The sequence below is a fragment of the Protopterus annectens genome, chromosome 7.part0 (genome assembly GCF_019279795.1).
Source record: "Protopterus annectens isolate FY-2018-M chromosome 7.part0, PAN1.0, whole genome shotgun sequence".
NCBI lineage: Eukaryota > Metazoa > Chordata > Ceratodontiformes > Protopteridae > Protopterus > Protopterus annectens.
In genome coordinates this window covers 568,765,680-568,909,858 of record NC_056739.1, presented here as the reverse complement: position 1 = coordinate 568,909,858, position 144,179 = coordinate 568,765,680, and positions in this window count along the sequence as shown.

Sequence of the window (144,179 nt, the reverse complement as noted above, 5' to 3'; positions counted from 1 at the left end):
TGCCAATAAGGTACAAGTTACTGTGCTGGAATCACTCCTCAAGGGACAGATAGGCTACTCAGAGCTCCCCACTCTCACTGGTGAACAAAAAAGCTTCCTCCTATCCAAATAAGGATATGGGCAACACAGATACTATGACACAGCCCAGAGATCAGCAATACCCGAAGACTGGACTATTCTAGTTCAGAAAAGGCAGGAAACAAAGATATTTTTTTGTTTTTTCTTGTTTTTTTTAAATAGTAACAGATATTAGGTACAGAAACACAGTAAATGTTTTAATTTGGCTAGCGTACTTGAGTGTGTAGCCTACCAGTTAAACTAGGTGAACAACAGACTTTAAAAGTGCCAAAATACAAAAATACAGGCAGGAATGCAATAAAAAACTTTGCAGAGCTTATTTTGTTAAAAAAAACTTGCTTTTCAGTGAGAAAAAGCAGTCGCAAATAAGGAGGCAGAAAAAATACGTAGAATCAATGGAAAGTCACTCTTCCACTTGCTGCTGCTTGTAGAACTCTGCAGGACACCACAAGGAGCTGTGCTGAGTCAATTACAAGTGCAAAACCACGCTAAAGCAGGCTTTAAAGCAGGGAGTTAGAAAGTGATAGGAAATGGCCCAAAACGGCCAATAAGCTACATGTTACTGGGCTGGAACAACACCTCAAGGGACAGATTGGCTGCTCAGAGCTCCCCACTCTCACTGATGAACAAAGAAGCTTCCTCCTATCCAAATAAGGATATGGGCAACACAGATACTATGACACAGCCCAGAGATCAGCAATACCTGAAGACTAGACTATTCTAGTTCAGAAAAGGCGGGAAACAAAGATTTTTTTTTTTAAAATAGTAACAGATATTAGGTACAGAAACACAGTAAATGCTTTAATTCAGCTAGCGCACATGAGTGTGTAGCCTACCAGTTAAACTAGGTGAAAAACAGACTTTAAAAGTGCAAAAACACAAAAATACAGACAGGAATGCAATAAAACAACTTTGCAGAGCTTATTTAGTTAAAAAAACTCACTTTTCAGCAAGAAAAAGCAGTCGCAAATTAGGAGGCAGAAAAAATACTTAGAATCAATGGAAAGTCACTCTTCCACTCACTGCTGCTTGCAGAACTCTGCAGGACACCACGAGGAGCTGTTCTGAGTCAGTTACAAGCACAAAACCGTGCTATAGCAGGCTTTAAAGCAGGGAGTTAGAAAGAGATAGGAAATGCCCCAAAACGGCCAATATGTTACAAGTTACTGGGCTGGAACCACTCCTCAAGGGGCAGATAGGCTGCTCAGAGCTCACCACTCTCACTGGTGAACAAAGAAGCTTCCTCCTATCCAAATAAGGATATGGGCAACACAGATACTATGACACAGCCCAGAGATCAGCAATACCTGAAGACTGGACTATTCTAGTTCAGAAAAGGCGGGAAACAAAGATTTTTTTTTGTTTTTTCTTTTTTTTTTTAAATAGTAACAGATATTAGGTACAGAAACACAGTAAATGCTTTTATTTGGCTAGCGCACTTGAGTGTGTAGCCTACCAGTTAAACTAGTTGAAAAACAGACTTTAAAAGTGCAAAAACATAAAAATACAGGCAGGAATGCAATAAACCAACTTTGCTGAGCTTATTTCGTTAAAAAAACTCACTTTTCGGTGAGCCTTTGTAAAACCTGATCTGTTGTTGTGTGATCTCACAGCTCATCAAGACATGTGGAAGAAAAATTTCTCACTTCCATGACTTCAGAATCAAGGTTCTCATTCTCATGCTGTTCTGTGGTGTTTCTGGGCAATGTGGATAATATATCAGAAAGATAAAGAAGTTTGCCTTTCTTGTAGACAAGAGTGACATTATATTTTTGCAATCTCAGCATCATGCGTTGCAATCTGGCTGGAGCTGAATGCATAGGCTTTCTCAAGAAAGTGGCCAGAGGTTGATCTGGATAGCTCTACCATAAACATAATCATGGAACTTCAAACATGCAAACACAATTGCCAAAAGCTCTTTCTCGATCTGGGCATACTGCATTTCAGTTTGGGTAAGAGTTCTCAGTGCATAGGCAACAGGTTGACCCTTTTGTAGAACGACTGCACCTAGACCAAATTTCGAAGCATCACATGAAAGAGTAACTGGTTTGGGAACATCATAGTATCTGAGAGTTGGTGGACTAGCAATTCTCTGTTTCAGGTCACCAAATGCTCTCTAACCAAGACCATGATACATCTTTAAAAAACAAAAAAACTACCAGGTGGCTTGAAAGAAATCCAAAATAACTCAAGAAAAAATCCTTTAGAGTAAAAACCGTTTATTCACTTGTTTTAGAAGGTGTAGCTAATGAAATTAAATCTAAAAGAAGATATCATTTGACAACTATTCTATCTAATGGTAACCATCAGATGCAGTATAAAGAGAGGATCACAGATTTTACTACAGTATGTAGTTTAGATATGTGCAATAATAACACTGATATTTGTTCTATTATTAAGAAACACTGGAGGATTTTAGAGAGGAATATGGAATTAAGTAAGGTTATTGGAGCAAATCATTTGATTTTAAGAACAACTACAATATAAAATAAGATTCTACAGCATGACGCTAATATTATAGTACCGGTTGGTATGACTTCCAATAAAAATAAGGGGATGTATAAATGTGGAATGTGTAGAGTGTGCAGGTTTATTTCAGAAGGTCCTTTTATACATTTAAAACATTTAGATAGAACTATTGCAGTAACTGGGGTATTTAATTGCCTATCTGAAGGCATTGTTTATATTGCAGTTTGCAGCTACTGCGAATGTTTTTATATAGGGATGACTGTTAGAACATTAAAAAAGAGAATTAGCGAACATTTATATGCTATAAAGAGGAAAGATATGAATAATGCCCTATATATACATACTATGAGTTGTGAAGGTAGAAAAATGTTCTTTTTTCTGTGTTAGAACAAGTTCCCAGAGATTTGAAGGGTGGAGATTATAAAAACAAAGTTGAACAAAGAGAAACGATATGACAGTTAAGACTGGGAACTGATACTCTCCTGGAGTTAAATGAAACCATTAATATAAAGTGTTTTTTTAAAGGGGCAAAGATTGAAATTGCGATTTCTGACTTCCCTAAATAATAACACATGTTAAAGTTCTATACATTTTTGATCATTTAAGTGTTGTAATTAGGGGGATTTTATAAATTGTTTTATTGGTTAATTAATTGATGTATTCATTAGATTGTATGTAAAAGAGAGGTGGGGGGTTATTCATTCATTCTTAAGAAGTCTGTTGTGACGAAAGCGAATAAAAGGTTTTACGCTAAATACTTTTTTCTTGAGTTATTGTGGATTTCCTTCGAGCCACCTGGTGATTTTTTTGGTTTTTGAGCTTAATATTCTTATTTTTGGGCTTTTTTATTGTTTGCATGATACATCTTTATGTGCCAGCTCACTAAGTGGTTATGATAGTTGGCTCAAGTCTAGAACGAACTTGCCCAGATAGTTAACCATGCCAAGAAAACGGTGCAGGGCTTAAACATTGTCTTGAGCTGGCATCTTAAGAATGGCTGTTTGTTTAGAAGGGTCTGGTCGTAGGCCTGAAATGGTAAATGACCAACATAAGTAACTTCTTGTAGCCTGAATTTGCATTTCTGTGGATTGAGCTTAAGATTCACTTGATGTGCCCTTTCCAGAACTTTTCTGAGGTTTCTGTCATGCTCAGCTTCATCATGACCTTCTTCTAGTATGTTGTCGACTATAATAGCACAAGGATACCCAGAAAAAAGTTGCTCCATTGCACATTGAAAGACTTCACTTACAGAATTTATCCCAAATGGCATTCTCACACAGATGCACCTCTCTCCAGACTGGATAAGGAGAAAGTCACGGTTAGTTGTCTGACAGGTGCCAGAATCTGGCATATCACATACACACTCAAGTCTCTTAACAACAGGTACTGTTATGACTCTGTCATAGTTCATGTTGGCATGAATGACTTGGGATGTACCTCCCTGGACTATTTGAAGAGAGACATGAAAGAGCTTGCTGATTATATATCCCAGTCAGGTACGTCCCTAGCCTTATGCAGCATTCTACCGTCACCCAGAATGATGCCTCAATACAAACAGAAAATGATTGACTTTAACAATTGGCTTAGTTTCTGGTGTCATTCCAGGGGAATCCAGTACCTCACAGCCTGGAAAGATATGATTGACAGACCATGATGCTTTGCCAGAGATGGCCTGCATCTGTCTCACCTGGACTTCAGGCTTCTGGCAAAGGTTCTTGCCTCCCCATAGTGCCTTTTTTAGGAAAAGTGATGAGGTTAAAAGTACCAACATAAAAATTTCAACAAAACACAAATTAAAGGTATTGCTGCTAAACTCTAGGAGTCTAAACATGAAACTGTACTAGTTGCAAGTATTCTTAACCTTGTAAAATGCTGACATCTGTGCAGTCACAGAAACCTGGTTTAATTCTGTGGAGAGCACCTCAGCCTTACCTGGTTACTTATCCTATCATACATTCAGACCCCAAACTGTGGGCAGTAAAGCCGAAGGAGGTGGAGTTTCAATATATATTAAAGACATACACACCTCCAGGCTGGTCAAACAGTATGACTCACAGGAGACACTCCAGGTAGTGTTAACCATTGACAAGACCCCTATTCAAATCATAACTAGCTATTGGCCCCCAAATCTGACTCAAGATGCCCAATCCACCTATCTGGACCTATCCAAATCTATCAAGATTCAACTCTTTACACGGATCCTGGGTGACTTTAACTACCCAAATGTAGATTGGAAGAACTTCTCATGCCAGAACACAAATGTCCATTGCTTCCTTGATTTTGTCAATGCAAATGCCTTGGAACAGCTAGTTGATACCCCCACATGAGATGATAATATCTTGGACTTGGTATTAACCAACATGAGTAACCACTACAGCATCCCTACAGTATCATCCTCCCTGGTAAGATCCGACCATAATGCAGTCACTTTCGAAGTCACCATCTCCCCCAACCCCCGTCTAGCTAGGGTCAGACATAAAAACTTCTCCAAAGCTGATTACAGCCTCCTGAGGGATGGTATAAACAGCTTCACAGCCCCCTCCCCCTCTGTAGGAACTGGCACCAATATCCAAAATGACAACAAAGTACTATACGAGCATTTATATAGATGCATGGAATCAGAAATACCCAACAGGACTAAATCATCCTCCACAAGGAAGAGTAAACTTGTCTGGTGGACATTTGCAACAAATAAACTATATAACAAAAGGAAAAAATTGTTGTCTAAACTCAAGAAGGAGCAGATGCCCAATTGGAAGCAATGTATCTTTAGCATGAACAAGCAAATAAGAGCACTAGTGAAATCCTCCAAAGCAAAGTTTGAGTCCAAATTGGCAACATCTGCTAGAGACAATCAATAAGGCCTTCTTCACATATGTCCGCAACCTCAAAGGAAGCACCCAGATCTGTTCAGAACTGTTGGTCAAGGACACCAAATATACAAATGCCATAGATATAGCAAACTTGCTGGATGACAGATTCAGGGAAAACATCACCCCTCTGTCCCCCCATCAGTAAATCAGGACATCCCCAGTAACTGCCCCCTTCCCCTTATATCTAGGAAACAGGTCATCACTGCTCTCTCAAAGGCAAAAAATACAGCTTCCTTGGGACCCGATAACATCCCAGGCTGCATCCTGCAAGAACTCAGGAAAGTACTTGCAGCATCATTAGGTGCCCTATTCAACCTAAGCCTGAGTACCGGCTTCATCCCAGCTAACTGGAGGACAGCCACTGTCATCCCTTTGCACAAATGTGGAGCATCCACAGATCCAGGGAATTATAGATCCATCAGCCTAACTAGCTTCATCTGCAAGGCCATGGAATGGATTATCATGGACCTCATTAACAAGAATATTAGCAACCTCCAAACGCTCAATCCCACACAGTTTGGCTTCATCAAGGGGAGGTAATGTTTGTTAAATTTGGTCGACTTCTTTGACACAGTCACCAAAGCCATGGATGAGGGGAAGATGGTACACACTGCCTACCTTGACCTGGCCAAAGCTTCAACACTATTCCCCACTTGGGCATAATATATAAACACTCTCAACTAGGCATCACTCTGTATGTTACCAGATGGGAAACAAGCTGGCTCACTGATAGAACCCACTTAATCAAAATAAGGGAAGCCACCTCAAGCAGTAGACCCATAACAAGCAGCATACCCAGGATTCGGTCTTAACGCCTCTGTTATTTGGACAAGTCCAAGACAAATAGCGTACGGCACCAGGACCCAACCGGTCAGCACAAGGATGTATCAAAAATAAGTTCAACTGAATTGCAAAAGCAATAAAAAGATACTTCCTCGTTGATTCTTTGTAAACGCAATTTAATATAAAAACGTTTTCGCTTCCAAAGCAAAAGAAGCTTCATCAGACAATGAGAACACAGAACACAATCAATTTAAACATATGGAAAGGAAATGATGTCATTTCCTTTCAAGTGTACATCCATTTTTTAAAGTACACTTTTTATATATGTATAAAAGATCAATATTTACAATCAATAAAAAGTGTACTGAAGGTACACAATCGCATAAAATAATACAATTTGACAAATCAATAAAACTGTTTGTGTATATACATACGCAAATCGGTTAAAAAACCTATTGCAACTGTGACTTTGTAGTGAGGTTTTTAAATACCTTGAGGTTTTTAAATAAACCTCTTAAAAAAAGGAAATAGGCTGTTAGAAAAACCTTTTATGAAACTATTCATAAACACAAGTCCACTCTTATTAAGTATACAGAAAATCAGCCTCGCCATGATATTAAGTGTTTTTGAATGGCCGTAAAAAAACTAAAAGACAATGCAAATTATGTAATCCTGCACAAGTTAAGATGTTTAAAAACTCGATACTATATGCAACCTAATACCCGTTCTTAATTTTGCACTAAGGGGTACTAACCAAAATGGAGATAAGGGGTGTGTAGAGATAGAGAAGAAATGTGTTACCTTAAGTAACTTTTATATTTCAGTACTGCCAGGATGTTACATGCTTCATTTAGCCCTGGGTAAGAAAAGGCATTAAGGCGTAACTGCCATTCTAGTTCTCTAATCTCAAGTAGAAGAGGTTGTGGTCCACCTCTTATACCTACATTTACACAATCGATGCCCATGTAAGTGAAACTATGTCCCATATGTTTAATGATATGTTTGGAAAGAGCATTGTCGCCCTTTTTGTTTTTAATTGCATAATTATGTTGGTAAACACGGTCCCTTAGTCTGCGGTCCGTCTTACCAACATAAAATGCAGGGCAACAGTTACAAAACGCAAGGTACACCACAGATTTAGTGTTGCAGGTGATTTTATGGTTAATGGTGTATTTAATACCATTAACAAAGAAAGAGTTGCCCACTTTTAGAAGCCTGCACAGATTACACATACCACAAATAAAAGTGCCATTTTGTCTAGAAAAAGAATCTATTGGTTCTTCCCTTGATTGAAGTAACTCTTTCAAGTTGTTACCCCTCTTAAAAACAAAGGAGGGTTGTAAACCCAAAGTTTCGATTAACTGTGAGTTATTCAAAATGAAGTACGAGTTTTTCTTAATAATTGAACAAATGGCATTGATATGTCGGTTATAGGTGATGACTAGACTAGACTTAAAGTCAACACTAGTGGTTTTTTGTGAGGTGCTTGGTTCATCACACACAACATCAACCTCAGGATTGTTAAACGATGATGTATAACATCCTGATTCCAACCTGTGTGTAATAGGGGAATCGACTTTCCGTTGTAAGAGAAGGGGTTTGTAAAACCCATTCTCTCTCTTAAGGGAGACTTCATCGATTAAACAATCAATAAACTCACTAGGGTACCCCCTATTTGAAAACATGGTCTTAAGGTTTAAACACTCGGTATCAAAGGCTTCAATGGTGTTACACATACGGACAGCACGGACCAATTGACCTTTCACAATTGACTTCCTCTGTTTCCATGGGTGGTTGCTGTCAAAATGAAGGAAGCCATTACAATAAGTTGTTTTCCTAAAGATACTAGACAGATAACCCTGATTGACCACATCTTTGACCAATTTGATGTCAAGATAATCAATTTCTCTAGTAGAAAAATGGTGAGTGAATTTTAAAAATGTGGAAGAGCCATTCATATATTTGACCAAATTGGTAGCCTGCTGTTCATCACCATCAAAAAGGATGAATACATCATCCAAAAACCGAGTGTAAAATCTAATAGAACTTTGGAAGGTGATGTTGTTCAAGAGGCAGGTGTTCTCCCAGTATGCAACTACTAAATTTGCTACACTGCCACCGCAAGGTGAACCCATGGCGATCCCTCTTTTTTGTAGGTAATAACACTTATCAAAAATAAAGAAATTGGAAGACAGGACAATGTCCAAGAGTTGTGTAACTATTGAGATCTCATCCCTAGGGGCTTCTAATTTTAATTCTAGGATGTCAAGAGTCCTGGATTCGCCCGCATACAAGTTATCATCCTTAAATGAGATGTCTGGACAACATAATAGAATTAAAGGGTATTTTAGAGACCTGTTTATCGATGGGCTGATCGATATTGACACCTTTAACTTTATTAACATCTCTTTTCCGAGGATCCCAATCATGTTTGGGATCCCGAAAATTCATAAAAACTTGGTTGATCCACCAATGCGGGCTTTGATTGACGGTAGGAACTCAATTACCCACCCTTGTGCCAGGGTAGTTGACCACATTATTTCTAAGTACCTCAAGCTCATCCCTCAGATATGTAGAGACTCATGGTCTTTCCTTCAATCCATGGATAACATCTCTTTCGACATGTCTCTCAATTTTCTAACAATAGATGTAGTTGACTTATACACATCTATTCCACATCAGGAGGCTATTGAATGGGTTGAATTAATGCTTTTAAAATTAGAAGCCCCTAGGGATGAGATCTCAATAGTTACACAACTCTTGGACATTGTCCTGTCTTCCAATTTCTTTATTTTTGATAAGTGTTATTACCTACAAAAAAGAGGGATCGCCATGGGTTCACCTTGCGGTGGCAGTGTAGCAAATTTAGTAGTTGCATACTGGGAGAACACCTGCCTCTTGAACAACATCACCTTCCAAAGTTCTATTAGATTTTACACTCGGTTTTTGGATGATGTATTCATCCTTTTTGATGGTGATGAACAGCAGGCTACCAATTTGGTCAAATATATGAATGGCTCTTCCACATTTTTAAAATTCACTCACCATTTTTCTACTAGAGAAATTGATTATCTTGACATCAAATTGGTCAAAGATGTGGTCAATCAGGGTTATCTGTCTAGTATCTTTAGGAAAACAACTTATTGTTATGGCTTCCTTCATTTTGACAGCAACCACCCATGGAAACAGAGGAAGTCAATTGTGAAAGGTCAATTGGTCCATGCTGTCCGTATGTGTAACACCATTGAAGCCTTTGATACCGAGTGTTTAAACCTTAAGACCATGTTTTCAAATAGGGGGTACCCTAGTGAGTTTATTGATTGTTTAATCGATGAAGTCTCCCTTAAGAGAGAGAATGGGTTTTACAAACCCCTTCTCTTACAACGGAAAGTCGATTCCCCTATTACACACAGGTTGGAATCAGGATGTTATACATCATCGTTTAACAATCCTGAGGTTGATGTTGTGTGTGATGAACCAAGCACCTCACAAAATACCACTAGTGTTGACTTTAAGTCTAGTCTAGTCATCACCTATAACCGACATATCAATGCCATTTGTTCAATTATTAAGAAAAACTGGTACTTCATTTTGAATAACTCACAGTTAATCGAAACTTTGGGTTTACAACCCTCCTTTGTTTTTAAGAGGGGTAACAACTTGAAAGAGTTACTTCAATCAAGGGAAGAACCAATAGATTCTTTTTCTAGACAAAATGGCACTTTTATTTGTGGTATGTGTAATCTGTGCAGGCTTCTAAAAGTGGGCAACTCTTTTTTTGTTAATGGTATTAAATACACCATTAACCATAAAATCACCTGCAACACTAAATCTGTGGTGTACCTTGCGTTTTGTAACTGTTGCCCTGCATTTTATGTTGGTAAGACGGACCGCAGACTAAGGGACCGTGTTTACCAACATAATTATGCAATTAAAAACAAAAAGGGCGACAATGCTCTTTCCAAACATATCATTAAACATATGGGACATAGTTTCACTTACATGGGCATCGATTGTGTAAATGTAGGTATAAGAGGTGGACCACAACCTCTTCTACTTGAGATTAGAGAACTAGAATGGCAGTTACGCCTTAATGCCTTTTCTTACCCAGGGCTAAATGAAGCATGTAACATCCTGGCAGTACTGAAATATAAAAGTTACTTAAGGTAACACATTTCTTCTCTATCTCTACACACCCCTTATCTCCATTTTGGTTAGTACCCCTTAGTGCAAAATTAAGAACGGGTATTAGGTTGCATATAGTATCGAGTTTTTAAACATCTTAACTTGTGCAGGATTACATAATTTGCATTGTCTTTTAGTTTTTACGGCCATTCAAAACACTTAATATCATGGCGAGGCTGATTTTCTGTATACTTAATAAGAGTGGACTTGTGTTTATGAATAGTTTCATAAAGGTTTTTCTAACAGCCTATTTCCTTTTTTTAAGAGGTTTATTTAAAAACCTCAAGGTATTTAAAAACCTCACTACAAAGTCACAGTTGCAATAGGTTTTTTAACCGATTTGCGTATGTATATACACAAACAGTTTTATTGATTTGTCAAATTGTATTATTTTATGCGATTGTGTACCTTCAGTACACTTTTTATTGATTGTAAATATTGATCTTTTATACATATATAAAAAGTGTACTTTAAAAAATGGATGTACACTTGAAAGGAAATGACATCATTTCCTTTCCATATGTTTAAATTGATTGTGTTCCGTGTTCTCATTGTCTGATGAAGCTTCTTTTGCTTTGGAAGCGAAAACGTTTTTATATTAAATTGCGTTTACAAAGAATCAACGAGGAAGTATCTTTTTATTGCTTTTGCAATTCAGTTGAACTTATTTTTGATACATCCTTGTGCTGACCGGTTGGGTCCTGGTGCCGTACGCTATTTGTCTTGGACTTGTCTGTTTATTTTTCGGTCACTAGTGCCTCTGTTATTTGGGATATAATTTTCTGAGGTGCAGGCCAAAACCATTGGGCTATGGCTGACCAAGTTTGCAGATGACTGCAAGTTGGGTGCTGTCATCAGTTCCCCTAGTGATGTGGACATCCTCCAAGAGGATCTCACTCAGGCAAATGACTGGTGCCAGAAACATGGCCTCAAGCTGAATACCGAAAAATGCATCGTCATCCCCACTGGGGAGAGTGACACCCCACAAATTATCATATTAATAACAACGTCCTAAGCATGCAATCAGTCGTGAGGGATTTGGGCACCCAGGTTGATTGGAACCTGACTTTTGACCACCATGTTGCTTCTGTTGTACAGAAAGCTATCTACATGGCCCGCCTCATAAGTAAGGGTATCTCATCCAGGGACAAGGAGGTCATAACATCCCTGTATTCTTCCCTTATAAGGTTAATTATTGAGTACAATGCCCCTTTCAGCATGTACCTCACAAAGCACATGCAGCAGCTGGAAAGACCACAGAGGTTCCTCACCAGGAGAATCCAGGGCCTCAAACATCTACTGTATACAGACAGGCTAAAAATCCTATCCCTCAACTTAGTTTCATACAGACTCCTCAGAGGTGACCTTTGTCTGACATACAAGGCGATCACAAACCCCACCTTGATGGGACTGCTGCATATCCGAAAGTCAAGCTTCACTTGAGTAACCCACATGTGCGGCCTCAACCTGATCTGTGACATCAACAGGACTTGTTGGCGGGACAGATTTGTGTCCCAGAGACTCCCTGTCTCTGGAATAGACTCCTTCTCCATGTTAAACAGAGTACCTCTTTACCCGTTTTTAAGCACAACCTGGATGGGAAACAGAAAATACACCCCTGGGATTCCACCCATGTCCCTGCTAGACAAGAGCATTGGGTGCTGACTTGTCTAAACACAGGCTAAACTCTTGGCTAGGCTTATAAGGGCCTCAGGGCCAATAGCCAAGTAACTCTCTATGATTCTATGATCTGTACCAGTCAAATGGAGTATTGAACGTAGTGAGCAATGATGATGTCTTGTCAAGCTGAATTTGCCAAAATGAACTCTTTGCATCTACGACAGAAAAAACAGTGGTATTTGGCATCAAGGCTGCGACTTCTTTGACTGTTGACATTGGATGATGAGGTCTTATTAGCTCTTTTTTCAAGGCTCTTGGGTCAATACATATTCAGATATCATCTGAGCTTTTCTTATAAGCTACCACCATGGAAGATATCCATTCAATTGGAGTTGCAACTGGACAAATCACACCTTGTCGCACCATTTTATCCAACTCGGCTTTGACTCTGTCCTGCATGTCTATTGGAACATTTTGTTCTGGCCTGATAACTGGACTGACATCTGGATCTAACTTCATGGAGTATACAACTGGAAGCTTCCCTAATTTGTCTTCAAAGAGATCAACATAGGTAGAAAAATGTACTGGGAGAAATTAGAGCAGTGGTCTTACAAGCTAATATGATGGACTTCCTTACTCATTGCATCTGAGTGACGCCTCCAGGTGCATCTGCAGTTAACTCCTACTGATGCCTCTAGGCATGATATATTGCTTGTTCATATTTACATCAATAATTCCAAAACCATGCTTTTTTTTTTTCAAAAAACTTTTCATTAAGTTTTTAGATATGCAATCAACAAGAAAAAAGGCAAAAATACAATTAACAACAATGGATAATTACAAGGAATTAAAAATGAACAATTACTACAAAAAGAAAAGCTTAAAACTATGTACACTATATTCAGTAGAAGTCACACCTATTAGGTTAAGTTTTCATAACAAGAAAAAGAAGATGAAAGTGGGAGCATAGAGTATTAACATGTGTAGGAGAAGTATGCAGACTCCCTGTTAATTCTAACTAGATTGTAAATGAGTACATGATAAATTGCTGGAAATTTTAGACTGTATTGTTGTTGTGATAACTTACTACAGGAGCTTATAAGATTGGGCTGGACTGATGTCAGCTTTTAATTCTTTAGAATTAAGCCCAGCAAGTATCCCCAGTATCTTTGGTAGTATTCCTTTTGTTTTATAGAAGTGTTTGCCAGTTTATGGGAGGATATGAATTTAATAGCAAGATTTCGAAAATCTTCCCATGAGATTATGGATTTATCAATCCAGTTCTTAGTGATGTAGAATGTAATGAGGGCACACATAGTGATGAGAATGTGGTTTAGAATTTTGGGAAGATTAGTTGTAGGGATATGTAAGATAGCTGTTTCACATGAAAAGGTGGATTTTTCATATCCTATTTTTTCTACTCTTACTCTTAAGGAACACCATAGGTTGTAAACTCTTTTACAGCTCCAGAAAACGTGCAATGTGTCGGTTTTTTGATTTGGGCAATAAGGGCAGTATGGTGAATATTTGGGATTGAATTTATTTAGAATTGATGGCGTGTAGTAAGTGGTACTGATAATCATGATTTGGGTGTAAAGCAAATACTTGAAGGGAATTAGCTTGGTCATATTCTCAATAGCCAATCTTTTATTTTCAGAAGAAATTGCTTGACTTTTCTCTTGCCAATAGGTTGAGAAGAGGAAGGGATTCTGGGAGTTTATGTTTGTGACTAGTTTATATGTCTTGGAGATCGTTTTATTCATAGTTGCTAGCGTTTTGAGAATTAAGGTAGCAGAGTTAATATCTTGGTGATCAATTTTAATAGAAGATACTTTAGTTTTTAATAAATAAATGAGGGGGTCTAAGAATAATATAATATTTCTTTGGAAGCTCAAGCGTCTGTCTTAGTTCTGTTATATTGGAGTCTTGCCATTTGTATAGTTCCCAAACTGTAATGTCTTTAATGTGAGGGAGGTTTGTTAAGTTTATTGGTTGGTTGTTAATTAATAAACTGGGATTAAGGTGAAAATGTTGAATGAGATCAAGAATATTGGAGAGCTGTATTGATTTGAACAGATTTTGAAAAGTAAGGATCATATGTTTGATAAGAAGGTGTAGGTTTGTTGTGAAGCAATTTTTTTTATTTAGATTTAGAAAGGGGAGACATTTTGGATTAATATCAAGGGATTTAATCTGATTGTACCAGATTTTGATCAACTGAGGTGTCCAGCAACTCAGTTTAGGATCATAGATGACTATTTGGGTCAGTCTGCTAGAAGTAATTACATTGTAATAAAGTTTAAAACAATGAGTGAGAAGGTCACTGAAAAAACAATCAGTAAAAACAAAATGAAAACTCCAGCAAAGCTAGAACTTCCACTGAGTGACCTCCCAAACCTCTTGTATCAGAGGCACATGGGATATATGCAAATGATCCTTATGAACATCAGGTGTTTCAGCTAATTGGCGATTCTGAATGCCCATGACTTGTTTTGTCGTTTTGCTGGACAACTTCAGGCCAATAAAGCCAAATCCCACTAGCTGTGGATATGCATATTTCGGCCTTGTTATGACCTCATCAGCACAGCACAAGCAGAGTGTCTGACTAAGCATTAGAAACACAGGGCTGTTATACCCAGCTGATGTCCATTATCATTAGGGTCACTGCAAAAATATCCCAAACAACAAACTAAAACAATGAGTGAGAAGGTCACTGAAAAACCAATCAGTAAAAACAAAATGAAAACTCCAGCAAAGCTAGAAATTCCACTGAATGACCTCCCAAACCTCTTGTATCAGAGGCACACAGTCATGAGAATTTAGAATCGCCAATTAGCTGAAACACCTGATGTTTGTAAGGATCATTTGCATATATCCCATGTGCCGCAATAGCAATTTTTACTTCTTTTAAACAGAGAGGTGATTTTGGAGAGTTCTTTTGGGAGTCACTGAGTTGTGGCAATTTTAGCATATGCATTAAATTTGTCCCTAGAGTGAGAATTTGGGAGATTATATACATTTTGGTAGATATCTTCAAATGAGTCTATACTATTTTGATCTTTATGTTTTAGTAATCCTTTATATTTGATTTCTTTAATCCTGGGAGGCCCGTTTTTGATATTGATTAACCTGGCAAGAATTTTAGAGGGGGTTTGTGCCCATTCTGAGTATTTGTAGAGTGATCTTATTTCTATAAGTGAGAGTTTTTTAGGTAGAGGTTGTGCAATTGTTTTTGTAAATTACCCATTGTTTCTTCAAGAGCATTTGAGTAGTTATGGTGAAGTTCTATTTCAATATCCTTATTTGAGTCTCCAGTTTGGATTTAAGATTGTTGTGTTTTTTCTTATACCACAAGGATTTTTGGATAATGAGACCTCTTATGATCGATTTAGTAGCAGCCCATTGCACATCATAGGGGATTTGAGTAGACATAAGCTCGTTGTCAGGTTGGGCAAGGATAACATTTATTTCCTGTATTACTTCTTCTGTTTGAATAATGTTAGAATTTAGGGTCCAGTTGTTGAAATAAGAAGATCTTAGGTTAGAAGTCAAGATGTTAATAGAGATATTGATTTTGGAATGGTCAGATATAGATCTTGGAGAGTCCATATAGTTCAGTCTATAACGGGTGAAAGTTTGGGAAATGAAAAAGGTGTCGATTCTTGACCAGGATTTATGTCTAGTTTAAAAGAAGGTAAATCTAGGTATTGAATTATCATGCTAACATCTTAAATAAGGGTCTATTAGAGCAAAGGTGTTCTGTAATTCTTCTAGTGCTAATGTAGTATGTTGAGATTGCGTAGTTTCTTTATGCGATCTATCTTTGTCTGGGCTGAACAAAGCATTCCAATCCCCTCATATGATGCATAAATGATTTTGATAATTTGCTAAGATATTGAAAATGTTGTAAATAAAAATATGCTGGTTTGAACAGGGACTGTATACGTTTACAAAAAGTAAAGGTTTATTTAGCATATGGTAGTTATTGGTAAACAACATCTTCCATTAGGATCACTTTTGGTGGAGGTGATCTCCACTTGAAAAGATTTATTTATTATAATTGCTACCTCCCTAGATGATGAGTCATAACCAGCAGTAATTATTTGCTTCACCCAGTTCCTATTTCTATCATTATTCCAAAGCTCGTTAGTCATATGGGTCTCTTGTAAAAATGTTATATTACATTTGGAATGTGAGGTGCATGATTAAGTTTCTCTTTTTTTATCTAAGAGCCCATTTATATTTCCTTAATCAATTGTAATCATTATCACAATCTAGATTTATTTTAAGAGTGTTGGTTAGCTGAGACTTGTAAGACTGTATGTGTGTACTTAAAACTATAAGATTTGGAGATAATTTTAGTAAGATGACTTCTAAACCCTTAAACCCTATGTAAGTGCCTAACCACCCATCATTCTGAAAGAATATGTATATGTTTGTTGTATTACAGGAAGTTGTTAGATTTAGGCCTGTGGTGAAAGAAGTGTGCGGCAGAGGGATAGCAAAACTACCTAGTTTGTTCCAAATGTGGACAAACATCAGCTGTACGCAGTGCTTAGCTCCTCCCATTGACTATTAATAGTTAATCGAGGGGTGTATCTAACCTCCTACCATATCAGTAACAACATGGATATCTTGCTGAAGAAAGACAAACGAAGGATTATTAGTAATACCAACAGCTAAGACAGGCATAACTTGATGACAATAATAAAATTGTTGTAATTAAGTCAAAAGCTCTAATAGAAGAGATATATCAAAACAACTTCAAAACACTACAAAAGGTGTTTCTACCTAAGTATTAGTGATCAACTCAAAATACTATGTCTATCTGTATATCCATAAATGGCTGTGAAGTTATCAAAGGTTATTTCCAGCACTTGTAGGTTTCTCTTATATAAGTAGCAGAGCTATAATTTTGATCATTAGTACATAGCAAAGATATATGACTATAGAGCTAATGATTTTTTTCCCCTTTCCTTCCCTCCCCCCAATCCCCTCAAGAGTTGAACAGGAACTATATTAACAAAAAAGGTAAGGTACATTTATAACCTAATAACAGTAAAAAAACAAGCTATAGAGAGTATAACAGTTACGATGCACTGACATCAATGCTACCTTCCATTTCTGAGCAAGATAGGTACATGTTAATAGGTTTTTGCTGTTTAAAAGTAACTCAAGCGAATTTAGTAACTAGATATAGTAATGCCAGTCAGCACTTAAATATTTGAGGGTTCTTGCGCATACCGAGGATTAACGAGATGGAAAAAAAATCATCTCCTAGATTGCTGTGTGTCATCGTACCTCTAGTGCAGAGAATCCAGGGATGCAATGGATCATCACACCAGTTGCACCACTAAGTGAGACTGCACTATGCAACAATGACAAATGGAGCTTAATGGAGATGAAAAATGCAGAAAAAGGGTGTTTTCCTTTCTCCAAAGTAGTAGTATGTTTGTCACGCATTCGTCTATAAGCAGGTCGCAGTTGGGTGCAGAGAACGGGAAGTGATTTAATTCTAACTGCCGGAAATGAAGGGGTTAAAGTTTGTGCGTCTGACATAGAGTTACCATGGGAATGGAATTTTACAACAGTACTATCAACAGAAAAAACTTTTTCAGGGAAAAAATATGCAAAAATGAAATATAAGAGAGAAATCCTCCTGAGAAACTGAAAGAGATACATTTCAACATGCAAACAACTATGAAGGTAAGATTGTTCATGCAGGGTTGTGCTTGAAAAAGTGAAGGAATACAGTTCTTGCTTCCTCGGGGGTTTCAATTTGAATCTTGGTGTCATTGTGGTGGAAAATTAGGGTAACTGGGTATTTCATTTTAAAGCAAATTTTATTTTCCACCAAATAAGCACAATATTTTGAGAGCTTTTATCGTTTCAGCTTAATTTCCAAGGGTAGGTCTTGTAGGATGGTGATTTTATGGCCCCTCCAGGAAGCGGTTTGTTTAGCTTTAAAAGCCATGAGGATGCTTTGGGCATGAGCTGAATTTAAAAGTCTGACATAAATTTGTCTTGGATTATCTGCATTTTGAGTGTTGGAGTGATCTGTGGGCTCTTTCTATGATTATATCTTTCAGCAGCTCTTTATTATCCAGTAATAAGTTAAAAATCTCTTTCGTTATTGTAATGATTTGAGTATTATCAAAGGATTCAGGGATACCTCTTATAATGATGTTGTGATGGCTTCTTGCTTCAAGATCTAACATTTTTGTTGTAAATCCTTAATGGAGGTAGAGTTAGATTGTAGATTTTGTTTTATGTTTTGAATTTTTATCTAATTTTCCTAGGTTTTGGCCACATTTTATTCTAAGCGTGTCATTATCTGATCTATGTTAGTACCAAAAGAAGCAAGTTTGTGAGAGAAGCCCTTAATTTCTGTTTGTAATGGTTGCAGTGTTGTTTTAAGGTCTTTGATAGTAAGGGTTTGATCCTGTTTTGACCTCAGGGAAGATTTGAGAGAGTCTTGTTGAAGTTTATTTGTTTTCTGTCTTTTGGATGAGGTATCCTTTTCTGGCGAGGCTATCTGGGACATCTTGGTTTTAGTAATCTGGGTTTCCATTTGTTCTGTTTGGTTAGCCATTTCACTTTAACAAAAATATTGCTTGGAGAAGTATGTTTTTATGGAAATTCAAGTTTTTAAGACTGTAAAGTCCTTCTGCTCTGTTCTGTTCTTCCAATCTCTTAATTCCTTGTTTTCTTGTTTAGGCCTTTGTTAGAGATGTAATGTAAATGCCATATGGTTCCGGCTTCTATATCCGGTAAGTAAAATATTTAAGTAGAAAAAACTTTTCTGATTGAAATACTGATTGGGAGAGGTTTAATTTGTTTCCCTTTTTACATTTCTGCAATTGTAGCATATTTTCCTTGCAGGATGTGTTGGCAAAAGGTCAGGTTGAATTTGTAGTCTAAGGAGCAGCACAGCTCATGTGTTCACAGACTGTCCACCATTTTAGAATCCCAATTCCAAAACTATGTTATGTACAAGGTTTTGAAAGATTTCAACTTAAAGCTTGCACAATGGCAAACTCAACTGCATTAACATTTGACCTCTGTCTAGTGCAGGTAAATAGATATTAACTGTTTTATGATATTAATATAAATAGACATAATTTCACATTTTTTTAAATATCTCAACAACCAAGTAACACAGACAGAACTCCTTAGCCTCATATGAAAGCTCTCAACTAGCTGAATAAAATGTTGCTGACAGTATGTGTAAAAACTTGAGGGTTTTTAAGATATTGTAAGTTGTTTACAAAATATTACAAATGTAATTGTTACTGTGTTTACTGTGACTTATGCAATTCTATTTATGACTTAGAACCTAAAGAATACTACCACTAGAAATATAGTTTGTGCTGAAGAGTTTGCCTTTTATACTTTTTTTCGTAACCCTTATGGTTCCAGAGATATGAACATTTGTTTGAAATGTGAGGATGTAATTTGATTCTGTCCAAAGGCTTAGGCTCTGCCCATTGGAAGTTACAGTGCAAACGTCCTGAGCACCATTGGAGTGAATGGCTTCTGACCCAGCTAAATTAAGCAGAATAAATAACTTTTTAAGGTCATCTTTATCAGAAAATGCAGCCTGTATGAAAATGCCATACTCTTGCTCAAACACTCTCTAGTTCTCAGCAATATTACTGTCAAACACAAGTGTACTGGGTTTTTGAAATCCATCAACCATGCCCACAAAATATGTACAAACACAGTGAAAATATGGCCCTTGTCATTATGTATGAACAAACTGTTCTGTGAGCTTGTAATAACATTCAAATGCACAATAAACTCTTTGAAATACTGTACTTTGTGAAATATGCTTCACCGTCTCTAGAAGGCAGGTCATATTTATTTATTTTATTTATTTATTTATTTTATTTGCAGTTGGTTTACCAGGATAGTCCATTGGGCCTAAAAGAACCCGTTTTCAATGCAGTCCTGGGGAGAAAAGCTCCAAAAACAGACATACAGAATAGGTACACACAATTTAAAAAGCCCTTAAAGCAAACCAGAGGACAGGAATAAACAATAGATAGCTTAGATACTTATACAAATGTAAAATAGGATACAGTCATTGATTTTGCATTTGAGGTACATTCATATAATGCAGTGTAATAGAAATAGGTAAAATAAATGTGAGATGTGTAATGACTTTAGAGAGGTAGAGTTGTTTTGTTATAAGTGTATTTAGTTATGAAGGGAATGATAAGTTATGTAGGCTTTGTTGAATAGCTTAAGAATGGGTGAAGGATTAAGAGTTCCATATTTTTATGACGGATGAGAACAGGAACATTCCCATTGGGACTTGAGATGTGTGTGTAGAGATTTTTTGAACGTATAAAGATTAGAGGTGGTACGAATGGATGGTGGGAGTGAGTTCCAAAGACGGGCTAGGTTAGAGGATAGAAGATTTTTACCTGGGGGACGTGTTGGTTTATGTACTTCTAGTAGGTTTTGGTTGTTAGACCTTAAGACTCTTTCTGGTAGATGTAACTTAAAAGCAGAAGACAGGGAGGGACAAAGAGAGGGGTTATTTATGAGCTTATGGGCTAGGGTAAGCTGAATGTAGTTGAGCTGATGTGGAAGTTCAAGCCAGTTTAGTTTTTGGAGAGAGGAACAGTGGTGGGTTGACAACCTGTGGCCGCTAGCGAACTTGGCGATCTTATTGTAGCAAGAGGAAAGTTGTTTCTTTAGAGAGGACTGAAGATTTGTTAGGAGAGGTGAGCCATAGAGCAGGGAGGGAATAAGAAAGGAAGAGGAGAGAGCGATTTTAGAGGTCTTTGTGAGGTAATGATTTTGACGGTAGAGCATACCCAGCTTTTGGTGGGTTTTTTTAATATTTAGTTGAAGATGGGAGTTGAAATTAAGCTGGTTATCAATTTGGACACCAAGTAACTTAGTTTCGGACACTATTTCTTGGATTGAGTTGTTTTGACTTGTAATCAAGAAATTGTTTGTATTGAAGGGAGTAGTTTTAGAGGGGGTAAATACCATGAGTTTGGTTTTGGAGGCGTTTAGAGCTAGGTGGTTTGTTTTCATCCAATGCTCTGTAATTGAGGAAGCTTCTTGTGTGAGCTTTAGAAGCTTAGGGATAGATGAGGCAGAGCAAATAATGGTAGAATCGTCAGCATATTGGATAATGTCAGAGAATGGGATAGATTTATGAAAATCATTTATAAATATGTTAAAGAGAAGAGGACCAAGTATGGAGCCTTGGGGAACTCCGGTGGGGGTATTGAGAAAAGAGGAAGTGGCTTTTTTCCATTTTACAGCTTGGTGCCTGTTTGATAGGTAGCTGGAGAACCAGTTAATAGAGGAGGGAGAAAGGTTAAGGTTGGAAACTTTAGTTAGGAGCAGACTGTGTGAGATAGTATCAAAGGCCTTAGAGAGGTCAAGTAGTAGGGTGGAGACAATTTTCCCGGAATCACGTGCTTTATTTACGGTTTCAAGATAGGAGAGGAGGGCTGTCATGGTGCTATGGTTTGGCCTAAAGCCATGTTGTGTAGATGTAAGAAGATTATTTTCTAAAAGATATGGTAGTAGTTGAAGTTGGACACATTTTTCTAGTAGCTTAGAAATGGGGGACAGGATAGCAATTGGGCGGAAGTTGTTAACACTGCAGTTTTTTCCACCTTTATGGAGGGGGATGATGAAGGCTTGTTTCCAGAGTTGGGGCACTGTACATTCCAGGACTGAGCGGTTGATGAGATTGCTTATGGGATAGGCAATTCCATCAGCAGCTATGCTTAGGAAGTATGAGGGGATGTTATCAGGTGCATTAGTGCCGGGCTTCAATTTTCGAAGGAGTTTCTTTATTGTAGAAATGGGTATAGGTTTTAATGAGAAGGGAGCAGAGTGGGGAGGGAAAGTATTTGATACTGGTAAGGATGATGAGGAAGTTAGAGTAGGTGAAGAGTTAGGGGATATAGAGTGAGTAGCTGGGAATGGGGAAGTAAGAGAAGTGCATGGTGGGTTTTTTGCAGGAGAGGGTGAGGGGGTATTGGATGGTAAGGTGGAAGTAGAAAAAGAGGAAGTTAGTTTGCTAATAGAGTCAATGAAGAAGGAGTTAAATTGAGTAGCCAAGTCTAAGTCTGGGGCATTTGGGTCAGGGGTGGGGGTGTGTGGTTTGCTAGGGTTAAGGAGGGTAGAGATTCCTTTCCAGAATCTCTGTGGATTTGTTTTATTATTGTTTTGAAGGGTAAAGAAATAATTTTGTCTGTCAGAGATAGTAAGCTTGAATCATTTTGTTTCTAACTTAAGATCTGATGTTGTCATTTTTATGCATTCCTCAACTGTTGGGTTTGGATCTGAACCTCTGATCCGACTTGGCTGCTTCTTCCAGCTCGTGGAACACTGAAACTCTCAAGCTCTTCCCTCATCCACAATGCACTAGTGATCTAACATACCTCAGATCTCATTTTCCACCTTAGCATATGGACATGGACACTGTATACTCTCAAGTATAACAAATTATTTTGTTGTGACTTGAACTTTTTTATTATAACAATTTAACTTTATACTTTTATAAACTTATTTTCTCTACAAAACTTATATCTTTGTAGTGCATCCTCTCTTTTACCCTTACTCGTGTAGTTCTTAATTACTGTTGTTGGCATTCCTTTCTCTTTGTACTTTTTAGTATACCTTTAATTACCATTGTTGTTAATTTTTCCCCCTTTCCTCTATTCTATTACTAAAAAAAAAAAATTGTTCTAACTATGACACTTGCAAGGCCTTTAACCTTAGAGCTTTGATTGATAGGAAAGATGAATTAATACAAAGAGGTTTGATCCCCTCCAAATTTGCACAACATCATAATGTGACATAAAAGATTTCAGAAAGTGTTCCCTGGATCCAACCACATCTTTGGCCCTGGGCTGTGAATCTCCTTGCAAAATTTCTAAAGCTTCAGATCTGAAGTCTAGGGTCAGAAAAATCACCTAGGATCCAGTTGTCACAGTCATTCCTGGATCCGGTCTCCTCTCAGCTACCCTCCCCCTTTTTGGACTGGTCTCTGAGGCATAACCATTCCAGACCATCACTGACAGCATCTTTTATGCATTCTTCCAGATGTCTGACCAAAGCTGATGTGGACAGGATGATGAGGAAGTTCCTCTCAATGCAGATTCAATGGGGATTCTTCCAGCTTCAACCCCACTGGGTCCAGAGACCACTATTAGTCCTAATCCACCATTATTGGCCCATTCTGATCTGTCCATTGGTTTCAGAGCTGTTGGATCCAAACATTCCAGAGTTGTCCACATCAGATCTGAATATTCTCGTATCTTTGACTCTAGTGGCATTTTTGAGTGGATGGGTGGTGAGCACTTTGGAGCCGGACAATTCTTGGAGTTGTAGCATTGGCGCTGGATCCGGGCTTTTGGAGTTAGCTCTGAAATTAATGGGGCCATCTCTGCCCCTCAGAGCTTTGTCACTAGATAGGTCATAGCTTTCTCTGTTCAGACTTCTTTTCCTTCTTTGGCTCTGACTACCCAATCCCATTCACCTCTGTGTCTAGATCCTTAACCAACTGTGCCAGTGGGACAGCCAGCCCAAGTTAATCACCGGAATACCCAGCAGGGTATACTAATTTCTTCTGATAAGTCTTCAGAGCATCCCACTGAAGAACTTCCCAGGAATAAAAAGGGCAAAAGGAGGTACTTAGACTCTCCACAAGAGTCTGTCACAGAAGATACTGACTGTGATGAGGGAGAAGTGTCCCAGAGATCATCACCAAATGATGTCTCATTTGGAGACATCCTAGAACTCCTAAAGAAAAAGGGTGGTTGATTTCCAGAAAACACTTCCCAAGAGGAGCCGATATTCCTGGAGGCTTTTGAATCTGGCCTGTCTACCTCCTGGGTAACTCTGCTCACCAGTGAACTCATTGATTTGGTCTCTTGATGGGCATGAAATGAGCCTGACACCATTAAGCTGATCCCCAAGAGAAAAGATAGGATCCTGGCACCACCAAAGGACAGAGATCACTGGAGCAAGGGAATACAAGTTGATGCTATTGTCATGGTGGCAACAATGAAGAAGGAACTAGTGGAACAAGGTTCCTCTGTTCACCCCATAACAGGGAGTCTAAGGTGCTAGACAGATTTGGGAAGCATGTCTATGCTTCAGCAACCTTTGTCTTCAGTCACTGAATTATTTGGCATACTTCACGAGACTCCAGAGGGATTTGATTAAGGAATTTACCATAACCTCTGAGGCAGAGAGTACTATGGCCTCACATTTGGCTATCCTTCAGTCCATTTCAAACTCATTTATGAGGCTTATCTCCCACACAGCTAAAGGTACATCATGGACAACGGGTTCAGGCATTTCCATCGGGAGGCATGCTTGGATGCGCTTGTGTGACTTTGCTAACCCCACTCAAATCTTCCTTTGTCAATGCTCCCTCTGACAGAACCCCTTATTTGGCCCCAAAGTTAAAAACACACTGTCTAGGTGTGAGCAGGAAGGAAAAAACAGGTCTACTGTGGATGTATGTTTTTCAACCCTCAATGGACCTTTTCTAGGAACCAAACAGGCAGATGAAAAATATGGTTAAAAAAATCCCAAGGTCTCTTCCAAGATCCACGTGGAGACAGATTCCACCCAGGGGTGGGGGGAGGACTCTAATACATGACACCATCCACATGACAGAGGTAGTCTGCATAACTAAGGATCTAGAGATACTTTCTCTGACAAATCCTATCAGTGCTCCTGAAAGGAGGTCCGACAATCCATCTCTGGAGGCAGTCGGGTCGTCTATCCTTGCACCAGAGAGCCTGGTGAGAAATTACAAAAGATTCATGCATACTATCATATCAAAATGAACAGACGATCCAGGAGATATCTATGCTTCCAGATGGGAGCCAGTCTTTACCAATTCAGAGCTCTACCCTTTGACCTCACCACATTCCTCAGGGTGCTTACCAAGTGTATGGCAGTAGTGGCAGCTCACTTCAGACTGCAGGGATTCTGGGTGTTTCCTTATCTAGATGACTGATTTGGAACCATTCTGACCAGGCATCAACTGATTCTAGCTCGAGATTGCATACCCCAATTATCCTTCCATCTAGGCATGTGAATCAATCACAACAAATCTCATCTTGAACCAACACAGATATTGTAATTCATCAGTGCTTTGCTCTATATGGTCAGTCAAACAGCCTCTCTTCCTCTGTCAAGAGTTCATACTATTTATTTCCAGGTCTGAAAGATCATTCAAAGCTCTTCTCTTTCAGCTCATCTGATCCTTCAAGCTTTGGGATCCATGTCAGCGGCAATCATTCTGGTACCAGTGTAAAGTTACCAAATGAGAATTCTTCAGTGGACATTGGCAACTCGCTGGTCCATTCTCTACCAACCTGTATCTAGTCAGATCAAAATAACACAAGCTTGCAAAAATGATCTTCTGTGGTGGATACACTCCATTAAGTTCAAGAAGGTCATCCCTTTATTTTTCCCCAACCCAAGGCCATAGTGACCACTGATGCCTCCCATATTAAGTGGGGGGCACTTCTTGGGAAATACAGTCCAAGGTACATGGCTCCCTGAAGAGGCCAACACATATATCAATGTCCTGGAAATCAGAGCTGTTCTCCTAGTATTGCAGGTCTTTCAAGACACTCTTCCCACCAGGACTATTGCAATCCAGATGGACAATATGTCAGTGGTCTGGTACATCAACAACCAAGGGGGAAACAAATCTTACCCCCTGTGTTGAGAAGCTATGAGAGCATGACAGTGGGTGATCTCATTCAATTGATTTCTGTTACCAATGCACATTCTGGGGAAATCCAATGTGACTGTAGACAATTCAAAAAGGTCCATTTTAATGCCTCACAAGTGGTCCCTCAATATAAAGGTTGAAGGGTTTTCCATTGATGGGGTCAACCATGCTGTGATCTCTTTTCATCTCCCCTCAACAAAATCTTCAGCATGTTTTCTGTCCTGATCCCCCCCTCAGGGGAGTCACCAATGGATGCTCTATTTCACTATTGTCCCTCTGGTCTCCTTTACGCCTATCCCCTGTTACCTCTACTCCATAAAAAGCAACTCGATTAAAGAGCACAGTTATTCTTATTGTCCCTTACTGGCCTTGTCATATTTGATTTCCCTTTCTTTGGCCCATTCTCATCCTCCATGGATTCTGGATCCAACTCCAGACCTTCTGTCTCACCCAAAAGACATGACTCATCCAGACATTCCAGTCCTAAAACTAACCGCATAGTTTCTCCACTTCCCTTGATTGCTAGACAACCCAGACTCCCCTTCTCTGTCTGTCACATTCTCCTATAATCTCACAAAGCTTCCACTAGGAAGCTTTACAGAAGCTAATGGAAAGGATTTGCCACTTGGGTGCAGCAGAAGGATTTAGACCCTTTTCAGCACCAGTTCTTAAAGTTCTTAAATTTTCTTGCTACAATTTTCAATGAAAGTGCTAGATCTTCTACTGTAAAAGTACAACTAGCTGCCATTTCCAATTTTCATAGAGGTGTAAATAACTAATCTTTAGCATCCTATGAACTTTGTAAAGCTTTTCTAAGGGGAACCTTTCTTCTTAGACCTCCATTAAGAGATTGCACTCCTCCTTGGGATTTGAACATTGTTTTACAAACCTTAACATGATCTCTGTTTGAACCCTCATCTGAGTGTGAACTAAAATTCTTGACCTGGAAAACTATCCTTGTAGCGGCCATTTATTTTGCTAGTAGAATATCTGAATTACAGGCCCTATCATCCAAACCTCCTTATTTAATTTTTCATAAGGACAGAATATCCTTAAGGACCAATCCTTCCTTTCTTCATGATTTGGTGTCAGAATCCAATATTAATCAGGTTATCAACCTTCCAGTCTTCTTTCCTAATTACTCAAATAAGGGAGAGTATATCTTATACCTTTTTGATGTTCACAGACAATTACAGTTTTATCTACATAGCACTAAAATTTTTAGGAAATCAGAACAATTATGTTTCTTTTTTTCAGAATCAGAATTAGGCAAACCAGTTTCTAAAGTGGCTTTAGCCAAATGGTTAACTGATTGCATTACCTTTGTTTACGATAAATTGGGCTTGTCTTTATCAAAATCACCCAAAGCACAATCCACCAGGTCTATGTCAACTTCCTCAGCATTTGTATCCAGATCTTCATTGGATGATATTTGTGCAACTGCATCTTGGGCTAATCCTCATACCTTTATTGTTCATTACAAATTGGGGAAGAACAGCCTTTGGCTCAGCAGTGCTCATGAACATCCTTCCTTAGAGTTCTTCTGCCAGTGAATATGAATGAATGAATATGACAACATCAGATAAAAAAGTTATGTACTCACCATAATGTTCGATCTGTGTTGTCCATTTTCATTCTTCCTCAGCCTTCCTCCCTCCAACCCCCCTCCTTGTTTGACTTTTGGAAAGATCATAAGATGGTGGAGGAACTACTGATGTTAAGTTGTCCCATCTCGCCTTCATTCTTGCTGTTTGTTTGGGTCCGGAGCTGATCCTCGGCTCCGACTCGGCCTACTTCTATAGCTCGAGAGCTATTTACTGGCTCAAGGCTAACCCTTATCCCAGAATGCCCAGCGTCAGCTACCCAGATCTTGTTTGCCACTTCAGCTGTGAGGTTGCTTCATTACTGGCTCAGGCTTAGTATAGTTTTTTTCTATGATTATAATTGTTGTTTAGTCTTAAATTTTGTCAAGTTTTTGTCTAGATATAGTTCTTTATCCCTTATCACCTTTCTTGTGTGTGTTGTAGCTTTGTTGGCCGTTGCTCCATATTTCACAGGCCTTCTGTTTCCCCTGAACTCATTTAAATTAGAGAGACCCCCCCAGGACAGCCATTTAAATTAGAGGCTCTCCTTTCTGTTCCTTAACTGTAAAAAAAACTGTTTGTTTTTTAGTATAGTAGTGTAACATGTCTAAAGAGGCCAAAGTTTCTGGCTTCAAAAAGTGTGACTCGTGCTGTCAGAAACATTTTCTGACAGATGGGCACACTAGTTGTGTTTATTGTTTAGGGGCTGTGCACCTGCAGGACTCCTGCTCTATCTGTCATGCATTTAGTCCAAGGGTCCTGCAGGAGTGCAAAAACAAATTAATTCTTCGAGGATTATTGACACCACAGGATTCCCCAGCTAAGGGTTCTCAGCCAATGAAATCCTCTAAGTCTGTCAAGCCATCGGCTCCATCCTTGGAACCGACTCCTGGGCTTGAAGAACCAAGTTTGTCGGTGCCGACTAGCATCGACAAGTCATCTCCTCCCTCGGCTCCAACTGCCACCTCAGAGCCATCTCGGAGCCACAAGCGAGCAAGGTCTCCTTTATTGGAGCCGATCCGCTCTGTGCCACAGTCACCCTTATTAGGAAGTGAACGCAGTCATCGCTCTTCATCCCACGCCTCTCGATTCTCCATGTTATCGGATCAAGACGTGGAGAGAGTAGTCAGTAGGTTGTTTAAATCACAAGCCCTTGTGAAATTACTTTCCAGCCCACCTCAGCAAGTTGCGGCTCCATCCGCCTCCATCTTCATTCCTCCTCCAACTACATTTAGTTTGGAGCTGGAGACCATGGACGAGCTGATAGTAGAACCGACCGCGCCGATCACCTCCTCTTCCGTTCTGACTTCAGCTCCGATCACCTCGATTGTTCCGTCCATTGAGGGATCTGGGTGCCGAAGCTCTCTCGTCAGCTCTGAGGGGGGAAGTGGCATTGGTCCCTTGTCCAACCCTGCTCTCCCTCTCGGAGCTTCGACGCAGGTGAGCTCGGATTCCACATCGGCCTCAGAGCTGTCGCCCTCGATGCGGAGAAGGACTCCTGTCTCTTTGGAGCCAGAGCTTTCTTTGCCTTGGGATCGTGATGCCTTCGAGGTCATGCAGAGTGTGCTGTCCCCTGAAGCAGCCCTACTATCAGCTCCATCGGCTCCTTCTCTTGTGGTGTCTGTGCCAACCTCTGCTCCTCCAACTGCCCAGAAGCGTAGGAAACCTATGCCCCAGGACACCCCACTGGGTGACCCCCTCTTCTTCTGAGGCCTCCCCTGATCACTCAGAGGAGCCTTCTCGGAAGAAGAAGTGCAAGAGGAAGCACCTACACTCCTCTGAGTCTGTCACCTCAGATACAGACCTGGATGAATCGGAAGGGTCCCCCAGGTCCCCCTCTGAAGATGTTTCCTTTTTGGACATCCTTGAAATGCTTAGGCAGAGGGGTGGCTGGTCTTCCCTAGCCCCTACCAAGGATGAGTCTGTATACCTGGAGGCATTTGGTTCCCAACCCTCCACCTCCTGGGTGTCTCCACCTTTCAATCCACTCATGTCTGTAGTGGCTCGAAAGGCTTGGTCAGCTCCGGATTCTGTGGAACCTACACCGTGGAGACCAAATAAGTTCATAACAGCCCCCCAGGACAGAAAAATTCTCTCTAAAGGTGTGCCAGTTGATGCCATGGTGGTAGCAGCAGCCACCAAGAAAGAGTTAGCAGAAACTTCTTCATCTGTCCATCCACCAAACAAAGAGTCTAGGACGATGGACAGATATGGGAAGTGAATGTTTTCCTCAGCGACCCTGTCAATGAGGTCCCTGAATTATCTCTCTCATTTTACATGACTTCAACGGTATCTCCTAAAAGAGCTTGGAGATACCCTACAAGATCCTACAGCTGAGGGAGCATCAGCCAAAATAGCTTCTCAGCTTGCGACTCTTAATTCTATAGTCAACTCCTCCATGAGGCGGATTTCCTATGCAGCCAATGGAGCGAGCAGAGCTGCAAGTACAGGAGTGGCTCTCAGGAGACATGCTTGGCTGTGGCTGTGTCAATTTGCGGAACCCTTTTGGGTGTCCTTCACAAATACTCCCTTTGATAGCTCCTCACTTTTTGGGCCTCAGGTGAAAGACACACTTACCAGGTGCGAGCAGGAAGGCAAGACTCTCTCTGCCATGGGATTCTGTTTTTCCACTCCTAACATACCTTATCCCAAAGGTCAAAAGGGTGGAAAGATGTGGTTTTGGAAGTCCCAGGGACCCATGTCTGACCCACGTGGTGATCTTTCCCCCAGGGGCAGAGGGGGAAACAACAACAATAGCAGATGCCATCCTCGTGGTAGAGGGGGAACACAAAATCAGGGTGACAGAGAAACTTTCTCTGCCAAACCCTTTCCAGCATCCCTGATGGGTTGTCTGACTGCTCACCTCTGGAGGCAGTTGGGGGAAGACTTTCCCTGTACCCAAAAGCCTGGCAAAATATAACAAGAGACAAATGGGTACTATTTATCATATCTGGAGGTTACAAAATCCCCTTTCATCAACCCCCTCTAAAGTCAAAAAGTCCATCCCAGATGTCCCACCCAGTCTAAGGGATAAAGCAGTTATTCAAGTTTCAAAACTGCTAGAAAAAAGAGCCATTCAGGAAGTCCCTGCTGACCAACTAGGATCCGGGACTTACTACTTTTTAGTACCAAAAAAGACAGGGGACTGGAGACCAATACTGGATCTCAGCAGATTGAACAAATCTGTACAAAAAGAAAAGTTCCGGATGGTAACACTGCAGTCCATTCTCCCCTTTCTGGGTCAGGACAACTGGATGTGCTCCATAGAGCATCAGGATGCGTACTACCATATCAAAATGGACAGACACTCCAGGAGATTTCTTCGCTTCCTGGTAGGGGCCAGTCATTATCAGTTCAGAGCTCTGCCCTTTGGTCTCACCACAGCCCCCAGGGTGTTTACCAAATGTATGGCAGTAGTCATGGCTCACATGAGACGTCAAGGATTCCAGGTGTTTCGCTATCTTTAGACGACTGGCTCCTAACTGCTACCACCAGGCATCAACTCTTAGAGGCACGGGATTATACAATATCAACCTGCACCCAACTAGGCATTACAGTAAATTTTGAAAAATCTGCCTTGTTGCCTTGCCAGTCTGTTACATATATAGGAGCAGAATTAAACACAAAACAGATGTTTGCAAGGTTACCTCAGGAAAGAGTTTTCTCTATTTGCCAACAAGTGTCATTTCTAATGCAGAACAGAAAGGTCCAAGTCAGACATGTCCTGCAAGTTTTAGGCTCCATGGCAGCTGCCATTCTTCTTGTACCATTAGCGTGTTACTACATGAGAGTCCTTCAGTGGCTTCTCTTCATGCAGTGGTCCTTCCAGGAACTACCCATGTCTCACATGATCCTGATTACAGAAACATGCAAAAGACACCTCTCTTGGTGGATGGTCTCCCCACTGGTGACTCAGGGCAGACCTTTCATTTAACCCCCTCCAGTAGCCACAGTGTCCATGGACACCTCCCTGATAGGGTGGGGGGGGGGCATTATCTAGGCAGGACAGTCCAAGGCATGTGGCAACCTCACGAGTACCATCTGCATATCAATGTCCTAGAGATGAGAGTGGTGCTCCTAGCGTTGCAAGCTCTTCAAGACTTTCTTCCTTCCGAGACTATTGTGATCCAAACAGACAACATGTCAGTTGTATGGTACATCAATAAGCAGGGCGGGACCAGGTCCTACCCCTTGTGTCGAGAAGCCCGCAGGCTATGGCAATGGGTGATTTCCTCCCAATGTTTTCTGACAGCAATGCACATCCCTGGGAAATCCATTGTAATAGTGGACAGGCTCAGCAGGGCTATCCTCATGCCTTACGAGTGGTCTCTGAATCAGGAAGTTGCGGACCTTATCTTCCGCAAATGGGGCCAGCCTTGCTGTGATCTATTTGCCACACCCCTCAACAACAAATGCAACAGCTACTTCTCCCTGCTTCCTCCTCCAGGTCAAACTCCCAGGGATGCTCTAGTCCACGATTGGCCTCAGGGACTCCTTTACGCATTTTCCCCTTTTCCCCTAATTCCAAGACTCATACAGAAAGCAAAATCATTGGGTTGCAAAATGATCCTCATTGCCCCCTATTGGTCTCGACAGATATGGTTTCCGTTTCTGCACCTTCACCTTCTAGACCAGCCTTCGGTTCTGGATCCAGTGCCAGATCTGTTGATTCATCAGTCAGGCAGGTTACACCAATCCCTTCAGACTCTCAAGCTCACAGCTTGGTTTCTCCACTTCCTACCTTAGCCAGGCTTCCAAGTATCTCTCCAGCAGTTCGTGATATTATTGTATCCTCCCATAAGTCAACTACGAGAAAGACTTATGCTAGCAAATGGAAAATATATTCTTACTGGGCAGAATCTAGAAACTTAGACCCCTTTTCAGCCCCAGTCCATCAAATTCTAGAATTTCTAGCAGAGCTTTTTCAGTCGGGTGCAGCTACTGCTACCATCAGGGTACAACTGGCAGCCATATCTAATTTTCCTATTGGAATTCTTAATTCTAGCATAATGTCTCATAAGCTCTGCAAAGCCTTCATGAGAGGAACATCTCTTCTTAGACCCCCAGTGAGGGATCCACCTCCTCCTTGGGATCTCAATTTAGTTTTGACTTCTTTGATTCTGCCTCCCTTTGAACCAGCAGCTTCATGTCCCTTAAAATTTCTTTCTTGGAAAACACTGTTTTTGGTTGCTATTACCTCAGCTAGACGTGTTTCAGAACTCCAGGCACTCAGTGTTCATCCTCCATATATGGTGTTTCATAAAGATAGAGTTTCTCTGAGAACCAACCCATCCTTCATACCAATAGTCTGTTCAGAAAACAATTTAAATCAATCCATTGATCTCCCCATCTTCTTTCCCAGTTATAGCAACAAGGCAGAATACGGTCTTCACCAACTGGATGTGCACAGACAATTACGTTTTTACCTCCATAGGACCAAAGAGCTGAGAACGTTAGACCAATTATTTCTCTCCTATGCTCACAATAAGCAAGGCCTTCTAGTTTCCAAGGTGACCTTATCCAAATGGTTATCTGACACCATTGCCTTTATTTATCAGTTAGGGCATAAACATCTACCAGCAAAACCGAAAGGTCATTCTACTAGAGCATTAGCCACATCTGTAGCCTTTCAGTCTAAATTGCCCATAGACTCAATTTGTGCAGCTGCCACTTGGGCAAACCCTCATACCTTTATCTCTTATTACAAAGTGGATGTGGTCTCCCGGAGCAGGGCTTCCCTTGGTTCCACTGTTCTGAAGAGTCTGTTCCAATGAGCCACCCGGGGTCTTTAGGTGCTAGGGCCGCTGTCCCAAACAGCAAGAATGAAGGCGAGATGGGACAACTTAACATAAAGAAGTTATGTACCTACCATAACGTTCCATGTTAGTTGTCCTTCATCTCGCCTTCCTTCTTGCGCCCCCCCCCTCCTTCCCCCTTCCTGAAGGATTGAGAGGAGTTCACTATGGTTTCACTGGCTGATTTCCTTTTTCTTGGTTCACATGCCAGGTAATTTTATGACAGTTTACTCTGATCTGTTATTTTGGTAAATCAGTTTTAGGTTACTGGTTACTTTATATGTCTAGTGTGCGCTATCACAAACAAGATCTGGGTAGCTGATGCTTGGCATTCTGGGATAAGGGTTAGCCTCAAGCCAATAAATAGCTCTCGAGCTATAGAAGTAGGCTGAGTAGGAGCCAAGGATCAGCTCCAGACCCAAACAAACAGCAAGAAGGAAGGCGAGATGAAGGACAACTAACATGGAATGTTATGGTAGGTAATAGGTTCATAGGTTCATACTAGGCTATCTGCCCAAGGGCATTTATAAGCCTAGCCCATAGTTATGTGGCTTTCGCCACCCCTTTAGTTTGAATAAAAACTATGCCTATCATTTTTCTGTGCCTCTGTCAAGTAGTGACACTGAAGTAATCCCTGGGGTATATCTGCGATCTCCCATCCATTGGTCAAGATTCCTCTTGAACAAGGCCAGCGAGGTGCTCTGCCTCACATGTACCGGGATTTTGTTCCACAGCATAGGGAGTCTCTGGGTGATGAATCTGTCCCTCCAGCACATTCTATTTATAACCGTGTCAAGGTTTAAGTCTCCGCCCTTGTGGTTCTGAGGGATCTAGATTTTTGAGGTGAAGCATATTCATCAAATCTGGGTTTGACATGGCCTTATATGTCAGGCACAGGTCACCTCTGAGCAAGCGGTATGAGACTGAATAGAGCTGGAGTTCTTTCAGTCGGGCAGCATAAGACATATTTTTGAGACCCTTTATCCTTTTGGTGAGGAACTTTTGGGGCCTTTCAAGCTGCATCAGGTGTCTGGTCAGATACATTCGAACGGGCATTGTACTCAATCATAGGTCTAATGAGTGATGAGTACAGGGGGACGATGACCTCCCTTGATCTAGATGTGAATCCCTTCATGATCAGGTGGGCGATATAGAAGGTTTTCCTAACTACTTTAGCAACATGAGTGTCAAACGAAAGGCTACTGTCAACTTGGGTCCCCAGATCCCTGATGACTTTTCTGTGCTCAGTGGATTGCCACCTATATGGTAGCTAGGGGTAACCTTGTTTTTCCCGAAGGGTATGACTATGCATTTCTTGGCGTTTAACTTCAGGCCATGGCTCTGGCACCAGTTATCCGTTTCTGTGAGGCCCTTCTGGAGGATATCTGTGTCAGATGTGTTTTCGACTATGGCCCAGTTTGCAGTCATCTGCAAACTTTGTCAGCCATAACCCTCCTGTGTTTGCTTGTACTTCAGAAAAGTAGATGCCGAACAAGAGTGGACCCAGGACTGAGCCCTGTGGGACACCACTTGTGACAGGCTTTGAGTCTGACATGGCTCCAGCAACTCTGACCTTGTGGGTTCTGTCACTTAGCCAGTTTGCAACCCATCTTGTGATGTATGGGTTTACATTCAAGCTGATGAGTTTTTCGATGATACCTGAGTGGGGTATTGTGTCGAAGGCCTTTGCCAGGTCGAGGTAGGCTGTATGGACTGCCTTATCCACATCAATGGCCTTGGTGACTGTCTCGAAAAAGTCAACCAAGTTTAAGAGGCAGGATCTGCCTTTGACAAAGCCAAACTGGGTTGGATCCAAAGTCTGCAAGTTCCCTATGTCTTTATTTATGAGTTCCATTATGATCCTCTACATGGCTTTGCAGATAAGGCTTGTCAAGCTAATGGGGCGGTAATTTCCAGGGTCTGTGGAGGCACCGCCCTTATGAAGTGGGACCACAGTCGCCGTGCGCCACTCCTTGGGTACGTATCCTGAGGTGAGGCTAAGATTAAACAGCTGTCCTAACTGTGGGTTTAATTCCTCGTTGAGCTCATGAAACACACAGCCGGGGACACCATCCGGTCCCATGGATGCTGTGTTTTTTGCCTTAGTGAGGGCAGTTCTCACCTGGGCGTTGGAGATGTTTGGGGGCTACAATCCTCTGGAATAGATATCTCTCCTTTTGGGGGGGGGGAGATGTTTGCACTGAACCTGTCAGCCAGTATGTTAGCAATGTGTGTAGGTTCAGTAATTTTCACATCATTTTGAACTAATTCTGAGCATATCTGGGAGTTTCCTCCTAGGTTTCTAACATAGCTAAAGAAGGCCTTATGATTGTCTTTAGAGTCCTTGGCGATTTTTCTCTCAAAATTTGCCTTGGATGATTTTATGAGAGCTCTTAGTTTTACTTATAATGATCAAAGGTGTCTTACCTTTCAAGGATTTTGCTCTATCTTGTAGTAGCTTCCTCCTTTTGTTGTAGAGCTTGTTTATGGCTGGGGTCCACCAGACTGGACGCTTGCCTTTGGTACAGAGAGTCTTAGTTTTGTTTGGGATTGCCTGATCCATGCAGTCCTGTAGGTGCTGGTAGAAGGCATTTGTAAGTGATTCAGCGGTTTGAGTAATGTTTACCACTGGCTCAGGGGCCTTAAAGGAGACCACACTAATTTTTAGAAGTGTGAAATCGGCTTTTGAGAAGTTTTTCACTGTGGTCTTTTTGTTTCAGGTGGGGCGGGATGAGGACCTCCAGCGAGATTAGTTTATGATCTGATCTCACCAGTGAGGGGTATACTTCCGGTGTTGAACATTTTGATCCCATGTTCGTGATGATGAGATCAAGTATGTTTTCTCCTCTTGTGGGGATGGTGACTAGTTGTTCCATGGCATTTGAGTTTATGAACTCCAGGAATCTTTGGGTTAGAGTGTTCGGGCTTGAGTAGTGTTCCCAGTCTATATTAGGGTAGTTGAAGTCACCTAGTATGATGGTGTTTGGAGATACATTTATCCCCTCCAATGTTTTCAGGAAGGCCATGTGAGTTTCCTGAGTTTGAGAGGGTGGCCTGTAACATGCTACAAATTGCAGAGCAGTCTTGCCTATGGTTAATTGCACCTGGATGGTCTCCGATGCATCGTGCGTTGCCACCAACCTTGAGGTGTGGGTGTCCTTTATGAATATTCTTTTTCCTTTGTTTGAGTTCCAGATTCTGTTGATTTTTCATTTCCAATTACTTACAGGTTTAAAGGGCAGCAACAAAAAAAAATCGATGTTAGATCACTATGGCATTGTTGGTAAGGGAGGAGCTTTAGAGTTTCAGTGTTCCAAGAGCTGCAAGAAACATCCGAGTCAGATCCAAGGGTCAGATCTGAACCCAGCAGTTGAGGAAGAATGAAAATGGACAACACAGAGGAAACATTATGGTGAGTACATAACTTTTTTTTTTCTAAACATGCTCCGAGAAGTGTGTACGATTGTATTGACACAACCCAGAGTTTCTGCTTCTTCTGCGGTATTGAGAATACTTGTTTGGTTACATAATCAGAATTTTCTGAAGATATGAAGTCTGAAACTCTTAATTCTACACTTAGCGCAACTCTGGTATTTGGGCCTGTGGCTACGCAGACCCTGAAACAGTAGGATGTCATAAGTAAATTGATGCATGGGGTCTCTGGGATTGTTCAGGTACCGATGTTCTATCTTAACAATGCCACTTCTCAGTCCTTTAGAGGGCACAGCAAATAGAAATCGTAGCCTAATAACAAGCAGGCCCCTAAAAGAAAATGACAGAAGAATACCTCTTCTAAAACAAGGAAAAGAAGTAACCTTTCCAAAAACATTCAACCTCCAACTAATGAATGACTATGCTTGGAATCTGATCACCTTACCCACATCTCCTGCACCAGTTCCCTACCTCTCTCACACTGACTGATCCTCAAACCTTTAACTTGGGGTCAGATGGTATCAGACAGATAGGTGTTAAAGATGATGCAGGACAGACTCTCCTGGCTGTATGTGGACTCTTCTACTGCTTTTATGGAAATTCCCTCACATCCACCAAACTAGGCAGACCATTTTCCACCAGTGCCACAACATATGTAAGAAACAGAGGTCATAGCACCAGTACCTGCAAATCACATAGGAAAAAGTTTTTATTTAAGGATATTTTGGTTCCAAAGATGGAGCACACATAGAGACATGTGTTAGATTATGGATCTGTCTTTCTTCAGCCTTTCACAAAATGTTTCAAAATTCAAGATGCTGACCCTACAATCAGTGCTTGCACTACTTCCAGACCATTGTCTTATGGTAACACTAAATCTCAAAGATGCTTAACATCACATGCCCATTTACAGTTTCAGGAAATTTCTAAGGTTTGCTGTATTTGATTCACATTATCAGTTCTCTGCATTACCCTTTGGGCTCCCCACTGTACCTTGAAAGTTCCCAAAGTGCCCAGCCCCAGTGATGGCATCTAAAGTTTTCTTAGTTAGATGACTTGGTTATCTCTCCAGAATCTTCTCCCAGATTTTGGAGTCCTTAACAAAGGTGTCCAACCTCCTATTGCATCTGTGATTTCACTTGACTCTACATAAGTCTTGTCTCACACCCCCTCATAAAATTGTTTTTTGGAGTGTCTGATAGATAAATTCAAACAAAAGGCATTCCTTCCTAAAGAAAAGGTAATAACTTACCAGCAAAACTTACTGAGTTTTTCTCAACAGCTTCACTCTCCTGCAAGAGAATTTCTCAGGAATCTAGGCCTCATGGCATCCATGATCTTCATGATACCATTTACCAGATTACACATGATAAAAATCCAGTGGTACTTAAATAAAATTCTTGGACCCAGCACCAACACCCATTGGACTTTCAGACTCCTGTGCTGGGGTTTGTAAAGCAAGAATTACAGTGGTGGTTGGATCAAATGGCTCTCAATCCAAGACTCCTTTTTTCTTCCAACCCCAATTCAATCTGTCTAGACAGACTCTTCAGATTATGCTTGGGGTGCAGTTTCCATGAGCGTAAAAGTGCAAAGTCTGTGGAATTCTTTGGACAGACCAAAGCACATAAACATCAAGGAAATGCTAGCAGTGATTCATCTATGGGCTCTGGGCACTTTCGTGGTGGTTATAGACAATGCCACAGTGATGCTGTATCTGAACAAACAAGAAGGGGTACAAGGTCATACCCTCTTTGCTGGTTGGCAGTGATGGCTTGGGAGTCAGTTCTTCATTATTCTCTAATGCTTCAGGCATCCTACATTCTGTCAGAACACAATATTGTGGCTGACAGACTCAACAGATCCTGGACAGGCCCTTATAAGTGGAAACTCAATGTAGGTGTTTTCCAGGACTTGATCCAGATGGGGGGACACCTCAAGTAGAGGAAGGTCACCTCCTTAACAAGACAGACAACTACAAAAATTCTATTTGCAATATCCTTGCAGCCATGCATGGAGAACAGATTTTCTGTCATTCCCTTGGTTGGGAATGTTCCTGTATGCTTTTTCACCATTTCCAATAATTTCCAAGGTACTTCTAAAAATGTACAAACAATTACTGATAATTATTGTTGTGACTCCTTTTTGGCCCAGGCAAAATTGGTTTTCCCCTTCTTATGGAATTGGCCAATGGGAATTACCACAAGCTTCCTTAAAGACTGGATCTACTCTCACAGCACAAGTGAAATTCCATACACAATGACATCAATCAACTACATCTCATAGCCTGGATAATTCAATTTTAATGCCTTTTAGGCTTGCAGCAGGTACTAAAGGAGGCAAGAAAACCTGCTACTAGAATGACTTATGTTGGCAAATGGAAAATAATTTGTAGTTGGTGCCTTGCCAATCACAGGGATCCTGAAAGGGAAGTAGTACCTCTGGTTCTCAAATATTCATGCAAACTACTTAAAGATAAGTTTGCTAGAGCTGTTCTCCAGGAGTTCCTGGACCCTTATGCTTCCTCCTTCTAGATAAGTTATGCTTCTTTCAAGAAGCATCTTTTAGCCATCTCAGCTCTTCTGCCTATGGATCCCCTCTTTCTTCTATGTTTGTGGTCAAACAGTCTCTTATAGGGAGTGTAGCACATAAGACCCCATTTCAAGCAAATACTTCCTCCTTGGGAATCTCAATTTGTTTTAAAAAACTGACCTCAACTCCTTTTCAATTGGCCTCTTAGGCAGACTTGCAGTTCATTACTTTGCAAACTGTTTTATTTGTTGCTCTGACATCTGCAAGGCAAGTATCTGAGCTGCCAGTTCTGATAGTGGGTGAACCCCATCTAGTTTTCACAGATATAAGTTTGCATTAAGCACTGATCCTTCATTCATATCTAAAATTATTTTGGAGTTTATCATGAATCAAGACATCAATCTCATAGTTTTCTTCTCAGAGCCCAAAACAAGCAAGAACAGATTCTGCATACACTGGATGTACACTGATAACTCAGGTACTACCTTGACAAAATTAAATCTTTTATGAAGGCTAAACAGATGTTTGCTTCCTATGCTGGGAGTAAGAAAAGCCATACCATGTCTAAACAGATTATATCCAGGTGGTTAACCTCTGCTGTTGTTTGCTATTCCCACCATTGTATAACTATTCCAATCAAAGTTAAGGCACATTCCAGTAGGACCTTGTCCTCTTCAATGACATATTGGAATTAGATGGAACCTAGAAGTATTCTAACAGTAGCAACTTGGTCCTCTGCTCATACCTTCACAAAGCACTACAAACTGGATTCCTTCTTTAGGTCCAGAACAGACTTTGCTACGCCCATTCTCCAGGGAATTTTGGACACTTAACCTTCCTCCTCTCAGGTAGGGTAAGCTTTGAGAATCTACCCATGGGTTACTGAAGCAGTGAGAATGAAGAACATAGGACTTATACAGTTGTATAAGTCCAACTTACCCATAACAGTAGATGTTTACATTTTTTTCACTGCTGCAGTAACTGCACACACCCACTCAGCATTCCCTATTGTAGTTGAGGTTGGACACAATCTCCTTTGTTACAGTTGTTATTGTTGTTGTTTGGGTGATTTTTATGTGATCATTGATGAATGGTTGCTGGCTCAGCATGAATCTTCTTTCATTTCTTGGGGCAGTAAATCCTGAAGATTTTTACCTCACTCTGGCTGCTGATAGGCTACACCCTTTTTGAAGGGAAGTTTATCAGCAGCCAGAGCAGAGTTAGGATGCTACCCATAAGATAATGCAGCAGTGAAGAAATTTGAACATCTACTGCTATGGGTAAGTAGGACTTACCCAAATGTACTTTCACACAAAATACGGCAAAGTCCCAAACTGTCTGTTACAGCCTTGTCCCCTATACCCCTGCTACTTACATATTTTAACTCCGGGATCATTGTATGTTAGAGAAGGCAGAACGCTCAGAGGAGGTGAAGGCCAATATTTCAAGGTACTTCACCCTCTGACTTGGTATATTATTCCCCAAAGTTTGAACCTTCTTTTCTGCTGTTCTGAGAAATGCAGTTACATGTTTTAACTGTTAGTTGAGTTATTGATACATTGCTGATGGAATAAGACCATCTTCCATTACTCCCAAATACTCTTTTATATCTGTTTGTTGATGAAATGGACAGAGACCATGTATCTTGGAGGCCCAGACAGGAAGCTTCAACACATGTAGCATATATTAATAAATATTCAAAATGTAGCAATGTTCGTTCAGTAACAGAGATTGTAAGAAAATATTGGCCCATTCTAACCAGTGGCACCAGTATAAAGGAGATAGTTGGTGAGTTACCCAGTTTCTCCTTTATAAATAAGAAATATATGAAACATATCTTTTGTTATTCCAGAAATGTGATGCAACAGAATCATAATGTTCCTGCTGTTACATCTATTTGTAAGAAATGTAAATTGTGTGTGTGTATATATAGATTCATTGGGCCAATTTGAGCATCCTGAGACAAAAAAGAGATATACGTTTTATGCTAAAGCTGACTGTAACACTACAGATATTGTTTATTTAGCTGTTTGCTCTTGTAAGTCATTCTATGTAGGTAAGACTAACAGATGACTTAAGGACACAATAAGGGAGCATTTGTATGATATTAGAAGATGCAACCTGACAAACATTTTAGCAAGACATACTAATATATTTGGTCATTCACATACATTTAAGTTTTTAGTTATGGAAAGGGTGGCACTCAGTGAACGTGGGGGTGATGTGGAAAATATCATGGAAGTATTGGAGGTCAAATGGATTATCAGATTACGAGCCAATATAGGGAAGGGGCTAAATGAAAAAGTCCCGATGAATCCATTTCTTAAACTGAGAAAAATATAAAAGGAGTGATATATAAATTCTTATGAAGAGGTGTATATACTTATTTTTTAGAATTATAAGAGTTATACCTTTGAGGTAGATCACTGTTTTGATTAATGGTTTTAAATGTTTGTAACTGCTGGTTGGTTGTGAGTTTTGTAATTATGTATTTAAGTGCTCTGACATGCCAGTAGTTAACCACCAAGCCATCACAGCAGTAAACAACCTTGCAGTTCTTGAACCCAGGACCCTATACACTATAGTCATAGTTTTGTAATGTCTGATGAAGCAGTATAACTACCATGAAAGCGCTAACGTAGTGAGTTCTGAATAAATCATTTGGTTTTATTATTTTTGACCACCTCATTGTGTTGATTCACTCATTTATACTTTTTGCTGCATGGATTTGGCCTTATTGAGTGAATCATTTATCCTCTGGACCACTTTTTTAATTTTGAAAATTCCAAAATATAAGCATCATTTCAACAAACAAAGAAATGAGTTTGCTAGCTACTTTTCTGTGTAAAATAACTTGCTGCCTTCATTATAATCCAGTTATAAAGCTCTTAAATTTATCTAGAGTTTATAATGCAGAAATAGGTGACGTGTTTTTAAAGTCTTTTTCCAAAAACTGCCCAGCCACAAGAAAAAATATATTTACAATATTTATGTATTAAAATTTCAGTTTTTTTATGGAATATATTTCAGTCCTGAAAATTTTTAATGTATAAATCTGATTTTACTTTTACATTTTTATAAGACTAGCACATGCTGGTTCTGTGGCCCAGGGGGTAATGGAGTAACAGGACAATGCAGCCAAAGAAAAGCAATGAATTCTGGTAGAATATATTTCATTCAAAATGCTATGAAAAAATATTTTTTGCAGACCTTTACTGTAATACTGACATAAACACAATGTGCGAGTAGCAGATTTAGTGTTATTTGTAACAACTGCCAGCAAATAACACAAATTCTTACCACTGCAAGCACTTAGTTATCTACAGAAGATAATTTCCAAAAAAAAGAAAATTTTCAGTAGCTTCTTCTCCATGTATAATAATTTGTTTCCCTTCATTAAATGATTTTGGGTACTGCATGAAAAAGCCAAGAAACAGTAACTATACTACTGAATGGAGTTACTTCCAGTATCTTTTATTTGTAATAGCCTATCCAAATAAACTATTCTCCACACTGTTGATTATTACAATAATTGAGGCAGATGACTTACAAAACTAAGCAGTGTGCTATGTGGTATTCATATCCCCTGTGCATAGTATGTACCCAAAGACAAGCAAAAGGTTTTGCTTAGTAATAAGGGAATTGCAGCTCAGAAAGATCTTTCACACTTCAGCACAAGGGCTCACAAATGAGGAGAGTGTCTGCTGCTCATTTTTCAGAGTCACATGCAAATGTTGCATTGTGTGAACATAGCCTAGGTGAACTAGACCACTGCATTTACAAACCAGTTATCTGGCTGTGAACTTGCTTTTTGTGTGATTCATAGATATTCATACTCCATAAGGTTGAAGCAGAGGATCATTGCTGCTAATGACAGAATCTGAGTGTATAAAATGGAGTACTGAAAAGCAACCACTCTTCCCTATGCAAATAGTCAATCCAGGTAATCAATTCATGTGAGTAGTCCTGTACAGTGAGTGTGTGTGCATGTGTGTGTATGTGTGTATGTGTGTGTGTGTGTGTGTGTGTGTGTGTGTGTGTGTGTGTGTGTGTGTGTGTGTGTGTGCGCGCATGGGTGCGTGCATGTGTTTGTGTCTGTGTGTATGTGAAAATATGTCAGTAGCTCTGTGTGTTTGTCTATATTTGAATGTGTGTGACTACTGCCTGAAGTGACCTATGGCTGTTATTGGATAGAGTAATGTGGCTGCATTGTATATGTGAGTGTGTGTGTTTGTGTGTGTGTGTGTGTGTGTGTGTGTGTGTGTGTCTGTGTGTGTGTGTGTGTGTGTGTGTGTGTGTGTGTGTGTGTGTGTGTGTGTGTGTGTGTGTGTGTGTGTGTGTGTACATATGTGAAAATGTGTCAGTAGGTCTGTGTGTTTGTGTCTATTTTTGGGTTACTACTGTCTGAAGTGACTGTGGCTGTTATTGGATGGGGAAATGAGGCTGCATAGTATGTGTGTGTGTGTGTGTGTGTGTGTGTGTGTGTGTGTGTGTGTGTGTGTGTGTGTGTGTGTGTGTGTGTGTGTGTGTGTGTGTGTGTGTGTGTGTGTGTGTGTGTGTGTGTGTGTGTGTGCACATGTGTATATGCCCATTTGAGTGTGAGTACATAGATACCCGTTTAACATAGTTGTGCACATTGGTAGTGCACCCACCACAGCACTTGTTGAAATTTCTGAGATGATTCATTCTCAGATGTGTACATTATTTCTTAAAACAATTCATCAACATGCAAGGCAAGCATGACTCTGAATTGTCTTACTGCTGGGCAGCTCATCTTGGCTTATATTAATGAGTTGAGCTGCTGAACAATTAGCTGTGAAGCTCACCTGCTGCTCTGCTATTTACGCACCAGGTGTGGTACTCACTGAATTTATGAGAGAGATACATGCAGCGTTGGTTACTGTGGCTCCTTTCTGATGTACCGTGTAGATCCTGTATATCATGGGTGTTGAGGTATAGGTGCCACACTCAGTATACACTGTGGCTAGTTCCTTTGCTGTTGCAAGTTGAGATACTCACATTTTTAAAACATTTTCAATGATTTTATCCAAGGAGCTATACTATGTGATAACATTTTTAATTTGGCAGACAGTGCAAGAAGATGAATTGTGGAATAACAGACCTGTGTTTATTATATGTTAAATTGTTGGGGGTGAAGTAGCTAGATTTGTAGGTATCTTATGCTATATAATGCTGACAAGCTGCACTACTGTTTTTTGTAGTTTTCATAGGACAAAAGAACTTTCCTTAAATCAATAAGTAACTGAAATATATGGAGTTTGGGGAACAATGGTTGGCTTACAGGAGGGAGGGAGGGTAAATATAAGGGTGCAAGGTAAACTAAATAAGTAATGTATCTCTGTATCATTTTGGATGTTTTGGATGCCAAGAATGTTAACAAACATTCTAGAATTTAGGAGAGAATATGTGAAGGACAGATCAGTTAACATCTTACAGTGGTTACAGATGAAATTGATTAGGCTTCTGCTGTAGTTACTTGTGTTGACCAGGTATCACTATACAGTTAATTGAACTTTAGAAAAGAAGAGGCAGTAATAAACATGCACACTCTACTTATATGTGGACTGTGTATCTTACATGTGGGACAACCATTTGAAATGTCCAAATCATACTGATTTCTAGGAGTTGAAATATTCATAGGTAAAACTGAAGCATGTCAGTATGTCACCAACAATTTAGGTAAATGCCATTTCAGCATATTCACCAAAATCCCTGTCTCTGATAGTAGAGAACTCCCGTTTTCCCACTATCATGCAATCATGCAACCCCACATTTGACATATATATATATATATACACAAGAGTTGATCTTGTTTCTTCTGTCCATTCCTCAAAGGATGGGTATTTGGATCCAAATCAGATTCGACTTCAGCCACTCTAAATCTTCAAATCCAGTGCTCAGGCTCCTTCCCACACCCACAATCCCCCTGTAAGCTGTGAATTATCTCAGATTTCATTTGGCATTTGTTAGCTACTGATGTGCCCCTTGGTGCTCAGGCATGGTTTATAGATAGATAAATCAATTTTGGATTTCTTCTTCTTCTTTTTTATTGGAAGTGTTTTTTTTTTTTCTGTCTTCACTGTTCTCCCCTTCTCTTTGTTATTGTTGTTTATTTATTAAAAAAAAACACCTTATAAAAGTTTATGGTTTCTTGTCTTTGGATGCCTGTTGGTGATCCTTCTGTTCATTACTAGTCTGTTGTGAGTGTGCATATATGAATAATTTTTCTTTAGGTTTTCTGTTTCTCAGTCAAATATGTCTGAGAAACCGTCAAGATTTAAGAAGTGTGTGGTGTCTGGCCATAAGTTGCCAAATTCTGATTCACACTCTAAGTGTGCTTACTGCTTGGGGCCTGCAGACCTGGATGAACAGTGCACCATTTGCAAAGCTTTGGACACTGGGCCATTGCAGAGGGGTGAAATAAGTTTATTTTGAAGTGGTTTCCCTTAGTCTCTGAGGGAGAGGGTACCCCTCCTCAGTCTGCTACTACATCTGCTACCTCTCCTTCCATCAAGAAACCAGTAGTTCACAATAAAGGCAATAGAAGAAAAAGAGAGAGAAAAAGAAAGAAAAGTCTAAAGAGACCAAAAATAAGTTTCAGGCTCATCCTCCTTCATCAGCTCTGGCATCCAAGATGGCTAAGTCTTTAGATATGATTCCTTCTTTGGAACCGATCCTCATCAGATCTAGTACTCTGACTCTTTAGAGCCCTACTTCTTTCGGGGCTGATATCTTCAAGGTTGAGATCTTCCATCCTTCAGGAGAGATCCTTTCACTGAATGTGATGTGCCACCCGAGTGTCTGCAGAGAGCAGCTATCAGACAAGCATTCAACAGCACTGGTAAGATCTCCCAGAGAAGGGACACTGAGCAGAAGACCCTGTGGGCCTTCCTCCTCTACTTTCTCTCTCCATTCAGTTAGATCCTCCAGCAGTCTTCCGGAGGCTGATGTGGATAGGATGATGAGGAAATTTCTCAATGCCCTCCAGCTGAGGGTCTTACCGATTCTAGCCCTTGCTGGTACTGGTGGATTGTCCTCTTTTTCCTCCCCAGGTTGTTTTTCCTTCTTGATCCATCCTTTTGGGTCAGAGTTTTCAGATCTGACCTCACTCCAGGGTCTGTCCTCATCAGATCTGAAGGTTTTGTTCTCTTTGACTCCAGCATCTTTGATCCAGTTGGCTCCAACCTCTTTGGATCCAACTGAATTTCAAAGCTGAATTGCTGATGTTAAATTGGGGGCTGTTGGTGTGGTTTAGAGACCTTCAAAGCCATCCTCTCTCTCTCTCTCTCTCTCTCTCTGTCTCAGGGCTTTCATGATAGACAGCCCAGCTCCAATGTCAGTTTTGGATAGCTCTTAGGGACCAATCTTCTCTAGGAGCCTTGTCGCCTTCCATAAGGGCTTCTGGTTCTGTTTTGGACTTGGGCTTTGAGGCTATCAAAAGAGTTATCTCTTGATGTAGATAGCAGACATCCATTTTGAGCTTTGATCCATCCATCCTACATTGAATTTCCTCCACAGAACCAATGCTTTCAGTGTCCCTTCTCAGGGAGATCCTACCAGTGCTGTTGAATGCTTGCCTGATATCTGCTCTCTGCAGGTACTCGGGTGGTACTTGTCCCTGCACCCATCAGCCTCGACATCCATCACTCAAGATAACTTGGTGCAGAGGATAATTACTAGAAGCTATTTTGGGTCTATATTATATATTTGAAGCTTCAAAATTTCGAACCTCATATGTTCGACATTATATGAGTGAAACTTGAAACCTCGACTATATAATAAAAAAGTAAAAAAAAAAATTACCATAATGCTATGAGCCCCTCACACCCCCCCTACATAAATATACCAACTCCAAGACCTTACTTCTGTGCAGAAAAGGGAAATGTTCCCATTCTGCGTGTACAGAGCCGTTGCCTTTCACCTTTGAACTTTTCAAAGTTCAATCTTATGGTGTCGACCATATGACATCCGAAATTTGAAACATTCGGCAATTTAATAGGGACCCACTATTTCATCCCCTTTCTTCATCACCTTTCTCCTTCAAAGAAATATCCTGGTGTTCTGCCCACACAAAGGGAAGCAGATGCTTCAAAAATGAGTAAGCTTCTGAAAAAATCAAGTCATCCAAGAGGTCCCACCAGACCAGAGTGTGTCTGTAATTTACTCAAGGTTCTTTTTAGTTCCAAAGAAGAATGAGGACCTGAGGCCAGTCTTGGACCTAAGCCATCTAAACAGGTCTGTAAAACAAGTGAAATTACAGATGGTCAAAGAACAGTTGATACTCTCACTGCTAAGGATAGATGACTGAATGTGCTTGATCAATCTCCCAGATTCTTACTACCATATAAAAACTGACAGATATTCCAAGAAGTTTATTAACTTCTGGCTGGGAGCCAGTCATTTCCAGTTCAGAGCGCAGCCTTTTGGTCTCACCACAGCCCCCTGAGTGTTTGTCAAGTGCATAGCAGTGGTAGCTGCTCATCTTTGACCGCAAGTGTTCTGGGTGTTCCCTTATTTATATGACTGGTTTATCATGATGCCCTCCAGAAATGTCCTTGTTCAGGCCAGAGACTCCTTGCTCCTCCTTTGTTCAAATAACTGTCAACAGAACAAAATAAAAATTCCAACTTATTCAAACATTGAAATGAATTGCAGTACTCTTGGATACAAAACTTAGGATTGCCAAGCTTCCCCACACCAGGATTTTTACCATTCACAAGCATGCCTAAGAGGTACCCTCATGTCAGAAACCATGGCAAGATTTATCCTGTCTTCTAGTTTGTATGGCAATAGCAATCACCTTGGTTCCACTAGTATGATACTAAATGAGGGTTCTAAAACTGTCTAGTGGTTTATCAGGTAACAAGACTTGTCCTTCCAAGTGTCACTCACATAAATCTGCTGGTCCTATATTTGATTGTGGCTGGAGTCACCAATGGTTTCTCAAGGATGTCTTTTTGTTCTACCTCCCCACCAGGCCACTGTAACCACAGTCAGGTGGGGTGGCATTTTTTGGGAAAGACACATGGTCTCTGATGGAGGCCAGTCTTAACATCAAGAATTTGGAGATGACAGCAGTTCTCCTTGTGTTGCAGGCCTTCCAGGGCACCATCCTGTGGGTGTGACATCTGTCCAGATGGACAACATGCTTGTGGATGAATAATGTCTTCTCACCATTTTCTGATAGTAATGCATATTCTGGGGATGGCTATTGTTTTGGTGGATAGCTTATGAATGTCTGTCCTCCTCCCTCATGAGTGGTCTCTCAATGCTCAGGTAGCAAATCGGATCTTTGACTGATGAGGTCAGCCTTGCTGCAACCTCTTTGCATCCCCTTACAACACCAAATGCAGAAGGTGTTTTACTCTGATTCCCTCAGGAAGTGGAGTCACCAGATGATGCTCTGATCTACAGCTAGTCCCCTGGACTCCTGTATGCTTTTTTCACAACTCTCTAATTTCCAAATTTCTTCAGAAAGCATTGATGACAAGAGACATGGTGATCCTCTTATTGGTCTCAACAGGTATGGATTTATTTCCTTTGGCCTCATCTGGTTTATCCTATGTCATCCTTCAGGGTCACCTCCCCTGAACATTCAAGCCCTCAGGCTAACCACATGGTTTCTCCATTTCCAATAATGGCCAGGTAGTCCAGGCTTTCTGGACACATCATGCACATGTTGACTTCTTCTCAAAGAACCCCCACCAGGAAAATTTATCAAAGTGGAAAAGGTTCTCTGTCAGGGCCTCCAATAAAAATATGGATCCTGTTTTGGCTCCTCTTTCAGCCTTTCTAGATTTTCTAGTGTCTCTCTTCTATGACAGGGCCAGTTACTCTTGTTTCCCTTTCACTATCCAAAGGTTTTCTCAGGGGTACCTCCTTGCTTTACCCTCAACTCAGGGAAATGGTACCTCCTTCGGACATTACTGTTTTGTTGCAGACCTTGACTGGTCCACCCTTTGAACCTGCGGCCAAGGTTAATTTTAAGTTCCTGACCTGGAAAACTTTGTTTTTCATAGCCATCACCTCAGCCAGAAGAGTTTCAGAGCTCCATGCTTCATCCTCAAATTTTCTTTATTTTATTTTCCACAAAGACAGGGTATTTCTAAGAACCAACCCTTCTTTTCTTCCTAAGGTGGCTTCTGAATTAGCAGTCAATCAATCAACCAATCAAACTTCTAGTATTTTTTTCAAATTTCTCTAATAAGACAAATATATACTATACCTACTGGATCAGCACTGTCAATTTAATTTTTATTTACATCAGACCAGGTCATTCAGGAAGACTGACCAACTATTTGTTTCCTTTTCACCAGTTAAGTTGTGCGAGGGAGTATCCAAGGTCACTCTTTCTCATTGGCTTTCAGACTGTGTCTCCCATGATTACAAAGAAAATGGTCTATCTTTCCCAAGACATCCAAAGGCTCATTCGACCAGAGTTGTATCTTCTTTCACAGCTTTCTTTTCCAAGGTACCTTTTGTTGACATTTGTGCTGCTACTACTTGGTCCAAAGTCCATACCTCCATCTCATACTATAAATTAGACGAGGCAATCAAGGTTGAGGGCCTCCTTTGGTTCGGTTGTACCCATGTGTTATATAGTAGGTGGGGCTCTGTCCCATCCATTTAGGAACATACAGGACAAACAACATCAGTTATGAAAGTTATGTACTCACCATAACAACATATCTATGTTGTTTGCTTCTATCCTTCCTCAGCACCCCTACTCCTTTTCCTAGTCCTTTGGTTAATCCATTCACTGGTTCCTGAAGGGTCCATACTGACTGTTATTGACCTATCTCAGGTTCTTTTCAATTTTAGCACATTTACTGGTTTCTATTTCTTTACTATTCTCTTTCTTATGTCTGCATGGTTGCACAGGAGAAGGGTTCTCTTTCTCTAGTGTTGTGAGCAAACTCGATTTGAGATAATTCATAGTTTACAGGGGATTATTGATAAGGGAAAAAGCATGAGCACTGATCTGAAGCTTTAGAGTGCCCAAAGACAGATCTGAATTTGAACTTGAATATGATGTTGAGGAAGGATGGAACCAGATGACACAGACCTATCATTATGGTGAATACATAACGTTCATTTTGGGGGCATGGGGGGGTGTCCCTCCATATGAGGGTGCAGGGGGGTATTTGCATCCCTGCAAAAAGAGATTTACACCAAGGTTCACTGAAATTGCTTTCTGTGAAACATTTTCAGAGATTTTCACTTTGGGAATGTGTTGCTGAGTGATAGATATGTATCCAATAACAGAGGTAGTAATACCTAAACAGTGAATGACTGCAAGATTCAGTAATGCTCAAGTGCTGAAATAAATAAACACTGCAAACAATTTTACGCCCTTATTTCAGCAACACCCTTCAGATTTTGTATACCAACATTAAAAGTGCATAAACTGTACTGTTTATATGTTTTATATATATATATATATATATATATATATATATATATATATATATATATATGTATCTGTATCTGCATTTTTGCCCTTTGTGAATGCTGATTCATCAAAACATTGTCCTTATGATGCACATTTATTTTTCTCAGTCCACAACAGCTGACTACACTCCATATCACCATGTGGAGGGGAACTTCCTTTTTCCAGAGGAAGATTGTCTCATAATGATTCTCGTACATCAGATGAATGTCAGGAGCAGCCCATGAATCCTCAGGCATACATCTTCACAACTCTGTCAGCTACTTCTCTAAGTGCTACCTACAGCCCTACAGCCTGAGAGTCTGGCTTCATTTTCTCCTCCTCCTCCTTACAAAGGAGCTGTCTATTTTTAAGGATGAACTTGGCTGGAGAACTGCCCAGTGGGACCTCAACTTTCAGAAGTCATCCTCTTCTGCTGACTAACTGATGAAGGGAGGTAGTGTTTGTAAAACCCTAACCCTACCCCCTACTGGCTTATGACTTCAGTGTCCTCCCCTTTGATGCATGCAGACTCTGCACACATTCCCTATGAAGGCAGTTGTAAATGACTTAGTAGTTACAGGCCCACGTTTCTGGTCTTATAGTGCTGTGAGCCAATATCTACTGTTCCAACAGCTGCCAGCTTTGCAGCCGATCAAACTGCACCCCATCTCCCCAGGGTGGTTGAGATGAATTTGGCTGCTCACTCCTACCACCCATGTAGCCTGCTTCTTCTGCATCTAGGCCATCTGGTTCTTAGAGTTTCTTCTAATATGCCTCACAACTGGCTCAACCTATCTGATTCAACTATACAGTTTCTTCTAGCAGCCAAATACAAAATTCACTACTGAAATATAAAATGAGCACTGCAACCAGCCAGCCAAACAGACAGACGTTACATATCCACACCTACCCTGAACTCTGAAAATAGGGCTTATCAGACAGCCTTGTTTTGGAGACTGGTAGTAGGCAGACTTTCACTGTAAAGTATTGCAGTCTTTGAGTTAACATTCTAATTATTAGGGGTATGGGAGGCACAGTCCTGTACATCAGGGGATGAAAGGGGCAAAGACCCCCAAAAAATGCATTATGACATACCAGTAAGCTTCAAATTCATTATTTCATTTGCAATCTCATTTTATCTGTCAGTTGTCAGACTTATAATTAAGGGTCTCACACTTCTGAAAGGGAGTCCGTCACAGTGTTGTTGTCCACTCCTATCCTACCACTATGAAAATCTGCAAAGTATCACTCTTGTGTTTCTGTCTGTTTCCCCTGTCTTGTCCTAACCTTCCTTTAGGTATTTTTCTCTGTGTGGCTTCTCTCTGTCTGTCTGTATACTGAACTCTTCATCTGCTCTGTATGTTGACAACTACTTTGTATAATCATATGAGATATTGATATGAACAGGAGGTCTTGAAAGTAAGTTGAAAAAAAAAAGATAGATAATGCTATAGATACTAGAGTTGAGATTAGTTTAACAGGTGAGCCTTCACAATATAATGTTATAGTAATCACTAGTAGAAATTAAATACATAGGAGTGAGACCATTATTGGATGGCACAGTGAGTACTACTGGCACCTCATAGCAAGAGGTTTTATGGTCAGTTGTTGGCTGGGGTGCCTTCTTTGTAGAGCCTACATGTCCTCTGTGTGTTTTTGTGGGTTTACTGTGCATATTCCAGTTTACTGCCATACAGTAGGTGGCTAGTAACTCTGAATTGTTTTTAGGTGTGTGTGTGTGTGTGTGTGTGTGTGTGTGTGTGTGTGTGTGTGTGTGTGTGTGTGTGTGTGTGTGTGTGTGTGTGTGTGTGTGTGTGTGCTATGGCAAAAAGGCCTGGCAATCAAATACCATTCCCTACTTGTCTAATAAACTCTTTTTGAATGATGTCAACTGTTTGTGTGCTTGCTGTTGGGGTCTTTTGTAAGTCAATGATGTTAGCTGGGTGGAAGTGGTACTGAGCTAAATTAACATAACAGTTAGAAAAGTCAGAAAATACTGGGTTTAAGAACATGAACAGAAAAAAAAAAACATGATGGACAAAGAACAAAACTCAAATTCACTCACAAAGCGGATTGTATTCTAGCTTCTCTCTGAAGCTGTACCCTAGCCTGGCAGTTACTGACTACAAGTCAGAGAAACTACTCCCAGATAGGATGTAATGTATTGCTGGGCACTTGCATATACATGTGCGCACAAATACACACACACACACACACACACACACACACACACACACACACACACACACACACACACACACACACGCACAGCACACAAACACACACACACACACACACACACACACACACACACACACACACACACACACACACACACAGACACACACACACACACACACACACACACACACACACACACACACACACACACACACACACACACACACACACTTGGGTATGCATGCTTGGGTACATATTCCACACTTGTATTTCTAATGGAAATCTGAGGTCACACTGAGGTTTTTGTTTGCAGTAGTGGGGGGGGGGGGGGCAGGATCTTTTGAAGGGTTATTTCACTTGCAGAAATGCATACCATGCCTTTGCTAAGGTCTGTTGCATGCCAAAATCCTTCAGCATATAGGCATGCACACTGTGAAACATGGGGGCAAGCAAAAACCACCACTCCCTACAGATGATATCACCAGTCCCTGCCTTTGCCTCTCCCCTGAATAGGAATGAATAGATTGCAGGCTGACACCTCTGGTGGAATGAATGAGTCAATTGGCATTCTGGGGAAGGTGTGAAGGTCAGGGATGTTGGAAGAAAAAAAAAAACCACCCTGGAAATACTCTTACTGGGAGCAAAGGTAGGAACAAGAAGCAACAATTGTTGCAGGCTGGAAGAAAATAATCATGTCAGTCTGTTCAGTAAGCATTAAAATGTAAGGGTCCTTTTTATCATTTCATTTGTAATTGTACAGTTTGTTGACAGAGACATGCCTGAAGCCAAACTCAGTTAATCAAATTAACAAAAATGGCTGTTCCGTCAGGAAACAGCCCATTTTCTCCAAGACCCACAGACTAACAAATATGCCATTTTCTCCAAGATATAGATGCCTCAGAGATACTTATAAAAGTTGTGTGGTGTTAGGATGCACAGCCCACTTTAGAGATGTAGAGATAAATATAAATGAGTGTTTTGCAATTTTGTGAAATTGGTATTAATTCCATTTTCATTGCATTGGGTTTAGGCATGACTCATCAAGATAGGCCTCAACATATTGTCCTATAAGCTTGTTTCATATTGTGTGACCATCTCTCACCTGGGAGAAACTTCAAACTAATTGCTATTTAGATGACCTAGGGACAATACCTCTGAAGTCAAAAATATGTCCTAAACATTAGGGGTGCAGCAAACGTTTTTCCCTACCCCATGCTATAATGATGTCAAAGAAAATTATAATCATGTGGCAAGGATGTAAGGGGCATAGCTCCCTACATAATGAGGACATGGCCTACAGATACATGATGTTTTATAAAACTTTCTTAAGTTAACATTTGTCTTTATTTTCGCCTACTTTGTTCATTCAAGAAAGCTGATGGCTGCACTTCCTTACCCAGTGATATCACTGTCATATTTCAGTGTTGCACGTAAGGCCCCTTGCACAAGTGTCATAATACAGCACCATAGTGTGCATTGTTTCAAATCCTAATTCATGAGATACATGCAAGGTCTGATTTTGCATGATCTAGCCCAAGTTTATCCTGTCATGTGTTATTCTATTTTGCATGACAAAAGGCATGCAGAGCATTTTATTTTAATTATTTGTTAAATGGGTAAGCCCATTGGGCACAAGAGTCTTTCTTCAGGGATCATCTGGGAACAATGCCTGATTAAGTAACTTGTTCAGAGTCAAGCAACAGTCAAATAGAGATTTAAGGAATTAAATATTGTACCTTGGACTACAGTAGGCAGTTCATTAACAGCTCTGATTCTTAATTATGTGCACCAGCTGCCAGACAATGAACATAAAGCACACTTTTTCTGGCTTTTTCCTGGTTAGGGGTCACTACAGTGGATCATCTGTCTGTTCATGATTGGCAGTGGAGTTTTTACAGTGTCGAGTTGCCAGCCCGGGGCCCAACCTTCCACAGAAGACACACACATGCACGCACTCATGCCTAGGGCCAATTTAGCATGTCCAGTCCACCTACAGCAAGTCTTTGGGATGTGGGAGGAAACCGGAGCACCCAGAGGAAACCCAAGTGACCACAGGGAGGACATGCAGCCTCTGCACAGAAGGCACCCCAGCCGAGGATTGAACTGGAGACACCATTGCTGTGAGGTGGTAATGCTAACCACTACACCACTGCGGCCACCCAATGAACATAAAGCACACTGCATTGTGTATTTCTATAGTACATCAGCAGTGCTGTTGATGGAATCCAATGTCCAAGACAACTGCACTACTTGATGGTGTTGTTACTTTTACATTGTATTAGCTTGTGAGTTAGGTGGTATCTGAGGTTCTGTTGTGGGTTATGGGGCAATCAACTGAACCTAGATGGGTCAAAAGTCCATTTCAGCAAAAATATTTTAATCAAATCTTAACATAGTGGCAATAGGTGAAATGGAGAATAAGTACAAAGCTCTTCTGTCTCTTAAACATAGAGAGAATGGAAGCACTACACTGCAGTTAATGAGAATACTAAGAGAAGGGAGATTTCCTCTTTGAATCATCTAGGAACAATTTATCAATTCCTCTACATTGAAAACAAACTGCAAAAATTAAAATAAGCATTTTAGCAGAGTCAAGTCCCCTGTAATCCCCATTTGGCAGCTTAACACCATCCCTTCACTTATATGCTGTCACCTTGGGTCCATAGCCTATACAGAAAAAATATTGACCAAAACAGTACCACAACAATCAACAATGTATGCAGAAACCAGACCTAGAACAACCAAAAGTAAAAACTTTGCAACCCCCCAAAAAATTGATTAACTCATTACATCTGAGTGACACCTCCAAGTGCATCTACAGTTAAAGCCTACTGATGCCTCTAAGCGTCAAATATTGCTTGTTCATATTTGCATCAATAATTCCAACACCATGATATGTACAAGGTTTTAAAAGATTTCTTCTTAAAGCTTACATAATGGCAAACTCAACTGCATTAGTATTTGACCTCTGTCTAGTAGAGGTAAATAGATATTAACTGTTGTTTTTATGATATTAATTTATATAAATATAATTTTCACATATTTTACATATCTCAACAACCAAGTAACACAGACAGAACTCCTTAGCCTCATATGAAAGCTCTCAGCTATATGAATAAAATGCTGCTGACTATGTGTATAACTTGAGTGGTTGCTGAGATATTGTTAAGTTGTTTACAAAATATTACAAATGTAATAGTTACTGTGTTTACTGTGACATAAAATTTGGTTTAAGACCTAGAATCTAAAGAATACTACCACTATAAAACAGTGTGTGCTGAAAGTTTGCTATTTATACTTCTGTCATAATCCCTATGGTTCCAGAGATATGAACATTTGGTTGAAATGTGAAGGCATAATTTGATTCTGTCAAAAGGCTTAGCTCTGCCTATTGGAAGTTACACTGCAAACTTCATGAGCTCCATTGGAGTAAATGAGTTAAAATACTGTCACCAAGTTTAACAAAAAAAAAAAAAAAAAACTCCACAAACACTCCTGATACCCCCTTCCCATCCAAAAAAAAGCATACAAAAACAAGCATTTGGTAAAAATGGTAAACAAAACCCTATATACTACCCCCAAAAAATCATTCAGAAAACCAAAAATGACACATCAGCAAAATAATTTTCATGCACACATCAAACAATACCTCAAGTGAGTACAGGAAAATGATGGAGAGTTGGCAATGATGACAGCCATACATTGCATGTCAAGAATATAAAGTTATAAAGGGGCGGAATACTTAAAAAAAAGAAAAAAAAAGATTTGTACAAGACTGAGGGAGGTAGAGGGTTGCAGGATGAAACTCTCCTTTTGGCTTCTCGTTTTTTAAGTCTACAGGACTGGGATTCCTCTTGCTTTGTTTATTTGCCTTTTTTAACTATTCCTAAAGAATTTTTGTTAACCCATGCAACAACTCTCTACCTATGTTATGTTTTTCCTCTATGACTGTACTTGTAAATAATATGTATGCTAAGTATTGTTTAAAGTTGAGTGTTAATAGTCAAAAATCCTTTTTAAGTATGTTTACAACATTTCTTAATTGTATTTGGAGCTTTTCTCCCCGGCCTCCGCTGAAAATGGACATATATCCAGTCGGACTTTCCCGGTCAACAAATGTAAAATAAATAAAATAAAGGATGATATGAATAATTTTTTACACAGAGAGTGTTGACTGTTTGACGATGACATTCTCTGGAGGTGTCTGGATGTTAAAACTTGAAGGATAAATCTGATTACTCTGAAAACATATACAGTATGACTGTAAGAGAGACAACATTTTAAGTCTTGGATTAGGCAGGAACCTAGCATTTCATCAGCTAGCTTTGGTGTTTAGCCTGTTGGACTTATACCTACAAGTATTCATCATGTACTGTGACAGTTCATTTTAAATATTTTTTAGATAAAATGAGCATTTTATAGTGTTTGACAGTACTTCTGTTATATTCTGTGTCTAGTAATTACTTAGTCGTTTTAAGTATTTTCTTTTATCATTTTGAGCTATGATGCCTATAATCCATGACAAAAGATGATCTTGAACACCAGGTGGTGCTATGAGTTCAGAGTTTCATTAGCTGTACGTCAAAACCTCTGCTCTTGAAGGTGCAATATCCAAGAACCGTACTCTGGAGTAAAAAGCAGAAAATAAGAGAATGTCAAATTATTGTTTTCTTTTGGTGGGGGGGGGGGGGGGGGTCAATGAAGTTCCTCCTGAAATTTATGTTTTGTCTGCTGTTATTTTACAGCAAGGCAATAAATGCAGCTGCATTTTAGTAGTTGTTTATTTCATGAAGCCTTTAATTTGGCAAAGCAGTCAGTTCTGAAAATCATCTCAAGGGACCATTATGGCAACATAACAGAGCATCTTGAGGTCATGCTAATGTCACTAATGTTCAAGTGTTTAAGAATGCTCATTGTAAAATAAAGAAAAAAACACAAAAATTATACTGCTGTTTTAAAGTTGGTGTTTTTTTTTCAAATCAGCAATCTATGAAGATATCTGAATGACATGTTGTTTACATTCATGGTACATTACCACCCCTTGAGATACTGAGTCAAGAATCCATTTGAAATAACTGTAATAATAAGGGGGTGATAATAAGGGAACTATTTATAAGCTTTTTGTCATGTCTAGTGACTTGAAAGTTGCAACAGTATTCAAAATAGCAGAACAAATTCCCAGGTGCTGACAGTAACTTTCACAGCTGGAGTACACATTGGGGTAATTATACAGATGGGCATGGCTTTTCAGATACATGTAACTGAAATACACAGTGTAAGGCAGATTGAAATAGACTGAGTCCACTTCATTAATGGAGTAAGTTACCAATACACAGAAATATTTTCTGTATAAACTCAGCACTGTTTTCAGCAGCATAAGTAATTTTAGCATCTCCCTCAGTGGGGTTTTCTTTGCACTTTGTACAAGATGACAATGCAGATATGAACTGCAACCACTCCTGCTATCACATGCAGTCTTATCCTAAAATAACAAATAGAATTAACACACATAATGTACATTATTTTTCTATTTGCTAAATACATCTGTTAAATACCGATTTACCATAAAAGGACTGTTTTTTTCTTTTTAGCAAAATGTATTTTCTGTAATATTGTTTATAAGTAGGGGGTTTTCACCCTCTTAATCCTATTGTTATCTTTGTCTAATGAAGCAAGTTAAGCCAGTATCCCCTATAAACAGTATCTTGTAAAATACAGTTTATAGAACAGAAATTGTGGCCATTACTGAAACTGCACTAACTAGCTTTATTTTATTTACAGAAGATGCCACAGTGGCAGGATAGCTGCTAACATTTTCTTTTGCCTTTCAGCTATCCAGCTGTAACTTTTAAAACTGCACAATTAAGCGTTACTTTGGAATTGCTAGTGGCTAGTGGGTGAACACTGCACAGTTAAGTTCTTGAATAATTTATAAACCATACTTTCGGATTTTGCTTCCTGAGCTAGGCTTGACAAATGACTGTCTTGTGTATATGCATGTACATCTAAGAGGAAAACTGACTCATGGCTTTTGTAACTCATCACCTGCACAGCAACTGTAAATGGTATGTAGATGCCATGAATTAATACTGCCAAAATGACTTTCCAAGCCATTTTGTGACTTTTGAGATATATACATCAGAAACTGACACCAAATATTTTATGGTAGGTGGCTGGCCAGCATCATAAGCAATGCTTTTTAGTAGTTCAGCATTATATGTATTTGTTAGTTGAAGATGAAGAAATAGATGGAAGCAAAATGAAAGAAAAAAGTGAGGAAAGAGACAAATGAAGGGAGGTGAGAAAGTGGAAGTGATGCAGGCCCTCAGACTTTTTTAAAAATCTGATTCTGATGGAGAAATGTTTTGCTTTATTTGCTAGATTAGTTTGTTTTTCTGTGATCATCCATCCATGCAGCTATCCAATTTCCAGTATCCCATTTGTCTTTTACAGGGTTGCAGGGGTGCAGGAGACTATCCCAACATCCAATGGGTACAAGGCATTGAACCTTTTCCTGAGCAGGCCAGCAGTTTATCACAGAATGCATATGTTCACTCACTCACTCACTCACTCACTCACTCACTCACTCACTCACTCACTCACTCACTCACTCACTCATTCCCTGCATGCACACCTGTGGAGCAGTCTGTAAGATCACCAAAAAAACCTACTGCATCTCTTTGGAAGGTGGGAGGAAACCGGACCACCAGGAGAAAAATCACATGGACCCAAGAACGGCATGCAGGCATTGCAGCAGAAGGCACCCCCGATGAGAAATAGACTGAAGAACGTCTTGCTGTAAGTTAGTAATTCTACTTACTGCCTATATATGTCACCTATATTTATATAGTCATAAAAATATTCAGTAGTTAAATGTAGACCACAGTGCTTTGATTTGGCTTATGCTCAGTACATTCTATGTATGACTGACAACATCTGTTGCTGGTTAAGATAACAATCTGCAATCATCTTATAGTTTCTCGTGAAAAATTTGATTCCTCCAGCTACCATGTGTTACTTTATTACTATGTAGCAAGTCACTTAATCAGACCAGTGCTTTTAGGGTACTCCTGAAGAAACATTCTAGTAATTAGTGAGTGTTACGCACAAGTAACAAAAGAATGAATTTATAAATGAAAAATATATACACAAACAATTAAAGCATAAAAGTAAAAAAACAAAAATCACATAATAAATGCAGTAGTTTAAAACAAGTACTGACATAAATTTCTAGGAGTGTGCTACACAAGCAATAACTAACGTGGTGTTGCACTCTGTTGCTGTAAATGCAGTGGTTTAAAATAACTACTGAAAGAAACTTCTAGGAGTGTGCTACATGAGCAGCAGCTATCTCATGCTGCACTCATTTGCTCCCTCTGGAGTAGTATGTTTAATTCAGTTTTAAGATCCATGTAATCCTTAGTAGTGAGGTTGACAGTCTGTTGATATAGGATAATTTAGTCCTTCCTCATCAAAACTTGCAAAACATGGCTATAAACTAAAGTCAGCTCAGCATCTAAAAACTTTCCCAGGCTCCAGTACCTTCGCATTACCTACAGTGCACTTCACTTTTCTTTTCTCCAAGTCTCTTTTGCCAATCAAGTTCGAAGTGGAAATTATATTTTTTATTCTTTTTAATGTGTAAAAACTTGTTGCCTTTCTCAGATTTGTTTCTTTGAGATTTCTGACCACAAGTTTGGTCAGATTCATCTTTTTCTTCTGTTTTTCTAGTTTAACTGAGAATATTTTTGTGTGTGTGTGTGTGTTTGTGTGTGTGCATGTGTGCGTGTGTGTGTGTGTGTGGGTGTGTGTGTGTGGGTGGTTAACCACTGGCAGTGTGGAACGCTAGCACATTTTAAAAATGTAAGAAACATAACCACAACTCCTCCATGGGATTACCTTGTTCTATACTTGATTTGTTCATGTTTCCAACATTTAAAGACTTTATGATAGTTGTACTGGTTTTGAATAAAGAAACCTTGGGGAATGCAAGAGCAAGTTGGTTCTCAAAGGTCTTTTGATCTCATTTTGATGTTGGTCATTTTTTTTCCTGTCAGCATTCTAGGACTCAATCCTCTGACTTCTAGAAACAGATCCAGAGGAAATGGGATCAGAACAGGATTTGTCTCATTCTTCTTCAGTTTCCTCTTGTTATTGTGAAGAGATGTAAACATGAGGATATTATTGAGTCTGCAAGAAGTGTGTGTTGGAGGTTTCTGCTTTGTTTTTTTTTTTTTCTGACAAAGAGCAAACTAAAGTTTCTAAGCAGATCTGTAGATCTATAAATCTGAGGAAGTCTATAGATGAAAACGTACTTGTGGATATAAACATTTATGTTTCACTTTCTGTTGTGCTGTCTCTGAATAAACCAATGTGCTGTAATTCGTTGGGCTGTCTGTTCTGTATTCTTACAGTGTTTGAGATCTTTTATGTCTGCCTGAGCTAACATCACCTCACCCAGATGGAATCTCAGTTTAACATCTCATCCAAGGAATGGCACCCCAAGAAAACAGCTTCATAGTTATGCTGCACTGCATTATAGGCGATTAACAATAAATCCAAGCACCTGATGTGAGAATAGAAGCTATAGCTGCCTGATCATCCTGCATTAGAAAACAAAAGCAAGCCTTCTTCCATTTAAGTAACTAACAATGATAAATCAGTCCAGTATTACAGAGGTGTACTTAAATTTATCATCTAACTTACTAATCACTTAATTGTTAACCTGGCAAGTGAACTGATCCTGAGATCCTTTCCACTGATGATCAAAGTGAAAATGCAGACAAGTATACAGTTATACAATAGTAAGAGAAGAATTAGAAACATGGTACAAAAGTATGGAAACAACATACACACTCCAGAGTTCTTCAAAATTGACAGGCTCCTCACTGTATCACAGATGGTGAGTCTGATCACCCTGTGAAGCAACATTATTTCTGCTACTTATATCTGTGGTCTTGTCCTTTTGGTCACTAGACAAAGCTGATGGCCACAATTGAAGATGAAAACATAGATTGATGTATAAATTTATTGCTACATCCAGTCACTGACTACAATTATTTGCAATGCCTCTTGTCCTCCTGCTGCCGTCCTTTGCCAGTCAGTCTCCTCATACCCTTTACCTACAGGTATAAACAAGATCCTAAGCTATTTAACTCCCCCTCCCTAAATCGTCCATAGAGACTAATCTACTCTTTTTTGGGAGATGACCATGATCTCTAATTTGGAGGTGTTGATTTTCATGTCATTCGCTTCATGCTCAGCAGTGGCTCACTCCAATGCACAGTCTTGAGCTCAAAGTCACTTGAAGCTAAAAGGACAGCATCATCTGAAGACAGCAGAGATGCAACTATTAGGTTCCCAAACTGGATGATCTCAAGCTTTGGTTATTTCTTGATTATGTGATGTCCCTCCTCTGGGCCAGTAATCAAGGAACCTGAATACTTACCACTGACACCAGTGAGGGGCGTTCACTTGGAACAAAGATAGATACACACAGTATTTCCAGATACAGTTCTCTGCACCAAGCACAATTTCCCTTAAGAGCACACAGGGAACACACACACTTCTGGGTCTGGTTTCCCCCTCTCTCTCTAGGCCCTCAATAAGACTCCCCACTGGCAAAGGTATAGAGTTGAGTCCTCAGCCAAGTGTCCCAGGTTAAGTTCTCTACCACCCTCTCTGTAAAACCATTGCTCTGTACCCCCGCTTCAAGTAGCTGACACACACACACACACACACACACACACACACTCTTTTGAGATTTGATTTTCACATACACACACACACACACACACACACACACACACACACACACACACACACACACCATGAAAGGCTGGCACAGATTTACTACCAATGTCCCTCTGCCCAGACTATAAGGTAGATAATGCCAGCAGGACACTCCAAAACCAGCTACTCTAAGGCTATTAAAAGTGCACCCAATTAAACTGAGTAAAAATTAGTTTACTAATACAAATTGTAGTGCTTGACCAATGCAGCAAGACTTCCAGGAGTGACCACAGTGTTACCAAATAAATATAAGCACTCTCAAAGGTTAAAATATTCTCTAAAAGACCAGCCACAATGAAAAGTCTAAATATCTTTAATAATAAATAGTAAAAGAACATGAACATACTAAATATCTATTTACAATAAACACCAGAGTTTCAATCATGGGAAATATTAAAATAACACAGATGACTAGATTCACACAGATACAAAAAAAACAGTACTTAACTAATCTCACTATAATTTCCTGACTGATCTAAAGAAGTACTGTTCCCTGTTTACTTACTAAAGCAAGGCAAGATGAAGTGGGTGAGTGATCTTTCTGTGTCAGGTTTCAAAAATAGACTGCTTAAAGACTTCTGTCTCATCTAGTAATAAAATATCATTTCAGTGCTGGATTACAGAATGGTATCACTTACATTTAGTCATCTGACATTTGGTTCCCACACTACCCCCTTTACTAGAAACTGAACCAGAGTCTCACACATATGTGTTATCATACACACAGTCAGAGTTTTGCTAAGATGTGTTATAGCATCTTAAAGCCATAAAACCATTTCAACCCTTCCACCTTTCCAGGGTAGCAATTCGTTCACTGCTAAAGACAATACAGCAGGATTCCTAGTCCATGTTATCACAGACATTTTGTCTCTGGCTGCAATCAGAACTCTACTATACAGTCTTTATGACCTACCAGGTAATTTAATTCCACACCATTTTTCAAAGTTAGTTCGACTGAGATTAACCTCTTCTCTTACAGTATCCTCCATTACAATATAATCTGATGTTGTCAGTCTTCATTCATTAATGAATGGGACGGAGTCAGAACTGGTTCAGCCATTATACAGCTCACACCAGCCAAAATCTCAAGCTAAGACTCTACCCACAATGCCCCTCTCTCCATTACCTCAGATCTCATTTGCTGCTCTGATAACAAGATGTATCAGCCAGTACTCTCCAGCTAAGTGCTTTTATTATATCTATATATATTTATATTCCTTCAAAACTTGCTCCATATATTTTAAAGGAGCTATTTCTTTCTATTCTACTCTTTGATGAGTTTGTGTTTGCATATAAATCTCTCTCTACCCTTTTTACTAACAGTATTCTCCATTACCGTCGTTGGTAATTTTGTTTTCCCCCTTTTCCCCTTTACCTCTTATGTAATCTCTTTGACACCATCGCTGGTATCTTCATTTCTTCCTACCATTGTTGGTAGGTTTCTTTTCCTTTCTTTTCTTTCTGTCCATTAAGAGAGAGAATGTGTGTGTGTGATCTCTTTAAAATGGCAGAGAAGTAGAAAGGCACACCAGGTTTCAAGCAGTGCCAAGATTGTGGAAAAAAGATGCCCAATTCAAACAGGCATTTTTCGTGTGTATATTGTTCAGGTGCATCCCACTTAGAAACTGTTTGTAAGATCTGCCAAGGTTTCAGATCCAGAACTTTGGCAGAACATCAAAATAAGTTGATTTTAAAGGGATTGTTAAAATCCTCTTTTGATGAAGCCCTCTCTAAGCCAGAGTCTTCTAAAACTGAACTTAAGAAGAGAAGCCAGTCAGTGCCGAGCTTACCATCGGCACTGGACTAAGTCTCCAGTTCCATCAAGGTCTTCGGAACCGAAGATTAAGGTTCCAAAACTGATTGTGAAACAGCCTTCAGCACTGACAGTTATGTCCCCATCAGTATCGATGGTTTCTGCACCAGTCTTTACTACCTCAGCACTGACAGTCTCATTAGCACCAACCTTGATAGTCTTGACACCGACGATTTCGTCGGCACCAGCATCTTTGACTTCCCACTTGGTTCTGACTTCTCCATCTGCTCTGCAGCATATGGTGCTGAAGCTCAAAGTATTTGTACCTTCCAGAACAAGATATTCTCCTTCTACAGTTTCTTTTCTGGGTCAACTTCCCAGTCCATAAAGTTGCCTCTCAGCTTGCCACTCTGGAGTCTATATCGAATTTGTCCATGCAGCTCGTCACTCATGCAGCTGAAGGAACAACTAGGGCAGTGGGTTCACGCATTGCCATAAGGCTCCATGCCTGGATGCACTTGTGTGACTTCATGTAACTTTTCAAGTCTTCTTTCGCCAATGCTGCTGTTGACGGATCTTCCTTGATTGGCCCCAAAGTCAGAGACACACTAGCCAGATCTGAAAAAAGATGGAAAGATCATTTCTGCTGTGGGCATTAATTTCTGTACTCCTCAATGATCCTATTCTAGGAATCAGAGGAATGGAAAAATGTGGTTCAAAAAAATTCCAAGGTCCTTTTCAGGACACACATGGTGAATACTCCCCTTGGGATAGAGGGGGGAGTCCTAATGGAAGACATCCTCCTCATGGCAGAGGAGGTCCACAAAATCAGGGTAACAGACATGTATTCTCCAAACAGCTCTACCAGTGCTCCTGAATGGAGATCCAACTGCTGGAAGCAGTTGGGGGAAGTTTTTCACTGCACCAGACAGTCTGGCTATTGATAACTTTGGATACTTGGATGTAGAGAATTATCAACAGAGGTTACAAAATTCCCTTCACGCTCTTTCCAAAGTCCCCAGAAGGAATCCCTGATGTTCCACCCAATCAGAGTGATCAAGCAGCTGTAGAGATTCAAAAGCTGCAGGAAAAAAGAATCATCCAAGAAGTTCCACCAGAACAAAGAGGATCTGGATTTTACTCAAGATTCTTTTTAGTGCCAAAAATGACAGGGGACTGGAGACCAGTATTGGATCTCAGCCTTCTGAAGAAGTTCATTCAATTCGGGATGGTCACGGCTCAGTCTATCCTTCCCTTTCTGGAAGAGAATGATTGGATGTGCTCAATAGACCTTCAGGATGTGTATTACCACATAAAGATGAGCAAACACTCCAGAAGGTTCCTCCGCTTCCATCTGGGAGTCAGTCATTTTCAGTTCGGAGTGCTGACCTTCAGTCTCACCACAGCCCCAGAGTGTTTACCAAATGCATGGCAGCAGTAACAGCTCACTTGAGACTACGCAGATTCTGAGTGTTTTCATACCTAGACGACTAGCTCCTCACTGTCCCCCACCAGGCATCTACTGCTTCAGGCCACAGACTTCATATTGAACTTTTTCCAGTCATTGGGCATTATGATCAATGGAGAGAAATCCCAACTGACTCCAACACAAGACCCAGAATTTATAGGAGCATGCCTCAATACAGTTTCTTGTGTAGCCTCTGTCCCTCTACACAGGCTACAGAAATTAAGGTCGCAAGTACAATTAATCATTTCCAAAAACAAGGTTCCTGCTCTTATCATCCTACAAGCTCTGGGATCTATGGCAGCAAATATAACCTTAGTGCCCTTTGGAAGGTATCATATGAGGCTGCTTCAATGGCTCTTAGTGATGCAATGGTCATTTCTGACACAGCCAATGTCTTAACCGATTCTGATAACAAATCACTGCAAGAAGGATCTATCCTGGTGGATGAAGTCAGAGGAAAATCTATGGGGCTGCACCTTCACACCCTCTCCAGCCACCACTGTAGTGACCACTGACGCTTCTCAGATTGAGTGGGGGGGGTGTCATTATCTGGGAAGAACAGTTCAAGGCACTTGGTCTCTGCAAGAGGCCAATTTGCACATCAGTGTCCTAGAATTGAGGGTGGTGCTTCTAGAGTTGCAAGCCTTTCAGTCTTCCCTTCCTTCAGGGATGGTTGCAATCCAGACAACATGTCACTAGTCTGCTACATCAACAATCAGGGTGGAACCAGATCCTACCCTCTGTGTCAGGAAGCTCTCAGGATTTGGCAGTGGGCTATCACTTCCAAACGCTTTCTAATAGCGATGCATATCCCGGGAAGCTCCAACGTGATACCGGACAAACTGAGCAGATGCATCCTCCTGCCTCACGAGTGGTCTCTCAATCCCAGTGTAATGATGAAAATATTTTGTCGATGGGGCCACCAACCTTGCTGTGATCTTTTCACCTCTCCAATAAACAACAAATGCAACAGCTGTTTAGCCCTAATGCCCCTGCATGGGGAGTCCCCGAGAGACGCACTCCTCTTCGACTGGCCCCCGGGACTACTTTATGCCTTTCCCCCAGTTCTTCTGATCTCCCTATACTTGAAGAAAGCCCAAAGGTTGAGAAGCAAAGTGATCCTCATTGCACCCTATTGGCCCCGTCAAGTCTGGTTCCCCTTCCTTTGGCCTCACCTGATTCATCGTCCTTGGATTCTGGAACCAGTTCTAGACCTGCTGTCTCACCTGCAGGGATTGGTGCATCCCAACCTTCACAATCTCAAGCTGGCAGCTTGGTATCTCCCATTCTATTAATTGCCAGGGAGAGCAAATTACCTTATCCAGTACCGAAAATCCTTCTGGCTTCTCATAAACTGTCCACCAAGAAACTCTGTCTTAGCAAATGGAAGATCTGGGCCAGTATGAATAATTTAGATCCCTTTTCAGCACCAGTTGACAATGTTTTGGAATTTCTGGCTTCACTTTTTGAACTAGGAACTTCTACTTCTACCATCAAAGTCCAATTAACAGACATTTCCAATTTTCACAATGGGTTTGATGATTGCACTTTGATTTCCCATCGTTTATGCAAAACATTTCTTAAAGGTGCTTTACATCTAAAGCCCCCATTCAAGGATCCTATAGCTCCATGGGATTTGATCTTAGTACTACAATCTTTAGTCCCACAGCCCTTTGAGCCAGCAGCTACTTGGGATCTCAAATTCCTGTCAGGGAAAACTCTTTTTCTTGTGGCCATCACTTCTGCCTGGAGAGTTTCTGAATTGCAGGCTTTATGTGTGAAACATAAGTGTATGATTTTTCACAAGGATAGGGTGTCATTAAGAGCCAATCCAACCTTTCTACCTAAAGTAGTCTCAGAATCAAATATTAACCAGACTATAGATTTGCCTGTCTTCTTTCCAAAATTTCAAATAAAGGTGAATACTGCTTGCATCTGCTAGATGTTCACAGACAGATTTCTACCTGGACAGAACCAAGCAATCTATAAAATCAGGTATATTATTTTTATCCTTTTCAGGTTCCACTTTGGGTAAACTGGTCTCCAAAGTTACCTTATCAAGATGTCTTAGGGATTGTGTTACCTTTATTTACAACCATAATAACCTCAAGCTGCCTGGCCTGTTAGAGCACATTTCACCAGATCTGTATCCACTTCAACTGTTTTCCATTCCAAGGCCTCCATGGAAGAAATATGTGCAGCTGCAATGTGGGCCACTCCCCATACCTTTATCATTCATTACAAATTGGATATGGTCTCCAGGGGAAGAGCAACTTTTGGCTCTATGTTGCTCAGGAATATCCTTCCTTAGGGCCACCCAGGATCTAAAGTAGCTGGGGACTCTGTCCCATTCATTAAGAATGAATGAAGATTGACAACTTCAGATAAAGAAGTTATGTCCTTACCATAACGTTCCATCTGTGTTGTCGATCTTCATTCATTCTTGGCATCCCACCCTCCTGCCCCCTCCAAAGGACTTCTGGTGGTTCGGACATTTGTTCTGGGAGGTTTTTAGGGTTCGCCTTAGACAGGGCTTCTGTTATCCTATACTTTGGCTGCAAACTCAATTTGAGATAATGGAGAGAGGGACATAGTGGGTAGAGTCTTAGCTCGAGAGTTTTTGGCTGGCACAAGCTGTATAATGGCCAAGCCAGTTCTGAGAAGTCAGAACCAAGTCTCATTCATCCAACATGAATGAAGATCAACAACACAGATGGAACATTATGGCAAGGACTTAACTTCTTTTTAATTTCCACAGTTACAATACAGTCTGACATAAAGGTGTATTTCTTTTTCTGTCCAGCAGGACCCACTGTTGGTACATTTGTTAACACAAGCAACTTTGCAAATATATTTTCAATACAAGCACCTGTACAAATCAGTTTGATATACAAATGACATATAATTCTTTACAAAACTCCAGCTAGCTATGCTGGCATATGCTAGCCATCCACTGCCCTACTTCTCCTGGCATAGCTGGCAATACTGCACATTGTCACAGTTTACTTTCTATGAACTTCACAGCCAGAAGCTGTTAGTAAGTGTGTATTGCCTCTTTTGCCATAAATGCATTAATTCCAAGTTTGTTTTTATGTTAGTAGGTTTAAAGTAAACATTAAGCCATTTAAGAACTTTATCAGTAGCAGTATTTGTGTGTAGCTTAAATAACAGAATGGAGTCTAACTATAAGCCTAAATATCTGCAGCTTGAAAACATTAGTAACAGGAGTACCTGCATACATCAGTTTCTGATATGTGCAACCACATAATTGTAGACTGGCTGATATTTAGAGAACATTCATTAACACTGAGCTATGTGCAGACATGCTTAAAGTCCTCCTGAATGCCTTTTTGGGCAAGAGCAGTAGTTCTAGCTTCCTTCTTTTGGAGAGTTTTTTTCTGCATAAAGATAGCTTAAAGGTGAGGAAGGGTGAAAAATAATTCAGTAATTAAAAGGGAGAAAAGGATAGAGTCCAACACTAAACTTTATCGGACCTCAGATATTGATTTAACCTGGTCAGAGCAAGTACCACCCTTAATCACCTTAAATGTTTAGAAATCATTGCTGATGAAATGTTACTTAAATTAACACCCCAAATCACATATACCTGGTATGATTGTTTTCCATGAGTGGGAAATTTACGATAAAAGTATTGTGCTATACATATTTATGTAAATATTTTCTACATAAATATCTTTTTATAGAGTTACTTTAAGTATGTCTACCTTCAAGCCCAAGTGAACTGCCTGTCTAAAATATTCATTTCCTTGAGTAAATATCTTCAAAGACTTTATAGAGTAGCTCAGCACATTAATATAACTTTATTTTTTTGTAAATAGCATTAATTTACCAAAACATGTAAAGAACTTTCTCCATTATTTGTACTTATTCTAAGCAATAACCCTAGACAACGCACTGAACTTAGCTCAAAAGTCAATAACATATTCATTTATAATCTAGAGTTGAGTCTGTTATCAGGAACATCTGTCTATGTTTAAGGTTTTGTCAATTTTTGACTGGGTCATAGATGAAAAAGACTGTTGGAACAGCCTGTCTATTTAGTTATCAAACAGAAAGAAAGAAGCAGAAAGAAGGAAAAAAGATAAACTGTATAGCAGAAATAAGTAGGCCCTTTTTCCAGGATGGTACCAATTGTCATTTATACTATAAAAATGTCTGTTTGGGTACTGTAGTCATTTGTAAACACACGGTGTGCAAAAGTAATAAGGCCAAGATTTGAAATTTTCTCCAGCACCTTCTCAAAACTGCTAAATATAATTTGTAAGAATGACATAAATCTATAGTTAATTAATTCCATAGAATGGGTAAAATTAATAAAAATAAATGCCCATTTGTTAACCAGGTAGGCCCACTGGACATACAGTCCCTTTTCCTAACTAGTGGTTAAGTGACTTGCTCAAAATGTAGACAGCTGACAAATGAGGGACGAGGGAATCCAACCCTGTACCTTAGGAACTACAGCTCATAGCCTTAACCCTCTGCAGCAACTGGTTGATAAGGTAACCTTTGGTACAGGAATGACAGTTGTGTGCTTAAGGAATGGAAGAGGATTGCTCATGAAACAAGTGATACTGGTCAGTTACTGGGGTAGTCATCTTAAGAAAAGGGTGTAACTCACTACCAGATTGCATGCTTTCATTTTCATAGGACTCCGACACTGTTGACAGATACTACTTTACACTAGAATGTACATAACAGGTAATAATCATTGCAGGAGGTAGAAAAACATTAATCTTAGAAGAGGATAGGCCTAATTGTGTAGGTATTTTAAAGATTCATTCTTAAAGATGGCTTATCATCATTGTATTTTGGAGTTTGTAGAAGAAGTGGAATTCTGGGTATTTGTTGCATAGGCAGACCTGCCAAGCTTTTAACTACCTTCCAGACCACTTTTGGCTGAACAGCTAAAAGTACACACTTTTCTTCTTAGACAGTTGGATGTTACTGCTTTGGTGAAAACCTGCAAGTCTTTTGTTGAATAAAGGAATATTGCTGTTAGAATAGCATTTAAAGCATTTCAGGCTACCCATGTAAATGACTTATAGAGATCAAGACACTCACCAAGTTCACTCTGCTTCCATTTTGTTATATAGCTATGATTTATTTAATATGGAATAGATCTAAACTGTCCTGCTGGGATACTGCATACAGACCAGCTACAGAAAACAGTCCCTTATATTTAGTGTGTGTCTGTGTGAATGTCTTTAGAGTATTCCCATCTCATTTAAATGATATTAGACTAGGACTGATTTTTCCGAAGGTGACAGATGTAGTGATGATAAAAGGTTTGTGGCAGTTCAACCATTTGTATGGCTTGTACTCTGTGTAAGATACTTCAAATAAGAATATTTAATTTTTCATCCTTGATTTGTTAGGTAACTGCTTAGTACGTATTTACGTTTTTTGAAAGCTGGCAAAAAGGCACACCCAGATGCTTAAACATGTACTTATTTCTCATAAATAGGTATTGCTTATCAGCCTGCTGTAAGATGCACTGGTTAATATTAATTAGTGCTGTTCTTGCTCTACACTCATAGTATACTTTTGAAAGCATTCAGATTTTTATGCCCCCATGGTGTTTAAGAACGGGATTAAGATTTATTAAATAAAATGAAAGTTCATAATCAAATTCTAAAAGTGTCACTGTTTGCCTTGAATGTTAATGCCATAAGCCACTGACTTTCTAATTTTGTAAAGCACAAACGTAAGTGAAGAAGGGGAGAACCCTATCACTTGTAAACACCTAATTAAATTAAATTACTCAGACTGTGTCTGTAATAATTTACATTCTGATCTGGTTTAACATGCATATTTAGAACTTCCTCCACTATTATTTGATTTATTTTTTTTTACATTTGTTGACTGGGTTTGTCCAACTGAGATGATAGCCCTTTTTCAGCAGAGGCTTGGGGAGAAAAGCTCTACAAGTTTGCAATAAATTGTAATAAAAAAAATTAAATACATTTAAAAATTAATAATATTTCAATTACGACAAAAGCATAAAAATTAATTGCAAAGTTTAAGTTGCCAATAACATAAGTTAAATGTAGAAACAAATGCACAGTTGATAGCTTAGCTAAGGAAGTTACAGTTAGTGAAAATAATACAGGTAATATGTAGATAACTATATATTTAAGACTGAGGGACAAGTAATTACATAGATAAGATGGCTAAGAGAGCTAACAGACAAACAGAAATGGAACGAAAGTGTGCAGGCATTAGACTGTCCTAGGAAAGTAAAACAGATTATGGAGGGTGTGTACAGTGGCATGACCAGTGACTTTTCAGGTATTCTTTGGTGACTGATTTAAATTCTTTGAGTTTTTTGAGTGACCTTATTTACAATGGCAGTTTGCTGCAAGATATGGTCAGATAGTAGCTGTAAAGGTTGCAACCAGTTTTGTTCTTGGGTTTATAGATTTGTAGTAGGTCTTGGTCTGAGCTTCGGAGAGCCCTAGAAGGAGTGTATAAAGAGATTAGAGGAGACAGGTTGGGACAGTATGATGGTTGGGACAATATAGAGTGGATAATATGAAGCTGAGATAGGAGAAGCTGGTGGGGTAATTCTAGCCAGTTTAAGTTTTTTAGAGAGAGACAATGTTGAGATCTATAGTTTTGGCTTGCCACAAATCTGGCCACCTTGTTATAGGTAGTTTCTAACTTAGTTAGGAGAGAAGATTTGAGGTTTGTGAGGATTTGGGAGCTATACAGTAGGCTAGGTAGCAGATAAGCATGACAGAAGGATACTTTTGCTTTGTTAGTGAGGGACTTTTTATTTCTGTTTAAGAGGCCAAGTTTATGATGTTTTTTTTAATGCAATTATTTACATGCAAATCAAATTTTAGTTGGTCATCTATTATGATGCTTAGAAGTTTTGTATTAGGTTCAACTATGATAGGTGTGTTATTTAGAGAATGGATAGAAAAAGTGGATTTAAGGTGGTTCAGGTTTTTGGGAAGAAGAAATAAGAGTTTAGTTTTTTTAGGATTCAGAATAAGCTGGTTGTTAGAGAGCCAGGTTTCAACTGAGTTAAAGGATGTCTGAGTAACAGAAATTAAGTCAGAGAGCGTGTCTGCAATGGTGATAACTGTAGAATCATCAGCATATTGGGCAAGGGATGACTGAGGGCAGGAAGTATAGTAAAGATATTGAAAAGTAAGGGACCAAGAATAGATCCTTGGGGAACACCCATGTTAACAGGGAGAGGGGGGAGCCAAGAGACACTTTACTGATTGCAGTTGATCAGTAAGATAACTAGAAAACCAAAACCAATGAAACATACTGAGAAACAACCTGAACACACATTATTTTAAAGAATATATGACTTTAAGGAATTGATTTTAATTGGTTGATTAAATAATTGTATTTATTATGTATTGTATAAACAGAAGTCACAGCTTGGTAAATCTATTTTGCATCTGAGGAAGTATAACTAAGAAGAAAACACTATTGTGGATTAATTGCATTAATGCAATAAACTGTTGGTTCCACATTTCGCTGTGCTTGAATTCTTCAACCTCCCAGAGTGCCAGGACAATGTTGGTTATTGTTTACTTGTTTTATCTGGGCACTCCTTTCTCTGCTTCATTTTTTTCGGTGATATTGAGAAACAAAATGACAACCAGGCACTAATGTGATTTAAGCACTTTTGTTCATTTAATCACAGAACTTCTTCAGAAAATAAGAAGAAAAAAAGAAGTTATGTTGTTATTTTGTTTCTCAGTATAACTAGAAAACCAGGCAATGGTAGTGGTGGAGAAGTTAAGGTTAGTCAGTTTGTTCAGAATATATTTCAAAGGTTAAAATAAAGTATTGCTTATTTGGGAAAGGACCTGTTAATCCTGTTTAATGACTTTTCAGTTCTTATGTTCTTATAAGAAAAAGAAGAATTATTTTGATATCATCCTAAAATTGCCTGCTTGATACAAGTCCCGAATAGTCATAGGAATATATTATAATTAAAAGGGTGAAATTCTTTCAGCAACCATGAACAGGTAAGGTACTGGCTTGGGCTGTGGGTGGAGAGAATGACCACAGAGCTGCTAGAAAATAAATATGAAGTAGGATTCTTTAGAAGACAAGGCAACTTTTTGGAAAAGTATTCATTAACTGAATTGGGAAGTGGAGAATGCAACGTATGTATGATCATCATACCTCTCAACTGTCCATATTTTCACAGAATATCCAGATTTTTGCCTCATGTTTTTGGCTTGTTCCATTCCTCATAAAAGGTCTAGCTTTCTGGCAAATCAGTAAGAAGTGAAGTCATTAAATAATGACAGTCTTTTGAGTCTCAAACTTTGTATCCTTCAAAAAATGGCTGCTAATACAAAGCCTGTTACTCTAGCAACTTTCTAAGTTTATAAGCGTGATAATTAAAATCTGACCCTATTTCTGTGCCTTTATCCTTCCATTATTTTTGGCTTTGTCCAGATTTCTTGCATGATGAGCATGGGGGGTGTGCTATCATCATTGTAAGAAAGGCTGTGATGAAGCGAGGGAGCACACAGAGGTGCTAAACACATTAATCCCCATCTTTTCATAGAAGGTAGGATACCAGCTTAAGGGAGAAAGCAACAAGTAGGAACTAGAGAGATGGAGAGATGAAATAGTGATGATGGAAGAGGAAGAACATGAGCTTGTAATTCTAAGTACAGTACATGAGAGCTGGATGAGTTGTCACACTATGTACTTGGGTATCAGTAGAGTTGGGGGTGCCTTTGGCAATGCCTTATATATATCCTTCACATACTATAGGACTGGTTGGTATGTACATTGGTGCTGTTATACAAAATGGATCCAGAAAAGATCCTGCTACTTGTCAGTTACTTTGTTAGTCAGGCTGTCTGTTTTTATGAAAGTCTTTTAGCTAAAGTATGGTGCTCAAAAATCAGAGATTAAGTAGTTGTACAGTATATAATAACAAAATAGTCAACATTCATCAATGGTTGTAGATCAAAATATAATATGCAGAAAGAAAGTGAATGTAAAACAGTAAAGCTTTAATCATAGACTAAATAGCATAGATTTATGTGGGGTGGCCCTGTGTGTGGTAAGAGTGTCAGTTTATTTTTTGCTAATTTGGCTGTTTTTGTTTTAGCCCAAATTATAGCTCCAGGCCACAGTCTAGCAGAAGTATTAATTTTAGGTCGGTCATTTGTGACATTCAGAACACACTTAACAACAGAGTTTCAAGTTCTTACCATACTTTTTTGTGCCTTTAGCTAGATTAGTGTAGTTAGACTCAGTGACCTAATTAGTTTTCTTAAGGCTATGAATGTCTTCACTCTAGATACTCCTCCCTAGCTCAATGACGTGTGATGCCCCTGCACTGGGTCAGTAATCAAGGAGTCTGAATCCTCACTACTGACACCGTTGAGGGATGTTCACTTGGTACAAAAATAGATACACACAGTATTTCCAGATACAGCTCTCTGCACCAAGCACAATTTCCCTTAAGAGCACACAGGGGCTGGGGGCCCCCCTCTCTCTCTCTCCAGGCCCTCAAGAGGACTCACCATTGACACAGCTGTAGAGATAAGTCCTCAGCCGAGTGTTCCAAGCCAAGTCCTCCATCACCCTGTCTGTGAAACCAGTGCTCTGTGTCCTGCACCAAGTAGCTGACACACGAACTCTTTGAAATTTGATTTTCACACACACACATACACAGACACACACACACACACACACACACACACACGCACACACACACACACACACACACACACACACACACACACACACACACACACACACAAAAGACACAAAGTAGGTAATGCCACCAGAAAATTCCAAATCCAGCTATTCTAAGGCTCTTACAAGGGTACCCAATTATAGTGAGCAGAATTAATACTAATACAAATGGTAGCATTTGACCAAGGCTTTCAGGAGTGGCCACAGTGTCATCAAAAATATAAGTACTCTCACAGGTTAAAATATTCTCTAAATGCCCAGCCACAATGAAAATTTTAAATATATTTAATAATAAATGATAAAATAATGTGAAAATACTAAATATCTTTTTACAGTAAACACCAAAGTTTCAATCACAGGAAATATTAAAAATAACACAGATGGATAGATTCACACAGATACAGAAAAACAGTACTTAACTAATCTCACTATATTTTCCTGACTGATCTAAAGAATTACTATTCCCTAGTTCACTTAGTCGAGCAAGGCAAGATGAACTGGGTTAGGGATCCTTCTTTGTCAGCTTTCACAAGCAGACTGCTTTGAGACTTCTTTCTCATCTAGTGTTAAAACATCATTTTAGTGCTGGATAACAGAATGACATCACATATATCTGGCCATCTGACATCTGGTTCCCACACTACCCCCTTTAGCAGAAACGGAAACAGAATTTAGAACATATGTGTTACCATACACACAGATAGAGCTTTGCTGAGATGTATTGCATCTGGAAGATATAAAACCATTTCAAAACTTCCACCCTTCCAGGGTAGCAATTAGTTCACACCTAAGGACAATACAGTAGGATTTCTAGTCCTGGTTTTCACAAATATTTTGTCTGTGGCTACAATCAGAACTGTAATATACAATCTTTATGGCCTAAACCAGGTAATTTAATTTCAGACTATGTTTCAAAGTTAGTTGGACTGAGATTAACCTCTTCTCTTCCAGTATCCTCTGTTGCTATTTATTTTCTGTCCAGCAGGACCCGTTGTTGGTACATTTTAAACACAAGCAGCTTTACAAATACATTTTCAACACAAGCATCTGTACAAATCAGTTTGATATACAAATGACCAAATTCATTACAAAACTCCAGCTAGCTATGCTGGCATATGTTAAACATCCACTGCCCTACTTCTCCTGGCATAGCTGGCAATACCTCACATCATCACAACTTGTTTCAAAGAAAGAGTCAATATATGGTATAATATACTGTGACAAATAAAGGACAAAATGCAGGAGTTGACACAAAGTCAGAATGGTGCTCAGAGACTGCATATTTAGATATAGTGTAGAAGCCGAAGGATAAGTACTTCAGTCATCCTTTCTTTATAGATGGCACCTTTGATCCTGGATTAAAGAGACAGAAAATCACACAGCAACAGGGAAAATGTGATATTTGAATAGAACTCGAAAGGAAAAGAAATGTACATTGTACATCACCAGCACAATGTGAGTTTTGAATAAGTGGAATGCAGGGAGGAGTAATTCTGAAGGCGCAAACTACAAGAACAGGAAAGCTAAATCATAGGTGTTATGTACCTTGTTTGTATGCAGTGAAGATGAAGTTTGTGGTCACTTTGTGGCAACACTGGCTTAAAATAGCCATTTAGCACTACTTTGTTTTTAATATTCTAATATCTTTCAAAAAATAACATTCATTGGTTATCGTACTCGCATGCATTAAACCGCAAAGCAGATACTAAATCACAACGCAACATTTCTTTCAGCATTACAAATGGCACTTGTTAGACAGAGAAACAGATTACAGCAAAATTGTATTTGCCATTTGTGTTTATGTTTTCAAGGGCATAAGTCATGTATTTTATGCAGCAAACATACTTCATAAAATATAAACTTCTAAGTGAGCTGAACTCATTATGTCCTTCTCACTCATGACTCAGACCATGCAGCACAAACAAAAGACTTTGAAGGTATACACTACCGAGTATAAGTGCCCTAAATCATATCATATAGATGAGGACAAAATTAATCTACTTAAGTGTTCATTCATTCAAAAATTAAAGAGCATTTTTTTATCTCAGGAGTGAGCTGTTTGTAGACAAAGGAATAAAAAAAAATGCCATTTTCAGCTTAACTGAGTTGAACCTGTATTCTAACTAGGGTCTGGGGTAGGTGACATCTTTAAAATATGGAAAGATGTGTGGTAAAGAAACCAGAAGAAAAATCCTGTTAACTAAGGGTGGACAGAAGTCCAGACAGCATCCTTTTAAGTAATTTTCCTTTCTTTTATATGTAATGTATGTGCATTTTCTACTGCTGTAGTGAGTTGTTCTTCAAGCTATGCAGATTAAATGTGCATGTGTTAGAGATTTTTGGTACTTTATTCATCATTAATGAGGCAACATCAGAATGTTTTCTTTAACTGGCTTAGGGACACAGTTACAGTGAACAGTAAATGGCACAAGCATGCACCATTACTTGACTGAGATGTGCTTTTAATTTAATTTTAATTTTATTAATTTGTTATTTATAAATAAAACTAGATAAGTGAGCTGACCCAGCTCTGATGTTTTCAGCAATGATCCAGGTTACACTCAATGTTTTGAGGAAGTGAAAGAAAACTGGAATACCTTGGGGAAAACCATTTCAAACATGGGGAGAACATACAAACTCCACAGAGACAGTGAATGAGGCCCAGACAGAACCCTGGCCTTGGGAATATGAGGCAGGAATCTTAAACACCAAGCACTGTGCTCTGGCATGTAGCTAATATAAAAAAATGTTTTTAGTGTCACTGCCAACCAGAAGATTAAGGAGATAAGTTTCCCATCTGTTTTTAATATACCACTTAGCTAAAAGGTGTGAGGGTACAAACAAACAGGTTAACTCATAAGTCATCAAAGACGTGAAAGAAATAAATGAAGAATGAGTCAGATACAGGGATGCCGCTCCTTTTCATAATTTAGTAGCAGCTGTATGGTTGTTTTGGTGGGTAAAAGCCATAACTCTGGCATGGTGACAGCTTACTGGCTACATGCTTTGTCAAAAAGGAAAGATTTCTAATCTAGTTTAAAATAATTTACATAATGGTCCATCTGAACAGTGTTTGAAATTGTGACAGCCATTTTCCTGGGCTAACAGGGATAGTGAAATACTAGGATAGGTGAGCGAGCTTTATGTCCTGGAGATGGCAGGGACAGCAGTGCCTAGGGGCTTGAGGGAAAAGTAATATCCTAAGGTTGTCTGTAACACCACTGTCCAAGTACTGCCAGGGACAACAGTGTCCTGAAGCTGGCAGGGTCAATTATTTCCTGTGTCAAGAAAGGATGGTGATGCTCTGAGTCTAGCAAAGACATGAGCATGTTTGGCACAGTGATATCATAAGCCTAGCAGGGACAACTGTATCCTAAGATTGTCAGAAACAGCTGTGTCCTGAGGCTGGCATTAACAGTGATATTCTGGAAGCTGACAGTGACCATGATGTTCTGGGGCTTATGGGAAAAAGTTGTGACTTGGAGTAAGAAAGAGTGTTATGTCCTGGGACTAACAGAGAGTAAAGCAGGTGGCTGATCATTTCAGGAAATAGTTGAAAATTTCCAGTCCTTACCATGCAGTCCAAGAGCCAATATGAAAAGAAATACAAAGTCAAAGATGTTGTGTGTTTTGTGGCATCATGTATGTAAAAGGGAGGGCAAACACAAATGTATTTCACATCCATTTTGTAAAGGACAACACTGAATCTTAGCACTGTCTGTGAAACTGGATGTTACCTGTTTTAGAGAGGCTTATGGCTGTCTGTTATGGTGGCACACACACACACACACACACACACACACACACACACACACACACACACACACACACGCACACACACACACACACACACACACACACACACACACACACACACACACACACACACACACACACACACACACACACACACTAGTTGAAGTCCCTTCCTGTCTCTATCTCCCTGTCTGATGTGAGTGACCAAAGTCCTAATATCCATAATGCTTCTTTCCATGAAGATTGCGGTCACACACAGCAGTGAGTTATACCATGTAGCACAGAAAGCGGGGAGAGGGTTGTTAAATGACTAATGTCCTTGCTTACTTACAAATGAAAATAATACAGATAATAAGAGATGTAAGACACTGTTCCATATATTTTATTAGAGAGCATCCCCATGCTGCCCTTGCCTGTACATTAGAACCGTAAGACAGACTTTTAAGATTAGAAGCAACCATGAAAAAAATTACATTTTTTTGAGTGATTTAATGAAACAAAATGTTTATTTTTTGGTAAAAAGCAGTCAAAACTTTTAATTAACAGGATAGTAGGTATGGTGCAAGGACTGATGCCAGGCTAATGAAAACTAATTTAAAGATGTTAAAAACATTATTTGTTTTCTTCTCTTTTTCTTATTTCCTGCTAGAGATATTTTTGGTCTACAAAATGTGTGTTTCACATGGCCTGGGAAGGTGTAACCTTTTCTCTTTTTCAATACAGAAGGACATGTAGGGACATGAAACATCACTGAAATATAATTTTCTTAAGTGCTTGCATCTCTTGTGCTAAGAGGTTACAAAATAAATCACATTCTACCTCAAAGAAGTTGCTGACTAGAACTGTGAAAAGAAAGCAAACAGTTAAGATATGTGTATATTGACACACTGCGCATTGGTAGTTTCTGTTGTTACTAGGCTAATGTAATTAATCCCTAGTCCTTTACATGTGTTAGAACTGGTTTAGTTAATTTTGCTGTGGGAACATAGCTCTCAACCTTCCATCTCCAAAATGAGGAACACTTGGCTTCATAATGTGGAACAAATGGGCAAAATGTAGAACACATACTAATGGCTTACTAACAACTTCAGCTAGGAAGGTCATAGGATGGTTAAAACATGCTGGTTTTACTTATAAAGAAGATCCTTTAATGAATTAATATGATTAATTTCTATTTACCATGGATTTCACTTAAAAAAATTCCTAACACTGAATATGTGACAGACTCTTTCAATGTGGAACTTTGAGAAACTTCAAGGAACATGAACTTTTTAAGACCTCAAATGATGTACGTTCCTCGTAATGAGGTACATTTGAGAGGTATGGGAAAACCAACAGCTAAAAAGGAAATGAAGTAACAGTTTTGGTAAACACAATTATAGAACTGAAAGGTGTATAAAAGATTTTAAGTGTTTTGTTCTGTCTTGTCTTTGCTTGGAAGAACCCAGGGACATATATGTTCAAAAGGTCTGCCTGATTTTTTTTATATTTATCTAACTTAGAGTAGTTAGGACTAGCATGCTTCATAAGAGTTGCTAGGATATTCAGTTATCTGCAATCCAGATTCTTCTTTTCGTAGTATCTGTGCACTGAATCTATTTTGATTTTTATATCACCTTTACTGAATTATCACTTAAGACATAGGCAAATATACATTTATATAGAAGAAAACAAGTCATATCAGTATGTTCCCAGTTACGAACATTATACCTCAAATTTGTTCTTTTGCATAACTATCATCAATCCAGCATTACATAAATTGCTACATTCCCGTCTTCCTTTAAACCTCACTTCTCCACCAAAACATTATTCTGCATGTAGTACTCCCACAGCTACCATTTTGTCTATGTATCTTGCTCCTACCCTTTCTAAAGATCCCACTTCCAGTTCTTTTGTCTCTGTTACAGAAGTCACTATTTCAAATCCAGTTGGTTTAGACTTTGACTTTCGTTTTCTAGTAATTGCTTGTTTGGCAGTCACCAGAAATGTGCTTAACAAGGCCTTATTATGTCTAGAAAAGTCAGATCTTGTATCCCAGCTCAAAAAATAATTTCCTTAGTTACACCCATTTACTCACCCAATATTTCTAATAGACAACTCTGTAGGGAATTTTTAAAGTCTGCCAACTTGTTACACTCCCATAACATATGTTCCCAGTTACCTCTTTCTTCCTCATCACACTTCCATTTGACATCTACCTGAGGAAAAATTCTTTGGAGTCTGTGTGGGGTATAAAAATACCTATGCAACCACTTCCAAACAAAAATCCTAAAACATCTAGATGTTGTTGCATATTTGGGAGCTATACATATTTCCCTCCAATGTTTACTTCTGAATTGCTTATCCAATCTCTTTTTCCCAGTCTTTTCTAACCTCCTCCGATTCCTATAGTTATCATACAATATTTTATATACTCTATTAATTATCCATGATTTAACAGCAGCATCTCTTCTACATTCAACTAAAACCTCTACCAGAGAAGGTAAGGATTCCTCTATCCATTTCTCTTTGTTTATACTCTGATATCAATCCCTGATAGGGAAGGCAGTATCTAGCTAGCAGTCCAAATGTCTTCCTGGCCTCTTCCCAGTCTATTACCTTTCCTTCTCTAGTTAGTTGCTGTCAACACCTTGGTTCCTTTGCCAGTTTTCTCCATTAAATTCCATTCCCCTCTTGCCTATTCTCCGTACCCATAATTGCAGTCATCTCAATCGACAGACTCTCCTTTCTCCATTCTCATGTTGGCTCAATTCTTAGAACACTTTCTACTACTTTATGAATATAATATTTTGTATAGCTGTTACTATTCTCTTTAAGGATCTGTGTCCAAAATCCCACTCTCTCCTTATTTCTTGAACTCTCCCCATGCTTCGTCATCTGCACGCTGAATTACAGCTTTCTGCTTGTGTTATTTATATGAGCCTTAACTGTGTAACTCTAAAATATTGTTTCAAATCAGGTAATCCTAAGCCACCTTGTTCTATTGGAAGGATAACTTATCCCACTTGACCCTTGCCCTCTTCCCTTCCCAGATAAAATCATTAAACTCTTTACTAATTACTGTCCACAACTTCTCCTCTGGTTGAGAAAAATATGCCTGACCTGTATATATACCTGTCAACCTCTTAGAGCAGGAAATCTTGACAAAGCCATATATAAAAGGGGGACAAAGGCCCCAAAAATAGGGACACTATTTAAATATTGATTTTACAAACTTAGAAAGTTGATAGAATAACAGGTTTTGCATTAGCACACATTTTCTGAAGGGTATGAAGTGTGAAACTCAAATGTCTGTCAGTATTTTCTAACTTCAGTCTTTAATGATTTGCCACTAATTTGCCAGAAAACAAAAATTTTATGAAAAATGGACCAAAAATATGGGACAAAAATCTGGACATTCTGCAAAAATCTGTATATAAAACTAAAGGGCCTAAAAACATTTTCACTGCTTGTATCTTGCTATCCTTATCCATAAGCAAGAGCTCTCAGTTTATAAATTTTTGTATTCTCTTTTGTTTAGTCTCTTATCACATATCCTTAGCTGCCATAGAAGAATCCTTTTTAAACCAACTACTTAATATTTTATTTTATCATGTCCCAATAAATATGGCTGTTGCTGAACCAGTTCATATATGGGTACATAGTTTACAGCTATACCCTTTGTTTTGTTTTCATTCATTTTATATCCCGAAAAAAACCTTGAAACTGCCTCAGAATGTTTCACAAACTGAAATATCCTTTTCTGGTGTTACCAGGTACAAAATAATTTCTGAGTCCCTTATTTTCTTTGCTAATGGCTCTAAAAAGGGGAAAGAGGACACTTTTGTCTGGTTCCTGTGTTCAGACACAACTAATCAGAGAGTAACCCTCTGACTTTAGTTTTTGCCTCTGATTCCCTCATATATTTTCCTAATTAATCATTATTGTATCAGAGAATGCAAATGCTTTCATTGCCCTATTCATAAAATCCCAGCTGAATGTATTGAGTGTTTTCTCTGCATCAAAACCATTAACAGCAGTAGGATTTTCTTACATTCTGCTTCTTTCTGGATGATAATTTTCTATTAATATCGTCACATGTTTGCTTCTCATTTTAAAATACTGTTTAACAAAACCTTCCAGATCTTTATTATTTTTTCCTCCTAGCTTCCAAACTTCCATAGGAATCCCGTCTAGTCCCAGAAACTTTCCTGCAGATTGCTTATGTGTCACCATTTTTTTATCATCTCCTCCTAGTGTAGCTGTTAATTGTTGATCCTCATCTATTTCTAACCTTTGTCTACTTAAGTCTTTCATAAATATTTCCTTTTGTGTTTTTTCTTGATTTCCACATTCCTCTGCTTTATACAAATTTTCATAAAATGTCTGAAATATCTCTTATGCAGGATCTTAGGGAGCATATAACAAGAAAAATAACCAAAAGTTTGGCAATCGTCCTTTCTGTTGTCTGTTGCTTAAGACATTGTGCTAAGAGATTTTGTGCTCTGGGGTTATTACCAAAAAAAAATGCTTAACAGCAATCTTCCTAAAGTATGCATATTATATACATATTGCCTTATTTTCTCTTTAGCACTCTGCAGTTACACCTCTTCTTGTTCTTTGAGATTCTTCTTATTCTGCAATGCTTGAAACTTTGTCAGCCCTTCTAAATAATTCTTGTTACTTCTTAATCATATTTTTTTTTCTTTTATTTCTACTCTATTTTTAAACTCCATATTAATTTTATCCCACTCACTAGCTATAACTTCTGAAGAAATTTTATATTTCCTAATAACCCTCAAATAATTTCCACTACCCATTCCTTAAATTCTCTCTTTATAGTAGGTGAGGAAGTGCCAGTGTGTCATTTTTACTTCTTTACCCTGCATTTTTATCATAGTTTTTATCGGCACATGATCTGAGATAGTTATTGGATATGTATTGAATCTTTCAATTAAATAATGTTCCTGTGAAATATAATTTGTGTCCAGTCTAGCCTAGTTATTGTATCCTGGGGAATAATATGTAAAGTCTCTCTAAGTTCCTACTAGTGAATTTACATTTTCTATACCAAATATTTTCATAAAATTCTGGAGAAATCTACGAGCTTTTGTTTTCCCTTCTAGGTCTCCCCAGATACAGCCTCACTGTTGCAAATCAAGTTCCAGTCACCACCTATAAGTACTATTCCCTGCTGAAAGCTTATTTTTTTATTTCCCAAAAAATTTCTTAAGCTCCATAATAGCAGTTTTATGTGGAATATAAATATATACCAGCATAGTCCTCCTCCCTTGCCAATAACCCCTTACTACTACAAATCTACCATTACTATCTTTTTTTCCATCTTCTACCACTATTGGAGCTCATGTAGCAATTAGTATAAAGACTCCTCTTTTCCTTTGTCTCTGATATTCTTCCAAATTTCCATCCTGAAATCCTTTTTTTATCAATCTCACATGCTCACTTCTTTCCAAATGTGTCTCCTGCATCATAACTATTTGCGCTCAAATTTCTTAATATAATTCAATACTCTTACCTTTTTGTATATACCTGGAGGCCATTCATGTTCCATAATAATATGTTTAATGCAACCATTATGATAAGAAGTTATTATTCCCACCTATTATGTAAGACAACTTTTTAAACATCTATTTCCAGCTTTTGTGTTACATGCACCCACTAATGCTTGGCAGGCTGATATTTTATACAGTTGTTTCTTGTCATCTTCATTTGAATCTGTCACAGTACACCCCAGAACAGCCCCATAATGTAGTAGCTTAAGACAAACACACAAAACTATGAAACTCTTCAAATAATGAAGCTTAATCCTCCTGGTAGGAACAATTGTCTGAAATCAATAGCTGCACGCACAGGCATTAATTAACCTAACATTAAGGTTTTCCATGCTAAGACATATATTACCGCCTGTGCTCCTACTTACACTAATTGCTGTCTATTCTTGTCTTGTCTTCATTCCCCTCCCAAATGTAAAAACAGCTTAAATGCTTGCAGAAAACATTAACTTTTGGCCTTAAAAAGTGCTCTGACTTTGATTTCTTGCCTCTATAGTCAGCTTGCTCCATAGAAACACAACTACAAAATGTATAACTGTACTCATCTGCAAGCCTCTCAACTTACACTGAGCATTTATTTGCCAAATGAAAGCTTTTCATTACATTCAGTGTCCTCTTATTTACTTGTTTACACAATAAAGTTATTAGATTAAGCCACGAGCAAAAGTAAGACAGAACATATCAGCTCTACATATATAATAATCTGTGCACTTTTACACTTCATGCCCCACCTCAACAACTCAAGATACAGCATATCAACTTGAACATGCTTTTGTCCAGTCTTTATTCTCTTTTTACATTGCAGTGCCTACATTTCTCAAAAAAGTATTATTTTTCCCCTTTCCCTTCAGTGTCCTTCCAAACATTAATGACATGAAGTGGGGCATATATGTTTCAGTCCCCTAAAAGCTTAATAAAGTCAACAAAAGTCTGATCTTTCCATTTTTTCTTGTTTTTCTTATAAAGCCACATTTCACAGAAGTGCTTTACACATTATAGTTTTGACATTTATTCAATAATTTCAGTGCTGCTGATCTTCCTGTATATCTCCATCTCCCAACCCCAGACTCTGGTTCAACTCCAAGGTACTCCCAATTCTTTTAGTCAGCTCCTGTTCTTTTTTTCTGTCTCTCAAGCATTTTATTTGGAATATTAGAAAAGGTTTCACTGGCAAAATCTCTCCATGAGCTTTATTATCAGAAGAAGAAAAACAGTGTCCCCTCCTGTTTGATGGCTCACTTTTTGTTTGACAAACTTTTGTATTTCCTCTTTAACCGGTTTTATATCAAAACATGACTTTGATTATCCAGGAAAAAATATTCTAAAGACAGATGAGTACAGCAGCTTGAATCTCATACCTGCCTCTTGACATACCCTGATTGCTGGGAAAACATTTGGTTCTCTTCTCCCTGATGTACAGTGAATAATCATTTTCCATAAACACTCTGCTGACTCCAATTTTTAAAACGTTGCCTTTCTGACACAGTTATGTAATGATCAACTCTTTCTGCTAATATGATTGCATCTTTACTAATACAGGTCTTGGCTGCTTTTACATGATCAGTTGTGAAGCATACACACAATGTGCCCTTTCAGTTAACAAATCCTGCTGTGGAATACCAGTCCAGTTGTTTATTTGTGCTTTCATAAAACTAATATAGTCTGTTCCTTCTAGTTTCTCTGGTACAGCAGAAAATCTTAGGTTTTCCCTGTGTGCTCTAAAGCTTACAATTTTTTGAAACATCTCTTCTTCAGCTGTTTCATACTCAGCCAGCCTTTTCTTCATTTTGACCTCTGATTTTTTGCAGTTTTATCAGTTCATCTGAATAGATGTTTAAAGTTTCTTTCATTTTTCCAGCCTTTTTTAATTTGACTTGTCTTGGTAGAGACCAGTTGGCATAATGGTTAAAGTCTTCACCTCCCATGCACAAGGTACAAGGTTCGATCCTGACCTCTGACCAATGCCTGTTTGGAATTTGCACATTCTCCCTGTGTCTTCATGGGGTTTCTCCCATGTCCGAAAAACATGTTGAATGTTTCCATCTCAAACTCACCAATGAATGGAACTGTGGGCAGCAGCACAGACTCTACATGGTGCCCTATAGGGGGAAGAGTTGTACAGACCAACCACTTTGGGCATCTACTGTGGTGTGCAGTATCCTCAAGATAGGAGAACACAGATCACAGACCACATGCCATGGCAGGGCTAGCCACTCAATGGTGTAAAATATGGCTCTATGTAATTTGGTCATGTTGACTAATGTTGCCAAAATGGGCATGAGTAGTTACCAGTGATAAGTGGGTTGAGAACACAGCCTACTCTGACCCATGCCAGGGACCCTTGATAACGGTGGGAGGGATATATGTGCTCCTACTGGCCAGAGTGTGCCCGCCATAAAAGCCCAGCAGCCCTGGGTCAATAAGCTACTTGCTGGATGGTAACTTGGAACAGCTTTGTTGAGAGAAAGCTGGACATAAAACCAACCAACCTGCCAAACATGAACTGAGAATTGCTACACTTAATGTAGGATCACTGACAGGACACAGCTTGGAAGTGAATGACATGATGATGCAGAGGAGGCTGGACAGCCTATGTATCCAAGAGATGAGATGGAAGGGCAGTACAGCAAAGCCTTTTGACTTAGGATCCAGACTCTACTACTCAAGTGGGAGACAGTCTAGAAATTGTGTAGGAATTGTGGCGAGAGCTTCAGAAGGCAGTGAGGGATATCATCAGAATTAATGACAGACTCATGGCAATCAGACTCCAGTGTACTGACAGGGCAGTATTCATAATCTCAGCCTATGCCTCACAGCAGGGTTGTGATAGTGAGGAAAAGAGTGCATTCAAACAGCAGTTGCAGGACCTACTAGATAAAGTAGGACAACATGAATTGGTGTTGATATTGGGTGACTTGAATGCACATATCAGGACAGATAGAACAGGATATGAGGACTGCCTGAGTCCACATGGATGGGGGCAAAGGGAATAAAGAAGGAGTAGCCATTCTAGACTTCTGTCTGGCAAATGGGTTGACAGTAGCCAACACATGGTTCAGCAAGAGAGGCAGTCACAAGATCGCATACAAGAGCAGCTGGAATGCAACCCAAGTAGACTTACTTCTTGTAAGGAAAAGGCACTGGGGTAGAATCCATGATTGCAAAACCATTTCCAGTGAAACAATTGGGCCACAGCATAAACCACTAGTTACCACAATCAGCTGCAAGCAGTGGTCAGAGAAGGCTCTAAGGTCAACAGAGACCAGGCTGAAGACCTGGAAGTTGACTGGAGAGAAAGTGCAACAGTTCAAGGAATTACACAGGGCTCTAGCACCCCAAAAAGAGGAGGAAATAGGTGGAGTTGAACAAGAATGGCAGTGCCTAAAAACAGCATATGTTAGGAGTACAGAAAAGATATGTGGCTGAACCAGGTATGGAAATAAGGTACAGAAGGAAAGCTGGTGGTGGAATGCAGAAGTCCAGGAAGTCATCAAAAGAAAGAAGGAGTGCAGGAAGAAGTGGGAGATAGAAAAGACTGACCAGGCTAGGAAGGACTACTGGTTGGCTAACAAAGAAGCTAAGAAAGAAGTTGCAATAGCAAAGAATAGGGCATGTGAGGCACTCTACCAACATCTGGAAAGTGACTGAGTAAGTGGCACAAAGAAACTATATCAGGTTGCAAGACAAAGACAGAAAGATAAAGAAGATAGACACCTTTCATAAGGGATGCCAGCATCAACCTGCTCACCAGGCCGCAGGACATCAAAGGCAGATAGAAGGAGTATTTCCAGCAGCTTCTGAATGAAGAAAACCCCACAGAAGCTGTACTGCCCTAAAAAAGCCTACAATGAGAGACGAAGAGGAGCCCACCCTGGAAGAAGTAAGAACAACAATAAGGAAAATTATGTCAGGGAAAGCAGCAGGCTCAGATATGATAAAGATGCTGGGTGAGATAGGGGAAAAATGACTCCTGAGGGTACTAATACCAATGTGGAGAGAAAGGCGTATCCCAGATGACTGGAGAATAAGCATACTTGTGCCAGTGTACAAGAACAAAGGGGACATCCACAACTGTGGGCAGTACAGAGGCATCAAATTCCTATCACATTGCATGAAAGTTCTGGAGAGGGTGACTGATAAACGGATATGCAGAATAGTAGAATGTAAGATGGGAGATGAGCAGTTTGGATTCAGATCAGGATGCAGCACAATTGACCTGATGTTTGCAGTGAGGCAGGTACTTGAAAGGAAGCTAGAGATGAGGAGACAGTCCAACTGGGCATTCCTAGACTTGGAGAAAGCCTCTGACAAGGTTCCAAGAAAGCTGATCTAGGCAGTACTGTGGTGGTTTTAAGTCCCAAAAACAGAATTAGTGCAGGCTGTGTACAAGGACCCAATGATTCAAGTATGAACAGTGTTCAGCCTCACAGAGGGGTTCCTAGTGGGAGTGGGTGTACACAAGAGTTCAGCTCTTAACCACTGCTGTTCATACTGGTGATGGACTACATTAGCAAACAGGTCAGAAGGTACAGATCAAGAAAGTTGCTGTATGCAGACAATGTGGCTTTATAGGTATACTCTGAGCTAGAGCTTCAGCAAAGGATATGAGACTGGATTGCAAAACTGAAGGCACATGGGCTGAAACTAAGCACAGATAAGATGGTGGTAATGGCAGCATATTGGGGAAATCAGAAGAAGCTGAGAAGAGAGATAGAAGGGAAGATAGTGGAACAGGTAAACAGCTTCAAGTATCTTGGAGGGGTGGTTGAGGAGAAGGAAAGTCTGAATGAAGAGGTTAAAGCTAGAATCAGAGTGTAAGTTGTAGTATATGACAGAAGAATGCCAAAGAATCTGAAAAGCAAGGTGTACAAGACTATAGTGTGACCAGTACTACTGTATGGTACTGAAACCTGCCCAGTAAAGTCAGAACAGTTGAAGAAGCTAGAGGTTATGGAAGTGAAGTGCCTGAGAAGGGTGGTAAGATGCACACTGTGGGATATATGAAGACATGAAGACATAAGAGGAGAAGTCAAAGTAGCTCCAATTGCAGAAGAGATCAAAGAGAACAGATTATGGTGGTTTGGACACATGCAGAAAAGCAGAAGACAGTCTAGTAAGGAAGATTTAGGACAGACAGGAAGAAGGTAAGAGGAAGTGAGGACATCCAGCAAAGAGGTGGATGGACTGTATGAAAGAATATCTGCGACAGTCAGGCATGAGTATTGAAGAAGGCAGCAGTGTTGCACTGAATCAAGAGAGTTGGAGACAGTTAACACGATAGCCCGACCCCATGTAGAAAAAATGGGAAAAGGGGGTCTGAAGATGATGATGATGACTCCTTCAATGTTTCATTTATTTTAATTATCTCTGAGCCCATTTGATTTATTTTCTCCTCTAGATTACTGGATGCCATGTCTTGCAGCAATGCTAGAGTTTTAATTGGTTTTTGCTGAAAAACTGCAGGATTCTTCCCAGTCCCTGTTTTCTATTCACCTTTTCTAGATGAATTTCTTTCAGGATTTCTAAGCTTCTTCTTTGCTGGTATTCAGACAGTGTACTTACTAGCCAATAGCTGAATTACTAAAACTTGCAGAGTTACTGTTCTTCATCTCTCAGTTTCTTTTTTCACACTGCGAAAGGAGAAATCAAGTGCTTGATTAGTGTGCACCTATCCTGGAAGTATACTCTTAAAAGAAGCCTTTTTAATCCATACTCCTTGATATTATATTTTATCGTGTCCCCATAAATATGGGTATTGCTGTACCAATTCATGTGTGTGTAAACAGTTTTCAGCTACAGCCTTTGTTTTGCCTTCATTAATTTTATATCCTGAAAAGACTTGAAATTGTCTCAAAACTTTCCACAACACTAAGATGTACTTTTCTGATTTTTATGGGTACAAAAATAATATTGTCTACAAATAAAGCCAACATTTGTTGATTACCATACTAATTATATCCTTGAATTTTAGTCCCTTATTTTCTGTTTTGATTTGTATGCACTTTTTCATTCCTCTGTATATTTAACCTATAACTGTACTGTTTGCATAGTTGTTTAAGTTTGTGTATTCACATTTAAGTTCTTGTGGCTAGTATATTTATTAGACCTATATTATTGCTGTTTATTATCTGAGAGGAGGATTAGCATGTTGTTGTTGTGTCTTTCGACTTTTCCCGGTTAGGGGTTGCCACAGCAGAACTCCGGTCCGCTAATGATTGGCAATAGATTTTTACGTGCCGAGTTGCTGGCCCTGACACACAACCTTCAACGAAGGTACACCCATTCACGCATATCTCCACACAGAAGACGCTCTAGCTGAGAATCGAACAGGACAACATCTTACTGTGAGGCGACAACGCTACCGCAGCACCACCACCGCAGATAGGTGGTATCCCTGGTTAATCAACTGTGGTTAATATTTCTACTTAACTTGGTTATTTGGAACTACAACCAGTAAAATATTACTGTGTATGATTTCATACTGGCGTATTTAATAGCAACAGGTAACTGGAGGTTCCTGGCCTTCCAGGATGATAACAATACTACCATGCTAGGAATAAACCTGTGGGAAATTGGAAAATTCTGACAGCCTTCCCTGGTAATTGTGTGTGTGTGCGTGTGTGTGTGTGTGTGTGTGTGTGTGTGTGTGTGTGTGTGTGTGTGTGTGTGTGTGTGTGTGTGTGTGTGTGTATGAAACTAGTAACTTGTGTAAAAGGCAATTAAAATGGGTGAGGGGCACTGGAAGATACTGGCTCACACAGAGAGACAGACAGACAGAGAAGTGAAAAAGGGGCCAGGCATTCTAGGTCAAAGACTCAGCTCTACATTTGGCCTGTGTGTGAAGTCCAATCTGGTTCAGGATGTTGAAAGCTCATACCCAGGACAGTAGTGCATATCCCTTTTATACTCTAGGGACCAAGTAAGATTTTCTAAATTGATTGAGTTACACTTGTGTGCACTTTCTTTCTTTTACTTTAGCCTGCCAGGTAGCAATGATGTGACTACATAGACCATCACTCTGGTGTTAACTAGTACCTTTTCATCATATTGAGTGACAGTGTATGCCACTTCCTCATACATTTAGCTAACAGGGTAGGCTTCAATCCCCTTCCATGTCAGCAGTCGTTAGACAAGTGGATGGCTGTGGTGTGATTAAACTCCCATCTGTACCACCAGTAATCACAGTTGGCACCACATTATGTGGTGGTGATTTTTTTTTAAGTGTTGCACACCACTCTAAGCCCTCCTTTGCTCTGAATATAAATCTGATATTTTATGAAATTTGAAAGAATGGCAACTGCCTCTAGCTATATTGCCATTCTCTAGCTAGAGTTATTCAGGTACACCTGATGCTCAGCACACTAACATATACAATACTTATTTAGTTTTATTTTATTTTACATTTGTTAACTGTTATAGTCCACTGGACACAGGTTAATTTTCAGTGGAGGCCTGGGGAGAAAAGCTCCACACATACGAATAACCTGTAACAAAAAAACTACAAAGTTTACAAAGCATACTTGCTTTAGATGTGTACTCTTTTATGTTAAAGTTTGTGTTACTAATGTGTATATAGTGTACATAACTATGTTGTAGCTAATGCAGCTGAGTATGCATGTTTTCAGCGCTGATGTTTTTTGCAGATGTATGCATGTTATTTCTTGATGGAAAAGTAATTAAAGAAAGGGAGTGTGTGTGATTTAATGTTCAGTTTAGAAATGTTGGTGGGCATGTGAAAATGAGGAGAAGTAGATGTGAATGAAGTTTACAGAATGCAGTTTGGTTGAGGTAATTAAACTGATTTAAACTGGATGGGTAGCACTGAAGAAGTCTGCAGAAACAATGTTCAAGTAGGAATGGGTATCAAAAAATATATTTAGTTCGAAAAGTATTACTGTAATTATTGGCATATATAGCAGGACTTTTATTAAACCAGAAAATATGGAAATTAATCATACTAACAAATTGGCAACTTAAATTTCTTAGTGAACCAAGGTTTTTCTCAGATCATTCAAGGATTACTCTAATTTTAAATTCTGATTTCAGACCTCCTTCATTACATAAGGTCGCTAGTTAGACCATTAATAACAACTTGTTATATACTCCATCAGTTACTGATGAGATTACACTAGTTTTATCTGAGTTTAATTCTGAGCAACACAACGTTGATACTCCCTATGATATCTAATGGGCTGCTTATAAAACAGTAATTAGAGGGTTACTTATTCAAAAATTGTCCTTCTTAAAAAAAATGAGAAGAGAAAAAGAACACCGTTTGACCTCAGAGATTAAAAGCTTAGAGAAGAGACTTCAAACTAACTATTCCCACAGATCCCACAGAAGGTAGAGAAGCAAAAAGAATTATTCGAATTACATCACTCTAACTATTCCATGCAGGAATTAAGATTCATAACAAAATACTCTGAATGGATACAAACCCCTTCCAAAGTTTTAGCCAGATTTATCGAAAACAAAGAGCACCTAAAACTAATCTTATACAGTACCAAGGCACTCTCTATAAATCGGACACACAAATTATACAGCTATTCCACCAAATATACTCTGCTTTATATACAAACAACAAACAACAAATCTCTATTTCTGAGATAAAAGATTATCTCAACAACATTACATTCCCAAAAACTCAATGAAAATCAGAAAAATCTCTTACTTGCCCCCTATACCATACAAGAAGTCCTCAATATCATTGGCAAACTTAAGACAGGGAAAGCTCCAGGCCCAGATGGCTTCTCCCCAGACTTCTATAAAACCTTCATAAACACTCCAGCCCCTATATTACTTAATCTATTTAACTGTATCTCACTTAATGGTATCTCGGACCTTTATCTTAACTATTCTAAAACCATACTACTCCCCAAAAATAACCTAGACAACTCTAATGTGAATAACTACCGACCAATATCATTAGAAATGTTGGTGGGCATGTGAAAATGAGGAGAAGTAGATGTGAATGAAGTTTACAGAATGCAGTTTGGTTGACATAATTAAACTGATTTAAACTGGATGGGTAGCACTGAAGAAGTCTGCAGAAACAATGTTCAAGTAGGAATGGGTATCAAAAAATATATTTAGTTCGAAAAGTATTACTGTAATTATTGGCATATATAGCAGGACTTTTATTAAACCAGAAAATATGGAAATTAATCATACTAACAAATTGGCAACTTAAATTTCTTAGTGAACCAAGGTTTTTCTCAGATCATTCAAGGATTACTCTAATTTTAAATTCTGATTTCAGACCTCCTTCATTGCATAAGGTCGCTAGTTGGACCATTAATAACAACTTGTTATATAATCCATCAGTTACTGATGAGATTACACTAGTTTTATCTGAGTTTAATTCTGAGCAACGCAACGTTGATACTCCCTATGATATCTAATGGGCTGCTTATAAAACAGTAATTAGAGGGTTACTTATTCAAAAATTGTCCTTCTTAAAAAAAATGAGAAGAAAAAAAGAACACCGTTTGACCTCAGAGATTAAAAGCTTAGAGAAGAGACTTCAAACTAACTATTCCCACAGATCCCACAGAAGGTAGAGAAGCAAAAAGAATTATTCGAATTACATCACTCTAACTATTCCATGCAGGAATTAAGATTCATAACAAAATACTCTGAATGGATACAACCCCCTTCCAAAGTTTTAGCCAGATTAATCGAAAACAAAGAGCACCTAAAACTAATCTTATACAGTACCAAGGCACTCTCTATAAATCGGACACACAAATTATACAGCTATTCCACCAAATATACTCTGCTTTATATACAAACAACAAACAACAAATCTTTATTTCTGAGATAAAAGATTATCTCAACAACATTACATTCCCAAAAACTCAATGAAAATCAGAAAAAGCTCTTACTTGCCCCCTATACCATACAAGAAGTCCTCAATATCATTGGCAAACTTAAGACAGGGAAAGCTCCAGGCCCAGATGGCCTCTCCCCAGACTTCTATAAAACCTTCAAAAACACTCTAGCCCCTATATTACTTAATCTATTTAACTGTATCTCACTTAATGGTATCTTGGACCTTTACCTTAACTATTCTAAAACCATACTACTCCCCAAAAATAACCTAGACAACTCTAATGCGAATAACTACCGACCAATATCATTAATGAATGTGGACATTAAAATCCTATCCTCCTTGCTAGCTGAAAGAATTAAAAAAGTTATTTCTTTCTTGGTATCTAAAGAACAAGCAGGTTTCATGTCCCAAAGACATACATGGGACAATAATCTGACACTAGAGTCCATGATTTGTCTTACTAAGAAGGACAAAAATCCAAGATACACAATGATTTTAGACGCTTCCAAGGCTTTCGACAGGGTAAATTGGAGTTTCCAGTTCACTGAACTATCATATTTTGACATTCCCCCTAATTTCATCAATATGATCAAAACTCTATACAACAGTTCTTTTACTCAGCTATACATAAACAAGAATTTATCAAAGCCAATGGAAATTTAAAATGGCACCAGACAAGGGTGCCCTCTATCTCCTTGCCTTTTCAATTTATATCTAGAACCTCTATTTCTCTCCATTAGACAATTAATATACCACTCTATCCCCAGAATTTTACACACGAAAATAAGTTTGACCGCGTTTGCAGATGACCTCATCTATTTTGAACTTCCCTTGACTGATACCCAAAAAATTATGGTGACCATAAACACATTTGCACACATTTCAGACTATAAAAATAATTTAGATAAATCCTGTATCTTCCCGATTAACCCAGCAGCTCACAAATAAAATATATCCATAGAATTTCCCTTTAACATTTCTTATTCCTGCAAATACTAAGGGGATAGGTTTGACCATTTGATTTCTTCCACAGGCCAATCTAATGTTTCTCATTTATCTATAATAATGAGACAAGGGTAATATATAAAATACACTTTGGAAACAGTTTATTTGTTTTTAATCTGTGTAAAATGTTTTAGTTCATATGACACATTGTATTTATTTAATCTAAAGATTATGTCTTTTTTACATGTTTATATAAGAAATCTTTTTATTATTTGTACAATTTATGTGCCTTTTATATATATATGCAGTCTGTATGCATTATAGTTAAAGCAAAAATGTTTTTAAAAAGTCACCTTTTAAAAAAGTATATATATAATTTTTTAAGATGTATATATCTTTTAAACTAACTCTCACACAATTATCTAATCATGTACGTTAATTCAATTAAGCACAGATTATACTTCTATATAAGAGATGGCATTCCATTATGTTTGAAACGATCTGAAGAAGCTAATCTAATAGTGAAAGCGCTCATCTGTTTTCTGCTTTTATTTCTGTTTGTCTCCGTGAAAATAAATATAAGTTGGTTGAATTACATACTTTGGAGTCCTATCGTATGTTTGGCGAACTTGGAGCTCTATTATATGTCTGGTGAAATTGGATTTATTTTGAATGCAGAATCGATGCTAAGCGTAGCACCCACTTCGCACACAAGTAACCACCTTGCTTCCTGATTTAACTGTTACTTGTGGTAACAGTGTGCTTATCCGACGGGGAGTTGTTTCTTTTTATACAAAACTGAATAATAAGTGAGAAGTGGGTGTGATCAAGTAGATTACTACTAAAAAAAACTTAAATTCTCTCCCTGATAGGTCCAAGGCAACAAAGGATCTTACAGGCTTTCACAAGCAACCAAAAAATCTCTTGATCAAACAGTTTGAATGCAGATGCTTTAACTATGCTGGATAGCTTTCCTCATTGATAGCTTTCATGACTATCCCATTCTTTATTCCTGTCTCATGTTGCAATATGCAAGAAATATGAGCTTCTATTTTATAGAACTGAACTGTTCCACTTACTTTTATTTTATTTGCTCTTGTACATAATGCATATCTTTTTGTTTACACAGCTATCATCGTCATTGTTAACCCCCTTTTTCCCATTTTCTATATGGGTTCAGGGTGTCACATCAACTGTGGACATCTCTCTCTTTCTCATTTCAGTACCACTCTCTTACCTTCTTCAACAGTCATACCTGACTGTTGCAGGTCTTCTGTCACACAATCCAGTCATCTCTTCATGTGACTCACTTGTTTCCTCTTGCCTTCATCTTGTATGTCCCAAACCTTTTTCACCAGATTGTCTTCTGCTTTCCTGCACATGTGCCAGAAACACCGTAATCTATTCTTTGACCTTCTCTGCAATTGGAGCTATTTGGGCTTCTGTTCTGGTGTCCTCTGTCCCACAGTGAGTATTCCATCACCCATCTTAGGCACTTCATCTCCATCGCCTCTAGCTTCCTCAACTGCTCTGTCTTCACTGCCCAGTTTTCTGTACCATAAGTAGTACTGGTGGTACCACAGTGTGTACACTTTACTTAGTTTACACAGCTATCCTAAACTTAAACTGCTAAACAACTGCATATATAGCGCCAGTCTCTGGCTAAAGTCAGTCAAGTACACCTGTTCCTCAGTGCACTACCATATACAGTGCTTTCCTTAGATGTGTACTCTCTTATCTTAAAGTTTGTGTTACTAATGCATATACAGTATATGTAACTCATCCAGACACAAATGACAAAACTGCATTCCTTTTGATGCAGTACCATATAATCCACATTATAGTATTGGCTATCGTGAGTTGAATTACTTCTTCAAAGACTTTTGATCACTAGACATCACGTGATCAAACTAATGTTTTTTTATACATTTTTTAACCAGCCAAGCCCACTGGACACGTGTCCTTCTTCAGGGCAACCCAGGAGCACTGTTCAGTCAAATGACTTACTCAGACACACACAGTAGGCAGATGCAGGTAGAAAGAATCATACCCCATACCTTTGGTACAATAGAAATCAGAGCATTAATAGATCAAAACCTTAATGTTTTGTGGTAACTGCCAGACCAGTTACAGTTGAGAGACTTTCAGGCTGGTTGCAGTTGTTACTATCCAAAGATAACACTGCAAAAAGTCCACCAAGACCAGTGTGTAGTAGATAAGTTCTTCAATGTTTCTAACCCTCTTTACCATCTGAATACCTCTGGATAAGGCCCTAAATGAATCTAAGGAAAGTGATACCACAAAATGGTTCAGCATTTTATAAGATGAGAGAAGGAGACAATAAGTATACATACAAAAAACATGATGATGAGATGAAGTTGTTGGTCCCTATGGTTTCAATGTAGCAATAAATAGTTATTTCACTTAGCAACACATCAACAGCTGATTGCAGTGGGCCAACCAATGTTACTGAATGCACCATTCCTGTAAGCATTCTGGAGTCTACTGTGGTGTCTGAGAGGTATGAAGCAATAACTTCCCACAGTCAGCATTGGTCATGGAGGATTCTTAGGTTCCCCACAGTGCTTTGTTCTTTTTTTTTCTTTAAGTGAGCTGAAAATAAGTAATCCAAATGAAAAGTCTTCAAAGCCTTTGCCTTGTTTTTCAGGTTAACTTCTGAATAACCAGAGTTTCTGTAAAATATCTTGACTTGCTATACAGAAATTATGTCAGATACTCCCTCTTCTCCTATATTTTCTGTCTTTTTTTGATATTTCAGGACTCTACATTGTGAGTCCCAACATTTCAATAGTTTTGTCTTGCCTTGACTTGCAATGACTGTTCCTGGAATGTGCAGACTGAATGATTGAAAATCCAAGGCTACATATATACCAAGTCCAAGACTGCCATTTCATGGAATATTCCTTTTTATTTGAAGTATAGCAGTTTCAAAGTTGGTATACATAAGTTAGGGCTGTGTGCCCCATTTAGTGGTGGGTGCAGCTAGGTTTACTCCCCCCCCCCCCCAGAAAACAAGGAGAAAAGTGATATTCAGTATTCAGGCTTCTGTATTTTTTGTCATTTCAAGACAGTGGGTCACAATATTTAAACAAAGATTTGATATGACGTACTGTTTTTTTTTTTTTTTTTTTTTGCTATTTTGAGTCCTCTGTAGCTTGCAGGGTTCTTGGTTGCCACATCTTGTATGAGCTGCTGGTAAGGGAGGAATTAAACATACTTTTTAGAATGTTAACAACTTGCCTAAGATAATAATTTTTAGCTACTTTGCCATTTCCTTACTCCTTAATTTGTACTATATCTTGCTGTCTTTGCATTTTTAAGTAATGTGAATGCTACTTCCTTTAAACTTTAATGCTTCCTAGTTTCAGAAATACAGTATTTTTTCCTTCTATTTGTTTTACAAAGAGTCCTGTTGCTTCTGTAGCAGTATTAATTATTGAAATATAAACATTTTTCTTTCATGCCACGTTTGGCCTTTTTTTCTTTTATTAGACACTGTCAAGATTTGTCAGTCTGCCCTCCTGAAATTCATAACCCGCACTTTTGAAAATTTTTATTTTACAAAGCAACATAAATAGCTTTTAGGAAAAATATCACATAGACTATAAGTGCAGTAAATCCTAAGGGATACATGCCGACTCATTGACAGCAGTTTTGGTGAATGCATATACATTAAGAGCTGGTCACTGGAACTAATTCCATCAAAAGTCAAAGACATACCAGAGGACCCCCACCCCAAACTTATATATATACCAAATCTGAGCCACACAACAGGAGAGGAAGATGAAAGCTTCACTGCCAGTGAATGTAGTTTTGGCAAATAGCTCTCGATGTATATGTGTTCACCAAAACTGCTGTCAGTGACTTGACAGAAATGCATCCCAGTGTATACCAGTCATGGTTATAGGCGCACACACACACACACACACACACACACACACACACACACACACACACACACACACACACACACCTCTGAGCTGATTTCATAGGACATTCCTGATTTTGCTCATATTTTTTAGCCAGCCCCTCATACAATTCTTGATTTTCTGGCAAATCACTGAGTTATTACAGTCAGTTAATATACTTCTTGTTGTGCAAAAATGCATTTTGAAACAGAACATGTTTTGTTAACCTTTTAAGTAAATTGGAGTAATATTTACAAATTTTACCTGACTTTGGACCTTTGCCCCCCTCCATTATTTTTAGTTTTGTTCAGAATTCTTGAAGGGTACTGCGATGATATGGGCAAGTGCCAGCTTAGCCAGATGGAGTTTTATAAAGAATCATATGTCCAGTGAATATCCAACTGATTTATACAAGATACTTGTGTTACAAATGTATTAGAACTGTATGTCATTTGTATATCAAACTGATTTGCATAGATGCTTGTGCTGAAAATGTATTTGTGAGGTTTGCTTGTGTTAAAATGTATTAACAGTGCACCCTGCTGAAATGAAAAGAAATGTACATGTATTATTGTAACTGAATTAAATGCACCTGTTAGCTTACATTAAGAAAAATAAGGGAAATATAAATAAGTTGTTAAACAATTAAAATGGTACCCCACAGTGCTGAATAGGACCGGAGACAATAGGTCTGGGAAAGAGCATTTGTTCATTAGCTCAGTGAAAAGAGGGGAGGCCCCAGGCACTGCCATAAACACTTGGTTGTGTATTGTGGCTGACTGTGTAAATTCCTGCATCAGCTTCAAAGGGGAATACTGTAAGAACCTAGAGTCAAGTGACCAGATGAGGTCATTCTGTCAACCCTCCTTGAAATTATATTTAGATATTAAAAAGAGAACTCTCAGAGTATTGAATATTCTGTTGGAAAGCCTAACTAGAAAGACCCTCACCCACAGCATCTTGCATTGAGGTAGTAAGTAAGTTAATATAACTCCAAAGAAACAAATTTCAGCTAAAGACAGCACATCAGATGGAAACAGTTCTCTTTATTGGATACAACCACAATAAATGTTAGCATGTGATTTTATGGGGGACAAAAGTGCTTAACGTTTATTGGGGTTGTATCCAATAAAGAGAACTGTTTCCATTTGAGGTCCTGTCTTTGGCTGCAATTTGTTTCTTTGGAGTCATATTGTGTGGTTCTGGTTCCTTAGTTGTGTAGTTCATAGGTTCATAAGTTCATAGGTTGGTACTAGGCTATTGGCCCTCGGGCCTATACAAGCCTAGCCATAACAATTCCCTGGATGTTTCTTCCCACACTATTTACTTCCCTGGACCCCTGTCTAGCAGGGTGACTGACATGATCCCCGGGGTGCATTTCCTTTCTCCCATCTAATCGTCAAGGTTCCTTTTGAAGAGGGCCAAAGAGGCGCTCTGCTTGACATGTATGGGTAGTCTATTCCAGAGTCTGGGGAGTCTCTGGGTCAGGAATCTATCCCTTCAGCATGTTTTATTTATTGTGATGACAAGGTTTAGATCTCTGGAGCATGTGGCTCTGAGGGAATTGGGATTTCTTTAAGTGTGTCATGTCCAACAGCTCTGGGTTTGACATGGCCTTGTATGTTAAGCAGAGATCGCCTCTGAGTAGACGATATGCGACAGAGTATAGCTGGAGTTTTTTAAGGCGGTCAGCATAGGAAATCTGCTTTAGGCCTCTGATGCTTTTAGTGGGGTATTTCTGTGGCCTTTCCAGTTGTTGCAGATGTCTTGAGAGGTACATACCAAATGGGGCATTGTATTCTATAATGGGTCTAATGAGGGATGAGTACAGTGGGACAATGACCTCCTTTTTTCTGGATGAAAAGCCCTTAGTGATGAGGTGTGCCACATAGAAGGATTTCCTGATTGTTGTGGCGATGTGGTTATCGAAGGTGAGACCACTGTCCACCTGTGTCCCTAAGTCTCTTATCACACTTTCAGTGTTTAGTGTACTGCCACCTATGTGGTAATTCACGGGTACATGTTTTTTCCCAAAGGGGATAACTATACATTTCTTGGCAATGACCTTGAGTCCATGGCTCTGGCACCAAGCATCTATTTCTGTAATACCCTTTTGTAGAGTATCCACATCATTTGGGGATTCAATAATGGCTCCCAGTTTGCAGTCATCTGCGAACTTTGTTAGCCAGAGTCCCTTAGTGTTGGCCTGTACTTCAGAGAAGTAGATGCCAAACAAGAGAGGTCCCAGGATTGATCCCTGAGGTACTCCACTTGTCACATGTCTGGAGCTGGATTTGGAGTCGGCTACTTTTACAGTGTGGGTTCTGGAGTAAGTAACTTAACTAGGAAACAGTAAAATTCTGTTAGATTCAGTGAGGAATATAGTGAAGCTTAGTTCAGAGAGTGTTTTTCTTTATTTCTATGAGTCTCTTCATCAATGTTAATTTCAATATTTTCTGTAATTTGAACTGTCGTTTACTGTAAATATATATTCAGTATTTTGATGCTCTTTTATTAGTTATCATTAAATATATTTAAACTTTTATTGTGGCTGGTCCTTGTAGAAGGAATTTGACCTTTGACAGTACTTATATTTATTTGGTGACACTGTGTGGGTTACTCCAGAAGGCCTAGCTGTCTTGGTGAACTACAACCATTTGTATTAGTATTAATATTACACAGTATAATTGGATACCATTTGTAAGAACCTTGTAGTAAATGACTGGTGGAAGTGAATCTAACTTATAGTCTGGGCAGAGTTGGTAGAGCAGGTAATCTGTGCCAGCCTTTCCCAGGTGTGTGTGTGTGTGTGTGTGTGTGTGTGTGTATGTATGTGCAAATCAAATCTTTCAGAGTGTGTGTGTCAGCTACTTGGGTCAGGGACATGAAGCACTGGGTTTACACACAGGGTGCTGGAGGACGTAGCTTGGACACTCGGCCGAGGACCTAACCCTACAGCTGTACTAGTGGGGAGTCTTACTGGGGACCTGGAGGGAGATGGATATAGAAACATCCAGACCCTGGGCTGAGTGTGTTCCCTGTGTGCTTTTAAGGGAAATTGCACTTGATGCAGAGAGGTCTGCATCTGGAAATGGTGAGTGTATCCATTTATATTCCAAGTGCACGTCCCTCTCCAGTGTCAGAGGTGAGGTTTCAGGCTCCTTGATTACTGGCCCAGTGTGGAGACAACACATATTGATGGCCATCACATATTGGTAGCAGTGGTGGGTGTCACAGGTATATACACACACACACACACACACACACACACACACACACACACACACACACACACACACACACACACAGACACACACACACATATGCACACCAATCATATAGAGTATATCTTAGCCTTATTTAGATAAAGTTGTGTGAAATTTAGAAATTACATTCAGATTTTAACTAGTCAGCAACTATCTATAAACAAACCAAGCACATGTCTGGTTCCTAAAGTATGTCTTAAAATGAGTGCAGGTTTGAAAATGTACTGTTTTACTATGAAACCTGCTGTAAAACAATTTTTGTGTGTGAAATGCTCCAGTGTACCAAAGTGAGCATGTGTGTGTGTGTGTGTGTGTGTGTGTGTGTGTGTGTATGTATGCCAACATCGAGACACACACACACACACACACACACACACACACACACACACACACACACATACACACACACACACACACACACATATATATATATATATATATATATATATATATATATATATGGTTTGCTATCATTATGTCGACATGCATTTGCACGGCTATGAAGTATTCAAACATCAGATGTTCGAATACTTCATATTACGGCAGGTGACATGAGCAAAGGTTTGCATTGCGAATGAACTGTGCATTCGCAATTCTAACTTTCGGTCATGGGAGGGGATCACGGTACAGTGCGGTTAGGGAAATCCCTTTCCTCACTGTAGTGCGATCTCGGAGTTGGAATATTAAGTTAGGGGGGGTGTGGGGGGCACAGCCCCCATTAGGTGCAGGCGCAGCCCCCGTGCATAACTGTGTGTTCGGTTAGGTAGGTAGGTGATTATGGGAAGGGTGGGCGTGCTGTGTATCGCCATAAATGTTGCAAGCGACATTTTCGACAATACACCCTTGTTTTCGAGTTTACTATTATTCAAAAATGTTCATTTTCGATGCATAAATTCGAAAATAAAGACATTATTTATTTTTACTTTCGAATTTATGATAGTAAACCTATATATATATATATATATATATATATATATATATATATATATGTATGTATATATATATATATATATATATATATATATATATATATATATATATATATATGGGTCTACTTCAGATGACTGAATCTCAAAATACTGAATTTCATTTTACTGAGACCACAATACCTAATTTTCAAAATACTAAAAACTCATTTGACTGAATCTCATTATACTGACAGCTTACAATCCTGAATTTCAAAATACTGATTTTTAAGCCATAGATGTGATGTGTGTTTCCCTTCACCTGTAACTTGCTTGTGATAAAAAAAAACATTACTGTAACTTAAAGTGCCAACTGTCAGAATACCGACAGTAGTGTAGAAAGTAGTGTTGTAGTTTTTCTAAATGTGGCTATATCTCATTACATTTTATGGGAAGTATCTAAAGTAATATGGTGGATGTTTCATGTGCTCCCAGCAATAGTGGCAGTGTGCACAGTACTGTAAGGTAAGTAAAAGGTATATACCCTTTTCCCCACTGTAGTGCGATTCTGGAGTTAGTATATATATATATAGTTGGGGTATGTGGGGGGCATTGACCTCCCACATAATTTGGTTTTATATTGTCCATTTTGTGTTATGTTATGAGGGTAAGTAAGTAGTTTTTAAGTTTTGGAAAGAGTTAGTTGTTGGTGTTGTAAGTGTGCATGTCTATGGCTTAAAATTCAGTATTATGAAATTCAGGAATGCAAGCTTTCAGTATAACGAGATTCAGTCAAATGAGTTTTCAGTATTTTGAAAATTAGGTATTGGGGTCTCAATCAAATGAAATTCAGTATTTTGAAATTCATTCATGTGAAGTTGACCCATATATACATATATATATAAATATTAAAGCGTTTAAAGAATCAATTGGATGTTCGCTTCTAGAAAGTTGATTGGTCGAGTTCTTTTAAGTTTATTATTTGATTGGTGGAATGGATTTTGTTTACTTTTGGTGACTGCAATTGGCTTTTAAGAGAATATTGTTGTCGGCAGATATCTTCATATTCTTTTTTATATTTTTATTTCATGTCATCATGCCTTACGTATAACATATCAAATAGAGTTTACATGTCGCTGTCATTTGCTATGATGGTTAATGAAGTTTGTTGTCATTATATTTAGAGCAAACACTATACATCTACCGTTAGTGGGATATGTGCATGTAGATGCCCTAATGAGGAATCGAGTCTCCATTATGGGGATATAAAATGATTTAATGATTAATGGCTATGATCAATAGAGATTATTGCTTTTCCTTGAACAGTATTTTAAGACTTTGGTATGGGCTAGATATACTGGATTTACATGTATATCTATGCCTTTCCATTTTTGATTGGGCATTAATTGGAATAAAACTGTATGATTGGCTATGGTAAAAACATGGTCAACCACTACACTATAACTTTCTTTCCTTCTTATTCTTGATTGGTCAATTTTTTGCTTTAATCAATATGACTGGATGAGCGAATGATTTGGAAATTTTGTTTTACTTTCTTTTAATTTCAAATTTTGTGTTTTACATCAATATTTGAAGTATAAGACTTGTGCTTAATATATTTTATTAGAAACATAATTTTATATACAACTAATACTATTAAGCTCACCAGTGTCAATAATTAATGAAGTGACATTGGGCATTTCAGCCACTGGTGAATGTGAGTATAAAAAGGATGACGGCATATGTAATTAGTAAATCTGCTGATTTATGTTACTGTCTTTCCTTATTTTTGTCATATGTAATAAAGGATTTTATGCCAGTGACCACAGCCTTGGTAATCGCTACTGTTCTTGGAGTCTATATTTATATATATATATATATATATATATATATATATATATATATATATATATATATGTATACTCACACACACACACACACACACACACACACTGTGTAAATCATTTTTACTACATCGAATGCCTTCCTGAAATTATGCAGCTGCTGTTTACATGATGTACATGGGCAAAAAATTGGTCATATTCAGTGTGTTCAGATTTCTCCGGTCTTTTTATGAGACAACTACATGGATTTTGGAAATAGCTATTTCATATTTCCTTGGTTAGTGGAATATTTTTACTTTCTGTAGCATGTACTGCTTTTACAAATACACCCATAAAGTTTTTTCTGCTCCGTCTTTGTATAGAATGCTGTTAACGCACTGTCATCTAAAATTCTGCCCTGAAAGAATTCATCTAAGTGTGGATATCTACTGTACTTAATAATGCAAGAGCACTTGCACTGTTAAAATAATTCTTGCTGAACACTGAATCCTTTTTAATCAATAATAAAGAGATGAAAAATGTATCTACTTTTGTAGGCTCTAGCTTTGTAATAATACATATTCCTAACAGGGGCAATAGATAAATACTGAGGCCTCCTCCACCATGAAGTCTCACCAGTTTAGTCTGGAGACCCGTTGACTTTAAATCGTGTATTTGTCTGGGTCAAACATCAGCCCTTTAGTGAAGTGACTACACTGCACTCATGCAGAGCCTTCCAAATACAATAAATGCTTTTATTGCTGCTATAAACTGGAACTTAAAATAATAGCTACATTCACTCAGATAAAGTTGGAAACATAACAATCTACAATAAGTGGTTAAATAAGCAAGATGATTAAGCAATTATGATGGAAATTGGTTTCTCCATGTCAGGAGTTATATTTCCTGTCCTGCAACAGAGTGGATTAGTCTCTCTGCGTTTGAGGTGGAACCACCTCAGGTGGAAGAGCTTAAGCATCTTGAGGACTTTTTTCCTGAGTGAGGATAGATTGGTTTAGAAGACTGCCTTGTGATTTGGTGTAGAGGTGCAGTGATTCCAGTACTACAGGCCTTATATCAGTCTCTTGTGAAGAATGTTTCCAGTAGTGGTTCAGTGGTAGAATTCTTGTCTCCCACACAAGAGACCTGGTTTCAGTTCCTGGCCCATGCAGTGTCTCATTTAGGTTGGGGATTGGTATAATGGTTAAGGTTTTTATCTTGCAGTCACAAGGTACAGGGTTTGATTCGCACCTTTGAAAGGAAAGTTAGCTTGGCTTAAAATGGCCCACAAGGGCAGCTAGCCTAGTATTTGCCTATGCGCCTCTGTATTGGCAGGAGTCAATTGTGGTGGTTTGGATGCCTTGCCAGGATGAACTTGCCTAGGAATGATAGCAAATCCTTCACCATGAGCTGTGGACTGTTGATGGTCTTAGGGAAGTCTGTTTCTTTCCTGCTTAGCTTGCTACCACTGTGACCTTTACAAAGGCAGTGGTTTAGAAAATCATGATAGTCATAAAAAAGATGTGTATGTTTTATTCTCTCCATGATTTTTCTCTTATCCACAGTAATATTTCATTCTGCTTCTGTGTAAAGTACAAAAAATTTAAGTCCAAGATTCAAACAACTTTAACAACATAGGTCTGTCTCTGTTTCAGCTTTCTGTCCAAATTAAACACAGTAACATTTTTTGACAGAAGGAGTAACTTTAACAACACAGATTTTCCCCTGTTTAAGCTTTGTTGTTGTTCCTGATCAAAATCAATATTAGGCTCTTGAGCAGGTGGCCGTATATTCACCTTCAGCCACAAGGAGTCTGCATTCCTAGAGGTCTCAAGACATGAACACTGATGTTTATATCATGAACCTATGAACTATGTCTCTGTTCAGAACAACAGACCAGGTGATCTAAATTATTTATTATCCTGGCAGGTCAGCTATAGTGTATTTTCCCTTAGCCCATTTTGAGTTTGGGCCGGAACAAGCCTTTCAGTGAGTTAGCCTCCCCTCCCAACAGACAAGTACACACTCCCAAACACCCATAGGCCTTTCAGGTGTTGATGATGTCCCTGTAAGATTATCTGACAGTTTAACAGAAAAAAATGTTTTGTAACTTAAAACTGAGTTTTCATAATTTTGCCATCTTTTTAAAGAAAATATATTTTTGACAGTTCTATTTTTTTTGTTCTGAACAGAGACATAGTTCATAGGTTCATGATAATAAACATCAGTGTTCAGGAATGCAGACTCTTCTGTGTCGCTGTTAGACAGAGGCACAGTATACTAACCTCGAAAAAGGGCATAGCAAAATTCGTTTAAAATGGGTGGCGAAAGCCAAACACACTCTGGCTAGGCTTATAAATGCCCTAGGGCAGATAGCCTAGTATGAACCTATGAACCTATGAATAACGTTTCTCATAAGCGAACATTCTATAGGACAATTGTATTGCTCCTACTTTCTTGTATGATGTAAGACCAGTGCAGGGTAATACACAGGACTTACAGAACTCCATTCTCACAACTACAGCTAATGAAATTATAGCACAATCCATCAATTAATAGAGCCATAACAAGGTTTTGGCTGGGGCATCATATGCGAACATATTAAAACCCAGAGCTGTCTAAGGATAAAACTGTATTTTATGACTCAAGCTGAGTTCTAGTAGTTTTGCTGTTGGCTTTAGCAAAAAACAGGAATTTTTGTTCAGTATAAGTTCTAACGGAAAAGCAAACACTTCTGAAACAAAATAGTTTTGCTTTTAAAATAGCATTAATGCATTGCTAGCATTCTCTGTTGATAGACTTTTAAGTTATGATTAGTATTTTCACCTTGAAATAACATTTCATTTGGCCCTTTTCTGTGTATCATGCCTGTCATTCCCTACAGGCAAGACTTGTGTGAAGCCATTCAGATGATGGAAGACAGAGATCGGTTTGCAGTGACACCTCTTATGTTTATCAAGACTCTTTTAAGTTGCTGTAGACTGACTTCCAAAACCATGTTTAAATCAAAACTGTACAGTGGTTAGCCTGGGTCACCTATGTCTTTTTTCACTCATTCACCAGTAAACCCACATTTACAACATTCTTGTAGATCTTGGATCATCCGTTCACAGCTCTGAATCCTAACCTTCATGGCGATTATCTCTTAAGTAAATGGGATATTTTAGTATGCAAACTTCATACATGTTTATAAAATGACCAGGTGGTTACTGTTTCTGGTTAGTCAGTTTCACAAAACATAGCATTTTCAATTTCATTTTCATTCATGTGTTAAACATACAACTTGAGCTGGAGAAAGGCTGAATACCAAGATCTCTTTCTTACATCTCCGGGGTTTCTGGTTCAGTTCTCAGTTTTAGATACTCTCAAATTGGAATTTGTCACTTTCAGCCAGGGCTTTCTCCAGGTACTGCAGTTTTCTTCTGCCTCCCAACAGCATGCTGGTTATTAGCTATGTTTAATTATCTATTTATAGCTTTAGCTATTCATATATTTATCAGTATTCAAACAATTTTTTTAACATGTATCTTGCTAACTTGCTCATTTTTAAAGTCAAACATTGCTGGAGATAAACAAGGGCATGGCTCCTATGTTGCCATATCTAGTTATCAGGGATAGTGATTATGGCAGGCCATATCCAGTTTACTTGGACATGTCTTGTGTTTATAAAGAATTAAACTACTTTGTGCATTGATATAGCCAGTATTCCAGAGTAATTTAATCAAAATACTGGAAGGATACATCATATCAGTTCATTTATGGAGTATGTGTCATACCTGATATGCACAGAGAGATGTAGTTTCCATAAATCAGCTTTTGATTTGGATAATAATTAATTTCCAGCTGTACCTTCAGCTACACCTCTCAATTGCTATACATTTGGTGGGACATTCCAAATTAGCTTCACAATGCATGCCCACTCTGCTTCACTGATTTGAACTTAGACAGTTCTGATTCCTCTCTTTCAATGGCACAATTGTAGAGCCAATAAAAGATACACTTCCTAGAAGTTGTAACAGTCAAAATATCCCAAAAGGAGACTGCTTTATGCCTCACTCTTAAAGTGATAGTACTAGCTTGTTTTCTCATTTGACTATACTAAAACATGAAATTGATTATGATCGACTGATCCAGTTCTGGTGGCGGTGGAATTGAAGGCAATGATACTACTATGTAAAAAGTTATTGGATTACCAATGGCAGGAAAAATGAAAGAAGATTTTTAGACAAAACAGACAGAATGTCTGTAGCGCTGTACAGGAAGGCTTTAAAAATATCTCTGCGCTAAGTCCATTCTGGTTTGTTAGAGTAAGACATGAGGCACCACCTGCCCTGATGCTGCTGCTGTTCTACTAATTAAGATGCCAATTTGCTCACAGGTCTGCTATGGTACTCAGATGCAACTGCTGATATATTGCAAGGTATGCTGAAGTGACTATGTTCTTTTTTGTGGCATTACTACCTAAAATTGATATGATGTAGGATTTTAAGTGACTATAGACAGGATGTACAACATTTGTGAAAATTCTGTCTTTTTACATATATATATATATATATATACATATATATATATATATATATATATATATATATATATATATATATATATATATATATATATATATATATATATATATATATATATATATATATATATATATATATATATATATATATATATATATATATATCTATATATATATATACACACACACACACACACACACACACACACACACACACACACACACACACACACACGTATATATATCTCATGAAATATCAAACATTCACAAGTGCAAACATCAAAAGAGTGAACACTTTAGAGCAAATCTGAAGTGATCGAGAATATGAAAAACTAAAATGATTTTTTGTGGGTGGCAAATCCCCCTGCACCCTCCACACCTACTGCTAAGTATATATATTAACTCTGAGATCACGCAGCAGTGGGGTAGGGGGCAAATTCCCTTACCCACTGCAATTCAGTCCCATGCAAAAGGCTGCTGGCAGAAATTCCATTTAAAAGGCATTCACTTGCATGAGCATTTGCTTTTCATTTTTATTTTTATTTATTTATTTTTTACAGCAGTAAAAAGCATTTGCTCATTTGAGGGTTTGTTCCTCTCAAGTACAACCATGTATATATAATTTTTTGTTTGTTTGTTTGCTGAATACATTGCTGTTTTCATCTTGCCCATAACATTTACTATTCACAAAATATTTACATTTGTTTGGCTAATGTTTTTTTAACTTCATTTTCTTGAGAATATCTTCAGGAATCTAAAAATGTATGTAGGCTGCTAGAGGTATGACATGCTCCTCAGCTGCTATGTATGAAAGAGTTAATAATGTATATTGAATCTTAGAGTGATTGTTGTGTAGCAATGGGGAAAATGTTTATCAGAATTGTATCTGTTAAAAAATATGTTTGTATATTCCCTTTATCAACAGTGCTTGTAGTGATCTCACTGGATCCCTGTTTTAATTGTGAAAGCCATGACTGCAAGTCCCACACATATTAAAAAATAAAAAATAAAAATGTAAAAAGAAACTGTCTTCCATCAAGATAAAACACAAAAATATCTCTAAAAAGCAGACATAAATAATAGACTCAGCTATAATAGAATTTATTAAAACTCATAAACACTAAAGACTTTGGCATTCCTAAAATGCATAAAGGTGCCTTTAACCTTCCTTTTAGGCCCATTATGTCAGTACCCAATGATAAATTAAATGGTGTTTCACAATTATTGGTTAAGTCATTATTAGAAGAGGTCAAGGACTGACCTTTATACATTCAGGATACAAAATAGTTTTCAAAAAAGTTAAAGGAGTTGAATATTGATTATATTATTTTTTTTCGTTACATTGCTGCCAGATTTCTTTATACTGTTATTCTGCATAGCACATGTATAGAATGAGTCTTACATATGTTATATGCTGTTTAGAGATTTTGTTTTTTATAAAAAAATAGTGAATCAAAAGAAGTACATTGTACCTCAAAACCCAATGTACCCCTTTTGGTCACTTGGCTTGGGTGTTTAGTTTTGTATGGAATATGGAAATGCTTAAGTGTAACTTGTGACGTTGTGGTGAGGATACGTTTCTGGTACAACTCTATAGTTCAGCACATGTTAGCATCACAAAAAGGCCCTAATTTTAAAGATTGCACCCCCACCCCCCCAAGAGAAAAAACCCAGCATGAATTTATGGACCTTCTGCAGTAATTTTTGATGGTTCCCTGCTATTATTTTTGAAAGCTGAGAGGTTGACAAAAGCATGAACTATTTCTTAGTTATTGACTCAATATTTGGAAAATAGTATGATATCTCACTATTTACATCAATAACCTGTCTTCAAAAATGTTTAATTCTACCCATCCAAATGGTTGCACGAACATAAAAGTGCATTTTTTGCCTCCCTTTCATATTCCTACCCGAGTCAGTCATTCACCTAACACATGCACATACACATTTATCTTCTCCAAATTAGACATTTGAAACACACATACCCACAGACATAAACATACACCTTGGATCCCCCTGCACGCAAAATCACATACAGACACTGATAAATGTTTACTTCCAAACACAATCACACACCATACTTATTATAGGCACTCACTTAGCTTTTCACTCACAGACACACATACACACACACACACACACACACACACACACACACACACAAACACAAACATATTTCTCAGTGGTCAACCCCTTTTTTGTGTGTATTGCATTTTTTAACAAACTACAGGCAATTTTAGGAACATCCATGAAATCTACCCAAGCACCAAATTCCCTGAATTCTCCATGATCACATCAGCTATCTGGACCTGCAATGCACATTTTTTTTTTGACATTCTTCCTCTCATTGTAATTCTCCACTTTGATCTTTGGAATGACATCCAGAACCATTTATTTCACATGAAACAAGTACTTAATTAGAGTTGTCCCAGCAAATGACGGTAATGACTATGTTTTGTTTGATCCAGACTTAGAGGTACTAGCACCACAGTGTTACATCTATTTTGTGAGAATATAGCACCCCTGAGCTTCCTAAACAAGGTTTCAAACCCTAGCTCCTGATTGGTACCCAGACCTGTCAGGCACTCTCTGGCTGGATTACTTGGAATGGGTCTATTTCACATTCTCCATGCCTACAACTTTTATATAAGTGGGTTGGACAATCTGGGACCCAAAGAATTTTTTTAATGGTACAACACCCATTATGCACATACCTCCATGATATTGACTTCAATTGCTTGGATTCCTGTCATTCTTCTTTTTTATAAATGATCTTCAAAAGGAAAGATTTGTTCTGTGAAATTTTATTGAGTCTGAAGAAACCATTGGCAGGAACAAAATATAACTTTACCAAAAACAGAGCTCATATTTCATGATATTTGTCTCCCTCTGTAATAAAGTAGTATAAAATGGCAGCAGTGTTGCTACTGATTAATTGCATGGGGCTTATAAAGCAATAAAAAGCAATGCTGAAGTTGTGAGTAAAAGCCTCATCTGAAACATGCAGTCTAAGTAGCCAATGTGTGGTGTTTGTGTACTTAAATAAGGTGACGTACATACTCACTCACACACACATGTCATTGTGGGTTCTGTGATGTAGTGGTTATCACATGTGCTTGATATGCAGAAGGTCCTGAGTTCATTCTCCAGTGTAACTGTTATGTGCAGTTGTGTGCACTCTGTTAATAAGATGGTGTAAGGGTTTAAGAGCTGCAGGCTCAAAACTCTTCTTTGCCTGGCAGTTAGGGGGCAAAGCTCAGTAGTATTGAATTTGCTTGCATATCAGATGTCCCCAATTCAATCTTGGTGCTCCCCAAATGATGGCTTTTGTGTGTTTGGTTATCATATCTGCTTCACATGCAGAAGGCTCTGGGTTCAATCCCTGATGGAAGCACTGTCTGCAGTTGTGGTGTTGTGGATGTCCACTCAACTAGGTAGGCAAAGTATTTGGGTTTGAGACTGTGGGCTTAAACAGTTCTTTGCCCATCAATTAGCACAGATGATTAAAACTCTGAGCTGTTAAAAAGCTAGCATCCTTTAGTATAGCATTTGATTCCATTTGCTTATTGTGTGTCTCTGAGCAAATCACTTTACTAGACAGCACTCTGGAGCAATTGAACTAGGCTGCTCAATGGTCTCATAGAAAACATTCCTAGTAACTATTTGAACCTATGGCAGTCTCGATTATGGATATGTTTCTTACTTTAGTAACTCAGACCTTCATAAAGGTCTTGATTTAATTAGATTTTTATTGTTTACTAAGTATATTATTAACAAATAAATAAGTAAGTAAATAAACAGATAAATAAGGGGGAATTTCTATTTAAAGTGTACTGTCACATTTATGCAACCCATTGCAGTGTTAAAGTGTGACAGTGCGCTTTGAGAGTAGTAAAGAGTAGTAAAATAAGCATTGCTGACTTGGGATATGATACACACCAGACACCCAAATAAAGTTCACACTAAACACTAACACTGGATTTCTAGCCATCCCCCAACCTGACTCTGAGTTCTGTGTCTTACAGTCCTAGCTTTTCCACAGTAAGTGTAACTTAACTAACCTATTACATTTTGAGACACAGACATATACACATATAGACACAGACACATAGACACACACACACACACACACACACACACACACACACACACACGCACACACACACTAATTTACCGATGGGGATAGTTGTGCCTTTCAGTGTTATATCCCCTTTTCCCTTTTTCCACTGTACTGTAGATATTATACCAGCCTTACCAGTCTGGCACACACAACAGTTACCGACTACTGTGCCACTGATTAAAATAAGCTATATATTAGATATAAAAAACTTAAGGTAGGTTTGATAGAGCAGTCTTCCTATTTCTCATATGTGGATGTCAACAGTCCTCACACATCTACATATAGCTAGAAATGAATAAGAAACGGTCACAGTATGGCAAAAGCACAAACCAGCGTATATATAAACTATTTATTTGAAGCACTTTTCGTGTTCTCAATAAACACACTTCTTCAGAAATCATAATAATACTGAGCATTCATATATTTTTAGGATATATTTAAATGATTTCATATTGATTTTTATGTATAAATATAATATATTATAGAGATGTTATCAACATCCATATGGATTTTTAAATTTAGATCTACTCAATATGAATTTGTTATATGTATGTGCCTTTAAGTAATTGAGTGGCGGGTTTTATTTGAATTGTTAATTGATATGACTATATATATATGAATGCTCATTATTATTATGGTTTCTGAAGAAGTGTGTTTATTGAGCACACAAAAAGCGCTTCAAATAAATAGTTTATATATACGCTGGTTTGTGCTTTTGCCATACTGTGACAGTTTCTTATTCATTTCTAGTTGTTTGTTATTGTTTTGGTTCTTACATCTACATATAGCATTGCCATTCTATATATTAACAATTAGCCACAAACTTTTGAAATTAAATTAACTTATTTAGCAAAAGAAAGTGAGGGAAACAGTATAAGAAATAGATATACCAAGATGATATTGTATTGCATACTGAAATGTAAACTGTTTTAACAGGCAGATGATATATACAAACAGTTTAGGTAACTAAACTACTTAAAATGCAAAATAAAACCAGCAAAACCGAAAACAAAACAAAACACAATGTTGCATTGCAAACAGAATCCTTAAACAGCAATATCTAAGGAAGCACTGTAGAAAATGCCTGGAGATCACAGAATTCCAAGAAAGAGGGTCATCCCTTCTGATCTTGGATGGATGACTTACGATAGATTAGCACTGAAAGACATATAGTTAGTTCCTTCAAACCAGTTAACCCAATGGATCTTTCCTGTCTAAAAATGTAACCTTCAAGCAATACTCCTGCTAAATGGAGCAATGCATCGACTGCCAAGAAGGCCTACTTCAGACTTGCTAAATGCACTTATGTGTGTATGATTCTGGTTGTTCTTTCTCATAGAAAAAAACACAGACATTTTTTGCATTTCATATTCCACACTCTGCTGCACCTCTTCAGCAAAAATGTACATCTTGTGCAGTCTTTTGCACATAGTTTCATCTTATTTATATATTATGCATTTGTTGCATCTCCAAAGGAAAAAAATGTAAGTTTTCTTTAACACTTTGATCCATCATTCTTACTAAAAATGTTTGTTTGCAGACTTTTGTGCAGCTTTACAACAGATACAGAAAACTGATAAGTGGAACAGCCATGTTTTAATTTTATGGATGCTAGGTAGGTATGAAAAAATAGCAAGCTTAATTTTTGCAGACTTAGTAGCCACACTGATCTGTGCTTCACTGCTGCTACCAAAGTCATTATGTTGGGATACTCTGTTTTACCTCTTGTTTGGAGTGTGCTGCACTTTAATGGGAGGTAAAATTTTCAAATTCTGTAAGATATATTCTTACTGACACGATTACTTAGTGGCAACATGGATATTCTTAATGAAACCTGAAATGGTCCTCTTCTGTCCAAAGTAGCTAAACAAAACAAAACACTACTAAAATGGTACTAAATTCTGTCCCACTTTTCCAGCAAGGGAAAAAAAACAGTTGTCTGTGTGCTAGGACACAGCATTGTGTGGATCCTGGAAGGATTGCAGTCAAAAATACTACAGACCGTGTGTGTCAGGACATATTTGTAGTATGAAAATGAAGTCCTTAGCCTGAAGTTATATGAGGTGGGTTGGAATCAACAAACAAGCTGACGGTTAGTCTGTAAATATGCAGGATGCCTGATGCTTTGAAATACACAAAAAGCAACATTGTTGCAGCCTTGGGAATGGATATGCACCATGATGTTGCATACAACTTCAGGCCTGCTTAGAGACACTGCATTTTTACTTACTAGTATATATTCATTTAAATGGTATAAAGTGGTCCATATGGATCCCAGAATTTCAGAGAAAACTATTACAGTTTTGAGGACAATGCTCTCAATGGATGTATACCCCCAAAATTGTTAGTGACTTCAGGACAAAGTCCAGATACAGGAGTTTAAAAACTTTACAAAACAGAAAGTTATCAAACATTTATTTCAGTGCCACACCATTTATTCACCTACCAATGGGCTGGCTAAAAGATTGATAATACAATGTATGAGTCCAGGTTTAAAAAAAAAAAAAAAAACATTGCAGTATAAGGTGGTGATTTCTTCTTTACATATAGGAATACCATTAACATAACTAGAAATGAGGCACGTGCCATACCATTTTTACAAAGAAATGTGGTCAGTGTTGAAGTTGATACAAGCAGGAAAATAATGTTCAATTTCAAATCATGCATGAAAGGCAATGGAATGCAAGAGTCTCATACATATAGTTCTACAAGACCCTCCACCATGGCTGAGATAGCCATGAATGACTGCAAGAATGTTATCCTCAGCACTGCAGAAGGATTGACAATATACTATTTTGATGTTGTGGGAAACATTCAAATAGACTAGATTTGTGAACTGCAGTGTGCTTGTTCTGTCTTTTCAGATAAACATGAAGTTATGTAATACTTGTAATATTATAAGAGAGCATTGCATACCCTAATGATGCTTTTTCTGCAAATTTGCAGAAGTGACTCATAAGATATTTATGCAATGTCATTCCCTGTTGCCAAGTTAAACTGTGTGTTCATCTTTTTTGTAATTTTTATTTCTTCTTCCAACTAAATGTCAGTGGGCAGGAAGTGTTACGTGTGTGTGTGTGTGTGTGTGTGTGTGTGTGTGTGTGTGTGTGTGTGTGTGTGTGTGTGTGTGACTCTCTCTCTCTCTCTCTCTCTATATATATATATATATATATGTATGTGTGTGTGTGTGTGTGTCACTCTCTCTCTTTTTATATTTTATGTATATATACATATATATATATATATATATATATATATATATATGTGTGTATATATATATATATATATATATATATATATATATATATATATATATATATATACACATAATATATATATATATATATATATATATATATATATATATATATGTGTGTGTGTGTGTGTGTGTGTGTCTAAAGCATGTGCATTGTGTAAGCACATTTCCTGTAACTGTACTTTTGTACTTCAGCAGTAAATAAGGCAGACAGGCCCAGCGCAGCTCTTGACTTTGTAGGTATAATTTGTTAATATGTCACCATGTTACACAGTGAAAATACACAACTGTACTGTTCATAGTATTGATTCACATGTAGGAATAAATTCACCTTAAGTTAACATTCTGGGGTAAATCTTGCCCGTCTGTATGCTGTTTCAGCTCCAGGCATACAAAATGCTTGCACAATAAGCACATGCTATTTTTCATGTCACTGGTAAAATATGGCAGTGGTCACTGTAAACGTATTTACAAGCACTGCACCTATGAGGAAAAAATACAGGCAGTTAGAAGAACAAGAAAAATAAATGATCAGCAAAGCAAGGCATCCCAGGTTCAATACAGTTTTTATTATTCCTTGACTAGCTAGTTTGGCTGATTAACTGACTGAGAAATCATGTATCTGACTTGGTTTACTGACTGACTGACTGACAAATCATATATCTGACTGACTGACAGCATACATCAGTGAGTACAGAACTTTTATACAGTTCTTGACAAATGCAGTCCTGGCTCTTTAGATATACATTGTGTCCTAAGTTGGTCATGCAAGTATTACAAGTTATTTTAAAAGTGCTACAGCAGACTATTTTTGTAGTATTGCTATACAACCAGTTTTCCTGTTTTTGTTATACAAATACTGAGTAATCATTTCTTGCTTCATCTTGCTTTGTCATCATATACTCTTCCTGCTTTATTGTCTTATCATAACATTTCTAAAGAGTATTTATTATTATGGGTCTATATTAGAAGACCGAAGATGCATTCTTTCGAATGCGTCTTGGTTGAACATAAAAGTCTGAAAACGCAAAATATCAAAGCTGCTGTTAAGTGAATTCTTTCCCTGGGAAAGAATTTGCTTGGCCGCTTTGGTACTTTGCCGTTTTCGGCACTGTAGTGCGGTCTTGGAGTTGGTATATTTAAGTAGGGGGGTGTGGGGGGAACAGCCTCCCACATCGATAGGTGTGGGGGCAAAGCCCCCCCACTTAATGTAATGTTTGAAATTGTTTTTATTTATTTATTTTTTTTGTTGGAACAGCGATTTTTTTCTGACACTTCGACATTGTAAGCTTATGCTTACATAGGGTCGATGAATCACCGTTCGCTTTTTTTAAGCGTTCAGTGATCTAATATAGACCCATTATTATTACAGCTGCAGTTTACATTATTGCTACTGTTGAATAATTCAGAATTACTGAAAGTTTGCAACTTACAAAGTAGTACAATACAAAAGATTAATAAAAACTTCATATCAAATCTGCAGTTTTGCAGCATGTATATGCAAGGCACAAAATCTGCTCCTCTCATTCATTCTATAGATAATGGATGAAATAGAATAATATACATTTCCTGATTCTTTGTTGTTTATAGGTTCATAGGTTCATAGGTAGGTACTAGGCTATCGGTCCAAGGGCCTAAGTAAGCCTAGCCATCAAAGTTCCCTGGCTTATGCCAACCCAAGGAAGTTAATTTCCTGTGCCTCTGTCGAGCAGAGCCACAGAAGTGATCCCCAGGGTGTATTTCCTATTTCCATCCAATCATCAAGATTTTTCTTGAAGAGTGTTAATGAGGAACTTTGCTTGACATAGATGGGTAGCCAGTTCCAGAGTCTGGGAAGTCTCTGAGACAGGACTTTATCCCTCCAGCAAGTCCTGTTTATTATGGTGACAAGGTTTAGGTCCCTAGAGCATGTAGCTCAGAGGGATTGGGATTTCTTTAGGTGTAGCATGTCCAACGGCTCTGGGTTTGACATAGCTTAATATGTTAGGCAGAGATCACCTTGGAGTAGGCAATATGCTACAGAGTAAAGCTGGAGTTTTTTGAGACGATCAATGTAGGGCATCTGTTTGAGGCCAGTAATTCTCTTTGTGAGGTACTTCTGTGGCCTTTCCAGCTGCTGCAGCTGTCTTGTGAGGTATATTCCAAAAGGGGCATTGTATTCTATAATGGGTCTAATAAGTGTCAAGTAGAGGGGAACAATGACCTCTTTTTCCTGGATGAGAACCCTTTTGTGATGAGGTGTGCCATGTAGAAGGATTTTCTGACTACTGTGGCAATGTGATTATCAAAGGAGAGACTACCGTCCACCTGGGTCCCAAGGTCTCTTATCACACATTCGGTGTTAAGAAGACTGCTGCCTATGTGGTAGTTCATGGGTACAGAGTTTTTACCAAAGGGGATAAAAATGCACTTTTTGGCATTGAGCTTGAGGCCATGGCTCTGACACCAGGCATCTGTCTCAGTGAGGCCCCTCTGTAGGATGTCCACATCATTTGGGGACTCGACTATAGCTCCTAGTTTGCAGTCATTTGTGAACTTCATTAGCCAGAGGCCTTCTGTGTTAGCCTGTACTTCAGAGAAGTAGATACCAAACAGGAGAGGTCCCAGGATGGAACACTGTGTTACTCCACTTGTCACTGGTTTGAAGTCAGATTTGGAGTCTGCAACTTTTACAGTGTGGGTTCTGTCAGTGAGCCAGTTGGCAACCCATCTTGTGACATAGGAATTTATACCTAGTTTAGTGAGTTTAGCTATAATTCCAGAATGGGGGATGGTGTTGAAAGCCTTGGCGAGGTCAAGATAGGCTGTGTGAACCACCTTACCCTCATCTACGGCTTTGGTGACTGCCTCAAAGAAGTCGACCAGGTTCAGGAGGCAAGATCTGCCTTTCACAAACCCAAACTGGGTGGGGTCCAGAGTTTGGAGGTTACCATTGTCTTTGTTTATGAATTCCATGATGATACGTTCCATGGCCTTGCAGACCAGGCTTGTCAGGCTAATAGGGCAATAGTTCCCAGGATCAGTGGTGGCTCCCCTTTTGTGGAGTGGGATAATTGTTGCTGTGCGCCATTCAGTGGGCACAACGCTTGACATGAGGCTATGATTGAACATGGTGCTTAGGTGGGGAGCCAGTTCATTCTGAAGTTCATGTAAAACGCAGCCTGGGATGTTGTCCGGTCCCATGGATGCTGTGTTTTTGGCTTTAGAGAGTGCTGCTTTTACCTGTGTAGATGTGATTACAGGGACTCTGCATTCTTCCTGTATAGATATGAGCCCCCTATGAGAGGAGGGTAAAGTTAGCACTGAACCTATCTGCCCGGATGCTGGCAATATCAGTTGGTTCTGTAATTTTTGTGCCATTGTGCTGTAACTCAGAGCAGATCTGGGTGTTGCCATTGAGATTCTTGACATAGCTATAGAATGCTTTGTGGTTGTCCTTTGAATCAGTGACAATCTTGTTTTCATAGCTAGCTTTGGAGGATCTTATAAGGGATCTCAGCTTCTTGCTGGGGCTGACCAGGGAGCTCCTCCACTCATGGGATTTTACTCTCTTTTGCAACAATTTCTTCATTCTGTTGTAGAGTTTGTTTACGGCAGGGGACCACCAGACTGGCTTCCTTTTTTTGGAGGATAGTGTCTTGGTTCTGTTTTGGCTAGCACAATCCATGCACTCATGTAAGTGCTTATAGAGTGCATTTGTGTAGGATTCAGCAGTCGTAACTGTATTGTCCATCTGCATGGGTGTCATGAAGTTCACCACCTCTGTCTTAAGAAGCATGAAATTGGCTTTGGAGAAATGTTTTACCGTGGTTTCCTTAATGGGGGGTGGGGGCGGGATGTGGATATCTAGGGTGATTAGCTTATGGTTGGATCTGACCAACGAGGAGTTGACTTCAGGTGTGGAACACCGGTCACTCATGTTGGTAATGACTAGGTCTAGGATATTATTGCCCCTGGTGGGGATGTGGATAAGTTGATCCAGGGCATTGGAATTTATGAATTCCAGAAAGTGCTGAGTGAAGGAGTTGGTACATGAGTAGTTTTCCCAGTTAATGGTGGGGTAGTTGAAATCGCCCAATATTAGGGTGTTTGGTTGAACCCTAATATTTTCCAGTATATCAAGAAAAGAGGAGTGTGAATCCTGGGGTGTGGTAGGGGATCTGTAGCAAGCTACAATTTGGATTGCAATTTTGCCCAGAGTTAGTTGCACTTGGATAACCTTGGCTGCATTATGCTGAGCAACTAGCCTGGAGGTGTGGATATCCTTAATGAATATGGACACACCTCCGCCTTTGGTGTTCTGGTCCAGGTTAGATGGCCGAAAAGTGTGGTATGAGTTATAGCCTGGTAATGCAAGGGTGCTCTCTGGAGCCTTGAGCCATGTCTCAGTCACTGCACGGACATCAATGTTTTCCATTTTAAGGAGTGCCTCGAGTGAGTGCATTTTGAGATTTAGACTTCTAGCATTGAGTAGCATTACCCTCAGTTTTTGCTTGCCTGCTCCTGTTATGGTGGTGAATTTGTCATTGAATCTTGCCTAAAAAAGGCACTATAGGGGCGGCAACAGCCTTTGCCAGTATCTGGAATCCCAGGGGTGACAGGTGCAGGCCATCTCTGACAAAGCATCGTGGTCTGTCGACCATGTCGTCCCAAGCAGACAGATACTGTATCCCCTTAGAATGGCACCAGAAGCTTAGCCAATTGTTGAAGTCAATCATTTTGTCTTTGTACTGCGGTATCATTCTGGGCGATGGCAGGATGCTACTCATGGCTAGGGTCATACCTGCCTGGGCTACAAGATTGGAGAGTTCTTCCATGTCTCTTTTCATGTAGTACAGGGAAGTACATCTCAGGTCATTCACACCAACATGGACAATCACAGAGTCATATTTGTAATTGTTGTGGAGTGACCTGAGTGTGTGGGTTATGTGGTGGATCCTGGCACGCGACAGACAACTGACAGTGACCTTCTCTTGTTTAGCCTGGTGAGTGGGACATTAGTGTGCCTGACTATAGAGTCACCTATGACTAGTGTGTTGGGTACGTTGTTTTGCCTTATGGGCTGTGGTTGAGTGGCACACTGAATCTGTGGGCTATGTGTCATTTGGGTTGTGTTGGTGGTGGGAGGTTGCTTGCGTTTCTGCTTTGGAGGTCTCTGTTGCTTGAGCAAATAATTATTAAGAGCTTCCGTGAATGTTTTTGTGTTTCTATGTGTGGATTTTGGTGGTGTAGGTTTAGTGGGACTATGTGATGAGTGTGGTGTGGTGCAAGTATTTACCTTCTCCTCTTGACTATCAAGTTCAGTCTTGGTTGGAGAGAGCTTTACCTCCAGTTTGGCTAGATAAGTGCATCTCTCGCAGGTTGAAGTGTTGGGTAGTAGGAGGAGAGGGTTGTTGAGGCAATTGCTACATTGCCCCAAGATGCCCAGATTCATGAGATAGACAGGAGAGAACACTGGGAGCTGACTCTTGGACATGCCTGAATAAAAAATATTTTCCTCTAGACAAGTGAGGAAAATGAGTACAAGAGCTGTTTTTCTCTAAGCAAGTGAGGAAAGTAAGAACCAAAACTGTTTTCCTCTAGGTAATGAGGAAGGGTGAGTGCTGTAGTAATTTGTAGTTTATTTAGTGCTTACAACAAGTTCTGAACAAGTGCTGAGCACGAGTAAGCAAATTCAGGTGCTAAAACTAAGAATCTCTATCTGGATCTTGTTGTAGATAGGCTACCTAGTGCTTATCACTCCCACTGATAATTTAGAAGGCTTCCCTCCAACACAGAAAGGATTGGGGGCACAGAAGCTTACAAATAGTCCTGGATACAGCAAATCTGTATCTGGATTAGACTACTTACAGGAAAGGCAGAAAATAAGCTTGGAATTTATATGTACAAAGATATATATATATATATATATATATATATATATATATATATATTTTTTTTTTTTAGTTAAGTGGGTTGGCTTTCTCAAAAAGTTATCTCTGTATTAGAAAGAATGAGCTAATGACAGTAGCAAAAACACTTTAAATGCAGTACAAGCTAGCACACGTGAGTGTGTAGCAATATTAAGGCAAATACAGTTTAAATAAATGCAGATAAGTTAAAAATGACAAAAACAAGTTTATGAAAAATCAAATAAGAGCACTTGAGCACTTAAAAGCACACAGAACAGCAAATTAAGGTATTAAGGTAGAAGACAGTTATGTAAGAGCAGCTCAAGAAACTATAAGTAATTTTTTTTTTTTGTGGAGAAGGGAACAGAGCAGATTAAAATGCTATAGGGGATGTCCTTCCCAAGTGCTCTATCTGTACACAGCAGAGGAGATGGGACTGGTAGGAGTGTCTGAAATCAAAATATGATCTCACTGTACTCAGTTGAGTGAGCAAATGATATGGGCCCAGTAGGAGTGTCCAAAAATAGATTTACAGCAGGGGCGGGTAATTCCAAAGCCAGCAAGATTAATACCACAACAAGAACAGGGGTGAGGGGGTGGGAGACTAACTCCAGCTAGAGACAGGGAGTATTATCTCCCTGTATTATATTATATATAACAATTATCTATTTTGGCATAATTATGGCATATATGTCAAGTCTTTCAGCTTTTCCCGGTTTGGGGTCGCCACAGTGGAACTCCAGTCCACTCATGATTGGCAGTGAATTTTTATGGTGCCAAGTTGCCAGCCTGATGCCCAACCTTCAAAGCAGGCACACGCATTCACACTCACACCTACTTGCATGTCTTTAACGTCAATCAACCACAGGGAGGACATGCAGACTCCACACAGAAGGCGCTCCAGCTGAGAATTGAACAGGAGAACTTTTTGCTGTGAGGCGACAATGTTAACCGCTGCACCACCATGGCTTGTTACATTTTACAAATCATGTCTTTTACATTATTTGCATTCTTTACACATATAGTTTAGGAATGTTTTGATAGAAATAGAAAAGTACTGATAAAATACATGTTTTATACAACTTCTAATAGAAGAGACATTCCTGCTGTTAAAATACATCAGTGTGTGTCTGTGTGTGACCCTTGTTTCAGGCTGCTGTGACCTTTCCATTCTATTTTTTCTAACAAGTAGCTGAGCTAACAATCCTAAAAAAAAAACTGTGAAGTCTTATAGATAACTTGCATCTGTTGTCTGACATTTGATTATTAGAGGAATTAGTTTCAATATAAATATTTGCTTATATTAATAATTATGCCTTGGTAAAGACAGGAATTATTCATAGGCACTATCTTATCTTGGCTGATGCCCTTTTAGCCAGGCATTATATTTCCATGCAGCTTTGTATTCATGTTTTCAGTCACTGGCATTCACATAAAAGATTGTTCACATATGCTGCTTAGAGAAGATTTCTGTAAGCTGGTGTCTCAACATTGCTTGAGATCCTAATACTATAACAGTCACAGTAATGAAAACACAGAGATGATGAGAATTGTGCTTTAGTAAATATAACTATACTTGCTTAATAGGTAAACGCCGGTAGTCTGTATATTGCCTGACCTAGTGCCACTCTACTGGTTCTGTAGATGTTCTACCTCTTGGTAATAGTGGCTTCAAGTGTGTGTAATCTGGTCATAAGCTTTCTCAATTTTTTTTTGTTTTTCAATTACAGTTGAATAAATTCCATAGTATGTGTATATAACATCTTAAGTAACTATATACACTATTTACATCAGCCTGACACTATAACAGAGCTCAATATATACAATTACTTTAAAGGTATAACAATCTAGTTATCAGAGTGTATCTGTTTAGTTATTGTAAAGTGTCAATCAATGATAAGACTTTTTTCCATGGATTGTTAATAACTGGCTTAGGATGAATCTTTAATTCTTTAATTTTAATTTCCAACAATGCTGTGGTCTTCAGTAAGCTGCAGAAGTCTTCCAAAGTTGTTATTGTGTTTGTATTCCATCTTCTTGTTATACACTTCCTTGAGATTGCAAGTATTGTCCAGACTAGATACATATTTGACTCATTCAAATGAGGACCTTCGTACACATTTAATAATACTAGAACTTTAGGTAAGTTAAACGATTCATTAAATAAAGCTTGTAAAACATTTTTAATACCATTCCAAAATGGCTTAATTTTAACACAGTCAAAAAAATGTGATTCCAATCTGAATTGTGTGTTTGTTCACACCTCCAACATATTCTCTTTGTGGAAGAATTAATTTTAGTAATTTTATTTGGAGTTAAGAATGCTCTGTGCAACATTTCCAATTAAAAACATTCCAGTATTGTGTAAAGGATGTATGTTTTATAGATAATAAAATATTTAATTTAATTTCTTTAGTTAGCTGTAATGAGTGTCCTTTGGTTATATAATTCCAATATGAGGAGTTGGGTGTTGTTTTATAATTTATCAATATCTTGTAAAATTTTGAAATACTATTTTGCATGTCATAATCATTATATATGATTTCATATAGGTATTTTGTAAGTTTAGTATTTCTTTAAATAAAGAATTACTAATTATTCTGCATAAATCTTTCGAATACATCACAATGCTTTGCATAGTTAGCCAATCTTGTTGTGGAATTTTGTATGTTGTTTCTATTGTTTGCATATCCAGAACTTTTAGTTCTTTGATACATTGAAACCAACAAACAAATCCTTTCTGTTCCTAGGAATTAATTATTTCTCTGTATATTTTATGTGGATAGCTCTTTGTAACTATGAATGGTGTTAAACGATCAAACAAGATTTTTAAATCTATATTTGCATTAATAATTTTCCTAAATGAGTCAATGTAATAATTAATCATACAAGTTTTAGCGGGCTTAGTTATGTTATATTGCATACTAATACATAATATGTGCCATGGCAAATTGTTTTAATCTGTTATTTGAAATTATTTTTCTAAATCAAATTAATTTATTGATATTACAGTTAGTAACTCTTTCCAATTTGCAAAATAATTTGGACTTATTCAATCTGAGATTGTTTTAGATATTGATGCTTTTATATACGTTTCTATATCAGGAAAGTTTAGTCCTCCCTGTTTCCATGGTCTGATATGATGTATTAAAGCTATTCCATTTCTTTTGGGTAACCATAAAAATTTTACGAAATTTTATTAAGCATGAGTTTATTTCTTTGAGTATATTCCTTTCTGGTAACAGTTGTATTGCCAAAGCTATATATAGAATCTTGGGTAGTAAAACCATTTTTATTAACTGTAGTCTATCTTCAAATGTTAATATTATTTTGTTCCACTTTTCCACAGGGATTTTAATTGTATTGATGATATTATTGTAGTTTAACTCAATTTCTAGATATTTTAAAGTAGATTCTTGTTTCCCCTATAATGTGATTCCCCTTCGTCTGCAATTCTTTTTTTTTTTTTAAATAAAGTTTTCAATTTGATTTATTGAAATGGAGTCCTGAAGTCCTGTAAAATGTGTCATTTAAAATATCTAATTCTTCTAATGTCTCTTTTGTATTGGATAATGTTAATAATATGTTATTAGCAAAGAGCATTACTTTAGGATTGTATTGTTCATAAACATCTACTCCTTTGACTTTTGTATTGCTACATATTTAATCTGCCAATATTTCAATAGCCAAATAGAATTGATGACATGGGACATCCTTGTTTAGTACCCTTTGTTATATGTACAGATTCAGAGGTGAAAAGACCTAGCTTAACATACACTAAATTATTTGTATATATATATATATATATATATATATATATATATATATATATATATATATATATATATTCTTTAGTAGATGAACAAAGGAAGGAGGAAATTCAAATAATGCCAGCATTTTGAATAAATAGTCCCAGTTTAGGGAATCAAAGACTTTCTCTATATCTAAGCCAATTATGAGTGTTTCTTTATTTTCTTTATTAATATAATCTATAAAGAGAAATGATCCTTTTAATATTGTCAGGTGTGTGTCTATGATATATAAATCCAGTTTGATCATTATTTATTGTTTTGGATAGTGGTATTTTCATTCTGTTAGTTAATATTGTCATACATGTCTTATAGTCATTATTTAATAATGGTATAGGTCTGTATGAGGTACAGAGGTTTGGGGATTTGATTTCCTTTAGAATTGGTGTGATTAAGGAATATCTCCAAGAGGGTGGTATTAAAGCTTGTGACTGAATTTCTAATAGAGTTTTATGAAAGAGGGATAGTATCTTTGAAGGAAAAAAGTTTATCTATTTCCATAATTATGCCATCTATACCTGGAGCTTTATTATTTTTACCCTCTTTTATTGTATCTGTAATTTCTTTGTAGGATATGGATGCCTGCAGATCTAGTTTTAATTTGTCTGGTATTTTTTTTTTTACATTTGAACATTTTTCATCTAGATTTAATTGATCGATATGTATATTTTCTTTTTGGAAATGTTCTATACCATAATTTCTATAGGCATCAAGAATGTCACCAATATCCGAGACATTTTCCCCTTTCTTTTCATGGAAGATACGTTTAATGTTATTAGCTTTTGATTCTATTTTGATTCTTGTGGATACATTATGTAGATATTTGGGAGAAGTGGCCAAGGTATTAATTTTTACTTTTTCTAAAACTAAACTAGTTTTATGTCTTAGAATTTCATTGTATTTATTGTTTAATACTTCTACTTTATTTTTCATCTCCAAATGATTTTGATTTTTTTCAGCTTGTACTGACAAAAGTTTTGATTGTAGATCTAATAATTCAGAATCCCATTCTCTGATTTTTTTTTTATACCAAGTTAGGGTTTTACCATATATGTAAGCTTTTAATGAGTCCCATATAATTATTTTATTTATCTCTGTGGTATAATTAATATCTAAGAAGAACTGTAATTCAGATAATAACCAGGGTTTGAACTCTTTAATTTTAGTTATATATATGCTGGAATTCTGGAGTTAAAGATTAATGGTTTGTACCCATTTTGAAGTTTTAGTATCAATGAATTGTAGTCTGAAAAGGGGCAGGGAGTGACTGAGAAATTAATGATTTTTAGAGTATAAGTCATGGGCAGCAAATATTTTATCTATTCTGGTCTGGGTACCAAATCTGTGATCTTGATGGGAAAACAAAAAAGATTTATCTTCTTTAAATGAGAAAGTATCTACAAGATGAAATGATTCTACCCACTTGTTTAAAGCTTTTGATACAGCAGATGTATGCAACAGTCTTTTATTTGTAGTTTCAGAAATATCACATATACAGTTAAAATCTCCCCCTAATATTAAGTTGCCTTTATAATTATAGGAAATGAAATCCAAGTGTTTTTTTTAACAGTTCCTGATCCAATGCCTGGGAACCAGTATAGATTGTCTAGGGTCCATATTATGTTATTATATTTAACTATTACTAATGCCTTCTTTATCTTCATACTTTTAAATGATTTCTGGGTTAATCACATTTGTTTTCCATAAAATTATTACCCCTTTTGTCTTTGTCTTATAAGTGGATTGCACCAATATCATATGTTCCTTAGGATTCCATTTGTGATTGTCATTTGTTTTGAAATTAGTTTCTTGAAGGAAGACAATTTGTGCTTTGTTCAGTTTTAAATATTTCAGTAGATTTGATCTCTTGCTAGGATTGTTTAAGCCATTGGTATTTAAAGATAATAAAGTTAAATCCATCTTAGGTTATTTAGACTATGTATTTTTTGTTTTATTGTGACTATTAAACATTTCCTCTGATAACTATAAAGTATATGTTTGAGCTTTTAAAGGAAATTATCAGTTTTATACTTTGAGTGTTTACCAATAAAGTAATGTTTTGGTCAGGCGTACTAAAAATTTTTTTGTGAAATAAATTTAAATTAATAAATGTTAAAACTAAGATCCGCACTAGCCATGGAATGAAAATCATCCTAATCTGATGGATAAACCTAAGTCCATCAGATTATCACTCATACCTTGACAATCCAGAACATCTGAGCTCCATAAATTGAATTATCATATGGAGAATATTTGTAATAGGAATAAGCAATATTTATATTATTTTGAACAGATATAGTACTATTGTAGATTAAACAGAATTCTAATTCAATATAAATGTCTACTTATTGTATATCAAATTAATATTTACATGAACAATAGGTGACAAGCAATTCAATCATAGTAAACTAGGATGTATCATATATAAAACCTCAGTAAAAGATTATAGCACACAGTTATTTAACATATTTACCCTTACTGATGAAGTCTTTCAAAAATTATTACTTAATATAAATAGAGGGTAATAATATTTATATCTAATGTTTATAATACAATGTATTTTACTGGATATATAAGAAGTTATATTTCATTGTTTACCAGCATTTAAGTAATCACTTTGGTTGTTGCTAACTTACTTAAAGCATCAAGTTTGTTTCATGTAAACATTGATGAAAGTTAGTGCATTTTAATTATCAGTGCATCCCTCTTCCCCCCATTTCCTACACATAAGGATTTTCATATCTGTCATTTCTTATTATAAAGTGAGTGAAATTATAGGTTAAAAGCAACAAATTCACTTATTGTGATTAATGATTACAACTTCCCTTTCCATATTCATAAATTGCCATTTTATGACATGTACTGAACATTTTTAGATTTAAATGGTAACATTCTATTTTGTATAATCAGCAAAGGTTAAACTGAATGATTATTGCAATTTAATACTGTTTGCTCAGAATGTGATTGTTACATTCTGTGACATTCCTAGTTTAGGCTTCTATTGTTTCCCTTGAACAACTTTGTCAGTTTGATGCCACGTATAAAACTTTAGTTACCTTGGTAACAGCTTAAGTATTATATATGGTCAAGATGTGTTACAAAACCACAATTCATGTTAAAGCAATTATGTGACTTGTTATGCACATTTACCTATATAAGAAAATCATCATGCTTCCCGTTGATGTTCATTATAGTGTATGTCATTTATGATAAGTTAAACAGTAGTGTTATTATACTCAAGCCCATGTTATTAAACTGTCTATTGTCAATTTAATACTATTTGTATAGAATATGATTGTTACATTCTGTGACATTTCAAGTTTAGGCTTCTACTGTTTCTCTTGAACAACTTTGTCAGTTTGATGTCATGTATAAAACATTAGTTACCTTGGTAACCGCTTAAGTATTATATATGGTTGAGATGGGTTACAAAAACTAGAATTCAAGTTAAAGCAATAACATGACTTGTTATGCATATTTACATATATAAGAAAATCATCATGCTTCCCCTTGATGTTCAATGTAGTGTATGTCATTTACGACAAGTTAAGACAGAAGTGTTATACACAAGCCCATGTTATTAAATTCTGTCTTTGATATCTAAATTCAGCAGACTGCTTCATCTTATATGATGATTATATATTTTATGTCTATTTTTACTAAAATCATACATTGCATAACTATTGTGTTTTTTTTTGTTTTTTTTTTTTTTTATCAAGAATCAACTTAATGAGCTAAATGTAGTGATGAGAGACCATCAATAATCAATATGTGTACATGTGGTTTAAAACAGTTTTTATTATATATATATATTTTTTTAAACCAAAAACGTCATTGCCTCAGAGGCATTAAGCATTATTGTTACTCTGTCTCCATTACCATAGCAACCTCAGAATGTCTGTTTCTGTTAATGTGTCTGTATACTACATACCAGAGGCTCACGATGCACCTGAAGCAATGCTTCCCTTCACGGCAACTTCAAGCCTAAACTCCCTCCCTTTCAGTGAGGCAGCAGCCAGGAAAAGAACAGAGAGCAAACAGATCAACAAAAAAAAAGAACTCCCAACAAGCCGCCACAACAAGAGACAACACACTGCTCCAGCCCTTCCACCTTCCACTCAGCAGACGTACAAACAAACCATTCTCTGCCAAAATATCCCAAATCACAGTTCTATCCATCCCCTTCCCCTGGATCCAGGCTAAAATACCAAATGTATCTTCCTAATACACAAGCATCAGTAAACCTCAATCAGAAGCCGCAACCCACAGCTTCCCGGAGATGAAAACGGCAACATATAACAGCTGCATTCACGTACACCATGTCAGGCTTAATCAAACAGCACTCAAAGCTATGATACCTGCCATAATTGATATTAATTATGTTTAGACAGAATAATACATGAAATATCCCAGAGAAATGTGAGAAAAGTCCTCAATAATGTGTAGCCAAGTCCAAATCCCAAAATCACGGAGGCAGGCAGAAAGTAAAATCCACTGGTAAGTTTATTGTGTAAGCGCTTTCATAATATGATATTACTTCTTCAGGCACACAGTTAAGACATAAGAAACAATTCATTTTTACACTGTTTAAATTCATTAATTGAACAAGTTTCCCTACAAAACATTTAAAGATACAGACAATACTATTCTGCAGGGACCAATAAATATAAGCAAATACTATTTAATAACCTTATAGTAATTTAAGAACAACTCTATGCCTGTATACTAAAGTGTCTAGGTAAACCAAATATTTAAAAAGAATCATAAAAATAACACTTTTCACACAAATATAGGATACAAAACTAATATATTAAAAGCATATTTACACAAAAAATTCTATTTATTAATACTCCTGTTTTTTAGTACAGGTTTAAGGGGTACTGAATCATTCAATCCATATCCCCTCTCTGCCCCAAGCGTAAAAATCCACTTCAATTCTGCTAATTCTGTGGTGTTCACTATATCACCCAGCCTCTCATTAACTATTTGTATCTGCAATACCTGAAACAGAAATGTGTGCTCTTTACCCATAGACAAAGTATGTTTGGCTAATGCACTATAATCTTCTCCCCTTCTAGTACAATATAAATGATCTCTGATACATTCTTTAAGTTGGTGGTTCATTTTTAAGTTGGTGGTTCATTTTGCCAGCATAGAACCTGAAGCATTTAAAACAATACGCTAAATATATTAGATTCTTAGTATTGCAGTTAGCCCAAGCTCTAATTTCCCAAAGGTAACAAGTTTCAGGATATCTAAAAAACTGGATTGATCAATATAATCACAAAAGTTACAGTTGCCACATCTTTTAGTACCCATCCCTAACTCTACACTTAACATACTTGGTCTAGGGTAGGGCAACTGTTGTTTGAGTCTTTTCTTGTTTTTGTAGGTGAATTTAGAACATGGCCCGACAAAAACAAGAAAAGTCTCAAACAACAGTCGTGCTACCCTAGACCAAGTATGTTAGGTGTAGAGTTAGCGATGGGTACTAAAAGATGTGGCAACTGTAACTTTTGTGATTCAAAGACTTCCCTTGCTATGGAACAAGGTCCCGATCTATATAAGACAGTGCCCCTCACTATCACTCTTCAAGAAGAACGTTGACGAGTGGATGGGTAACAGAAAGTTCACACCAGGGATCATACCAACAGCTCTACTAGATAGGGGCCAAGGGTACTAGCTGTTAGATCAAGGGCCTGGGGAACTAACCAAAGGGGCGGTGAATACCGCACAATGTGGCGGGGCTAATATATGCCTTTGAGCAGATAGCCCAGTACCTACCTATGAACCTAAACTGCTGATAATGTTCTTTTCTCTGACTGAAAAATAATTGAGGAGTAAGATTGAACAGCAATGTGATGAACTTCGATGGTCACTGGAGAAGATATAACTGAATTATTTTTGAGTGAGTTGACTGACAAAGTATTCACTTATGAGAACAGACTGGTGTTACTGAAAAAGAAAAAAATGGCCAGAGATGTTCATGACTTTTCCAACCAGCATGTATTCACATGGCCGAGAGCTACCAATAATCCAGGAAGAGGAACTACCAATAGCAATCAGAGGAATGTGAAGACAACCAATCTGAAGCCAGCAGATGCTACCTCAACCAATAATGGAGAAGTTACAACACCAAAACCGCCCACCTCAGTGTATTCCATGCCCTTGCTGGAGCTCCATTCAGTAAATGGTTTAACAATGTAGCAAACTGAATAGAATGAAGAAATGGTGGTGAGACGTAAAATTCTGCCGACTAGAAAGGAACATGTAAATCCCATACTGCCACTTCCTTTTCAGAATGCCAGGAAAGATGCTCTAGGACACAAGACAAACAGAGAGGTGGAAAGGACTGCACAGAAGCGCAAAGTCCCTCTACATTCACTACAGACTCGTACATTGAAGAAAATGTGGGGTCATGAGCTACAGAACTAGTCAGGAATATTTCCAGTTATTCGTTGAGTGCAGCTGAACATTCACCACTTACAAAAGGTTTGACATTCATACCTTCTACTTCACTTGATCTTAGTGAATTGCTGATAGAATTAAGACTATTTGCATGTAGTATTGCCCTTAAATTAATGTTTTTGAATAATGAGGCCGGTAACCGTGTTAGACTGTCTAAGAGACCTAGTGCATTTACACCAAAACTACCAGAGCATGTAGAAGTTTTTATAAAAAGTTGTGAGAAGGATCTGTATGATGGTTACATCAAGGGCAGGAATCATTATGAAAACAATTTAACTAAATATGAACAACATGTGTGGTCTTCCCTGCGAAATAACAACAACATAGTCATTCGCCCCACAGAAAAAGGGGGCCCTGTGTTTGCGCTGGACTCTGTGTATTATTATTCTGAAATGATACTAGTGTTGTCAGATGCAAATGTTTACCAGGTTGTTTCCCCTGAAACTGTATATACTATGCAAGACAGGATTTGTAGAGTGTTTCATGAGAGCATGCAGATGGGTTTGGTAACTAAAGATTTGTTTGATTTTTTTCGTGTTTTAAAACCATTCATTTCTAGGATGCATGGATTACCTAAAATACACAAAAACCCTACAAGCCCTAAATTTAGACCCATAGTGGCATGAGCAGGCTGGCTCACTCAGCCGATTTCAGTATACATTGACAGACAACTTACGTTAGTTATAGAAAAGTGTCCTACCATATTAAAAGATACTCAACATTTCTTAACTGATTTATATAGCTTGTGTGGGGGCCCTAGTGGTGAAAAGTTTGATTGGTTAGTAACACTAGATGTCACTTCTCTCTTTGCTTTTATATCTAACTTAGAAGGAGTGGCTATTGTTAAAGCCTCTTTGGAAAGATGGGAAACATGAAAGGGTTCAAACTGATTTTTTATGCATGTTATTGGAATTAGTCTTGGAAATTAACATATTTTTCTTTAGGGAAGTGTGCTACTGCAAGTAGCGGGAGTAGCAATGGGCACTAGTTGTGCCAATTCATATGCTAATTTAGTTATGGATGAGTGGGAACATCACAACATACATTCTAAGGGCAATTCACATATAAGGATATATAGGCGATTCATTGATGACCTGTTTATAGGTTGGAGGGGCAATGAATGTGAGCTGTACAGCTTCTTCCAAGACGTGAAGAGAAGTAGTGACTTTTTGCAATTTATGATCAAGAAATCCATGAAGGAAGTGTTTTTTTTACGTAACAGTGTTACAAAAACTTCAGGTGTTACTACGAGAATGCACAGGAAAGAGTGTTACCATCCTTCATATTTATATAGAAATAGTATGCACCTACCCCACATTTTCTCCAACATTGTGAAGGGGCAAGCACTAAGATTATCCCACCTAACTATCCATGATGATGATTTTCTTGCAGGCCTGATGTATTTAAAAAAAAGAGTTTGAAGGGAGAGGATGTAATGAGAAGGAAATTGATTTAGCATATAAGCAGGGGAAGGCAGAAAGATATGGAAAAGGAAAGCCCTATTATTCACACCCTGCCAGAGATAAAATATGGACAACAAGAGAAGGACACAAGGATACCTGTAATCATTTCTTATACACAGGATGTAGGCTTTGTGAGGAACATCATAAATAGAAACTGGCATATTGTATTGGCGAATAAACAGACTGAAAAGTGTGTAGGGCTACGTCCTAAATTCACCTACAAAAACAAGAAAAGTCTCAGACAACAGTTGTGCTACCCTAGACTGAGTGTGTTAGTTGTAGAGTTAGGGATGGGTACTAAAAGATGCGGCAACTGTAATTTTTGTGATTACATTGATCAATTCAGATTTTTTTTAGTCATCTTGAAACTTGTTACCTTTGGGAAATTAGAGCTTGGGCTAACTGCAATACTAAGAATCTAATATATTTAGCTTATTGTGTTAAATGCTTCAGGTTCTATGTTGGCAAAATGAACTGCCAACTTAAAGAACATATCAGAGATCATTTATATTGTACTAGAAGGGGAGAAGATTATATTGCATTAGCCAAACATACTTTGTCTATGGCTAAAGATCACAAATTTCTGTTTCAGGTATTGCAGGTACAAATAGTTAATGAGAGGCTGGTTGACATAGTGAACACACAGAATTAGCAGAACTGAAGTAGATTTTTAAGCTTGGGACACACAGGGGATATGGACTGAATGATTCAGTACCTCTTAAACCTGTACTAAAAAATAGGAGTATTAATAAATATACTCTTTTGCGTAAATATGCTTTTTAATATATTAGTTTTGTATGTTATATTTTTGTGAAAAGTGTTATTTCTATGCTTCTTTTTAAATATTTGGTTTATCTAGACACTTTAATATACAGGTATAGAGTTGTTCTTAAATTACTATAAGGTTATTTAATAGTATTTGCTTATATTTATTGGTCCCTGCAGAATAGTATTGTCTGTATCTTTAAATGTTTTGGAGGGAAACTTGTTCAATTAATGAATTTAAACAGTGTAAAAATGAATTGTTTCTTATGTCTTAACTCTGTGCCTGAAGAAGTAATACCATATTATGAAAGCGCTTACACAATAAACTTACCAGTGGATTTTACTTTCTGCCTGCCTCCGTGATTTTGGGATTTGGACTTGGCTACACTTTATTGAGGACTTTGCTCACATTTCTCTGGGATATTTCACGTCTTGTCTGTTGTTAGTGAGCATGGTGGAGGGCATCTCAGTGAGCTTGATTTCTGCTACAGGTGAGCAGCTGAATTTGGAACAATGCTCAAAAAGGACATTGATGAGCTTTATGTTCGAGCAGAATAATCCGTTGGTGGGTGAGTTACTGACAGTTATGGAAGATAATTTATGTATGGATAGCAGCAGTGATGCACAGGCTCGCAGTCTTAGAATAGACATTGAGAATGATATGTTTAAATACAAAAGGCTTCAATGCCAATGTTTTCATTTTGAAGCCTACCTTGAGATGAATGTGATACCCAGAGGGCTGAGGGTGCTGAACATGCCTATGTATGGAGATAAGATACCTCAGCTCCTGGTAGAGTGGCAAAACCTCAATCTAGAAGCCAGCAGGTCCTATATGAAACTGCTGATAACGTTCTTTTCTCTGACTGAAAAATAATTGAGGAGTAAGATTGAACAGCAATGTGATGAACTTCGAGTGGTCACAGGAGAAGATATAACTGAATTATTTTTGAGTGAGTTGACTGACAAAGTACTCACTTATGAGAACAGGCTGTTGTTATTGAAAAAGAAAAAACTGGCCAGAGATGTTCATGACTTTTCCAACCAGCATGTATTCACATGGCCAAGAGCTACCAATAATCCAGGAAGAGGAACTACAAATAACAATCAGAGGAATGTGAAGACAACCAATCTGAAGCTAGCAGATGCTACGTCAACCAATAATGGAGAAGTTACAACACCAAAATGCCCACCTCAGTGTATTCCATGCCTTTGCTGGAGCTCCGTTCAGTAAATGGTTTAACAACGTAGCAAACTGAATCAAATGAAGAAATGGTGGTGAGATGTAAAATTCTGCCGACTAGAAAGGAACATGTAAATCCCATACTGCCGCTTCCTTTTCGGAATGCCAAGAAAGATGCGCTAGGACACAAGACAAACAGGGAGGTGGAAAGGACTACACAGAAGTGCAAAGACCCTCTACATTCACTGCAGACTCGTACATTGAAGAAGATGTGGGGTCATGAGCTACAGAACTAGTCTGGAATATTTCCAGTTATTCGTTGAGCGCAGCTGAACATTCACCACTTACAAAAGGTTTGACATTCATACCTTCTACTTCACTTGATCTTAGTGAATTGCTGATAGAATTAAGACTATTTGCACGTAGTATTGCCCTTAAATTAATGTTTTTTGATTAATGAGGCCAGTAACCATGTTAGACTGTCTAAGAGACCTAGTGCATTTACACCAAAACTACCAGAGCATGTAGAAGTTTTTATAAAAAGTTGTGAGAAGGATCTGTATGATGGTTACATCAAGGGCAAGAATCAATATGAAAACAATTTAACTAAATATGAACAACATGCGTGGTCTTCTCTGCGAAATAACAACAACATAGGGATTCGCCCCTCAGACAAAGGGGGCCCTATGGTTGCGCTGGACTCTGTGTATTATTATTCTGAAATGATACTAGTGTTGTCAGATGCAAATATTTACCAGGTTGTTTCCCCTGAAACTGTATATACCATGCAAGACAGGATTTGTAGAGCATTCCATGAGAGCATGCAGATGGGTTTGATAACTAAAGATTTGTTAGATTTTTTTTTGTGTTTTAAAAACATTCATTTCTAGGATGCACGGATTACCTAAAATACACAAAAACCCTACAGGCCCTAAATTTAGACCCATAGTGGCAGGAGCAGGTTGGCTCACTCAGCCGATTTCGGTATTCATTGACAGACAGCTTAAGTTAGTTATAGAAAAGTGTCCTACCATATTAAAAGAGACTCAACATTTCTTAACTGATTTGTATAGCTTGTGTGGGGGCCCTAGTGGTAAAAAGTTTGCTTGGTTAGTAACACTAGATGTCACTTCTCTCTTTACTTGTATACCTAACTTAGAAGGAGTGGCTATTGTTAAAACCTCTTTGGAAAGATGGGAAACATGAAAGGGTTCAAACTGATTTTTTATGCATGTCATTGGAATTAGTCTTGGAAATTAACATATTTTTCTTTAGGAAAGTGTGCTACTGCAAGTAGCTGGAGTAGCAATGGGCACTAGTTGTGCCAATTCATACGCTAATTTAGTTATGGATGAGTGGGAACATCATCACATACATTCTAAGGGCAATTCATATATAAGGATATATAGGCGATTCATTCATTGATGACCTGTTCATAAGTTGGAGGGCAATGAATGTGAGCTGGACAGCTTCTTCCAAGAAGTGAAGAGAAGTAGTGATTTTTTGCAATTTATGATCAAGAAATCCATGAAGGAAGTGGATTATTTGGATGTAACAGTGTTACAAAACACTTCAGGTGTTACTACGAGAATGCACAGGAAAGAGTGTTACCATCCTTCATATTTATATAGAAATAGTATGCACCTACCCCACATTTTCTCCAACATTGTGAAGGGGCAAGCACTAAGATTATCCCGCCTAACTAACCATGATGATGATTTTCTTGCAGGCCTGACGTATTTAAAAAAAAAGAGTTTGAAGGGAGAGGATGTAATGAGCAGGAAATTGATTTAGCAAATAAGCAGGTGAAAGCAGAAAGGTATGGGAAAGGAAAGCCCTATTATTCACACCCTGCCAGAGATAAAGATGGACAACAAGAGAAGGACACAAGGATACCTGTAATAATTTCTTATACACAGGATGTAGGCTTTGTGAGGAACATCATAAATAGAAACTGGCATATTTTATTGATGAATAAACAGACTGAACAGTGTGTAGGGCCACGTCCTAAATTCACCTACAAAAACAAGAAAAGTCTCAAACAACAGTTGTGCTACCCTAGACTGGGTATGTTAGGTGTAGAGTTAGGGATGGGTACTAAAAGATGTGGCAACTGTAATTTTTGTGATTATATTGATCAATCCAGGTTTTTTTAGACATACTGAAACTTGTTACCTTTGGGAAATTAGAGCTTGGGCAATCTGCAATACTAAGAATCTAATATATTTAGCTTATTGTGTTAAATGCTTCAGGTTCTATGTTGGCAAAATGAACCGCCAACTTAAAGAACGTATCAGAGATCATTTATATTGCACTAGAAGGGGAGAAGATTATATTGCATTAGCCAAACATACTTTGTCTATGGGTAAAGATCACACATTTCTGTTTCAGGTATTGCAGGTACAAATAGTTAATGAGAGACTGGGTGACATAGTGAACACACAGAATTAGCAGAATTGAAGTAGATTTTTAGACTTGGGACACACAGGGGATATGGATTGAATGATTCAGTACCCCTTAAACCTGTACTAAAAATAGGAGTATTAAATAGAATTTTTTGTGTAAATATGCTTTTTAATATATTAGTTTTGTATCTTATATTTGTGTGAAAAGTGTTATTTTTATGATTCTTTTTAAATATTTGGTTTATCTAGACACTTTAGTATACAGGTATAGAGTTGTTCTTAAATTACTATAAGGTTATTTAATAGTATTTGCTTATATTTATTGGTCCCTGCAGAATAGCATTGTCTGTATCTTTAAATGTTTTGGAGGGAAACTTGTTCAATTAATGGATTTAAACAATATAGAAATGGACTGTTTCTTATGTCTTAACTATGTGTCTGAAGAAGTAATATCATATTACGAAAGCGCTTCCACAATAAACTTACCAGTGGATTTTACTTTTGTGCCTGCCTCCATGACTTTGGAATTTGGACTTAGAATAATAATGACATTTGTACTAACTACCAGACATGGATCGGCTGCATCCACGCACACCATATCAGGATTGATCAAGCAGCACTCGAAGCTATGATACCTGCCATAATTGATATTAATTATGTTTAGACAGAATAATAATGACATTTGTACTAGCTGCCAGACACAGCTGCATCCATGCACACCATATCAGAATTGATCAAATAGCACTCGTAGCTGTGATACCTGCCATAACTGATATTAACTATATTTAGACAGAATAATGATGACACTTGTACTAAGAGCTTGCTACTATTATTCAAACAGGATATACATGACATTTCTAAATCATACTTTAACTGAAGAAGGCATTATTCTCCATGACAGCATTTTCTTTTCAAAACACTACTGTTACTGCTATTATATATGATGTTAATTTGTTACATTTGAGTCTGAACTCTGATGAATGGTACCTTGTTGAATTAGTTAATTAATTACTTAAATTATTATTATAAGTAAAAACAATAAAAAATAAGTATTCATTGAGTTCAAGTAGAGGAATAGAAACTTCTATGTTTATATTATATGTTGCTTTGCTTGGCTTATATATAATGTAAATATTAACCCATCTTGACCTACCTTTGTTTGTGAAGAGTTACTGGACACATGTTAAGTTGTCAAACTCGCCTTCATTCTTGCTGGATGGGTTCGGAGCCGATCCTCGACTCCGACTCGGCACTTGCTAAGCTCGAGAGCTAATTTTTACCAGCTCGAGGCAACCCTATATCCCATGATGCAAGGCGTGACTACCTCAGATCTTGTTTGCCGCTTTGCGAAGAGGTCTCTTTTTACCAGCTCAGGTAAAGTTTTTTGGATTTATACAGAGTTAGTCAGAGTATTTTTTCCCCTTTTTTTCTAGGCTTCACTATAGTGTTAGCGCTATTGTATTAGATATTCTTTTACCCTATATTCCCTTTTCTTCCTTACATAAGGATAATTTTTCTCCCTCAGGCCTTAAACCTCCCTCCCAGTTTCCTGTCAGGAGAGTGTCTGTGTTTTTCAGTTTTCTCTCAGATAACTGTGTGACTGTTGTGTGTCTGTGTGTTTTTTGTGGGCATACTATGTCTAAGGAAGTGAAGGTCTCAGGCTTCAAGAAGTGTGACTCGTACTGTCAGAAGATGTCTCTGACAGACGGTCACACTTCTTGTGTGTACTGCCGGGGGCTTTTACACCTGCAGGACTCCTGTGCTATTTGTCACTCCTTTAGCCAGAGAGTCCTGCAGGAACGTAGAAACAAGCTGATTCTACATGGCTTGTTGAAGCCAGAGGGTTCTCCGACTAAGACTGGGTTGGCTAAACCCTCTAAGCCACCTAAAGCCCAGGCTGTGGTGCTTAAGCCCTTGGCGGTGGCTCCGACTCCTTTGGAGTCAAGATCGGCTCCGGCTGGAGCCGATCTTTCCACATTGGAGGTTGTGGTATTGGCTCCGTCTGGCTCCGATACACAAGTACCTATGACTATGTTGGCTCCGTCCGGAGCCGACAAGCCTTCGGCTCCATCTGGAACCAAAGGGTCTTCGGCTCCCATGGCTCCGTCCAAAAAGAGATCTCAGTCCCCTTCCCTGGAGTCGATTCGTTCGGCTCTGGGATCTCCTCTACTTTTGGAGCGGAGCCATCGGAGCCGATCTTCAAGGTCTTCCAGGCTATCAGACCATGATTTAGAGAGGGTGGTAAGTAGACTGTTGAAGTCACAGGCACTAGCCCAAATGCTCCATAGCCCGTCTCAACAGATGACTGCTATTTCTCATCCCCCTGAAATTCCTCCTTCGACTCTCCTTCAGAGTTCAGAGCCAGAGCTTCTCGGAGCGGTGATCGTGGGTGCGCCGGAGCCGATACTTCCCCTTTTGGCTCCGTCATCTTCGACTCCGATCTCTTCCATGAGACCTTCCTTGGAGGGATCCGGTCATCGGGTCTCCCTTGTCGGCTCCGAGGGGGCTAGTGGCATCGGACCCTTGTCCGACCCCACTCTCCCTCTTGGAGCTTCAGCATTGGTGAGCTCAGCACCGACATCGGCCTCGGAGCCTTCCTTTTCAGTGGGACCAGGGATTCCTGTTTCTTCGGAGCGGGAGTTTTTCTGGCCTCCCTGGGAGGGGAGCCTTCGAGGTGATGAGGAGTGTTCTAGCCCCGGAGCTGAGTCAGCGGTCTGTTCCATTAGCTCCTCCCTCTTCAGTGCCTGTTGATGTCTCTTGCCATTCTCTTGCTCCCGGTCCCAGAGATCCATCGCCTCAGGTTTCCCCATTGGGAAGAACTTCCTCTTCTGAGGTTTCTCCTGATCCTGCTGGAGAACCCCCGTGTAAGAGGACGTGCAAGAGGAAGCACACAGACTCCCCTGAGTCTACATCAGATACCGACTTAGATGAGTCGGAGGGTTCCCCACGGTCCCCCTCTGAGGATGTCTCTTTTTCAGACATCCTGGAACTCCTTAAGCAGAGGGGGAATTGGCCTTCCATTGACCCCTCCGAGGATGAGTCGGTATACCTGGAGGCTTTTGGATCTCGACCCTCCACCTCCTGGGTGTCTCCGCCTTTCGACCCGCTCATGCAAGTGGTGGCTCAGAAGGCGTGGACGGCCCCGGATTCTGTGGAACCAGTCCCCAGGAGGCCATCTAAATTTATCACGGCCCCTTCAGACAAACAGTTTCTTACCAAAGGTGTCCTGGTTGATGCCATGGTGGTGGCGGCGGCCACTAAGAAGGAACTTGCTGATCCTTCTGTACCTGTCCATCCTCCTAACAAGGACTCTAGGACCATGGATAGGTATGGTAAGTGGATGTTTTCTTCAGCGACCTTTGCTATGCGTTCGCTGAACTATCTCTGTCACTTTACCAGGCTTCAGAGAGACATTCTCAAGGAACCAGGTGAGGTGGTTCAGGATCCATCAGCTGTGGGGCCTCAAGAAAAGATTGCCTCACAGCTAGGAATCCTAAATTCTATAACTAACTCCTCCATGCGGCTCATCTCTTATGCAGCTGATGGAGCAAGTAGAGCCGCAGGCACAGGAGTGGCACTTAGGCGTCAGGCCTGGATGCGGCTTTGTAATTTCACAGATCCCTTTAAGGCGTCCTTCACTAATACGCCCTTTGATGGTTCGGCTTTGTTCGGGCCTCAGGTGAAGGACACATTGACCAGGTGTGAGCAAGATGGCAAGACTCTTTCTGCCGTAGGAGTCCATTTCTCCACCCCTTCAAGACCCTATCCAAAAGGGCAGAAGGGAGGGAAAATGTGGTTTCGTAAATCTCAGGGAGTCACGCCTGACACACGTGGTCAGTTTACCCCCAGAGGCAGAGGTGGTAATAACAATAGATGCCACCCTAGGGGCAGAGGGGGTCCGCAGAATCAGGGTAGCAGGGAGCCTCTCTCTGATAAACCCTTCCAGCATCCCTGAGGTGTTGCCCGACTGTCCACCCTTGGAGGCAGTCGGGGGAAGATTGTCGCTGTACCCAATAGCCTGGCGTTCCCTATCTCAAGACAAATGGGTACAGTCGATCATATCCGAGGGATACAGTATTCCTTTCGAGAGATATCCCGTTCCTCATCAGTCCCTTCCAGACGTTTCACCCGGTCTAAGGGAATTGGCAAAGCTGGAGGTATCAAAGCTCCTAGCAAAAAGAGCCGTCAAACTAGTTCCAGCAGACCAAGTAGGATCCGGCATCTACTCAAGATTCTTTTTGGTCCCCACAAGGACGGGAGATTGGAGACCAATTTTAGACCTCAGCAAACTAAACAAGTTTGTCAAGAAGGCAAGATTCCGGATGGTCACGCTTCAGTCCATTCTACCCTTTTTGGGCAAGGACAACTGGATGTGCTCAATAGACCTTCAGGACGCGTACTATCACATAAAAATTCACAGGCGCTCCAGAAGGTTTCTCCGCTTTCGGCTGGGGACCAGTCACTTTCAATTCAGAGCCCTGCCTTTTGGCCTCACTACAGCCCCCAGAGTGTTTACCAAATGTATGGCAGTGGTCATGGCTCATCTGAGACGTCAAGGATTCCAGGTGTTTCCGTACCTAGACGACTGGCTCCTCTCTGCCACCACCAGGCATCAACTTCTCAAGGCCAGGGACTACACCCTTCACATCTGCAACCAATTGGGGATTTCAGTAAACTTCGAAAAATCTTCTCTGTCGCCTTGCCAATCTATTACCTTTATAGGCGCAGAATTAGACACTGTCAGTATGTCAGCGAGACTCACAAACCAAAGAATTCTGGACATCCAAAAGTACGTTCGAATCATATTACTCAACAAGAGAATCAGGGCCAGATTTGTCCTG